This window comes from Amblyomma maculatum, chromosome 4, assembly GCF_055883805.1.
Source record: "Amblyomma maculatum isolate TAMU_Amacu chromosome 4, ASM5588380v1, whole genome shotgun sequence".
NCBI lineage: Eukaryota > Metazoa > Arthropoda > Arachnida > Ixodida > Ixodidae > Amblyomma > Amblyomma maculatum.
The window spans coordinates 121,731,674-121,875,852 of record NC_139347.1 but is presented as its reverse complement, the minus strand read 5'-3'; the positions used below and the strand labels follow the sequence as shown (position 1 = coordinate 121,875,852).

The following is a 144,179-nucleotide window of genomic DNA, read 5'->3' as shown; positions in this document are numbered from 1 at the left end:
AGTACCTGATCCCAGTTGAAGCTCCCAGATTCAGATGTAACATACATTGCGAGCATGTCGTTAAGTGTACGGTCGAAGCACTCCGTGAGGCCGTTTGTTTGCGGGGGGGGGGGGGTACGCGGTCGTAGCCCGATGTATCGATTTTCAATATGACAGTAGCTCTTGGACTACTTTGGAAAGAAAGATGCGACCTCTATCACTCAGTAGCTCGCGAGAAGCGCCGTGTCGAAGAATGAAGTGGTGCAGCAGAAAATGGGCTACCTGTCGGGCAGTCGCTGTAGAAAGTTCCGCAGTCTGCGCGTAACGGGTCAGGTGGTCGACGGCGATGATGACCCATCGATTACCAGCGGCACTGCATGGTAGCGGACCATAAAGGTCGATTCCCACGCGATCAAACGGGCGAGTTGGACACGGTAAAGGTTGGAGAGGGCCAGCGGGGTGGCGGGAAATCTTGCGTTGTTGACAGATGATGTAGCGACGTACGAAATTTTACATTCCCCGCCAGTAGTACCTCTGACGAATTCGATCATAGGTTTTCAGGACGCCGGCATGAGCACCTTGCGGGTCAGTATGATGATGGGCACAAACCTCGGAGTGGAGGTGGCGCGGAATGACAAGAAGCCATTATCTGCCATCTGCGTTGTAGTTCCTTCGGGAGAGGAGGCCATTCCGAATGGTGAAATGGGAGGCCTGTCAGCGGAGTGCGATGGATATCTAGCAGGTTAGAAACCCAAGGATCTTGTCGTTGCTCGAAAGGCATATCCTCAATGGTGAATGCTGCCAAGGTCAATGGAGGGGGCGATGAGTCAGGCGAGCGCACCGGTCACCGAGAGAGAGCGTCGGCGTTAGAGTGCTTGCGGACAGAGCGCTACACTACATGGATGTCGTATTCCTGAAACCTGAGAGCCTTGCGCCCGATACGGTCAGACGGATCCTTGAGAGACGCGAGCCAGCAGAGAGCATGATAATCTGTAACTACCTCGAAGGAGTGGCCGCATAAGTAAAGGCGGAACTTCGTTATAGCCCACACGATTGCTAAACACTCTTTTTCGGTAACGGAGTAGTTGGACTCTGCTTTGGTAAGAGCCCGGCTTGCGTAGGCGACGACGTATTCGGAGAAGCCAGGCTTGCGCTGGGCGAGGACGGCGCCGAGGTCGACACCACTGGCATCGGTGTGAAGTTCTGTAGGTGCAGTAGGGTCGTAATGGCGAAGGATTGGTGGTGACGTCAGAACATTGCGCAGCGTCGCGAATGCATCATCGAAAGCTGGCGACCAAGATGAGAGGTTAGGGGTGCCTTTCAATAGCTGTGTAAGGGGGGCTATGATGGTTGCGAAATTCAGAACAAAACGACGAAATTACGAGCAAAGGACCACGAAGTTTCGCAGTTGTTTCAAAGTGGTCGGTTTCGGAAAGTAAGCAACGGCGCTTCTCAGGATCAGGCAGAACTCCATCTTTGCACACATGTCCGAGTATTATGAGCTGGCGGGCACCTAAGCGGCACTTTTTGAGGTTCGGTTGAAGACCGGCGCGGGCTAGGCAGGTGAAGACCTGGCGAAGTCGAGTCAGGTAGGTCGGGAAGTCGGTTGAAAAGACGATATCATCGAGGTAGCATAAACAAATGTTCCATTTCAGACCTCGCAGTACGGTGTCCATCATTCCTTCAAATGTGACTGGGGCGTTAGAGTCCGAATGGCATAACATTAAATTCGTATAGTACGTCTGGGGTAATACAGGCGGTCATAGCACGATCAGCCTCTGCCATGGGCACCTGCCAATACCCGGAGCACAAATAGAGTGAAGAAAAGAATTCTGCGCCTTGCAAGCAATCTAGGGCATCGTCGATTCGTGTTAGGGGGCACACATCACGACGAGTAATTTTATTGAGGCGGCGATAATCAACACAAAATCGTATTGAGCCATCCTTCTTCTTAACTACGACCACAGGGGACGACCATGGACTACAGGATTCTCTAATTATTCCGCCTTGCAGCATGTCATCGACTAGTTGGGCAATAACATGGCGCTCAGTCGGGGACACACGATGCAGCCGCTGATGGAGAGGTGGGTGAGCGCCAGTGTCGATGAGCTGGGAAACTCGTCGTGCGGCCCAAGGAAGATTGCGGGATGTCGAAGGAGGAGCGGAATATGTGTAGAAGGTCAAGAAGTTGCTCGCGGCGGCGCGGCTCTAGAGCGCTGTCCACAGAATGGTCGAAAAGGTCCCGCTGTAGCGAATCGGAAGCCACACGAGTTGGAACCAAGGCGTCAACTTGGCAAACAGGTAATGACACATCATCAAAGGCGAATAGAAAGTCCACGGGCTCAATGCGGCCGAGACACTCCCCTTCGATCAACATAGCGGGAGACGCAAGAGGATTGGCTACCAGAAGTGTGCAAGCGACGTTGTTCATGTCAAGGACGGCAAACAGCAGCGGTAAGTAGCGGCGGCGGCAGACAACGTTAGAGGGCTCAAAGAGGACTGTCGCGGCGGTGGTAAAAGAGGCAGTGAGGGGAACGAGAACAGCGCTAACGGGTGGGATTGTTGTGTCATGAGCTACGAGGAGTTTGGCCGCAAAACGAGGATACGGCTCGTGGAGCAGAGCATGAGACGGTGCATCACTTGGTTCAATCAGCTCTACTTGAGGACTGACGCAGTCAATGATAGCATGATGCTGGGACAAACTATCCCAGCCGAGAATGACGCCATGAAAGCATGTGGGGAGAACGACACGACAAATTTGATGATGTACAAGGCTGCAACAATTACGACGCGAGCAGTGCAGACAGCTGTCGGCTGTACACTGTGAGCAGATGCGGTACGAAGTGATAGTCTCCCGAGAGGCGTAGTCACCTTTCGGAGGGAGCGGCAGAGTTTTTGGCTGATAACTGATACAGCGGCACCGGTATCGACGAGCGCAAGATTATGAACCCCTTCAACGATGACAGCAATAACATTCGCGGGATTAAGATGAGGACTTCGAAATTCTGTCGAATACGCAGTTCGTGCCCCGCAAACTGCGGCGGTTGCTTTTCTGGCTGGGTAGCGGGTCGTCGGCGCATTGGCGAAATGGAGCGGCGACGTGGCGATTGCTGGAGTCGCCACCTAAGCGCAGCTAGGGGGTTTGTAATAAATCGCTTTGTGTTTGGTTCTAGAGCGGCGTGGATGCTTGGCTCTCTCTAATTCGGCCTCCTGGCACAACAGCACGGGAACGCCCACACAACATGGTGTCAGAAGTGACAGCATCATGAAAACCTCGTCTTAAAAGCAGCTCTCAACAACCGTCAACGGCAAGAAGATGCTCCCGGAAAGCGCTCAGCAGGCCCAGTGGCTAGGCCTCACTCTGCAGCCGCCAGACGCGTTCGACTTCTGCAACCCTGCAAGTTGGTCTTCATGGAAGTCTCGCTTCGAGGACTATGCCGCTGTCTCCGGACTACGGAACGCTTCGCAAGACTGCAAGTACGTACGCTTCTGCACTGTATGGGCCCGGAAGCTCGCTCGCTGCTAGACACTTTTTCACTCGACGCTGCCAAGTTAGCCTCTTAGGACGCAGTTGTCAAACGCTTCTGCGAGCATTTCGTGCATCCCTGTAGTGAGCTCCATGAGTCGTCTCGCTTTCACAAGCGCGTTCAACAACCTGGCGAGAGTGTCGACGCATTTTACGCCGAACTGTTCAAGTTAGTCAAACGTTCCAACTACCCGTCACCGGCGGTGGAAGAACGCTTGGTCCGCGACAAGTTTGTCGTTGGATTGCTCGACACGCGTCTCCGATAAACTTTGCTGCTCCCCGAAGCTAACTCTCAAAGAAGCTTGGACGCAAGCTCGTCAGTCTGAGGACGCGGACAAAGAACGCTCACTCGCACAGGCTACCTCGCAGGGCATGGTCAACACTGATGCTGCGACTCAAAAGTTTTCGCGACGGCCGGTCGACGCCAGAACGCGCTCAACGGACGTGAAGTCGGAACACTATCGTGACATTGCGGTCTGTTTCTTCTGCGGCCGCGGATATCATGAACGCTCAGAGTGCCCGGCAAAGAGCTCTATCTGCAACTGCTGTGGTAGAAAGGTCATTTTGCTGAAGTTTGCCGCTCCGGGAAGTCGAGGCAGGCCAAACTCAATTCTATCCAAATGCATGCTCTCGAGATGTCAGCTAAAGCCAAGTATGTGGATATCACAGTCAACAACTACACAACTCAGTTCAAAGTAGACTCAGGGACCGAGGTTTCCGCAGTTCCAAGTGACTTCCTCGGAGTCCCGGCTGAGCTCGCCAAGGTAGACGCTATTTTGACAGGGCCCGGTGGCCAACCTCTGCGTGTACGGGGTTCGTATTTGGCACAGCTGTCTTGGCACGGGAAGATCAGCTCCCAGCGTCTTTACGTCATTGAGGCACTTTCAGTACCTTTACTGGGTGTACCAGCCATCCAAGCTCTTGAAGTTATGAACTTTTTTTGTGTACTGTCAACACTCCTGAGCCAACACTTCATGCTGAACTGTTCCGTGGCCTCGGCACGCTCAGAGATGAGTACACCATTCGCTTCAAACAAAATGTTGTGCTGTTCTCACTCGGTGCACCTCGACACATACCGTTCCCGGAGATCACCTCCCTCGTGACCAACTGGGAAAGGTGCGCCCTTATCAAGTGAATTCAGCGGAACCACTCCTTCCTACAAACCTCCCTGCTCGTCCCTGGAAAGTTCTGGGCATGGACCTTTTTCACCACAATTCTCAAACCTTTTTGATGGTAGTGGACTACTACTCCCGGTTCCCAGAGATGGTGGCACTGAAAAGTACAACAGCTCCAGTGGTCATTGAGGGGCTCAAAAGCCTGTTCGCCCGTCACGGGATACCGCAACAGGTTAAGTTAGACAACGGTCCGCCATTTTCTTCACGTGAATTTGCCGCATTCGCCGCATCTTATGGTTTCGACCACATCACCAGTAGCCCCCAACACCCACAGCCTCACGGAGAGGCAGAGCGAACGATCCGGACTGTGAAAGACATCTTCCCTAAGGCAAAAGATCCTCACCTGGCCCTTCTCAGCTATAGGGATACACCAGGTGTGAGTGGCTTCAGCCCGGCTCAGCTCTTAATGGGAAGGCAACTGAGAACTCGAGTCCCAAAGCCGGATGAAAAGCTTCGTCCATACTGGCCCGAAAGGGAGGATTTAGCCCTCAGAGGTGATTCTTACAGGCAAAGGACTGCAAATGACTTCAACCGACATCATCGCGTCGGGGATCTGCCATCACTTCAGTCCGGTGAGCAGGTCTGGGTTCGACCTGACCAGGTGCGTGCTACAGTTTTAAGCAACGCACAGCGTCCAAGGTCCTTCGTCGTCGAAACGGAGTAAGGAACGATTCTGCAGCGGAATCGTCGACACCTTGTTCCGTTTGTGCTGAGGGCAGCAGATCCCGCACTTTTCCAGCCTCACCCCCTAACTCAAGAGACAGCAGCACAGGATCCGCCGCCTGTTACAGCGGGACCTTCACATCCTGATGATGGTGTGTTTAAAGGAGGCTATGGTTTACCCGTAGCTGCCGCCGTGTAGTACCACCGGACCACTTGAACTTGTTACTGAGGGGGGAGGGGGGGAGATGTTGGGGTCGCCACCTATGAACTTAATAGTGGCGCCGTCTAAGCTGAAGCGCAGCTATGGGGTTTGTAATAAATCACTCGTGTTTGGTTCTGGAGCGGCGTGGATGCTTGGCTCTCTCTCTTTCGGCCTCCCGGAACGACAGCACGGGAACGCCCACGCAACAGTGATGACGAACGACGAGGGAGGAATTCCCGAGGATTAGGGGGGGCTGATGGAGGTCCCGATGATACTGGGAACTGAGGGGCCAAATAAGGTGGCGCAGGCCGTGCAGCAAAGGCCATATTTAAGCGGTGCCGGCAGTAGCGTATAGTGTGCCCAGGGATGCCGCAGTGGTCGCAAATAGGCCTATTGTCTGAAGCGCGCCATGGAGATGGTGTCTGAAGCAAGGGGGGGGAGCAAAACCTGTTGGTGCCGAACGCATAGGGGGCGAAGCACAGGTATATGCTGGCTGAGGAGGTGGACTTGAAGTGACTTCGGCATACGTGTGACGCAGTACCCGAGAAGGTGTCGGCGCGAATGCTGGAGCGTAGCTCAGTGGCGCAACGCGCGATGAAATTGTGGGCGCGGAGATTGGCCGTGAGGGTGCGACCGGAGCTTATTGAGGAGCAGGATTAGGGACGACTTTTAGAGACATGTCGCTGGATTGCATGGCGCAGCTCCGCAACAAGGCCAGTTGGTGACGACTCCATGGCTGCAGGGACAAAAGCTTTGATGCCTTCGGAGAGGCTAGATGACTCCCTCCACGGCTAGTCCAGTGAGCGAAGCGTGAGGCTGGCGAATCAAAACACGCTCCTTGCGGAGCTCATCATAGCTTTGACAGAGGTCGTAGATTTCTTTGACCGTAGTGGGGTCTTTGGCGATGAGCATATTGAAGGCGCCGTCATCAATTTCTGTGAGGACATGACGTATGTTAACGGCCTCGGTCATGGTCGGGTCAACGCGACGACACAAATCAACAATGTCCTCAATGTAACTGGTCAACGTTTCACCGGTCATCTGCACTCGCGACCGAAGACGCTAATCCGCGCTGAGTTTTCGGACGGCGGGGCGGCCAAAGACATCAGAAAATTTGATCTTGAAATTATCCCAGCTGGTAAAGTCCGACTCGTGGTTTCAAAACAACAGATTAGCTGCGTCGCTCAAGTAAAAGATGACATTGTTAAGCTTACGATTGTCGTCCCAGTTATTGTGACGGCTGACCCGCTCGTAAGTAGACAGCCAATTGTCGACGTCGTCATCGCTGCTTCCACGGAAGGTAGCAAGGTCCCGTTGACGAAGGGCACCTGTGCAGGTGTCCTTCGTCATGGAATACATGACATCATCTACCAATGGCTTCTAGGACACAGTGGCATAGCGGGCAATCTCCGGGCGGACGAGGTTGCACGAATAGCCCACCAAGACGGCGATTGTGTGTTGATTCCCTTTTCCAGGGCAGACGCAGCGGGCAGGTTCTGCGCACTTGCGCGGGAACACACACTCTCCTTGTGCAATTTCGGCCAGTTTGCGAACTGCCGCTTAAAATCCCTGGACCCTGACCTGAAGCTCCGGCTTCCTAACCGACGTGAAGAAACTTTGCTGTGGCGTCTGTGGGTTGGTGTAGCATTCACAAACTATTATTCTGGTATGATAGGTATAGCAAACAGCCCTGTATGTAAAAACTGTGGGTGCGACAAGACTATAGGCTACATTATTTGTGAGTGCCCCATATGCAGTGAGGACAGACAGTTTCTATGCTGTGCGCTGGAGCGTCTAGATGGACGCCCATTGACTGAAATTAAAATTGTAAGTCACTGGCCGCGGCGATAGTCGGCGGTGAATGCCTCCCAGACACTGCTCCGCTTCATGGAAACCACGGGCCTGATTGACAGGCTGTGATTTTGCTGTTATGTGACATGACCGGACTGTGACGTGATGTGACGTGATATGGCTTTGATGTGACTGTACTGAGTTCACCCATCCCTCTCTTAACCCCCACTTTTATATCCACTCCCCGCCTTACCCCAGTGCAGGGTAGCAAACCGGTTTCTCTTACCGGTTAACCTCCCTGCCTTTCCTCCTCCTCATCTTCCTCCTCCTTCCTCCTCCTTGGAGAGCAATCCTCCCATAGCACTGGAAATGGTCTTCTGCTGGTCTTGACTTGAAATGCTCTTCTTAAAAAACTCCCAGTAGGACTCTGCGACGTTCGGTGATGGGGGATGAGGAAAGGTGGGGCATGCAAGAAGGATGCTAGGATGTCTCCCGGTTTGCCGCAGACTCTGCATGATGGGGAAAACTAGTCTAGGTATCGGGCATGTAGAAGTGTAGGGTATGGAGCAATCTGAGTCTGCAAGTTTCGCCTGTGTACGGCATGCGCTATGGTGAGAGAGGCGGCTGGGGGTGTATATTCCCTTCGTTTGTTCCGGTAGTACAAGAGAATATCACGGAATGAGAGCAGGTGCTCCCCGGCTTGTAGAGGGGGCTCCCTTCCTCTAGCCTGGAAAGTAAGACCTCAGGCTAGGGAATTAACCTCCTCTTTGACAAGGAGGCCGACATGTGCTGGCGTCCAGGTGAGGCTTATGGGGCGCCAAGGTTGTCAGAAGCGCAATATCCGAGCAGCGGTGCAGGATATATAGCCATTGTTATAATTGGAATCGCTGATTTGTGGCAGATGTAGAGAGGAGAGAAAGCGCCATGGGTGCCTCCTCTGCCTTTGGGGTGTAATTGGTGATTATAGAGCTGGAAGTAAGCAGCTCTGCTTGATTGTCGTCTACGGACAAGCCTGACTCTGACTGTTCCTTGCGTTCATGCATTCCCCGCCTAAATTGTAAATAATAAACCCGCCCCATAACAATATGCATTAATACTCACCTCAAACTTATTGTCTTTCGCTCGAATTGCGAATGAGTAATGATCGCCTTCTTTTACCCAATGATTTGCCCAGCCCCAAATCTCACTGCCGTTCCTTGGTTTCAACACTGCCAGGACTTGCCTTGAATCTGGGGAAACTTTCAGTATGCAGTGACTGCCGTAGCCATAGACTGCCCACTCGTAACTGAAACAAAGAAAGCAGGACAGAGCAAAACATTTCTCTTGTATGTCCTAAACCAACTGAGATGTTTAGAACTAAATTACCGTGTGCATAGGCTGTGCTAGCAATCATGTCATGCATACATTGAAGATATCTGTTTGAAGGCGAGCACCTCATTTCGCGAGAGATGTCACCAAACGCGTGGGAGCAGCCAAGTAACTTAAACCCTCCCGACAGTTTAGATGCTGCTCAAGAGCTGTTAACGGACTAAGTGCGGCTAGTCAGTCTGAAATAATACAACCGAAGGCCCTTAAGCCTCCTCACCTGCTTATGTCTTCCAGTTTCCCTTCTTTTCGTGTTCTTTAAGCGAGATATAGACGAGCGGTAGCTCAATCTTACAGAATGTTTGCGTTGTTTAACGTTTGATTTTGGATTCCACTCGTCGAGACATTTTAGCGATATATGACAACCCATGTAACTAATTAACGGTTTTAAACAAATACTTCTCAATATTCCAGTTCACTTATGCTCGACATAGCAGTTCAACATTGCATGACTTGATACTGTAGCGAGAAAGTAAATTCAATAACAATATTTAGTTAATTACGGGTAAATATTTATAGAATACATTTAGTGCAGTGCAATTGCGCTCAAAGTAAACTATCCAACGATATGACACTTATGGCTACTTTACTCGACATACGCTACGCAGCTACTGCGGGCTATTCTGTACGCATATTCTGCACACACATTGTGTACACCCCACGCAAGACCAAAGAATTGATACGCATTAAAAGAAAAGTACCTTCCATGGTAATCTCATCATACGACGAATGGCAGCGCTAGCGTAAGTCTATCAGAGAATGGCAATAGGTATATTACACAACAAAATTACTGTATAATTACTGTTCCCGCTGATTCTAAATGTAATAAATTTGTAAGGACGGTAATTTCGCAATAAAATTTAAGGCCAACCCACATGGAGCGATTTTCCCGTGGCAAGCCTTGCGAACTGCCGCCCGGCGGCCGTTCGCGGCCGCCGGCGGCCGTTCGCAGGCTATCAAGCCGGGCTAGATATTTTCGCCGGCGGCCGGGCGAACGGCCGCTCCTGGGCGCGACCACCGTGAGATGGCAGCACTTGCTGCCGCACCGCGCCGGCTGCAGCTCCGAGTCGTGAGCGCCGACGATACGCAAAACTTTAGAAACGTACGTGTGCTAAAGTTTGTTGTTTCAGTAAATAATCAGCGAAATGTCAATACTGAATCCTTCCTGAGGATCGCTGAGCCGTACCGAGTGGCTGATATAGAAGTGACAGCTGCGATGCAAGCTAAGTTCTTCCCACAACCATCTGCCGCCTTCGCGGCACGACTGCTCCGGTCCGCTTGCACGCCGCCTCCGCTAAAAAGTGGAGCCGAAGTTAATCATATTTTGCTTTTATTGTTAGAGAAAGGGATTGAGATTTAGGCAGTTCTATGAGTAGACCATTTACTATAGCACGAAGGAATTTCATAGCGCCGTTTCATGTAGTACTGTATCATCGATGCGAAACAAAATAGACCTAGCGACGACTAGGGAGCAGCGCACGACAGAGCACTGTCGTCCGCCGCGCCAGCGGGCGCACTGCTTTGCTAAGGTCTCGCCATAAGGTGCTGTAAGCGTTGCGATTTTGCCTACTCTGATGATACAGCTGAAGCGGGAGCTTTTTCGACGTTCCGCTCAACACTGGCTCAAACCCTGCTTCAGAGAGACGCGCCTGCAGTACGCTGTTGCTACGGCGTCGGACGTACACTCGGAGCGCTGTCGGGTGCAATTTGAGAGGCTAGCTTATTTATATGTTGCTCTTGAAATGTCATTTAGTGTGAAAAGTGAATTGTTGAATCGGACTCAGGTCGTAAGTTTTCTCACTCGGGCGCCAACGCTGCCGACGCCGCCAGTTTTTCGCTGCATGGGATTCGGCACGGCGACGGTGCGTCGGCGTTCCGCCGCGCCGCATGAAGTTCGCAGAGAAAGTTCGCTCCATGTGGTTGGCCCTTTACTCATTATTTCCAAATTACTTACCAAGTGCACCGTAGGTCTTTCAAAAGAGAACATGGTAGGTTGCTGCGAAAGAATGAACGACGCGCGGCAAGTAACGGCCACAGTATGGCCACAGTATGACCACAATAACCGATGAAAAAAAAAGATATATAACTGCATAGAACTCTGCGCTGAGGGCCTTCAGTGTATCGTGTAGCCGGCCTACTTGTTGCGGACTGCGACTAACCTATGTGCAGCTACAACCTTTCCCCAAGCAGTATATCGTGTAAGGCGTCAAAGAGCCGCGGAAGAGAAGATGGTGCAAGAAGGCCGGAGTTTAAAACTACAGTTGAGAACGCGCAGTGACTCTCCCTGTTGCGTTGGCTATAGGAAACATTTTTGCCTGGCTACACTCATCGCCACGGGGCGAGGAGGTAGGAAGGAGGGAGGGAGGGAGACAGAAAGGTCCATGGTCTGAACATTATGGACCGCGAGGTGCCGAGGTCGATTCCTTTGACAATGGAAGCAATAAACAACCTGTAGCTCCTTCAGGGGCTTGAAACTGTTGAGACAGCTCGGTCCAGCAAGACGCCGAGATCGGAGCTTGTTTTCTTCTTCGACGCAATGAAATGAACTAGCGTTCATGTGAGTCATTCTCTGATCTTCGTGGTTGTGCGTGCTGTAGGGAATAGGCTGGGGCGAAATTTGGCGGAAAGACAAAGCAATGTGTGCATAGCGTTTGGAGAGAGGCTATTGCGTTATTTACTGCCGCGTTATTTACTACTACGTTCGTATGGGTGAAAAAATAGAAAGTAATTTTTTTACTTTTCAATACTGTTGGCATTTTTAAATTTGAAAATTATTTCAATACTCGGCAGAAGTAGTTGTAGTGTAATGTCATTATGTTTTAAGAGCAGGAAATGTTGATGTAATGAATTGCATTTTTGTAATTTTCAGCAAAGTAATTATTAATGCAATCTTATTTCTTTACAAAAGCAATTTTGTCATGTATGATGATGTTGAAAAGATTCGTTATTGTCAACCTATACGATTTTGGGGACACTCAAAGTCTGACCGCAAGACGTTTCTTCGGCGTCTTGTCATAGTCTCGTCTACGGGCACCGTCGCTCCCAGTCCGCAGGAAATGGCGATCAAACAAATGACGGCGTACGAACTGGCGTCTACATGCAGGTGCGTGCATGGATCCTGCATGTTAGAATAAGTACCCTCTCTCCATAGTTAATGGTCCTATTCGGAGGCAACGGATCATGCTGGGGGTGGAGTTGGGAAGGGTGGGGAGGAAACGGGTTGACGGAGAACCCGCGGGGACAGAAAGGAGCTCTTGCCATCGCGGAAACGAGCCGCGCCTCAAACAGGTACAGCAGCACTGAACAAACCGGAAATCGCCGCTAATGCGTGACTTCAGTGGCTTGCCATGATCCCCACCGATACCCACCTGCGAAGCGTTCCGGCACAGAGCCTCAGATTTGGCATCACGAGATATCTGACTTCGTACATCGCCTCGCCCCAAGCTCCAGAACTTCGCCTCCGACGGCCCCGGTTGACGCTGTTATGTGCTATGTCCTTTAGGCTTCGATACGCGACTCCAACGTTTATAAGTGTACCCCAGTAAGTCACTAGTGGCTCCCATGTGAGGCTCTCCTTGCGAACCTTCGTTCGCTTTTAGTCGTCCACAAACAGAAGATGCCATTCGAGTTGCCACGATTATGTTTTTCCGCATAAATAGACGCTCCTCTGACAAGTGTTTTAGTGGTGCTGCGCCGACAGAAAGCGCTGGCACGTAGTTTTGTCCCATGTCGTGGTTTCTCCCCTTTTACGCACGACTATACATGCACTCTGCTGCTCCCTCAATCACTAATACCTTAATCTTTGCCTCTTTTATCTCATATGTGTATAACGAACACGAAGTCGTATAAACGACCACAATATCTTAAAAACCACCCTAAGTAGACATTAATTTCTCCATAAACCATGCCCTACGAACATGCTTGAGTGACTATGGACACCTGGGCTATCTAGAGATCCAAGAATCCCGGATTCGATTCTGATCCCACCCTCCCATCTCCGAGGATCTAGATCTCCTGTCAACGTGGCTCTATCGATTGGTCTCGTGACGTCACACAACCCGCTGGCGAATCAGCGGCGATGTCACCTGCCCGAGGCATGCTGGTAATTTTCTCTCACAGCGTCGGCTATGCTGACGCAGAATTTTTATAAAGCAGGACCTTTGATGGTGTCGGGCTAATACGTTCCCTGTAGAGCAAATCCATCTTGCACTAATGACAGAGCGGAAAACGTCATTACCAATATGGATAAGACAGTCAACATAGTTGGGGATTTCTGCACTGATCCATCCGAAATAATGAGGACGAACATAAGTTACAGTAGTGCACAGCAATCTGACTTTGCGATATTAAAGAAGCACGAAATAAAAAAGCCATGAAAAGAGGGAAGTGTCTGGTGATGATCAGGTACCTCAGATCACTTGGGGAGAAAAACTGGCCACCATGTATACGCAATGCCGCATGACGTTGAGCTTAGGGAAATTTTAATAGACTCTAACATTATTAACTTTGAAAAAGCGGACCTGGAGGCTTTCGTAACGGTTATTTGACAGTACATCATACCAGCACTATCGACTAGTTATGGAGAAGTGCGCAGAATATAACTAACGCTTCATAGATGACGGCAATACATTAGCCGAAATCTCAGCAATCATACAGGCATTGAGGAACCAGGGTTTAGAAGAGCCATAGGCCAAGGTACTAGAAGAAATCTGTGGTTGCTACAGAGCAGCTATACCAAACCATAAATAAAGCAACAAAAATGTATTACGAAGGAGTGTAAGGCAAGCATACATTCCCGCGTGAATGCTATTCATTGTTTGCTTACAGGTGTGGGCGATTCCTCTGCCCGAGGGATGCGCACGACAAACACACAGTGGGCCGTATAACAAACATATTTAATCTCACAGGGATCTTGTCGTCCGGGTGGCTGCGGGTCGTTTCCGTGGAGAGCCGGGAGGGAAGCGGGAGCGACGAGCCAGGGACCAGGAAGCGCCAGGGACCAAGAAGAGCCGCGACGGCGGCGCGTGCCTTCTTTTATAGCCCCCTCGCGCGGGACCGGTTATCCCCGCGCGAGCGGGGAGAGGGAAACAGGCACGCGCGCAGGGAGCATTGGGAAGTGGCGCGGCCTTCAAATGCGCGGCGCGCCACGAGCCCTACATCTTCCCCCCCCTCAGCGTCCGACCCGGGCTCCGCCAACAGCCGGGCCATGTCCATGTCCGAGCCCGGGTCGGCGTAAAATATGAAGCCTTGTCGCCAGGCTCTGGCGGGATGCCATGCCATCTCAGCTGGTCCCTCTCCGGCAGCGGCCACATCCTCGGGTTCACAGCGCAGCTGGGCTCGGCCACGGATACGCCTGGCAGCGGCCCTGAGCTGCTGCTCTACATTGGTGACCCCTTTCCACATGGCGCCGTGCTGGATGCACATTGCAGCAGGCGTTTCCGCCCCAGGCACACCTGGCTTCCTGAGGACCATACTCCAGGCCTGGGCAGCGGGCTCCAACCCAGACTTGTTGAAGACGGCCAGCATGGCCGCGCTGGTCACAATGATGGGCCACAAACCACTACAAACTAGGGGGGTACCCCCTGTTTAAGTGGCCCCTCCTTGAACCATGCGCTGGGTGCGGTTTCCCGCCCCAGCGACGGTGGTTCATCTGGCTGCTGCAAAATCTTATCAGAATGCATTCTGAAAGAAGCAAAGACGTTAGACAAAGTAGTGCACTACCTTGGCCTTAGGTTATAGCGTCGGTTGCGAACCGGGTTGCTACCTGCATCGTTTTGAGCTTCCCCCGCTTCGCAGTTATCGTCCTTGCGAAGGTGGTAAGCTTTCAAGTCTGCGACGTGCACCGGACCAGCGGTTTCACCGCTCGCCAACAACCGCAGTTGGTAGGTGAGTGGCGTAGTCCGTGCCGTAACTTCGAACGGTCCAACCCACTTGTGCGCTAGCGACGCGGCGAAACCACGCGCTGCGTTACTAAGCGGGTGCGTTCTTTTCAGTACCAAGTCGCCCGTGTTGAAAACGACGTGACGACGACCTTTGTTGTACTGATCCGCTTGCTCCATGCGCGCGACATCGAGGTTTTCACGAGCCGCGCGCTGCGCTGCCTCAAGGCGCTCGCGGAGCTTTGCCGCGTACTGTGTAAGCGGAGGGGGCGCGGGCCCCGCCGCGTCAAGTAGGGCGTTCTCTAGCGGAAAAGCGATCTCTTTCCCAAAATTCAAGTAAGCAGGTGTCATACCTACCGACCTGTTCACGGTTGTTCTAGTGGCGAAAGCCAGTTCGGACAGCCGTGCGTCCCAATCTCTGTGCTGCTCGGTCGTCGCGACCAGCATACTCTTAACATTCCGATTCACTCTCTCGGTTATGTTGCTCTGAGCGTGGTAGGGACTCGTTTTCCTGTGGCGGATTTGAAGCGCCCGACAGGAATCAACAAAGACTTTGCTTGTGAAATACGAGGCATTGTCTGTAATCAGGTCGGAAGGGAAACCGAAACGAGTGAATGTCTCCAACAGTTTCTCCCAAATCCGTTCTGACACAAGCTTCCTAAGGGGGAAAACCTCAACCCACTTGGAATAGTGGTCCGTTATTACCAGGATGTATTGGTGTCCGCGCGCGGAGCGAGGGAGGGGTCCCATGATATCGCACGCGACCACTTGCCACGGATAGTTGCTAACTACCGGCTTCATCATGCCAGCGGGTTTCCCCGCCAGAGGCTTGGCTACCTGGCAAACAGGACATGTACGGGCGTAACCCAGCACATCCTTTCTCATACCTGGCCAGGTCGCGACACGGCATAACTTATCGTAAGTCTTACTGCCGCTGCCATGGCCTGCCAGCGCTGAGTCATGGAAGTACTGGAGGAATCGTTTCCGCAACTTCCTCGGGACCACGACTCGGAAGGGGGATGCAATCGCCTCTTCCTCGTCAAGTTGGGGGATGTAGCGGAGCAGTAAGCCATCCTCGCCCAGCAGATACGCGTCGTACTTGCCCTCAGCGTTCCCGGTGCAAGCTGCACTACTCGCAAGCTCTGTCAGCACCCGCTGGCATAGACCATCTGCTTTCTGGGCCTCAATTAGCTCTTCCCTACTGACCGCTACTCCCCAAGACAGATTTCTCTCTGCCTCACTTCTTGGCAGGCGAGTAGTCGCCGCCACCAGCTGCTGCACCTTCTCTCTCTCGCAGCACCGCGCGGCAACTCTGTCCGCCTCCTTCCTCTCTTTAACTACGCAGGGCGCGACACTCGCGTCCGCCCTCTCCTCCTCTCCACTAGCGGCGACGCCGCTATCAGCAAAGCTGGTTTGCGCCTCTTCTGCGCTTCTGCCAGCCTTCAACGGTGCGCGCGATAACGCATCGGCCACCTTATTCATGCTGCCCCGGCGGTACTCAATGGCGTACGCGTAACGTTGCAACGTCAACGCCCATCTCGCGAGTCTGCCTGCGGGGTTTTTCAGCCTCTTTAACCACGAAAGTGCCTGGTGATCTGTCTGCACGGTGAAAACCGCTCCGTCTAGGTACATGTCGAACTTTGACAATGCGAACATTATCGCCAGGCATTCCTTTTCGGTCACGGAGTAATTCCGCTCCGCCGATGTGAGCGTGCGGCTAGCGAACGCGACAGGGCGCAGCTTGCCCTCGTGTTCCTGCAACAAAACAGCTCCTACACCGGCATCACTAGCGTCTGTCTGCAAGACAAACGGCTGGTTCAGGTCGGGGAGGCGCAAACTAGCGGTGTTCGCTATCGCGCGAGCCAAGGCAACAAAAGCGTCGTTCTGTTCCTTGCCCCAGACCCACTTCGAGCCTTTTCGCAACAGCTGGTTCAACGGCCTAGCGAGCTCTGAACAACTAGGGATGAATTGTCTGTAGAAGGCAACCATTCCCAAAAACCTCTGCAAGCTTTTCACGTCCGTCGGGCAGGGGTAGTTCAGAATTGCCTGCAGTTTGTCATCGTTCGGTCTCAAAGTGCCATCATCAACCACAAATCCCAAGAGGTTAACTCTCTTCGATGCCAACTGCACTTTCTTTGGGTTGATCGTTATACCCGCACGTCTCATTCTTTCAAGAACGGAATTCAAGTGAATGAGATGCTCTTCGAACGACTGTGAGAATATCACGACGTCGTCGAGGTACGCCATCGCGTAGTTGAACCTTGCATCGCCCAGCACGATGTCCATCAATCGCATGAACGTGCTCGGTGCATTAGGCAAGCCAAACGGGAGTCGAGTAAATTCGAAGAGCCCGCGGTGACAGGTGAATGCGGTTTTCTGAATGTCACCTTCCGCCACCTCAATCTGCAGGTACCCTCTGCTTGCATCCAGGACTGTGAAGAACCTTGCGTTCCCTAACGCGTACATCACAGCCTCGATCGACTGGAAAGGGTACGCAACCGTAGGCGTCAGTGAGTTGAGCTTTCGATAATCAACACACAGCCTGACCGAACCATCTTTCTTTGGCGCTAGAACCACTGGGGACGCCCAGGGACTTTGTGAGGGTCTCACCGCGCCGGTATCTATCATCTCGTCAAGGGCGCTGTCGAGAAGTTGTCTCTTATGCGCGCTTAACGGCCGCGGGTTACATCTGAAAGGGCGCGCATCACCCGTTTCGATCTCGTGCTGAAGCAAGTCGGTCCTGCCTGGTTTCTCTGTGAAACAATCCGAAAACGGGAGTAAAGTTTCTACGAGCCTTCGGCGCTGACTACCGGTTCCCGAGAAGGACGCGATAATTGCTTCTAATGGGCTACCATTCAGTGTCGCGGGGGAGCCCTCTGCGACAAAAGCGTGAACGCTCGCTCGCTCAGCGACGCATTCCTGCTTGGGTGCGCTAACAAAGGGAATGAGGGGGGTGAAGGGGCTGTAGCGATAGCCGTTCTCCCCCATGTCAAGCACAATGCCTTCGCTCGAAAGAAAATCTCTTCCCAGAATAACTGGTATGGTTAAGCCGGGCAGATAGACGAAGCGATGCCTCCGCTTCCTGCCGTCAAAACGCAGGACCAGACGCACCGCTCCTTCCGCTTTTGTCGTCCCTGCTGCTAAGCTCAAAGGGGTTTCTGCTGGCCTGACACGGATGTTACATCTACGGCAGGCCTCGAACACATCATCACCGACCAGTGACAGAGTTGAGCCCGTGTCAATGAGTGCCGAGTAGCTTTGACCAGCTAACCGCACTAGCATAAAAGGGCTCGAGCGCGACAACATTCCTTGCGCTCTACAGGCGAGGGGGACAAAAGCCTCAGCGCCCGGTGACGCGGCGTGGGAGTACATTTCCCATTTTCCGCCGTGGCTACCACGAAATTCTCCCGCCGACGGCGACAGGCTGGTGTTACCAATTATGGCCGCCGGCGGTCCGCGTTTCCCTGCATACGCCTTGCTTGACACTCTCGTGCCACGTGGCCCGGCTGGTTGCAATTCCAGCAAAGCCGGTCGTTCACCTGCCGCGCGGACGGGGGATGCCGCGTTCCACGAAGCTGTTGGGGACGTCTTTCCCCTCTCTCCGCGCCTGTGCGTACGTCGCTGGCGAGCCCAGCTCGACGCCGCTGCTCGAACGCGTACGGGTCAAGAGCGCGAGGAATATCGGAGCCTTCCGCTGGCCTTTCCTGCCCTACCGTCATTACGTCTGCGCCCCTGGCGCGCGGCGCGGAGTCTTGGCCTCCGGCCCAGGCGCATTGCGGCTCTAGCGATTCGGCTGGCCTGGGGGGTGGCTGGTAGCGCAATTCAGCGAGTAAATCCGCCTGTACTACCTTCGCTTCCTGTGCTAGGGCCTCGAGGTTTGCAAAACCACGTCCCCGCAAATACGGCTTGAAGCGCGGATGGCATTGCCTCATCACGCGCGCGACCTGTTCAAGATCGGTTGCCGTGGGATCTGCCCTCTTGTAGAGCTCCTGCATTGCGCGTACATACTCGAGGAGGCTCTCCTCTGGGTGCTGTGTGCGCAACGCTAGCTCCTCAAGCATCCGGCGTTCGTAATCGGGCGGCAAGAACTCGGCGCGGAAGCGATCTGTGAAGTCTGCCATCGACTGGAAGGCCGGCTGGCAGCGTCTCCACCGCGCCGCGCTCTCGACAAGTGCCACGGGGATTACCTGCGCTAGCACCACGTCGTCTGGGGAACCCAGTGCGGTCTGATAATCCTCGAGTTCTTGCAGGAACTCGTGGACTGACTTTACGTCCGTATAACCGGAGAAGGAGGGAACCTCTACATTTATCCGCGGACGCGAGACTGCCGCCGCAGCTGTGGCTTGGTTGGCGCTAGCCACCGAACCGAGCTGAAGGGCGAACACCGACAACACCTCGTTCATCTGCCTCATCAGGGCGGCCGCATCGGTAACCTGCGCAGACTCTACCGCGTCCCTCACCTCACTTCCGGACGCACTGGCGTCCGAAGCGGCGGCCCTATCTGGCACGTCTTTTCTCGGAGGCATTGCACTCAACAACTAAGGCCGGCCGGGAGTCTACACGCGCACGACTACCACCTAGCCCACGTCAGGAGGCTATTCACAAGGGCTAAACACTTCATAAAACTAACATATGCACAAAAAAAAAATTAAAACACAAACCGCCCGACACTAAAAAACACACACATAACCCAAAACAAAATTAAAACACTGTACAAACACTACTATACTACACTCCGCCTCATATGCACACACGCTAGCCCTAAACTCAAAATGGCGTCGCGCCTAACATACAAAGGACCGGCCCGTCGTGTTGCCGTGCGCTGCCACGTTGGCAGAAAAATCGTCCACATGGGTGCTAATTCAGCCCCAGTTGGGTGCCAGTTGTGGGCGATTCCTCTGCCCGAGGGATGCGCACGACAAACACACAGTGGGCCGTATAACAAACATATTTAATCTCACAGGGATCTTGTCGTCCGGGTGGCTGCGGGTCGTTTCCGTGGAGAGCCGGGAGGGAAGCGGGAGCGACGAGCCAGGGACCAGGAAGCGCCAGGGACCAAGAAGAGCCGCGACGGCGGCGCGTGCCTTCTTTTATAGCCCCCTCGCGCGGGACCGGTTATCCCCGCGCGAGCGGGGAGAGGGAAACAGGCACGCGCGCAGGGAGCATTGGGAAGTGGCGCGGCCTTCAAATGCGCGGCGCGCCACGAGCCCTACACAGGAACCCCGTAAAGGCCTCAAGGATCAGCTTTCACATAAAATGACAGATTATAAATATCTTGGAGTTGACTTTTTCGCTAACCTGATCAGAAAAAAAATGCACATCCAATAAATATGAACAAAGGCTTCAAGAATGTCAACTTTCAATAAATTTCAGCGATATACTCCTGAGAAACTTGAGGAACTTTTACATTTTATATTATCCGATCAGCATAGAGTATGCCTGTGCTGTAAAGGACATCCAAGTCGCGATCCCCTGTGCTATTCTAGAGTGCATTCACAATCGCACAGCGCGGTTTGTTGCTAACAGCTATTGTTTCAACTATAGTAGTAGTTGTATCCGGAAGGAGTAAATGTGGGACTCTCTAGAGGAATGGAGATGAAAGATTAATTTTGATGTTTTTTCCTGCACCTTATGTGAATAAAACTGGCATAAGAACTGAAAATCTTTGCTGCCACTGCATTTTATATCCAAACGATGTGACCGCGAATGAAAAATACGAGAGGCAAAATGCGGTACTGATGTTCCCAATAGTACTTTGTTTATGCCATCAATAAGTAAAACAAGCTGTCTGAATTTCTTGTTGCATGCTTGTTTGAAGCCAAGTTCCGAGCATTATTTTCAGGCCTGTGGCCGGCGTAAATGCTCATTTGCTGCTTATAACCTTTTATTTCATCTTTCCCTGGTTTTAGCACTCCCTAAAATTTTGGGGCCTATAACTCCACGAATTATGCTGCTGCTTTCTTTATCTTTTTTTTTTTCAGCCATACTTGTGCACGTATGCATCCCCACCTTCCTGCTACATGCCATTACGTCGCTGTAGAAAATATAATCAACAACAGTTAAGGGATAAGAGTAATAGGAAATACCTCTTCATCATCATCAGTCGTACTACACTTACTGCAAGGTGACAGCCTATCACATACTTCTTTATTAACTCGGTTCTGTGCTAGCTTCATCCACTTGGCCTCTGAGAACTTCTTAACCTCACCCACCCGCCTAACTTTCTGCTGCCCCTTGCTACGCTCTCCTTTCCTTGGAATCCAGTTTGTTACCCTAAGCGACCATTCATTATGCTCTCTTGTAACTGCATGTCCTGCACACGCCCATTTCATTTGCCTGATTTCAACTACAATGTCTTTAATTAGAGTTATTTCTCAGACCCACCTCCTATCTTCCTTTTTCCACCTTTCGTTTATATTTGCACCTCTATACCTACCATTTTTCGTTCTTTAGCTCTCTGCGTTGTCCTTAACTTAGGTAGAACCTTTTTCATTGCCTCCACGCTTCAGCCCCGCAGGCGAGTACAGGTAAGATGCAACTTTTATATAATTTTCTATTGAGCGATATACCAGTACGCGGCTGCTCATAATTTGCTAGTGCTTGTCAAATGTGCTCCATCTTAATGTTATTACCTCAGTTATTTCCTTTTCGTGGTCCGGATCTGCGGTTGCTTCCTCTCTTAAGTAGACATGTCCGCCTACTACTTGCACTACTTCGCTACATATTGTGACGAAGCTGCAAGCCGATGAAAACAGAACAGAGTACAGAGAGATGTTCGATGACAGTGAGATTATGTTTAATGTAATGTTGCCGGGCCTAGCGCGAGCGCTCCTGTCCGCACCACTGCCCACTTCTTTCTTGATCGTCCGTAACATGACCCTGGGCCACCGAGCGATCGTCCCGATCGTGGACGAGGAAATTTACCGATATTGGTGATTCCATGGCGTGATGATGGGCGGTTCTGGATGCTTGAAGAAAAAGAGAAAGACGGAAGAATAGAAAGCCTTGTCGGCACGATGATTCCCGATGAACCTTGGCCCAGGACACTCTCGGGCCACACGTTCCCACGACTCGATGGCGGAGGCCAAGGCACGCACCGCATGGCATAGGCAGGGGAGGATGTCTTGAAGTGTAGTGGTGTCTTGGGTTGTGGGGTCTTTGTTCGGTACATCTGGTCAGTGGGGTCACATTAGGTCATTCGGGTCTCTTCCTGTGTCTGGTGGTCATGTGTGGCGTCTCGGGTCAGTATCTCCTTCGTCGTGTCTTGTGGTCGGGACGGGGGGACGGGGCGGAGGAACGGCAAGGTCTCGCTGGGTGCGGCAGGCTGGGTAACAGCCATGCGATGCCTCCTAACCTTCAACCGACGGCTCAAGAAGTCGCAGGGCACCGAAGCTCCGGACTAGGATAAGGGGGTGATGATGAAGTACTCCGCACCTCCAACCAAGTGTTACGAAGCGGCAAGCCGATGAAAATGGGAGAACAGAGGACAGAGAGATGTTCGATGACAGTGAGATGATGTTTAATGAAATTTTGCCGGGCCTAGCGCGAGCGCTCCTATCCGCGTCACTGCCTGCTTCTTCTTTCTTGATCGTCCGTAAGAATATTGTAAACAGACATTCTTTTCCGAGGCATTTGAGCATTACCTAAGTCTTCTTTCGACCTACCTTTCTGATTTTCCTGTCTAGGTCATCACTTGTGTTTTATGATTCGTCCCCTGGGTTAATTAGCACGGCAATGTCGTAAGCGAATCGGAGATTACTGAGTTCCCATTCCAAGTTGCTGAATACTTTCTGTAAGCAGGCTGTGAATAGTACTGTAGAGGTCGTCTGTCCTTGCCTAACATCTTTCTCTACGAAATTTTTATTACTTTCTCTACGGATAACAACTATTATTAAGGTTGAAAGTTGGGCGAGTTGAATCTGGTTCATTTTGTAGGTAGCGCGAAAAACGAGGGCCAAGAGTAGAAAGCACTCCTGTTGTGTCCTTCTACTCTTGGTCCTCGTTTTTCGCGCTACCTACAAAATGAATAACAACTATGGTTTCTGTGCAGCCATTGTAGATATACTCCAGTCCTTTCACATGTGACTCATATATATAATAATTTCGCAGTCAGTATGACTTCTGAGGTTTCGGCTGAGGCAAATGCTTTATGGTAACCAATTTGGCTATGTATAGAGGTTGATTATACGCGAACGTTTTTATGCGTAAACTCGCGTTTGGCGCATGGTGGCCTTAGTAACTCATGTGCCAATAAAACCAACTCACACTCAAACTTTTATATCACTTGATCGATAGACGGGTATGATCGATGACAGAGTACCCGTTCCAAAAACTTGCTTGATGTTTTGGTTGATTGAACTCTAAAGTTGCCCTCATTCGATTAGCGATTAACTCAGAGGAAAAACCTTGTACGTAACAAATAGTAAGCTGATTAGCCTGTATTTTTTCAAGTCCTTAGTGTTCCCTTTCTTGTGATATTGTATTGTTAGCATTGTTCCAAGAATCAGGTAGCATCGATCTAATGAGGCATTGCCTATACAGGAAGGCCAGTGTTTCTAGAACGATATCCCCGCCGTGTTTATACAAATGCGTAGTTGCCCGATTCGGCCCAGGTATTTCCCTCTTTTCATATATTAGAAAGATTTCTCAACTTTGTCCTTCGTCACTGGCGGAGTGTCCGACTGCTCTTCGCTATACTCAATTCAGTTCAGTCGTTCAGTCCTGTCCGACTCTTCGTGACCCTATGGACCATATCACGCCACGCTTTACGGTCTGTCACTATCTTCCTAACATCACATAACTTCATTTGCAGCGCCTCGAGGACGCCATCTAACCATCGCGTTTGCTGCCTACCCCTTCTCCGGTGACCCTCAACCTTTCCCAACATCAAATCTTTCTACAGCGACTCCTCTCTTCTCATCAGATGACCAAAGTAGCTGAGCTTTAACTTTTGAAATTGACCCTCCGATGAGCAGTCAGGGTTTATGGTCGACAATATCGACTGATTTGATCTTATGGCCATCCAAGGAACTCTCAAGAGTCTCCGCCAGCACTACAATTAAAACACGTCAATTCTTCGGCGGTCAGCCTTCTCCACAGTCCCACTCTCGCGTCCATACATCACAACTGGAACGACCATAGCACGAGTTATACGGATCTTGGTTGGCAGTGTCATTTCTCTGCTCTTTAGTAGGCGGTCAAGGCTAGCCATGCCTCTCTTTCCCAGAAGCAGGCGTCTCCAAATTTCATGGCTGCAGTCTCCTTCCGGGGTAATCTTGGAGCCCAAGAAGAGAAAATCTGTGACAGCTCCCACTTCTTGTCCATTGATGCTCCAGGACTTGATAGGGCAAGACGCCATGATCTTTGTCTTTTTAATGTTCAGTTTAAGCCCAAACTTCTCACTCTCTTCTTGTACGCGCATCAGAAGTCTATTGAGTTCCACTTCACTTTCTGCCATTAAAGTGGTATCATCCGAATATCTAAGGTTGTTGATACGTTTCCCAGCAATCTTCACTCCAGCTGAAGACTCGTCCAGACCGGCCTTCCTCATGATGCACTCAGCATATAGGTTAAATAGGCAGGACGACAGTATGCAGCCTTGTCTCACTCCTTTCTCAATCGGAAACCAATCAGTAAGACCATTCACAGTTCTGACTGTGGCCTCTTGTCCTTCATACAGGTTCCTGAGGAGACAGATTAGATGAATCGGAACTCCCATCTCTTGGAGAGCTTGCCACAATCTGCCGTGATCTACGCAGTCGAACGCTTTCGCATAATCAATAAAGCAGAAGTAGATGGGTTTTTCTTTATCTCAGAGGCTTCAGTGAGGTCCCTGCCTCGTTCGTCCTTTATCACGCCCAGCTTAGCACAGAGGCTTCCTTTGATATCTTTGATTGTCTTATAGAGAGCTCTTGTGTTCCTCAATTGGCTGTTGTCCTCAACTGCTTGGCACTGTATGTTCAGGAAGGCATTCTTATCTCTGCTTGCTATTTTCTGAAAATCCGCATTGAGAACCTTGTATCCTTCTCTTTTCCCCATAACTTTTGTCATCTTCCTTTCCTCAGCTATTTGCAAAGCCTCTTCAGATAACCAGTTTGCTTTCTTGCATTTCTTTTGCTTTGGAACTACCTTAGTAGCAACTTCTTGTATTATATCGCGAACATCAGTCCACATCTCTTCAGGCTCTCTGTCTTCTAGATCTAATTCTTGAAATCGATTCCTCACTTCCACAGCATATTCTGATGGAATTTGATCCAGATCATATCTGAAAGGTCTTCTAGTTTTCTGCTTTGTCCTCAATCGAAGCTTAAATTTCGCAACAAGAAGCTAATGATTGGTGCCACAATCCGCCCCTTTTACTGCTTGTATAGCGCTTCTCCATCTCTGCCTGCAAAGAATATAATCAATCTGATTCCTGTAAAGACCGTCCGGTGACGTCCATGTGTACAGGCGCCTCTTGTGCTGTTGAAAATGAGTATTCGCTATAGTCAGATTGTTTTCTTGACAAAACTCTACTAGCCTCTGCCCAGCTTCATTTGGCTCACCAAGACCGAACTCTCCTGTAATTCCGGATATTTCTTCACTCCCCACCTTAGCATTCGAGTCTCCTATGAGAAAAAGGACGTCTGATGATGGAGTGCGGTCTAAAAGGCATTGCAGGTCACCATAAAATCTCTCAACGCCAGCTTCTTCAGCAGCAGTGGTTGGTGCATAGACTTGGATAACTGTTATCCGAAGTGAAATCATTCGGTCGTTTTTGGGGTTGTACCCTAGCACTGCTTTGCCCATTCGTTTGTTTACTATGAGAGCGACCCCATCCCTTCTCCTGGATTCGTGCCCGCAATAAAAGACATAATGGTCGCCGGAATTAAATTCTCCCATTCCGCTCCACTTGAGCTCGCTGATACCCAAGATATCAATGTTCAATCTGTACATTTCCGTTTGATGATATCCAGTTTACCTTGCGTCATAGATCTTACATTCCATGTTGCTATGTGATATATCTCCTTGCAACATCGGACTTTCCGGTCGCTTCCCGACACGTCCACAACTGAGTGTCCTTTCGGCTTTAGCCCAGTCGCTTCATTTGTCCTGGAGTTACTAGGAATCGCCCTTTGTTCATCCCCAGTAACATGTGGGACGCCTTCCAACCTGGGGGCTCGTCTTCCGGCGCCATATCATTAATGCTTTTGTGACTGGTGATAGGGTTTTCTTGGCAGGAAATACTGGAGTGGGTTGCCATTATCTTCGCCAGTGAATCACATTTTATCAGAACTCTCTGCCGTGATCTGCCTATCCCGGGTGGCCCTACACAGCTGAGCTCACGACTTCATCGAGTTTCGCCCCTCCGCCTCGACAAGGCAGTGATCCATGATCGCTATATTGATACTACCAGTATGCATTGTCGTCCTGGTACATCGGCTACAGTATAAGTCAGAATAGAGCCCGTCGGCGACTTTGATTTTCTTTTTCTGAAGAACAAGGAGGATTCAGAGGAAGAAGGAGGATTATGAGGAAGTTCCTCTGTAATCTGCGCTTCCCTGATGATAGTGCCTTGGAATGTAGCTCGGGGGCTAATTTCAAAGGATGTAAATGAATTGAACAGGCAAACAGAAAAGTAGGTCTGAAATAAATATTGTGAAAGAAGGCAAGGTCGAGACGGCAAACTTGTGACGGCAAGGCAGGATATGCCGTGTAAGCGTTTAATCCGATCTTGAACCCAGGCGAGTGCCGGAGCCAGTGCCGCGGGCCGATGACGATGGTATGTACAAAAGAAGGAAGATCATGGTATGTACAAATGAAAGAAGATCCGTGGAGGGCTCACACAATCTGCCCGGGGGGTCGGGAGCGGCCAGCCTGGCCGCTCCTAACCAATTGATGCACCGCGGCGCACAAACGGCTTCAAGCGAGAGACATATGAACAAATTCAGTTCTATGGTGGCGTCGATCGGCTGGGGAATCAACAAGTGTGACTTGGTAGTTCACTGGGGAGGTTTGGTTGATGACTTTGTAGGGACCAAGATAGCTGCGCTGAAATTTATCTCTAAGGCCAGGGATGCACAGTGGAGTATGAAGCAGTACTTTGTCACCAGAACGAAAAGATACCACACGATGCGTAGAATCATAGTGACACTTTCGGTCTTTCTGGTACGCTTCCGTGCTGAGGCGGGCAAGATGACGGCAACTGGCCACACGGGATAACAACAGGTTGGTACTGATGAGTAGTAGTCGGGCGTAAAGAAGGAAATGTCGAGAATTATAGTTGGAGGACGGCCAAAAACAAGGAAAATGGAGTGTAACCGGTAATACGCTGCACTGCTGTATTATAGGCGACTGTGACGAATGGTAGAATAGTGTCCCAATTTCGATGAGCCAGTGTGATGTACATGGATATCATATCCGAAAGGGTGCGATGGAATCGCTCAGTCAGGCCGTTAGTCTGTGGATGGCAGCTGGAAGTTGTCTTATGGAGGGTGGATGGCGTATGAAGAACTTCGGCAACGACTGTCGATAAGAAGGCCGTCCCGTGGTCACTTAGGAGCACCCGAGGAGCGCCATGACACAACACAATTGATCGCAAAAACAAAAATTAGCTAAGTGGAATCAGTTGGTACAGGGGCTGTCTCAGAGTAACGTGTAAGGTGGTCGACAGCTGTTGTAATCGCAAGGTTCCCCCATCGCAGAGAGGTAGGGGACCATATACGTCGATGCCGACTACGTCGAATGGCATGGAGGGGCAGGGAAGGGGCTGTAGGAGGCCAGCGAGTGAAGCAGTCGGCCGCTTGTGACGTTGTCACAGGTGGCAGGAAGTGACGTATTTAGCTACGGTGGAAGATAGGCCCGGCCAAAAGAATCGTCTCTTCCCGCGGTCGTATGTTTCGGTCAAACCAAGGTGACCTGCAGTAGCGTCATCGTGTAAAGCTGCCAGTAAACGTGGGCGAAGGACATGCGGCACGACTGGGAGTCAGCGAGTTCCATCAGGGGAATACACGTAGCGGCGTAGTATGCCTTCTTCGAGCTTGAAATTGCGAAGCTTCGGCGAAGCATAGCACTGGGTGGTCTGAAGCGCCGATAAGGCAGTCGGTGATGCGCCGGCAGTAGGCATCGGCTAATTGCTGCGAGTGGAGAGCATGTTTGTTCTCAGAGTCGTCGAAAGAAACTGTGATAAGCGTCAAGGGAAGAGATGGCCGACTGTGGTCAGAGGTGGAAATGCATTGCGAAGAAAAACTGAAAGTGAACAGCGAGAAAGAGCGTCGCCGTCTTGGTGTTGGCGACCCGACTTATAAACGACGTCGAAATGGTATTCTTGCAGGCGTAGAATCCAACGGACAAGTCGTCCTGTCAAATTCTTCAGTGAAGGCAACCAGCAAAGAGCATGGTGATCGGTCACCACTGTGAAGTGCCGACCGTATAGGTAAGGGCGAAATTTTTGGACAGCCCAGACGACGCCAAGACACTCTTGCTCAGTAATGGTGTAGTTTTTCTCAGCTGGAGTCATAGTCCGACTGGCGAAGGCAATCACTTTCCCACGCGAAGTTGCATCATGCTGCAGAAGTACAGCGTCAAGACTTTCGTTGGTGTGCAGGATGGTTGGAGCGCTGTCACTGAAGTGGCCAAGAACAGGATCTGATTTGAGGGCGTGGTTTTGGTCATTAAAAGCAATTTCGCACGGTTCAGTCATGAAGTGCTCATGAAGTGGAGCAGCAATAGTTGCAAAATGCCTAATAAAACTCTGGAAATAGGACGCCACACCAAGGAAACTGAGCAAATCTGCAGTCCGTTGCGGACGAGGAATCTTCAAGACCGCGATGATTTTTTCAGGTAAGCCCCGTGGTAGCGTGCAGAGTGCATCGGTAAATTCCCAGGTACTCCATTACTGCTTGACGAAGCGGACGCTGCTCTAACGCTGCCACTTGAACATACGACTTGAAAACTCTGTTGAACCGTTCAACTTCCTCGTTCGCTTGAGGATGATACAAGGATTAATGCAGAAGGCGGATGCCACGATCTTTTAGAAATTTCTAAAACTCTCTAGACGTGAACTGTTGCCCATGATCACAAATGATTTCATCCGGGTAACCTTCACGGGAAAATACAGAAAGCAAAAACTTTGTGACTGTAGTGGCGGAGACGTCGGATCAGAAGTGTACCTCGGGCCACTTCGAAAAATAATCCACCAGCATAATCGTAAACCGACAGTCATGCGGAGCTCGCTCCAGGGGCCCCACGATGTCGAGTGCTATCTTTTGTCATGAGCCGTATGGGCATGGCACTGGCTGCAGTGGTGTAGAAAATACCTTGGCGCTCTTATCTGCTCCCTGGTAGATGCTGCAGGTCTGAATAGCAAGCTTGACTTGCCGATCCATGCCCGGCCACCAAAACCGCTCTCGTAGACGTGCCTTTGTCCTGACGATTCCGGAAGAGGCCTCATGTGCTGCGGCGAGCCCTTGCGGAGTCAGTGCTTCTGGAACAATAAAGCTCTAACGGCATGAGGCGACAATTCGCGGCGACATGCAGCGCGACGCCGGGGCCGCCAAAGCATTGCCGCTCGTCGCTGTCGTTAGGTTTCTGGGGTTTTAGAAAATTTCACCTGTCACCCGGAAGCAGCTCGCGAGGCAGCCAATCGCAGAGGGCTTTAGGGTGCTCAACTTCCGTTCGGGCTTTTTTTCTTTTTATTGCGTGTGAAGTTTGTTTTCCTAGTCCGGTTTGGGCGAAGAACCTGGTGCCTTCACGCGCTCACTTCGTCTGATCCGTGTATATATGAGTGCATCGAGATAATTCAGTAAAAGCTCGGAAGGGTAATAAAAGAAAGAAAAAGGTTAGCGTGGCTAGATGTTGTTAATTTCCGAAAGGAGCAGGAGAAAGTCGCTGCTTGCAATGCAAGTCGGCATCGCAGTGTAGTAGCGCACCGCTGCGCTGTGACCCTTTAAAATACGATGCGTTACAAGAATTTTCATCAGTGTTTTATCGTACTTCATGCTGTTTAGTGTTAGAAATGGGATATAGCGTGATTGCATTCCCCTTGACCGAATGACGAGGCGGCGGTAACAGAGCAACGCTGAAAACGCGCCTCTCTGTCGCTGAGCCCCGTCGCTCCGTGCGGTATGCACCGGCGACAACGACAGGCGTTGGCGGCAGCGTGGCGCGACGGATTGCTAAGGGTTGTCGCCTCATGCGGTTACCGCTTAAGACGCTCTCTGCGGAGCAGCAAGTTATCAACAACGGACAAACCTTACAATATGGTTTAAGTTCAACCGGAAACAATCAGTTCGAAGGCCACGACGACTGGACGTAAGAAATGACTTGCTGTAACGTTTTGTCTTCAGCTAGACCCTGCTGGAATTGCTATTTGGTGGTGCGCGCTGGCGCTTGAATGAATGCTCCACTTCATCTGTAGAAGTTTCGTCCTGCTGTAACGCAACTGGAAGACGGGACAGAGCGTCTGCAACTTGGTTTTCCAATCCCTTCCGGTATCGCACCGTATAGTTTACCGGAGAAGTCGTTCCGCCCAGCGTACTATGCGCAGCGGCCGTCTACCAGTACCTTGGCTCGACAAGAAAAATACCAAAGCCTGGTGATCTGTATACAGAGTCAAGTGGCGCCCCCAAAGATACGTTTGCCAGTGCCAATGAGACATGCGAGCTCTTCGCGTTCTCCCACAGCATACCTTCTTTCTGCAGGCGACAAAGTCCTTGACGCAAACGCCACAGTGAATAACTCGCGCCTATGCATTTGTTGAAGAACTGCTCCACGGCCGCAGTCGGATGCATCTGTGGCGACAATGACTGGAAGTGAAAAGGTTGTTACGCCCTCTCTTCCGTTCATCCTCGTCGCGAATATGGTGTAGGCGTGAACCCCTTGAAGAACATGAACCATGGTAGCGAACACATGGAACTAACCCCGTTTATTCGGTGACACACACACACACACACACACACACACACACACACACATATATATATATATATATATATATATATATATATATATATATATATATATATATATATATATATATATATATATATATATATATATATATATTGCCTTCGCCAGTCGGACCATAACTCCAGCTGAGAAAAACTGCACCCTTACCGAGCAAGAATGTCTCGCCGTCGTCTGGGCTGTTCAAAAGTTTCGCCCTTACCTATATGGTCGGCATTTCACAGTTGTGACCGATGACCATGCTCTTTGCTGGTTATCTTCACTGAAACATTTGACAGGCAGACTTGGCCGTTGGATTCTACGCCTGCAAGAATACCATTTCGACGTCGTTTATAAATCGGGTGGTCAACACCAAGACGCCGACGCTCTTTCTCGCTGCCGGGTTTCGGAATCAGCGTGCTGTTTTTCTTCACAATGCATTTCCACCTCTGACCACAGCCGACCATCGCTTCCACCGACGCATATCACGGCAGTTTCTTTTGACGGCTCTGAGAACAAGCACGCTCTCCGCTCACAGCAATTAGCTGATGCCTACTGCCGGCCCATCACCGACCGCCTTATCGGCGCTTCGAGCCCACCCAACGCTAGGCTTCGCCGACAGCTTCGCAATTTCAAGCTTTAAGATGGCATACTACGCCGCTACGTGTATTATCCTGATGGAACTCGCTGGCTCCCAGTCGTACCGCGTGTGCTTCGCCCACGTATACTAGCGGCCTTCCACGATGACCCTACTGCAGGTCACCTTGGTTTTAACAAAACATACGACCGCGTGAAAAGATGATTCTTTTGGCCCTGCCTGTCTACCACCGTAGCTAAATACGTTGCTTCCTGCCACCTGTGCCAACGTCGCAAGCGGCCGACTTCTTCCCCCGCTGGCCTCCTACAGCCCCTTCCCTGTCCCGCCACACCATTCGACGTAGTCGGCATCGACTTATATGGTCCCCTACCTCTCTCCAATGGGGGTAACCATTGGATTATAACAGCTGTCAACCACCTTACACGCTATGCTGAAACGGCCCCTGTGCCACTGGTTCCGCTGAAGAGGTAGATAACTTCTTTTTGCGGTCAATTGTATTGCGTCATGGCGCTCCTCGGGTGCTTATAAGTGACCGCGGGACGGCCTTCTTATCGACAGTCGTATCCGAAGTTCTTCGTGCCTCATCCACCCTCCATAAGACAACCTCAAGCTACCATCCCCAGACTAACGGTCTGACTGAGCGATTTCATCACACCCTATCGGATATGATATTCATGTACATCACACCAGATCATCGAAATTTGGATACTGTTCCACCATTCGTCACATTCGCCTATAATACTGCAGTACAGCGGACTACCGGTTACTCCTCATTTTTCCTCGTTTTCGGCCGTCCTCCCACTACAATCCTCGACACTTCCTTCTTCTCTACGCCTGACTACTCCTCATCATTACCAGCCCAGTTCTTATCCCGTGTGGCCAGATGCCGTCATTTTGCTTGCCTCAACACAGAAGCGTGCCAGCAAGACCACAAGAGTCGCTACGATTCGAAGCATCGCGTGGTCTCCTTTCGTCCTGGTGACGAAGTACTGCTCTATACACCACTGCGCACCCCTAGCCTTAGTGATACATTTCAGCGCCGCTATCTTGGTCCCTACAAGGTCGTCAACCAAACTTCCCCAGTAAACTACCAAGTCACACCTGTTGATCCCCCAGCCGACCGACGCCACCGTGGAACTGAAATTGTTGATGTATCTCGCTTGAAGCCGTTTGTGCGCCGCAGTACATCGGTTGGTTAGGAGCGGCCAGGCTGGCCACTTCCGAACCCCCGGGCAGATTGTGTGAGCCCTCCACGGATCTTCTTTCATTTGTATATACCATGATCTTCTTCCTCTTGTATCATACCATCATCATCGTCCCGCGGCGCCGGCCCCGGCGCGCGCTTGGGTTTTTCTCCATCAGATTAAACGCTGACACGGCATACCTTGCCTTGCCTTCACGACCTTGCCATCTGGACCTGGCCTTCTTTCACAATATATATAACTGTAGCCCCCAAGCGGTATTAATGTTGAAAGGCAAACAAGACCTAAATACACAACACTTCCCTCATGGTGTTACTACCCCAAGTATTTCAGGCATATCTGCCCCGCCGCGGTCGCGCAGTGGTTACGCACTCGACTGCTGCGCCCAAGGATGCAGGTTTGAATCTCGACCTCGGCAGCCGCTTTTCGATTGAGGCGAAAAGCAAAGCGCCCGTGTGCTGTACGATGTCAGTGCACGTTAAAGAACCCCAGGTGGTCGAAATGTCTGGTGGATTTCACTGTGTTTATAACAAGTTTTATTAGACACTATACATTGACATGTGTGATGAAGAATGACCGAAGCTGAAAAATGCGGCGTCTCTCATAGCCTGAGGCACTCTGGGACGTGAAACCTCGTAACCTGAACTATTGTCCGGGCATATCTGGTACGAACCACGGTTTCAGCTTCAGTCATGCTTTTTATTTTGAATGGTTTGTTTTTTAGCAGCCAACTACGCAGAAATGTTTTGCTTTGTTTCACTGAAGCCCTATTTGTCTGCAAATTTGCTACTAATCAATAGCCCACAAGATGTATGTTGCGAAAACAGCCGCACAGCTAAAGCGTAAACTACGGGGAGACGCAGCAGACGCGGCCCACGTGCGCTCCGCCGGATTCCCGATAAGCTGCGCAGCCATCGCCATGCATACATTGTATTGTACAACACATTTAGAAAACTTTTTGTGGTTAGACCAGAGGCTAGGCAGGAAATGAAGGCTGAGGGCATTTTAACGTTGAAGTGGTGTATATTAACTCACAACTGGTCAGTATACTAACCTGTATTCATGTTATATTGTTACCTGGAAACGCGGTACCAAAGTGATGTGCTCACTGACGAAGACGACGACGACAAAGCGTTGAGAAAGAGGACGACGCTCACAGAGTGGACACTGCACGGCTACTGAAGTCTCAGCGTTGAGTTCAGCCCATCGCAGTGCTGTTACATTAAGTGCATCCCCGTAACATCTTGGTGGAGGTCGCGGGTTCGACACAATCTGACGCTGGATCTCCGCAGTGGCCGTCACCTCGGAACCGTCACGATGACAACCGACGCGGCTCCATCTACCTCCGCAACCCCAACTGTCGTCGTAGCCCACCCCCGTGACCCTGGCTCATTCTGCGGTACAGATGAGGTCGACGTCGAGGACTGGCTTTCGCTTTATGAGCGTGTTAGCCAGCACAACAGGTGGGACGCCACGCTGATTCTGGCCAATGTCATCTTCTATCTTACTGGCACGGCACGCGTTTGGTTCGAAACGCATGAAGCAGAAATACCCTCCTGGGATATTTGCAAACAAAAATCCGTGACCTGTTCGGAAAACCGGTTGGCCGTCAACTCGCCGCTAAGAGGGACCTCGCCAAACGTGCCCAGACATCTACCGAGCCTTATATTACGTATATACAAGACGTTTTGGCCCTCTGCCGAAAGGTTGATAAAGACATACCAGAACCTGATAAGGTGGGGCACATCCTCAAAGGCATAGCCGACGATGCCTTCAATCTTCTACTCTGTCGGGACTGTGCTACGGTTGACTCCGTTTTGCAGGTTTGTCGACATTTCCAGCAGGCCAAACACAGACGCATTGCACATCGCTTCGATCGGCTCCCCAACACTGCCCCTACCTCCACGTGCGAGGATCTACCGACCCTAAGGCAACCTTCCAACACTGAAAATGTGACACGCATTGTGCGTCGTGAACTAGAAGCGCTCGCCCCTGCTGCATCCAACCCGCCCTCCTCGGACAGCAACCTAGCGACGATATCCCTCATTCAAGCCGTCGTTCGTCAAGAGGTTGCCAACTTGGGCGTCCCCTGTAGCCACACCGTAGAACAACACAGTTCGAGCTCCGTCCCTCCCATGGTCGCCACCGCTACACCCCGCAACACCTACGCGCCACGCTACCGATACCGCAATCCTGATGAGTGGCGCACCCCTGACGACAGGCCGATCTGTTTCACGTGCTCGCGTATTGGCCACATCGCTCGCCACTGCCGCAGCCGCTGGACATCACCACCTCGACGTTTTCCTTAAGTTGACCGCTACTCCAATTACGGTCACCCCCGTTTCACGCCTCGTTATGAGCCGCCCCGCACCGATACTACTCCGCCTCCTCCTGTGTCCAGTCGGTCTCCTTCCCCGCCAGCCCGCCGTTCCCGTTCACCTCTTCCTAGCCGCAGTTCCTCGCCGTCCTCTGCCGGCCGCTTCACGGGAAACTAGCCAATGCAGCTCCCGGAGGTGACGCTGCATTGGTATCCTGACCTGGAAATCCTCTACTGCCCATTTCTTCGCCCTGTAACCTCCTGTCCCTGTTCGTGGATGGTTTTCCCGTCTCTGCCCTCATTGACACTGGTGCCCAAGTCTCGATCATGAGCTCATCGTTTTGCCGCCGCCTCAAGAAAGTACAGACCTCCGCCGCTTCGCCCACCGTTCGTGTTGCCGATGGCAGTACTGCCATGGTAGAAGAACAAATGGTAGCGTAACTTCCATAGAAGTACAGTGAACTAGAATGTTGGGTAGTGTGCTCACAAGCGCCGCTCGAGGTGTCCCCGCCGGTGTCGACGGGGAGCGGCGGTGGGCGGTGGCGCTGCGCGCGTCTCCACGGTAGGTGCTTCGAAGCGCGCGCGCTCCACGGGTAAAAGCCAGTGCCGCGCTCGGCCGGCGTCGCAGTAGCCGCGCCGACAAATTGAAATATTACCGCGACATTTGCGTGGGTTTTGCTGAAATGGTTAAGCGGACCTTGAATTGAACTTTATATCTGCGCTGTGCACATGCTCAAACGATGTTAATCAATGCGCTTGGCTCGTTGGGACGTTCACGTAGTGTATGTCACTCGAGCCTGCATTGTTTCACTGGAAAGAAATTATAATGCACTGCATATTCGGGGGTTATACAGCTCTTTCCATTAATGCTTAAAGTCAATAGTAATAGCTTGGGATTCATGCCAGGGATAAACGAGGAATGAAGGAGTGTCGGCCGCAACAACTGCTTATTCACAAACACCCATGCTGCAGCACACAAAAACAAAAAGGACATGGAGATGACAGGTAGAATGAATGCATGTAATTCTGACAAAGTAAAAGGAAAGATGCATTATTTACAATTCGCGTTTTTCGCAGCACGGGAGCCGCACCACAAGGTTTTCAAACCAGCTACTGCATACTTATTTGGAGAGACAAGTCACTGCTTTATGAAACATATGAACAGATTTGTCACCGCTGCGTATATTTATGTTCACGTATTTTGCCGCTTATTTCCTTCACTTGCTCCAGCACTTCACAACAACGTTAGCAATGGCTTAGTTTGAGGTGTTTTGCCCGTTCTCGTTTTTCTGCCTTTTTTTGAATTAACCCCTTTCACAAGTGCAGTCCGGTGACTAAATAAAACCTTATTACTTCTTCACATCGGCCTTCTGCGTGAACGGGGCAACCAACTTCTTTATGCAGTCTATTTCTAACCACTTCCAAAATATCAAGAATACTTTCAGAATCTGTTCGTTTGGGGCCAATTCCTACTATTCTGTTGTTACGGGTATATCGGATCGACTAGAAAATTTTGTTTTCGAGGGCCCGTATGAGTTACAACACCAGTGGGTTTCCTCTTCCTTTGTTGTCTTTCTTTCGGTATATTTTTTGAAAGGTAGGCCGGCAGATTCGGCAATAGCGTCGGTGTGGCATCGGGGGATAATGCTGGCTTCCCACGAGGGATGCGGACTTTTTCCCCCGTTCACAATATGAACATAGCCCCGTAGAACGAAACGAAGTTCGAAATGAAGCTCACAAACAGCACAGCTCCACAGCTCTCATCCAGCTGCTTGTCCGAGTGACGGAGGTTGATCTCCCACTGCTTCCTTAAAAGTCATCTTTGGGAACGCCTAGCAGGGCTATTTTTGGGCCACCTTTAGTGCACATAGCCAGTATTGCATCCAGGCGCGTAGCAATGGTTTTGACGACGGGTCGGCATATTTTGGTTTGGGCCTATCTGCAGTGACGCGGTAAGTTTGTTGTGCGGGTATATGTGAATGATATATGTGACCACGTGAAAGCATCCACTATATTCCTTTACTCCGATGACCCTTTACTAGTATCAGGCAAACCTAAGTTTTCATGTGCCTTGGCTAACCTTCAGGAGGCGCTATTAAATTTAGTCATTGGTTTGTCTCAAACTTAATACAAATAAATGGCACCAAATCCCGACTTGTCTGTTTTCGTAGCCCGCACAAAGATGTACCAAATGTAGGTTCTATATATTTAAACCCCTCATATTGCTATTTGTGTTCTTGTAAACCTATATCTAGCGTCCCGTCGGTTACGTATCTTGGTGTACCCATATACAGTGATCTGACATGGAGTACTCAGTTGACCCACATTTGTAAGAAACTTAGAAGTGTTGCATCTTTGTTGTTTAATTTGAAAACCATGATGCCTTTTTCTATCAGAATACTAATCGCCCATGCTCTGGGGTAGTGTTCAAAGATACGGTATGTGTTTTTTTTTTAACTGCTCTTTCACATGGAGTTAATAGGAGTTTGAAAAACATCGCTACAAGCGTCCTCTACATGCCACAGGAGAATTTGCCCAGCAGTGTCTTTAGAACAGCCGGTTTGCCTGCTTTTGACAATCTTTTTACACAAATTGTAGTACTAAAATATTTTTGGAGCAGTGCATACAGGCACAAAAACACGAAACCGGTACCGTTGAGACATGTTCCTCGTTATCCTAAACCGAGAGTCCGCATTCATTACGGTAAAGTAACAAGACGCTATTATGTTCCAGCCATCCTCAACGAACTACTGGACGACGTATTTTCTTTGACCACCCGCAAAACATTGAGAGTTGCTGTTAAAGCGTTAGAGAACATATAATATGTACTGATGTTGTCAGTTCATTTTTGATAGTGTGTTGTGCCAAATGTTTCTTTTTTTTTTTTGCCTCTGATGGAGCTCTGATGGAGTTCTGATGTGGCGCGAAGATTGCAGCGGCTGCCGGTTGTCGCCGCACAAGCCCGCTTGTGGCTTCGGCGCTTCCGTATGTGTATGTTGTTCTAACTATACTAAATAAATACTGTTATTATTATTCTTACTAGCAGTCTGTCAGAGTGAATTAACCGGTAGTACAGGCCACATGTCCGCTTACCCCCTCATGTGCGAAAGAAAAGCACAAAGAGTTCTGATCTCCAGGCAGAACATGCATACACCGACGCACGTGGTGTAGTCAACACTCACTTTCGATGGGAGCTTAAACAAGAGCCTGAACTGGCCTTTACTGAACAAACGCTTGAAGTGACCTCCGATAAGCGCCAAAAGAACATGCGCACAGCAGAGCAACAACGAAGCCACAAATGCACACAACGCAGTGACAAATTGAACCGGCTGACAGCGACGGGCGGAGCAAAATCCTACCGTGAAGTCTACCGTGGCGTCACCTGGTGCCGGCGCCGCGAAGCAGTCGCCTGTCGACACACGCGGGGCCTCCGCTCCCCGTAGAGCCGCCGCGGAGTGAGCACACTACCCAATATTCTAGTTCACTGTAATAGAAGCCTGCGTGTCGACTCTGAGCGAGGCTTTAGTTTCCCAGTGCCCCCTGCGAACTGTGAGGCACAACAAACACGTGACGTTGCTTGTGACGTCACAGTAACGTACTTTTGGCGGGGAATTTGATTGTCTTTTTACTTATGAACGAAAAACAAGGCCGACAACGACAGAGGCAGAACGATGCTCGGATAAGGCAGAAAAATGGACACCGTAACTGTTCAGCCAACTTTACTTGACATGGATTTCTACTGTCAAGTTTTACGTTAACTGAAATGTTACGGCATCTTTAACCACCTTATCATAGCATCGTTCTGCCTCCGTCGTCGTTAGCCTAGTCTTTCGTCGCGCGTCATGTAAACGCGTTCTGGGGCTTATTTCTTCGGGCACGTTTGTGAACAACGGCCTTCAAGTGAATTAGGAAAGCACATGGATAAAACCACATGGCTTGAGGCATTTCACTAAGGGCATAAATGAGTGAAGCTGTGCTGCATAGAAAGCCAGGCTTTATTAATTCACGATTACTTACATAGACGCTTCACGACAATGAAATCTTTTAAGTGTAGGAGAGCGACCACCGCTCATTCGTCACGGTCTTCATGAAATCCTCGTGATAAAAAATTTCCTGAGCGTAGGTCTCCAAACGAGACGCGGTGAGATTATAAAAGGGTGAAAGATCTTGCTAACAAACAAAGTACATATCAGCGTCAAAGAACAACAAAAACTAACGAACGGAATAACTAACGCTAGCGCTAGAACGCCAACCTGTAAGAGCTTAGGTAAGCAATTCAAATTGGGATTGCTAGTATTTAGAAGTTAATGCGTCTGAGAAGTGAAAATATCTAGATATAGCTTCGCTCCAATAAATCTCGCCCTGTTCATGATTCCCATATTTTACTCGCGCTTCATTTGCCACTAAAAGGAGTCAATGTGAGGTTACAAATTTACAACTTAAGCATTTAACATGCTAAGCATCCCATTGACAATAGGAACATCACTGTAATAACAGCTAAAGCACGTTCAGCGAACGTTGGTGCGGTAATACGACGCAGTAAGCAAAACACGCAGCAAAGGGAGCGGAACGGAAGGCTTAGATCAATGCGGCACGCGTCTTGGGGGCAATAAAATCTCACCTTCACCGTTCAATTAAAACATGCAGCGATACGCCGCTCATTCAGACGTGTATCCGTAAAACAAGCCACCACTTTTGCGACGTGCCTGGGAGGCCGAGCCGAGCCGCCGAGCTGTGACGCAGCATTGTCCCATCGTCCGGAAATGCGCACATGCAGCGGCAACCAGTTTCTCATCGAGCACAGACAGTCTTCGCCTTGCTGTAAAGCTCTACCACAACCAGCAGAATGAAATACTTTGGGCAACTACGCAGCGGATAATAAGTGGCCGAGAGAGGCCGTTAGAAACAAGTTAAAATATTATGAAAAATGTGACACGTTTTTTCTTACGCAAGAAACAAAAACTGCATTCATTCTTGAGCGCGAATATTATGTTTAATTTCTAGTTCTTTGGAGTTCTGGCAGATCTTATTTTCTGTAAATTAGTAATTTGCCTCACAGTTCGCAGGAGTCCTCATCATCGAGTTGATGCCGCTGGCAGTAGGCAGCTGCACGCGTTTTCTTCCAAGTTGCGCGACCAGTTGTACATTGACCTTGGTACTGCTGCCGTCACTGGGCAGTGCACTGCCCGAGTCACCCTTGCCGGTCATCACATCCCTGTTTTGTTCACTGTCCTCAACCAGTGCCCTCACAATGTGATCCTCGGCCTTGACTTTTTAACGGCCCACTCTGCCCTTATCGACTGCTCCAGCGGCCTTCTTCATTTGGACCTACCTGTCTGCTCAGAACATCCTCCATCTGCACCCCGTCTTCGCTCCACTGAGTTCGCTCGCCTGCCCCCTGACTCTGCTGTTTACCTACCTCTGTCACCTTTCCCGCCTGTGCCTGACGGTGACTATCTTGCTTGCCCTATCACCGAGGTCTTTCTTGACCGCAACGTCGTTCTTCCTCATCTCATCGTACGCGTTACACAGAACAGCACCTACCTTCCTATCCTGAACTTCAGTCTGTCACCCCAAGTTCTTCCCGAAGGAATATCCCTTGCTACCTTGTCCCCTCTCACAGACTGCACCATTTGTGCACTCACTCCTGGCACACATTCAAGCGCCCTTCCAACACCCGTACTCTCCACCACAATTACCGACGCTGTTTCTGCAATGATTGCCTCTGACCTCAGCCCCGAACACGCTCAGGACCTGCGCAACCTTTTGTTATCCTTCTCCGACATTTTTTACTTTGCTGCCGGTTCTCTGGGCCAAACATCAGTTGTGACTCACCGCATTGACACCGGCGATGCAAAGCCTGTACATCGGAGGCCTTATCGTGTGTCCCTTTCTGAGCGCCAAGTCATCCAGCAGGAGGTCGACAAGATGTTGGGCAACGATATCATCGAACCTTCGAACAGCCCCTGGGCATCTCCTGTCGTGCTCGTTAGAAAGAAAGACGACAGTTGGCGCTTTTGTGTTGACTATCGACATCTGAACAAGATTACAAGGAAAGATGTTTACCCGCTGCCGCGAATAGACGATGCCTTGGACTGTTTACATGGAGCCCGCTACTTTTCCTCCATCGACCTTCGTAGCGGCTACTGGCAGATCTCTGTTGACGAACAAGACCGCGAGAAGACAGCTTTTGTCACACCCGATGGACTTTACCAATTTAAGGTTATGCCTTTTGGAATTTGCAACGCCCCTGCTACGTTTGAACGCATGATGGACTCCTTACTCCGCGGCTTCAAATGGACGACTTGTCTATGTTACTTGGATGACGTGATTGTCTTCTCGCCCTCGTTCGAAAGCCATCTTAGTCGCCTTTCTTCCATCTTGGCACTTTTCCGCCGTGCCGGACTTCAACTGAACTCAAAGAAGTGCGGTTTTGGTCGCCGTGAAGTTAAAGTGCTTGGCCATTTGGTGAATGCCACCGGCGTGCAACCCGATCCCGACAAAGTTCGCGCTGTCAGTGCGTTTCCATGTCCCCGTTCACCCCGGGATGTCCGCAGCTTTATAGGACTGTGTTCTTATTTTCGCCGGTTCGTCCCAAACTCTGCCGCTGTTGATCGTCCTCTCACCAATCTGCTGAAGAAAGGCGTTCCTTTGTCATGGGGACCAGACCAGGCTAACGCATTCTCCACCCTCATCGCTATCCTCACCAATCCTCCTGTGTTGGCCCATTTCAACCCGTCTGCCCCGACGGAACTTCGCACCGACGCCAGTGGCCACGGGATTGGTGCCATTCTTGCACAGCGACAACGCGGCCAACATTGCGTTATTGCCTACGCCAGTCGTCTCCTGTCATCAGCAGAACAGAACTATTCTATTACGGAACGGGAGTGCCTGGCTCTCGTTTGGGCCGTTGGAAAATTCAGACCCTACTTGTTTGGCCGACCCTTCACTGTAATTACCGATAACCACGCCTTATGTTGGCTCTCTTCCCTGAAGGATCCTGCTGGCCGCCTCGGCCGCTGGGCACTGCGCTTGCAGGAGTATACCTTTTCCGTTGTATACAAATCCGGTCGGCTTCACCAGGATGCAGACTGTCTGTCCCGTTATCCCGTCGATCCCCCTTCCTCTACTGACCATGAGTCGGACCCCTGTGTCTGCTCTATATCGGACTTTTCCCACATAGCTGACGAACAGCGGTTGGACCCAACCCTCAGTTCTCTTATCGACCGCCTCCGCACACACAGCCGTGACTCTTCCCTCGCCCTGTTCTTCCTTCATGGGAATACGCTATATCGCCGCAACATGCGACCTGATGGTGCTGAGCACTTGCTGGTCGTTCCCCAACACCTACGCTCCGCCGTTCTCGAACAAATGCACGACGCCCCTACAGCTGGTCATCTTGGCCTCTCACGCACATACGACCGCGTGCGCGGCGTTTCTTCTGGCCTGGACTCTACCGCTCTGTCCAAAGTTATGTAGCCGCTTGCGACCTCTGTCAACGCCGGGAGAAACCCCCTGTGCTACCACCTGGACACCTGCAGCCGATTGCTATCCCGACTGAGCCATTTTCTCGTGTTGGCCTTGACCTCCTAGGGCCCTTCCCCGAGTCCTTGTCGGGAAACAAATGGATCGCTGTGGCCACCGATTATGCCACGCGGTACGTGATCACTCGCGCCATTCCGACCAGCTGCGCCATCGACGTTGCTGACTTCCTTTTGTACGACGTCATACTACACCATGGTGCTCCCCGTCAACTCCTTACCGACCATGGCCGCTGTTTCCTTTCCCGAGTTGTTGAGGAAATATTTCGTTCTTGCTCCGTTCGGCACAAGTTCACCACTGCGTATCACCCTCAGACGAACGGCCTTACGGAGCGTCTTAACCGCACACTCACCGACATGCTCGCAATGTACGTATCCGACAGTCATCGCGACTGGGATATTCGTCTGCCATTTGTCACCTTTGCATATAACTCTTCGCGTCATGACACTGCTGGGCACTCTCCATTCTATCTTCTCTTTAGAAGAGACCCCTTACTGCCCTTCGACACTTTGCTTCCCGCCGATAGCCCCGTCACAACCTATGCCCGCGATACCATCGCCCGAGCCTACGCTGCTCGCCAGATTGCTCGTCAGAATCTCATCATCTCTCAAGAAGCTCAAAAACGCCGCTACGACGCTCACCACCGCGATGTGCACTATCCTCCCGGATCTCTGGTGTTGCTCTGGCTTCCGTGCCGTCGTGTGGGGTTGTGTCAAAAACTTCTGCCCCACTACACAGGTCCTTACCGTGTACTACGCCCAGTGACCGATGTGACGTATGAGATTTCACCACTCCACCCAAAGTCACCGACTGCAACACCCACTTCCGAAATCGTACATGTCGCCCGCCTAAAGCCATATTACTCCCCTCCACATCGCACGCCTAATACGCACCGGGACGTTGCCTTTTGCCGAGGGGGGTAGTGTTACCTGGAAACGCGGTACCAAAGTGATGTGCTCACTGACGAAGACGACGACGTCTCAGCGTCTGAAGTCTCAGCGTCGAGTTCAGCCCATCGCAGTGCTGTTGCATTAAGTGCACCCCCGTAACAATATCATCACTCTGGAGCAGATCAGGCAGCTGCAGGATAGCAGAGCAACTTATCTGCTTTCTACGCTTTGAGCAGCTGCCTCCGGCAAAGTTTACGACGAATTGATCATCGGCGCCGACGACCAGTGCATCGTCCATCCAGCCGGGACACTGCCGTACTTCACACATGCGACTACGAGCCCCTCGGATATGCCGCAAGCCGCGCCTGCGCGATTCGTGAAAGGATGCTGATATCTCGTGGCATGGCCCATATATAAAGCCACACCGGCCTGGAGAGACCATCACTCTGGAGCAGACAAGGCAGCCGCAGGATAGCACAGCGACTTATCTTCTTTCTACGCTTTGCGCAGGTATGTTGTCTCCTTAGCGATTGAATTTTAGCTCCTGGTCTTCTCCAAGTGTGTTTGATTTTGTGCTGGTTTTTAGTGTTACTAGTCATTAGTGTTTACTTTGCTAACAAAATGAGTGACAAGCCTCCTACGACTATAAAAGAGCTGGTCAAGGCATTCGCAGATTTCGACGCTCGTTTCGACGGCAAAAAAGAAAGGTTGAAAGAGGCCTTGAAAGAAATAATCGAGACAGAACTGGAAAGTGTGAAACAGTCGGTGCAGTTCATGAACGAAAAGTTTGAAGAATTCAGGACTGAGGTGATTACGCTGTAAAGAGAACTTGCTTCTGTAAAGGATGAAAATCACGAACTCAAACAGGAAAATACCCGTCTTAGTAAAGAATTGAAGGAGTTAAAGAGCGAGGTTATTGACCTCCAACTATACAGTCGAAAGAAAAACTTAGAAATAAAGGGCATTCCTTTAGAACAGGAGAAAGACCTCTTTCAGACCATGGAAACCATTTGCACTTCATTGAAATCAGGTATTCAAGAAACAGACATAAAAGTTATACATCGCGTCCCAACGAAAGACAAAAGCAAGCCAAATATCATTGTGAAGTTTACTTCCCAGAAAGTCCGGGACAGTGTTCCGAGAGCAGCTAAGAAATGCCGGCTAAATACGTCTGTGTTAGGTTCTGATGACCTCGACCCCATCTTCATTAATGAACACCTTTGTCCGGCGAATTAACTGCTCCTTGGAAAAGCTCTTGCAGCAAACGAGAAAAATATTGGAAGTATACTTGGGTATCCGACGGCAAAATCATCATGCGAAAAGCAGAGAAAACAAAGGTACCTCATGCGACATGCGTCGAAGATCTGAGCAGAGTTGTCTAATCAGATGGCCTATAATATTTCCCAGATAGAACAAGCCAGGCTTGCGCACGATGACTTATCTATCTTAAACTGCAAATTACGAAGCATTCGCAAAAATTCTGACAATCTTCTAGCGTACTTGTCTTAGTTTTCCTTCAGATATGACGTGATTGCTATCACAGAAACGTGGTTGAAAGAGGCCGAATCCGTTCTTATTCCTGGCTACGAAATGCTGTCGCTATCAAGGTCTGGCAGTACAAGTGACGGTGGTGGTGCCCTTTTTTGTCAAAATTGCATTACATTACTGTAGCTCCTATTTTAGGAATTTAGCAGTGAAGCAATTGAAGCTGTTTTCATTAAACTTCAGTGTGGCCTCGTAATTGGCGTGGTTTACCGTCCTTCGCGCTCTAAAATGCCACAATTCATTTCTGACATGGAAACTATTTTGATGTCATATGCGAGTATAAAAAATCCCATTGTTATTTGTGGTGACTTCAACATTGACCTATTATCAGACAACTACAGTGATTATGTTTTTCTTCTTCAATCATTCAATTTTAAAAAAAGTCATGAACTCTGCAACTCGGATAACCAGTCAAACTGCATCCCTCATCGACCATATATGTTGTGTAACCTTGATATAAATTTTCGGGCAGGTGTGTGTGATGTTCTGGTTGCTGATCATTGTGCGACATTTATGTTCTTGCCCCGATCCTGTATGTCACCGTCTAGTCAAAGTCATCCAAAGCGATCTTTACGTATTGATTACGTGCGAGTTAAAAATATACTTAAGAGCATTACCTTCAGTACTATATGTAATGATGACGTAAATATTGAATTTGAAAATTTTCTCTCCTACATCAAAAATGCAATCAGCCAATCAACACGGGAGGGTGTCAAACGCAACTACAAAGACCCTATATGCCCATGGATAACTCAGGACATTCTTGACGTCTTGAAGAGAAAGGATTCCTGGTACAATAAATGGAAGGAAAACAAAGCAAATGACTATTACCAAACGCAGTTTAAATATTACAGGAATAAGTCAGTAGCCATGATCAGAACTGGCTAGTCAAAACAAAGGGGACACGAAACAACTATGGAAGATAGTTAGAATTGTAACTGGTGTAAATAAACTGAAACGTCACCCCCAAAAGCATTTCTCTGCAAGTTGCTAATAATATCAACGAATCCTTCACTAACATTAGTAGTAGCCTTTCTAGCCAATCCCCACTATCGCTATCTAGTTCATCTGTACCGACAACTGTATGTTTCATTTTCGCGCTATTACCCCTGAAGACATAAAAGCTGTTGTAAGTAAGATGGCAGTAAACACAGCAACCAGTCTTGACGGCATTCAATCAAGGGTAGTCAAAGATAACATAGATATCCTCTGCCCTTACCTTTGCCACTTGTTTAATCATTCCCTAGAAAATAATCGCTACCCTGATAAACTGAAAGTTGCTAAAATAGTTCCAATATATAAAGCATGAGATCGTAACCAGCCAGGTAGTTGCAGGCCGATATCTGTACTAAGTGTGATTAATACACTTTTCGAAAAACTAATAGGGAAACAAGTAAAAATATTCTTGACAACAATAATATCATTGCAACTCAGCAACACGGAATTTGTCGAAAATAGGTCAACTTCCACAGCAGTGTTAACTTTATCGCAAGCTAATAATTCTGCCCTGCATCAGAACAAAATAGCTGTTTTTTTTTTTTTTTAATATTCAAGAGGCATTTGATACGGTATGTCATCCTATATTGTTGCAGAAATTGGAAAGGTACGGTTTTGTCGGTAACTCGCCTAAATTTTTCCACACCTATTTATCTAACCGTAAGCAAAGAGTACTTATCAATGATTTTATACCAAATGTCAACGATGTAACCTGTGGTGTGCCACAGGGTTGTTTTGGGTCTCGTGTTGTTCTCACTTAATCTAAACGATCTCCCGCAAGTGCTACGCTTTTCTCAAGTACTATTGTACGCAGACGACACCACTCTTGTAGCTAGTGGGGAATCTCTTCAGTCAATTTAGACGATCATAATGAATGAGCTGACAATGCTGTCTTTCTGGTTCCTGAACAATCGCTTAACGCTGAGCATTGTCAAAACTAAGTATATAATTTTTCACTCTAGACAACAAGACTATTAACAATACATTTGCACTTACTTTAGGTAACTCGTTAATAAAACCAGTTTCTTCTTTTTAGGGGTTATATTTGATTGCCATTTACATTGGAAAGAACAAATTAACAACGTATGCAAAAAATTAGCTCTTGGGTGCCGCACGCTCATTAAAGCGAGATACTATTTTCCTTACGATATACTACGTTCCCACTACTCGCTTTTTCATCACATATCAGTTACTGCTGTGAATCTTGGTGTCAAACATATAAAATATATTTGTCGCCTTTACATCGTCTTCAAAAACGGGCATTGAATATAATAACAACTAGTAATTTTGATCAATCCAGCAGCAACATTTTTGATGCCAACAATATACAATCGTACCTAACCTTGCGTAACTACAAAGTTGCGCTTGTGATCAACAATATAATCAGCACTAACCCCCCCCCCCCCCTTCCATTAGGCCTACTTGTCCAGCCTTCGCGTAATACTAGGCAGGCATCTAACTGTAATTTTAACCTCCCCAAATGTAGAAATGTATACCTATATGGTGAGCGACTGATGGAGTTCAATGGTGTTAAAATATGGAATGAATTGCCGATCGAGGTAAAAGCAGCCAGAAATTTTAAATTGATATGTATACTGTACTACCAGTCTAATCAAATTCTGCCTGAATTTCTTTCTTAGTGAAATTCACATTTGTTGTCTAGTTTTTGAAACATCCTTTACACTGCTATTTATTGTTGCGCACAGGTTATTACGTCTGCGCAATAATTTTTGTGAGTGTATCGCGTACTTCGCTTGCACTTTATTGTACTTTGTAACCAAATTCTTTCTATTTCTCCTTTTCTTCATTGTAGTACTATTATGCTTATCGATTTTATTTGGTACTCATAATTATGTGGGGTTTTTTTATTTTACTTGCACTTTGTTGTATTCTTGCAGATGTATGCAGTTGTAGCAGTAACGTTGCGTTTATATCATTATTGTTCATTTCAGTCCTTGATCCTCTATGGCTGAACCTGAGAGTAATATTTGTATTTACACCGGCCACTAACCTACTGAGATATCGGTCCAAACAGTGTTTGTACATATTATTTGGTTTTCTCAATATAGTTCTTTGGAAAAAAAATATACGTGAACAGATTCTCGTGTAATTTAACTTTAATATAATGGGACTAATTCCAATAGTATAATATTCAGAACACAATCCGCGAGATTTAAGGGGGACTGGTGCGCGTCGGCTATGTAGCTTTCGCTGCATACCTACAGAAAGTTATCTTCAACTATACACCGGGATGCGCAACCCTGTCGAATTCTCGACAACACATCTACACCCCTATGTGACTGTTTTGAAATCCGCAGCATTATACAAAAAGTCAACTACACCGAAAACCTCGCTGAACGCGTCAAATCCCCGCCGCGGAAGCACAACACTAAGGCGCCTGCTTCTACGAGTTCCTCACCCACGGCATCACGAGATTGGAATTCACCAAGCGCTGACGCAGCTCAGGCAAAGCAGCTGTGATATCTTACAGTTGCGGGAACGTACTTAGGCCGCACATGGCAGGCCTAGTGATAGGCGCTGGCGTCATTCGAAACACAAGTGGAAGTTCGTTTACCACGAATGAATTGCAGAATTTTGCTGACACAGTCAACTATCGTCTCGCTCCATGTGGCCCTTTAGCTTTTGTTCATGTCAGTCGGTTAGGGACCGTATAAGAGGAGTAAGTTTCAAATTTTTGTTTGATCGGACTGATTTCACTGTTTACACTATAGGTATTATAGCAATGTTAGGCTGGCCTTGCATTCCTTTGCGCCTCTATAGAACAAAACTCCGATTTCAAGCTGGGCATGCACATATTTGTTCACTGGTACCTGCATCAAAATATGACCCGGTGTGAATGACATTGCATCTGTCGCCATTTTATTCACAGACGGCTTTTCCAATGCCAGCCCGAAGCTCTCCAGGCAAGTTATTGCACTCTCTCGTTTGCGCTGCGTTAAAAAGCGCCCATGATGCAAAATAGCTCAAAAAGAGCACCAAGGACAGATGGACGACACGGACAAGCGCTTTTCAGTGTAGTCCATCCGTCCTTCGTGTACTTTTTAGCGCTATTTTTCATCATGAACTTTCACCAACTCGCCCAACTTTCGGCATTACTTAAAAAACGTCCTTCAGCATTTAGGGGCCGAGCGATCGAAATGCTTCACACAAATAAGATCGAAAAATTCAGAGTCACTCTGATTAATTTTTACTTTCTGGTATAGTTTTCGTGGACAGAATTTAAAATTTAGCGAGATGCGTCACTGGAATCAACTGGAAACTCCAGAAACGTAAGAGCACTTACGCGCTGTAAAATCCTAGGATGTAGCCGAATACACGAGCGGAGAAATTCTGGTATGCAATGAAGCTACCATATTCCAGTTCGTAATCTTGTCCAAGCTGAAAGCAAACAAACAGATAAACATTTCGGCACCCACAAGAGCATATCGTGTAGATAATGTGAGCAACGCGGTATTCGAAGCCTGGAAATAAACCCTCGAATCTGTTGTTTCGGCACGCACAGCAGATCGCTGCCGTGGCCACTACTTAACCGGAGAAGTAGAAAATTTGTATGAAAGGTAACACAAATTGCTACATAGCGAGGTGTCCTCACATACGCTGACCGATATTGCATGTCACGAGCGGAAATTCCGTTGCTTAGGTCGAAAAGCTTTATCGGGTAGCGTGAGCTGCATGAGCTCTAAAGTGTTCTCCTGCAGTAATCATGTGAAGCAAGCGGAAATGAAAGGAAAATGACATGAGTCCACTACTGAGCAAGAGCGCAGCCCTCCAGCAAACAAGGTACTGCCTGTCGAAAGTTTAGAGCACAATGGATTTAAGTCGTGTGTAGCGAGTGCTCATTAGCTCATGAAAATCATGAAAATCCTTCCCGTTGGAGGAGATAAAGCAAACATCTTACCTTCAGGACATTTCGAAAACAATGCGTAACGAGCCATCAAGTACTAGCCCACCTACCCTCTAAGTTTTAGCAAAGACTACATGACGATGCTTCTTTTCAACACCTGGCGCCTCGAGTGCCTGGAACAGTTTGAAAAAGAACAGAAAGAGGCCCCTCGCTCATAGAAATAGCGGTACGGCCGGAAAATATATTTTTTCGTTCTACCAGAGATCCGCCCACCAAGGTACTCACGCCACGCGCATCCAGAAGGAAGACCTGTGAGAGAAATATTAAATGCCGCGGCACGTGCGATGCTGTGCTCCTCCCAACAGTCTGTCACAGGGCAGTCAAATTTTCTAATGCGCCGGTCAGAGTGAGAGGAAGGCCTGCTCCGTGCAGTGGAACGCAGATGTGGGCGACAGTGTGCCTGCTCGCCCGTACTTTTCCGTGGCTCCGTGTTTGTTTCCAGACAGCAAGGAGCATGTGTCAACGAGGGTGGGGAAGCGTTGCTCCGCTTGTGAAAGCGCGCATTCGGCCGTGCTTCCTACGCAAAACATCTCGATTTGTCCATTTTGCGTTATTTTCATTGTTGAGCGAGTCAAGAACGTTGTTAAACGACCACCACGGCCTTAAACGTCCCACTATAAGAGCATTGCCAGGCTATTTTTTTTTTCTTTTTTTTTTCGCCAGTCAAACCGAAACCCTACAAAAGGCTTGCGGCTTGTCGATTGCTAACGCCAAGTCCGCATGCACAGTTCTCATGCACTGTCACTTAACTGCATGCACGACGTTCACGGCTAGTCATAGTACACAAGGTTTTGTCTGTACAGTGTCCCCGAGGCACTTTATGATCGAGTCACTCGCTGCACACGAGCACACACACTTTCGTGCAGAGGTGAGTGGGTTCGCCCACGCTCGCTGACGCAACATGGCTAAGGTGGCGGCTGCGGTTTCTCTCGATCCTAATAATCTCCATGCTGCTGCGTTACATCGCCCAGCTCGTCTACCCTAACCCTTTTCGGGAGGACTGGGTAGCGACCTTGCTCGGCTGCCACGACATACAGGCCCAAATGGCATTAAAGCGGTGTGCACGGGCGGCGAAAATCACCAAATTGGGGTCCCTGTCTATAAGACTCCACCCAGAGTTTGTAAGTCCGGGACAGTTAAGGCTCCGCGCCAAGCATACCTCTCTGTATGTAACAGCCCTGGATAAATGTTTTCATCACTACCGTCTAGGTTCGCGCTTATACTGCGTATACTATGCACTCATCATCGCATGGGTGGCACTCGCTGCGTCGCGTAGCATCCTGGGTTCCCGATCGCACGCGGTAAACTCCGGGCCAACCACGCCTCTGACCTCGTTGTTTCTGATAGCAGCCGGGACTGATGTCCTCCTTTAAGTTCAATTTCATGCAGACAATGCGACACCGCATAGTCCCGATGATCGTATCGCGCGTGGTTGCTGTCGCTAAATCGTCAGCCATGGCACCTTGCTCGACACCATCTCTCGCCTCAATTGGTGTTGCTGGTCTGTTTGTAGCGTTCGCTATACCGTGAACGCGTTAGTACCAATTGATCGCACTGTCAACTGTTCTCACGCGGCACCTCCACGCTGTAGCTCGCATGGTTATTTTCACGTCGATTGCGGTTACGATCAGCATCTCATCGTTCACGGCTAGACAGCGAGCATTGCACTTGGCACTTCCTGTACAGAGGTCTAGGCATTTCTTCCAACCTGACCCTCGGGTAAGCAACTCGTCTCAGGTGCATGGTCGTTTTCGTAGATTACAAGGCGTAGCCACCAAACGCAGCCTGTTTGGCCTTAAATAGAGTACTTCGCTCGGTCGCTTCTTCAACACGAGGAAATGAAAGGACCTTAAGGTCGTTACTATTTCGCACTCACCGGGTAAATTGTATGTATGCCGTTGTTGCTCATCACTTTTTCACGCAGTGCCAACATCTCAGCCGGCATAGGTGTGTACGGCGTGGTAGAGGTCATGGCTATTCGTGTGGCTCCTTTCTGTCGCGTATCTTAGAGCGAAGACAACCACACGCTTCTATCTTGGGGGATATATGCCAACGAGAACTGAACACACGATAGAGAAGCTACGCAGTTCAAACATATCCTTCCAGAAGCTTCCCTTCTTTGTGCCGTCCATCAAGATTGCGATAGATTTAGAGCGTTGACTGAGCTTTCTCTCCTTTTGTGACTGCTCAGAAACAGCAGGTGGTTGAGTGCAGCTGTTGGCATTTCTCACGCACTGAAACACTACCTCTTTGCATAAGGGAAAACTGCCCGAGCTCTAATCAAGTAATTCTGATCACATTAAAACATGTTTTCTCGTTATCATCTCTGTCACTTTACTATTTTAATGGATTTTATGAAATTCTTCCTGCAGTGAGAACAGACAAATTAATTAACTTGAGGCACGGTCACTTTTTAGAAACTTAATTACAAGTCACAAGTACACTTGAACGCTAAGACACATTAAACATTTTCTTTTGCCCATCCCAGCTGCTCTTTGGCAAGCCATATACCCCTTAAACCTGGCTAAAAGTAGACCTTATGAACACAAGTATATATATTTTAAGACTATACCCTTCAATGGCTCATGCTCGCGGCCATGATCGTGTCCGTCCGTCCGAAGCGCTTTAGTTTGATGACGTCATCAGTGATGTAGTATGTCGTACCTTGCAATCAATGATGACGTCATCAGTAATGTCACAACTTAACTAGTACTAGTATTAGTTCTGGCTAATGACTATAGTGGGGAATGACATTAGAATCATCCTGCCAGGACGTTCGAATTCCCGTTGCTCCTATGCCACGGGCAGGAGCTGTAAACTCGGGTCGCTCCTTTCATATGGGAGGATGATATCAGAATCAGCCCGCCAGAACCCTTTTCACATTACTCCTAAGACACGCAGGCACGTCCATTCGGCTTGGTTATAGCGGGACTTTGTATGCGAGCTAGTAGCGTATACGCTCTCTCGTCATACCCTAAAGTGTCGCCAATAATGTATCGTGCCTTACAGGGCGGTATAGGGAGACATTGGCTGTGGCTTAGCTCGGCTATGCCGGGATATACGTAGCGAAACCTAAGGCATAGTTTGGTTAGCCATGATTAATCTTGGTTGCACGTCCAAGTTAGTGTGGTTGCCTAGCTAGATGTCCTCGGCTTGTCGCCTCCGCCTGTTTTCATTCCAACGCATAAGCCGGATTTGTTTAAGCCTTTACAACTCACTTTCAATGGCTCCAAACACAGCAGAGTCGACGAACCAACCGTTTTTTATGCAGCGCCGATACGCGTGCCAGCTGCTATCTCCTCTTCTACCTCCCCGGCTGTACGCCAAACAGCGCGGCGCACGGCTTCTCCTCTCGAGCGTCTCCGCTGCTCTCTTCGCCTTCTTACGCCCATTCTGTGTTTGCTGCTACTAAGCGCTATGATCAACGTTATTAAAAGCTCTGATGTCATGTGCAGTGCACCTGTTACTCGTCTCCGGTTTCCTAGCATGCGAACCAGTGGCTTACACACTGCGAAATGCGATGAGGTGGTTTCTATAGGCAGCGGTGGTGAGAGCGGTACAACCACGATGGAAATTGGTGCCACGGCGAAATCGATGCATCGCGGCCAATGTAGCTTTCGCTAAAAACATTATGAGGTTTAAGCATGGCTTGAACCTAGTGATAGAGCAAAAGTTGTTGTTGTTGTGGCTGTAGGAAGAAGGGAAGGAAAATGCACGGGCCTGCTACTGGCTCTGTAGCTGAGCCATCTCCGCTGCCTCGTGCGGACAGAAGAGAAAAAGGATAAGAAAGAAAAGAAAAAACGAAGAGACAGATGCGCGCCGCAACAGCCGTCATCCGCCTCCGAAGCGATGGTGGGTGCAATGACGGCCTACAACAGATAATTCGGTGGCAGGCTAGCCCCCGCCGCGAGCGGCGTTGACCTACCTGTCCCAGCCCCATCAGGGCCAGGAGCAGCCACCCTTCACCACCTCACCCCAGCGAAAGCTGTATTGCAGCGATACCCCATTTACACCCTCTTTTCAATCCGCAGCTTTTTAGAGCGCAGCTCTTTGGCGTCCGTTCCTGGGTTTCGCGTCGGCGTCGGCGTCGTCGTCGTCGTCGGCCTCGTAACCAGCTCCGCCCCCCTTTCATCCCCCCAGCGCTAGCAGCGACCGACTGATACCGCTGGATGCCGCTGACGCCGCTAGAGTCAAGATAACATGACTGCATAGAACACCGTCGCCGCCATGCAGAAAGAGGAGGGGAGGGTCCCCCCCCCCCCCCTGTTCCTGTGTGGCGGATGGGATGCTCTTCAGTTGCCGACGCGCCGGTTATTTCACGTAGGCCCCGGCACGTCGACGAATACGTGACCACCTTCCCACGGCTAGACCTGGTTCTTGGCGCTGCGGAAGCGAGGGTATCATATTGTTTGCGTCGGCATCGGCGGCGTTGTCCCTGAAACCAACTCCGCAGCTGGGGTTGACTCACTATCGGCGTCAGCAGCATCAGTTAGTCGCTGCTATCTCTTCCCTCCTCCCTTTATCGCGTTGTCCGCTTGCTGCGCGCGCTTCTGCCCCCATCATTTGCCGCTGGGTGTACACGCCGCCCCCCTCCCCCCTCTTCCTGCGAGTCTCCGGTTGTCAAAGCGCCGGCTCGAACTTAATTCCTTTCTTCGCTCCTCCTCCAATGCAATCCCTGTGCGGTGGCGATCAGAGAAACAGATCGGTGGCGGCGGATCTGTATATGTGCACCGCCAGAGCCGAAATTGCCGCTGCCGTTCGCCACTGCGAAATTATCTGCCAGTTCTTTCTGAGCCATGAGCGAGACGACCGGTGGAAGTCCTCCGTCTGCTGCTGCTGCTGCTGCTGCCGCCGCCGCCGCCGCCGCCGCCGCCGCCGCTGCTGCTGCTGCTGCTGCTGCTGCTAAACGAGCTGCCAGAGCAGAGGCCCAGCGCCGTTGCCGCCAGAATCCAGAGCAGTAAGCGAGGCTGAAGCGTAGGCTCATCGCCACCGTCGAGAGCAACCAGGTGTAAGCGAGGCTGAAGCGGAGGCTCATCGCCACCGTCGAGAGCAACCAGGTGTAAGCGAGGCTGAAGCGGAGGCTCATCGCCACCGTCGAGAGCAACCAGGTGTAAGCGAGGCTGAAGCGGAGGCTCATCGCCACCGTCGAGAGCAACCAGGTGTAAGCGAGGCTGAAGCGGAGGCTCATCGCCACCGTCGAGAGCAACCAGGTGTAAGCGAGGCTGAAGCGGAGGCTCATCGCCACCGTCGAGAGCAACCAGGTGTAAGCGAGGCTGAAGCAGAAGCTCATCGCCGCCGCCGAGAAGGGAGTCTTTGTTAAAGGAATACGTGTGAAAAATAAAAAAAAATTCTGTGATAGCGCATACATGTGTTGCTCGATTTCTTTGCCTCAATCTATCGAAGAGGTGAAACAGCTTATTTGCTGCGCTCAAATTTCAAATTAGGAAGTAACGTAATCATCGGTAATTTTTTTCATAATTTTTATTTAAATTACGTTTTAGAGAAAGCAAGAAGTAGGTCAAGATTCATATTTTTTTCCTGCATATTGTACATTAGTTTATAAGAAAGGAAAGGCGTAATATCTGTCTCTGACCTTCAAGGTTGTTCAAGGTAAAACCTCCATGACGCTGACGGCTGAAAGTTAAATTGGTTCACAGGAAGGGAAAGGCGCAGTAACTGTCACACTTGCTCTGTGGACACCCGAACTGCGCCGTAAGGGAAGGGAGGAAGGTGGGAATGAAAGTGGAAGGAGAGAAAGAGGAGCCGTAGTGGAGGGCTACGGAGTAATTTCGACCACCTGGGGATCTTTAACGTGCGCTGACATCGCACAGCACACGGACGCCACTTCGTTTCGCCTCCACAGAAACGCAGCCGCCGTGGTCGGGATCGAACCCGGGTACTCCGGCACAGTAGTCGGGCGTTTTACCACATCTTACCACTGCAGCACACCGGCGGGGCAGAGATAGGAAGGAGACATACTTTTGCGTGGACTCCACGGAATTGTGGACGCCTACACCTAATCATGTTTCCATATTTTTTTTTCTTGTATATTGTTACGTGGCGGCAAGCAAAGAGGACGGCACAACATGGCGACAGGATGAATGATGATTTTTAATGACTGGCATAGCGCGAGGGCTCCTCTCGCGCCACTGCCGATCTTCTTCGCAACACTTCCCGGGGCCACCGAGCGATCGTCCCGATCGGTTCGTTTAAGTCGATGGTGAAGTGATGGTGTAGATGGTTCAAGAAAAGAGAGAAAAGAATGATACGCTTGGGGGACCACCACGATGACGATGAACACGATGATGCTTGGGTGATTCGCGTCCCCTAGAGCTGTTCAGCCATCCGCCACCAGAGTCGTTGGGACCGATGGCTCGAAGTCGCGGCGGGCGGCTGGGCGGGGTTTGCGTGTACATGTCCGCTTCCTTTGAGTCCTTCGGGTCTTTCGGGTCCTTCGTCTCGATTCTGGTTGGTCTCTATATGCTCCTTGTCTTCACATCCGGGCTGGGGGCTGGACGGTGGCAGTTGGTCGGGTTAGGGCTAGAAGGGCTGGGGCGAAGCTGCTCGGCGAGGATGGGGATGACGTACGCCGCACCTCCAACCAAAATGTTACGTAGCGGCAAGCAAAGAGGGCGGCATAACATGGCGACAGGATGAACGATGAATTTCAATGACTGGCCTAGCGCGAGGGCTCTTGCGCCACTGCCGATCTTATTCTTCATAAATATTAAGACGAAAGCCTTTAAAGGGCCACTGTCCAGGGGAGGACCTTTTAGGCGAAGGAGCCCAGTGTTTCGATCAGGTACCGGAGATAGTCTGTACAAAATGCTACAGTGACACGCGCGCCACAAAGCAACGAAAATACAAATCAAAGCTCTCTCATGATCTCCTTCGGGAACCCAGCTTCCCCGTTTCCTGCGCTGGCTCGTCGAGCCACTGTAATGACGTACTTCCCGCGAACGACGTCCATTGGTCTGCCTCGCTGTCTGAGGCTGAAGGATGGGTGTGTACCGCTCGCTGCGCGCTTTTCCCTCGCCACGGCCCGACTGAATCCAGAGGCGCGCGCTCCCTCGCCCGTTTCTTTTTTTTTTTTTTTTTCGCGCAGGCGGAGTGCCACGCCCCACCTCCCGCCAGATGCGGAGGAGGAAGGGGAATTTGTCTTGCGGAGGCTAGACGACCGGGTAGGAGAGTGAAAAACCTTCACAAGGGAACGGAATGAGAGAAACACGACAGAATCGGGGTATTGGAGTGGCTGTGGTGGTGGTGAAAAACTTTATTTAGTGGAGCCGCGAAATACTCGTTACAAGGGCTGGGCCGGCTCCTGATCACGGGTGGTGGCCAGCAGGCAGTGCCTGACGGCGACCGCTTCAGCCCAGTCGACCAGTCTCCTTTGTGGAGCCGGTTCTGAGCTGGAGACCGCGATCTCCCAAGCCTCGTTGTCCGTAAGGCGCCATTCGGCCAGTGGTTGAAACTCCGGGCATCTGAACATAATATGTTCGAATGTAGCTCTCGGGGCCTCGCAGAGGGAACATTCGGACTGATGAGTAGAGGGGGAGAAGAGTGCCAGCAATGCTGGGGAGGGAAAGGTGCGGGCTTGAAGGTGTCTCCATGTTATTTGTTGTGGTTTAGTTAAGGAGGGGTGTGGGGGAGGGTAGTGAAGTCTTTCAGACCGGTAGTGTAGTGTAATGTCGTTGTAGGTGATCAGCCGATCTCTGGCACTGCCTAGGTCCTCGGTATCTGTTGCTCGGTCGACGTATGCTCGAGCAGCAGAATTGGCCGCTTCGTTACCGGGGTTGCCGGAATGGGCTGGTACCCAGACAAGGTCTATGGGTCTGGGTGTTTGAACGTTGGTAGTTAAGATTTTGTGAGAGGCAGCATGTAGCTGGCCTCGGGCGAAATTTTGTATGGCAGTTTTAGAATCGCTGAGGATAAGGGTGGCAGTGGAAGAGACTATCGCGATGGCTATAGCGGATTCTTCCGCTTCTATGGACGTTCCGGTAATGATAGAGGCTGATGTGATGTGTTCGAAGCGGCTGGATACCGCGCATATCGCATAAGCTGAGCGGTGTGGATATTCTGCGGCGTCTACGTAGACCGTGTCGGGTTCGTTCGCATGTGCTCTGTGTAGAGCACGCGCTCTCGCTTTCCGTCTGGCCTGGTTATGAAGGGGATGCATGTTTTTCGGAAGTGGGTGGACAGTGAGGTGATCGCGGACTGTCTTTGGAACTGCATAAGTTTCTACTGGAGGGGCACCTAACGGTCTAAGTTGGAGAAAGGAAAGAATGTGGCGACCAGTTGGGGTAGTGGAGAGCCGTCCTAGTTGGGCGATGCGGTGGGCTTCCACCAGTTCGCTGAGGGTGTTATGAACTCCCATGCCTAACAGTCGATAGGTTGGGGTGCGCTTAGGTAAGCCGAGAGCTGCCTTATAAGCGTGTCTGATGAGAGCATCCACCTTGTCTGTCTCTGTTTTTGTTAGATATAAATACGGAATCGAGTAAAGAATGCGGCTTATAATAAATGCCTGTACTAAGCGTCTGAGGTCATGCTCACGCATTCCACAGTGCTTGTTGGCTATACGTTTGATTAGGCGGGTGATCTGATGTGTTGTGTTAGTCAGTCTGGAGAGTGTATCCGTGTTAAGGCCGTTGTCTTGTATGAACATACCTAGTATTCGAAGTTTGTGAACTTGTGGTACTGGCTGACCATCTACGGTGATGAGCATAGGGGGTTGGTGGTGTTTCCGCGGGCTTGGGTGGAGTATCAGGAGCTCGGATTTGGTGGAGGAACATGCAAGGCCTATTGAAGCTGCGCATCTTGACACCATGTCTGCCCCCTCCTGAAGAGTGTCTTCCATGCTACCTACATTCCCAATGGTGGTCCACAGGGTGATATCATCTGCATATAGAGAATGGGAGAGGTTTGGGATCTGTGACAGCTTTTTAGCCATGGGGATGAGTGTGATGTTAAATAAAAAGGGGGAAAGGACTGATCCCTGCGGGGTGCCTCTATTACCGAGGGTAAAAGTGGGGGATTGGAGTGGCTGTAACTTGCGTTATTGCGTTATTAGCTACTCTTTTCAAAAAAATTTGGTGGCCTTGCGTTCTGGAGGCGGTCTCAACGTCACCGGGGAAGAAAATATTTTCGACCGGAGGGTGGACAGTGGGCCACTAATGGCTCATGCCGTCGTGGGCAAAGTGTGTTCCGCTTTTGCGGCGTTCTGATTGGCCGAAGCGGGATGCGTCAGGATGCCCTGCCATCTGCAATCCCACACATTGACGCGCGCCAAGGAACGCCGCGCGACGGAGCGATGGTGTATCGTCCAACTCAAACTTGCCGGAGAGTGCGAGATAGACACTGCGTCTTTCCTTTCCTGTAAACCAATTAAATTATATGTAGCACTGCAACAAATGCCGACAGGAGGCAAATTATAGGATAACAAGGGTAGGCTTTCGCCATTCCCATTCTCTTTTAAGAGACATTTAAGAGACCCTCTAATTTTGTGTATGTTGATTTGTAAGAAAGGAAAGGCGCAGTTTATGTTTTTAACCTTCAAGGTTGTTTAAGGTGACATCGCAAAACCCAGGGCCGTTTTCCGTTTTTTCATTGGTTTATAGGAAGGGAAAGGCGCAGTATCTGTCACACTTGTTCTGGTTGGTTGGTTCACAGGAAGGGAAAGGCGCAGTATTTGTCACACTTGCTCTGTGGACACCTGAACCGCGCCGTAAGGGAAGGGAGGAAAGTGGGAGTGAAAGTGGAAAGAGAGAAAGGGGAGCCGTCGTGGAGGGCTACGGAGTAATTTTGACCACCTGGGGATCTTTAACGTGCGCTGAAATCGCACAGCACACGGACGCCTCTTCATTTCGCCTCCATCGAAACGTAGCCGCCGAGGTCGGGTTCGAACCCGGGAACTCCGGCACAGTAGTCGGGCGTCTTACCACTGCCCCACCCCGGCGGGGTTCACACTTGTTCTGTGGACGCCTGAACCGCGTAATAAAGGAAGTGAGGAAGCTGTGAGGGGAAAGTGGAAAGAGCGGTGCAACCACAGTGGAAATTGGCGCCATTGCGAAATCGCTGCATTGCGGCCAATGAAGCTTTGACTTTAGTAATGTAGCAGGCAAAAGAAGTTTTCGCTTGCATCCAGGTTTAACCAGAGCTAAGCCACAGTTAATTTATTCCTTTAAACATGGTTAAAGAAGACACATTCCTTTGCAACAGTCCACCTCTCTGCAGCGCGCGCTCCGGCAGAATAAGTAATCGGCGCAGTCTTGAAGTGTATTGGCAATACATTGACCCTATGTGGGCCAGACATTGCCAACAAAATACAATATTTGGCCCTTGGTTCGTACCGCCTGACCTGGCATCCATGCCCTCAGAACAGTGATATGTATTTTAAATTGTATTTAGTTAAGTATAAAGCAGAGCCATATTCTCACTTTGCATGCTCTTGCACACAAGTGGAAGAATGTAGATTTGAAGCAAATGATAAATATTATCAGTCTGGATATTTAGACTGCGCATTGAAACGGAAGCTTATTTCGCGAGGTAAATTACTTGGAATGTCAATTATAAGGGCACGAATTCGTCACATGCTTCAAAGTCTAACTGCGAGGGAAATCAATGGGCGCTGTATCACTCCTAATGGCACTGGCATTGTCCAACTCACAAGTTCCTTGAAAATGCCGCAAAATACCTGTTTCCACCATATTATCAAGTGGTGGTGACAAGATTGATGACACAAATGAAGTCTGCGAGTGCACTGAAGAAACTCTTTATTGGGCTGACTTGCGCCCGCAAAAGAACTAAGCGATTTGGCGACGGCGATAGCAACAAACGTGTTCGGGGGTCGTCGAACAAAGAATGTTCGTTTCATTTGTCAGCACTGAATTTAAAGGTGGCGAGTAGAGATCTAGATAAAGCCACAAACGGTACTAGCATGGCCTGGAACATTGTAGAAACACGCATGAGCGGCTGGAACCTTCGAGATGCGTCCCGAAGTATCATCATCATCATCAGCCTGGCTATACCCACTGCAGGGCGAAGGCCTCTGCCATATTTCTCCACTTAACCCGGTTCTGTGCTAGCTGCATCCACTTGACCCCTGCGAACTTCTTAACCTCATCCGCCCACCTAACTTTCTGCCGCCCCCTGCTACGCTGTCCTTCCATTGGAATCCAGTTTGTTACCCTAAGCGACCATCGGTTATTCTCTCCTCGCACTACATGTCCTGCCCATGTCCATTTCTTCTTCTTAATTTCCACTAGAATGTGGGTAACTTGAGTTATTTCTCTGACCCACTCTGCACGCTTTCTATCTCTTAATGTTACCCCTACCATTTTTCGTTCCATAGCCCTCTGGTTTGTCCTCAACTTAAGTAGAACTCTCTTGGTTAGCCTCCACGTTTCAGCCCCATAGGTGAGTACAGGTAAGATGCAACTGTTGTATACTTTCCTCTTCAGCGATACCGGTAGGCTGCTAGTCATAATCTGTCCGGAAGTATCTTTCGCGACAAAGAGAATGATAACTCGTCGTATCACGACAACGAGCATGAACAAACACCGAATACAGAATCAATAAGCGTGCCAGAATCACAATTATAAGGCCGCATGCCAGCGGCTGTCGTACAAGAACAAACAAAGATTTAAACAGTTCGCGGCAATATTTATAGGCGGCGTCGAGCAATATTACGTCCTGAACGGATAACGATGAAACCAGAAAAAGAAACATGCGGGAATCCGCTTGCCCTCCCGATCACCTATCTTTTCCCGTGATCCAGCAAAAGGACCCCCCCCCCCCCCCCACACACACACACACACACGCGTGCGCGCGCACCGAATGCTGTTTTGATCGGGGTTGAACAATAGCGCGAACTTTGTAGACAGCTCTTTTGTATCCCTTTTTGCTTTCAGTTCGCGCGTCGAGTGAATAGCGTTAAAGATTGTAGCAGCTGAACTATCTGTTAAACAAATTTCACGAGGCCATCAGCCGCAGCCACAGCCTGTTGTTGCCGCTTCGATCTTGGCGGGCTTCCGCGCTTGGTAAGCTTCTCGGCAACGGGCTATTCAGGCTTCTCGTTGTTCGGGGTCTCTGTGGAACGACTGCGTTCTTTCTTTAGAGAGAGGTGCTTATCGCCGAGCTGCATTCGTCTATCGGATTCAGGCTGACACTTGCGCTGAAGAAAACGCGCAGACGGCCAACCATTCATGGCCAAATTGACGGGGCAGTGTTCTCGGCGCGCGCAATTGTGGTCGGAGTAAGGGGTTTCGGTTGGACACGTCAGGTAGCAGACGTCACAATAATAATAATAATAATAATAATAATAATAATAATAATAATAATAATAATAATAATAATAATAATAATAATAATAATAATAATAATAATAATAATAATAATAATAATAATAATAATAATAATAATAATAATTGGTATACAGGAAAGGAAAGGCTTTTTGTTTCTGTGGGCATCTCAACCTCTCCTTGCGAGAAGGGAGGAAGGTTGGCGTGAAAATGGAAAGATGGAAAGTGAAGCCGCAGTTGAGAGCTGAGGAGTAATTACGACCAACTAAGAACCTGTAACGCGCATTGACACCGCACAGCGGGCACATCTTCGTTTCGCCTCCATCGAAACGCAGCCGCCGGCGGTCGGGTTCGACGTCACACAAGGCGAAAATTTGCAAATTTGCGAATGAGATCGGATGCCACATTGGATCAAATTACCTGGTAATTCTCTCGGACATGCTCTGTCCCCAGCTCCCGTCCACACCTTAATTCGTTTAATTAATTTCTTCATTAACCAATCATTTAAACGTTTCACCAACCGAATTATTATTACGATATACATTTGTCATTATTGAATGATTAATTAACCATGAAAATAATGATTAACAGTTTTGGCGGGCACTTTTGATGACGAGCTCTCACGTATCACGAGCATCACGTAGCACGGGTTCAACACCGTGAAAGCGGACGTGAGCTAAAATTGGCGAGGATTAAACCTGGATATCTCGAAGTGAAAAGCTTCTGGGATGCTTATGGTTTAGCTTATGGTTATGCTTTGTAATTTAGCCTGTGGATATGCTTACGGTTCAGCTTATGGTTATGCTTTATGATTTAGGCTATGGATATGCTTAGAATTTAACTTATGGATATGCTTTAGGCGTTTCAGACTCGGCTTTGCTGCGTCGTTTAGCGAGACGTTCTTCTCGTTGTTCGGGTGTCTCGGAGGCTCGTCTAGCTTTCAGCCTTTCATTTCTTCGCTCCTTTTCAGCCAACTCCCGTGGTAGCACTTCTGTATCGGTGGTATCACTCTCTTCTCCTTCCATGTTGAATGCCTATTCTCTGGCAAGCGGTTATATAGCCGGCCTCCGCGATAAACACGCGCTTGCGGCGAACGTCAAACGATGACGCATAGTGCGTGGCAGTGGTGAAAGGTCAGGCAACAGCGGCGACCACCTTGATTGTTTGGTTGTGCAACTTTCATTTCCATCGGAAATGGGCGTCCTCTTCCCCGCCTCCGGCACGCGTGATGGGGAAGACGGGGAGTCTTGCGCCCGGGGATTAGAGGCTGGCAGGTAGCCCTTGGCTTGTTGCGGCCTCTTCCGCCAGATGGATGATGCGGTGCTGGATCGCAGGGTCCGAGCTTCGCAGCTGGGTATCCCAGGCTTTTCTACTTGTAATATTTTGTCCTATCCCTCCCTGAAGATTGTGGGCACTCCCAAATTATGTGGTCGATGGTCTCTCTCGCCCCACATTGTTTGCATAGATCATTGTCTCTAAGGTCTGGTAACGCGTGAAACGCCCAGACCGGGTTTATGAACGTATTACTTTGTAGCCGCCTCCACGCGACAGCTTCTCTAATATTTAGGCTAACATTTGGGGGGGTACCAGTCTGCGCCCCAATTTATAACGGTCGATAATTTCCCCGTAATTTTGCAGACGCTCGTCGTATGCCCAGGGTTCGGGGGGCTCGACGGCTACCCGGAAGTAGAGAGCTCGGGCTAGCTCGTGAGCCGCCTCGTTACCAGGGACGACAGCTTGTGCGGGTGTCCAAATTAACTGAATTTTCCTATTCAGCGTTCTTTAGGTGAGGATTTCGGCTGCCTCCGGCGATATCCTCCGCTTTCCGAAATTTTGGATAACAGTTTTGCTGTCGCTAATTATGAACTTGGCTTCCGTTCCTACGCAAGCTAGCGCTATCGCAACTTCCTCCGCAGTCTCTATGTTGCGGCCTCTGATGGTTGTCGCAGATACCGGCGCCCCTCGGCCATCGGCTACCGAGGCTACCGCCGCACCTGTTCTGCCACTTGCCGCATCAACATAGACTACTTCTTTCGCTCCCATGTCCTTGAACCGTCGCTCTAGAGCTTCGGCTCGTTTGGCCCTTCTTTCGACATTAAATTCTGGATGCATGTTTCTAGGCAAGGGGGGGACTACCAAGGCGTTCCTGCTTTCCCTACTAATTGTGACATTTCTTTTAACTCCTAGCTCTGCCTGGGTTAAGGCCTACTTTTGCAAGGATCACCCTGCCCGTCTCGGTCGTGCTTAGTGTCTCTAATTGGGAGACTCGCACTGCCTCCGCCAATTCTGCCCACGTGTTATGCACCCCGAGTTCGAGCAGTCGCTCGGTCGAGGTACCCACGGACAGTCCTAGCGCCTTCTTAACGCATCTTCAGATCAGGCAGTCTAATTTCTTTTTGTCTCCGGCCTTGATGTCCAGGTAGGGCGTGGCGTAACTGATTCTGCTTAATACGTACGCCTGGATTAGTTTTAGTAAACTTCTCTCCTTTAGACCTCTTCCTTTAGTGGCGACCCTCCTCAAGTGCCCGAGGGTTTGCATCGCGTAACTGTCTAATTTCTTCAGGACCTCTCCGTTATGGCCGTGAGATTGAATGACCATCCCTAGAATCCTGATCTGATCTACTTTTGGCACTGGTTCGCCCTCTACCTGAATATGAAACTCCCCACTATTCTTGCAGCGGAGGTACCTTCGGTTATATACGAACAACTCCGATTACGCGGCTGAAAAGGGACTTTCGTGCTCCGCACAAAAGTTGAAGACCACCTGCGCCGTGCGTGACGTCACTCGTGCTGCGACATGCGCGGCCCCTCTCGCATAGACATGAAAGATAGCTTGATTTCATGCAACGAGATCACGGAACATTATAAGCTCAGCAGGAGGGTCTATCCGCCGCCCGACCCTTCCCTAGGAAACGAGGGGGCAATTGCGTGGAGAAGATTACAAGGGGGAAATCATATAAGCCCCTTCTGGGTATACGTGACAATTTCTGAACAGGAGAAAAACCAGTATTGCATAACATGCGGGGAGAGTGGCACTCTAGACCACGTAATTTGGGAATGTGCTGGCAGCCCGGGCGCTGAGCAAAATATAGATAGAGAAGCCTGGGAGACCTTGCTGCGGAGCGAGAACCGCGCTTAACAGCAACAAGCCATCCGCCTGGCGGCTGAGGCCGTGAAGCAACAATGTGTCTTCACCAGACCATAGTTTGCGAGGCTCCTGAGTAGGGCTCCCTTAGGCCTGCGCAACGTTGGGCCTGCGTGCCAGGGGGTCCAAAAAGGAGTATCATTTCGGTGGAAATAAAACGTTTTGATGATGACGATGATGATGATGATAGGCCGGCTCACGCGAAGCGCGGTGTTGACTAGCGTAGTGAAGTTTTCCCTTCAAAAGTGCGCATGGCAGCGCTGTCTTGTGCACGTGAGCTAAACGTCCCCTATGGTGTCTGCATGCAGATTACTAGCGGTAGTTCATCACACAAAATGATAGAAAAAAGCTGCATATGCCTGACAGAAATGGTTTATGTGGTTCAACGTCCCAGAGCGACTCAGGCTATAAGAGACAGCTCCGCCACGGTGGCGTATTGACTGACATGCACGATTATTGTTACCGGAGTGCCCGGATTAGAACCCAACAGCTGGCGGCTGCGTTTCAATGGAGGCGAAATGGAGAGGCGTCTGTGTGCTAAGCGACGTCAGTGCTGCCTCAAGAGGTCCTCCACTACGGCGCCTCTTTCTCTTCCCACTTTCCTCCCTTCCGGCGCGGTTCAGGTGTACAATAAAAAAGTTTCATAGGTACTGCGCCTTTCCTTTCCTGTTAAACAAGTAATATTATTGATATTATTTTTATTATTATAGTCACGTGCTTTGGGCATAATGGCAAGGGAGAAGAAGCTGTAGAAGATTATTGGTACGCGGATCGCAATAATGCTGCCAGTTTCCCACCGCAAGCGTTACTCTACGGCGTCATCGTCTTCGGCCATACTGGATGGTAGGGTTGGTAAACAAGTCGGTGCTTTGGTGGTGATGCAAACATTATTAGCCATAAAAAATGCAGGTGGGGGCAAGCCCCCCTTATGGCCTATGGGAGGGGCCCGCGAAACGGGTCCACCCTTAAAAATGATGTGCCAGCCCCTGGAAGGCCAGCCTCTTTGTTGCACTGGTGATCGTGAGTCTCTCATCTTGTGGCGATGATCTCGACATGAGTTGTCCCCAGCAAGCGAGTGCCACCTCTGGGGAGCAGGATGTGGGTATGTGGAACAGGTGAGTAGTAGATGATAGAAATCGGGCGGCTTGCGGCATAGTCGGCAGGCGGCGGAGAAAAGGTTAGGGAAGCGTCCGTGCATGACTATAATTGGGTATGGGAGTGTACGAGTTTGTAGCCGCCACCAGAAAGTTGATTGCATATTGGATAGCTATGGGTGAGGAGGTACGTATATCTGTCTATTGGAGCGATAGCATTCAAGAGGAGGAGGAGGAGGAGGATAAACATTTATTTGACGAGGAAGAAGTCAGGCAGCAAGGGCTACCGCTCTAGGTGGCCAGGAGTCCTTGGGCTCTGGCGACCTGGGTTGCAAGCTCGATGGCCGGAGTTGGATTCGCGGGTCAGAGCTGAGCATAGCGGCCTCCCACTGCTCGCATGTGGAGAGCTGCAGATCCCGCGGAGGGCTATCTCGTGGACAGGCCCACAGTATGTTGTCTAGGTTGGCCCTCTGTTGGCATAATTTACAATATGGGGTGTATAATGCAGGATATGCATGGGCGTAGGTGACAGGATTTGGGAAGGAATGTGTCTGTAATTTTCGCCAGGTGACCTCCTGCGCCTTCGAGAGCGATTTGTGTCCCGGAGGGTATAAGCTACGTGTTTGTCGAAAGTATTGGGTAATTTCTTGATATGAAGCCATACGGTCTCTCGCCGACCTCATGAGGGGTTGTCCCACTGCCCGGCTGACGAGTCCTCGGGCGAAATTGTGGGCAGCCTCATTTCCCGGAAGGCAGGAATGTGCTTGTGTCCAGATCAGCTGAATGGGACGGTTTGTCGTCTGAGAGGCAAGCAGCAATTTTAGTGATAGAGGGGATATTCTGCCTTTGCTGCAGTTCCTTACTGCGGTTTTCGAGTCGCTAATAATATGTAGGGCTGAGGTCTAGCTTACCGCAAGGGCGATTGCCGCTTCCTCCGCTTCCTCCGGGTCATTTGTAACGACCGAGCCGGCCGTGAGCAGTTGACCTTGGAAATTTACAGCCACAATCGTGAAGGCACTGCGGTCCGCATGTTTGGTTGCATCGACATAGACAGTGTCTTGTTTGGAGTGGTATTGCTTGTGTAGGTTTTTGGCTCTCTGTACTCGCCTGTCTGAATGAAATTCAGGGTGCATATTCTTCGGGAGAAGTGGAATCTTCAATTGAGCTCTCAGGTTCTTGGGCAGGGATATATCTCTGAAGTTTAGCAGGCACTCTCCATCGACGGAGGCCATGGGGTGCTCACACGCCCGCAGGGTAAGATCTCGGGCGAGGGCGCGTGCCCCTTCGTTTCCGGGTAGTCCCGCATGGGCTGGCGCCTGGACTATGGGAACTGATCCTGTGTCCAAATTGAGCTGAATATTGGGTGGTGTGCCAGACGTTCGGTGAGTTTTGTATATGAAAAATGCCGGTTTCGTGGAGGAACATGGTACCCTCTCTCATTTGCATGGGTGGAAATTATAATCAGCGCTGCTTGTAAACGGTGCTCTGTCTCCGCATCGCTACCTCGTCATGTCCAGAGCATAATGTAATCGGCATAAAAGTTGTAATGCAGTTACGGTATCGAATCAAGTAATTTGGGTAACCCCAAAATGACTATATACTAAGGAGGGTCGAAGAGAGGGCCGCTCCCTGTGGAGTACCTGGTGCAGCGAAAGAAATGTCGAGGAAGGAGTACGGGCCGAATGAGAGATGAGTGGTACGATTACTGAGAAAATCACGAATGAAGTTCTACATACGTCTTCCGACATGAAGGGATTGAAGGTTCTTTAAGATATAGCTGCAAGGGTAACTTGATCAAAGGCCTTATTGATGTCTGCCGCTAATATGGCTTTGGTGTCCTTCGTTTTGGATTCTAGTATGTGATGTTGTAATGGTAGGAATATGTCCTGTGCATCAAACCTGGCCTGAAACCGAACATACTGGCAGGCAGAAGCTCATTATCTTCCAAGTTGTTGCTCAGTCGCGTCTGAACAACATGTTCGAAGAGTTTGGCTACGCATGAAGTGAGATGGGTCGGAGATTAGTCTGGTGGAGCGGCTTTCCTGGCTTTGGAATAAAAATAACTTTCGTTGTTTTCAACCGAGGAGGTAGAAAGCCATTTTGCCAGCAGTCATTAAATTAGGCTGGTAAGGCTTGAATGGAGGGGGAATCCAGATTTCGTAGTGCCCTGTTCGTGATCCTGTCCAGTCCGGGAGTGAAGGATGTGTTCAGATTTTGAAACTCCGCCCACACTTCAGCCCCCTTAATGGGCTGATCTAAGAGCGAGTTTGAGGAGCCTTCGTAGCCGGAGTGCGCTTGAGATGGAAATGGTGAAAGGTAGAGGTCTTTACGTTCTTGTAGGAGGTCTTGCGGTTTGACCGTGCTAGTTTAGTGAGGTTGTGACTAGCTCTATGCACTCGTCTCAATGGAAACGTGAGTCTCTCCCAGACATGGCGCCTGTTTAGACACCTTCTAGACTCAAAAAAATGCAAAACAACACAGAGTCGGCTGCTTTGTCGAAGAGAACGGGGATCCGTGTTGATCCCCCCCCCCCCCCTCCACCACAAATGTTACGTACTCAGTACGTAACGGGGGTGTTTATTTTTTAGTCTATGCACTGAGAGTCTCCAAGGCATGTAAGCTTCTGCTCCCTCTTCGTACCCAAGCTTATTATTCCTTTCCATGACGGCCCAAAGCACGTGACATTATTATTATTATTATTATTATTATTATTATTATTATTATTATTATTATTATTATTATTATTATTATTATTATTATTATTATTATTATTATTATTATTATTTTCAGAGGCAGACCTGACAAAATTAAAACATCAAAAATGGCTACCGCTTCTCCTCTACCACATCATTCGGGTATTTTACCTAAGACCTGAGTGCGCGCAGTGACAGAAATAACTTGTTTAGGGACGTGTTCAAACAGCTGCAAAAAGCACCCCCGGAACACGACGGCAGTGTACGTGAAAGTGGCGAATATCGCAACTTTCACGTACAGGGCCGCCGCCACGCGTCCGCTTCCGGTACCGCCCTTGTTGGGATACTCGAACAGTGTGCTTCTCTAGCTTGGTGCTGCGTCTCCCGTGGAACTTTTTGCGTAGAGCTCGGTCGAGCAGCGTTTGTAGTAGTTTGCTGTGTGTAACTGCGTTTTGAATGGGCTTTGGCTCGCTGCCATGATAACAGATTAATAATATAACTTCTATTTTGATGTGTGGGGCACACAGTACAATGGAAAGCATAAAAGCAGTCGACTCTTTATACACCGATGTGTTCTGACTGTGCGGTCAAAGGCGGGATAAACTTGCACATGTTACCTCCAGATTATATTCCCAGAAAAGAGAGGATAATTAAGTTAAATAACATATCGGTAAAGTCAAGACGGTTACTTTACCCTGGAAAGCATCTTGATAATTCCTGCTCGACGAAGAAACACCCCCTATTGACAGTACGAGCGGCGTAACTGTCTTATTTTTGATGTTACGCATCAGCCTCGTTTTTCCTTGCCGCTCTAAACTCTGAGCAGAACCAATTAAGCTTCACGAAAAAAAAAAAGGGACTGCGACTAAAGCTTTGACGGTTTTCAGTGCGCATTTCTGATAGGAGATGCTTGACAGACGTAAGTTGGGAGCCATACGTGATGGTAATATTTTTTTTCCTATACCAGTTCATGGCCTGCACATGTTTGAGAAATTAAGCACGTTTGTTTCCTATCCTGTTGAGTGAGTGCAATGTTTTCAATCAGCAGCTGTCAGATGAACGTTAGATTAGGAGTTTGTACATTTAACGTTACGGATCATACACTCGCAGTCCATATGTGGCTTGTTCTCGAAGCCGGAAGTCTAGCTGTCTTGCTTTTCAAGTAACTTTTCCCGAAAAAATGTTTTGTGTCAGCCCTGGGTCATCACTTGCGAAAGTCAATCCTGTTCTCTTGTGCCCAAACTAGGTATAGTAGGTACTTCGATGCGATGGCCTATATTTTGAAGTAAAGGAAAAAATTAGGCCACGTAGATTGTGGGGTTGGCCGCTCGGCATGCGTGTGCTATGCGCGTGAAAGCACAGCGCGACATCTTGAAATGCTGCATTTGCGAGTGCTCGTGATCACTGGATAAACACTGAAACTTTTATCTATATACATGTTTATTCTGTCTGCGTCGAACGTTTCTCCGTAGCATTAGAGTCGCCTGGGGACCTGTCGTACTAGCCGCTTAACCCCGTCAGCAGCAGGATGTTTCAGATCAGCCACACGAGTGGTCCTTTGTATCGCACCCCTGCAACGCATGCTCACAGAGAGCTTGTACGCTGACTGACAATATCGTGCCTACCTTCGCATCACAAAAGACTCGCGCAAGTATTTTAATGCAGCTTGAGAAAACGTAGCCCAGCACAACGCCTTTGAAGCTGGACAGCCGGATCAACTTTAGGGAAGCCATAATGATGATGATTAGTTGAGGTCATTGACCATTCCCTTTGCAACGGGCGGATACGGCATACATATCCTAGCCGGTTTGATTAAGAAAAAAAAACATCAGAAAAAAGGAGAAAACATAAAAAAGGCACTGCCCAGAGTTGATTTCTAGTGGTACTGCCTATAGACAAGCGTCATGTTTGTAAACAAAGATGGCACTGCGATCGGCAGCGACATGGGGTGTAGGCAAAAAGCGCAGCGTGCCTACACTGCGCCAAGCGACACTGCTTTCGAAATCAGTTCGCGCGTGCGAATATTCAGAAGCGTAAGCTTCGCTTCTGCGTGTAAATAGTTTGGTTTATGCGTGGAGAGTATTTCAGCACGTTATCAGCTGATTACTGCTGGAATTACCTGGGGAAGAGCGCTGCATTGGCTTCCTTATCCGTGGCCTCAACAGCGCGCGGCTACGGTGCGTAGGCGACTGCAGCACTGCAGTGAGTGATTAAGTTAAATTAAAACGAGAAAGCGCAATGTACTTTTTTGACGTCACGGGCTGACGCTTGTCTATACAAGCGTCAGCCCGTGACGTCAATGGAGATGCGGCGGCGCTGGCGACAGCAGTGACTTTCGTGGTGTAGGCAAAAGCCCGAACCGTCTGCATTGGATGCGTGACGCTTGCTGCGTTTTCGGGCATAATTCCCGATATTTCTGCAAGCTGTGGTGCGGTTGATTGCGCCACGAGGCACAAAAAAGAAAATGGCACTTGTTTTAACATGTTTTTTTGCGGTCGGATAAATATGAGAGCGAAAGGCAGTGGCGTTGAGCGCGACAAGTAGACTTCGGTGACGGATTACCTTCGCGGCTAACGTGCGTTGCACTTCTGCACTGCAACTAGATGAGTTCGTTTGCAACCCTTAATTGTCGCGATTACTTTTCGGCGGCACGACGAAGAGCGCAATAACAATAAATGTCGGCAGCTCGTGCCCGTTTTGATATACTATCAAGTCATAAGAAGTTTAGACGCGATATTCCGTGTGCGTATGATCCCGCAGGAAAGCTACACTAGCTCCATTCACCTGCAGTATTGCCCGTGTATATATTCATGCAGAAAAAGACACAAAAGCTGCTGCGAAGGTAACTGCAATTACATTGAGCGGTCACTCCAGTGCGATATTGCCGATATAACAGACCCTCGGACTTAGTAGCTTTTCTTTGTTTTTACTTTCGCGCGTTTCGAGTGACTCTTCATCACCGGTTCTATAGTAACATCGTTATGATCCGGGCAGTCCCGCAGCGTTATTTCTCATAGTCTTAAATTTTCTCATAGTATATATGGTACATGGAGTTTAATGTCCCAAAGTGGAATCGGCCATGAGGGGTGTAAAATAAGCATAATAGATGACGCGCATTTCAAGAAAAAAATTTACAAGTATATTCAAAAACATCAGCAGATCGCGCAAATTTCGCTGCAAGCGATCATGCAGAACGTTATAATTTGGATCTGCACTCATGCGTCTCTCCTAGAGAGCAAATAGAAAAAAAATGAGAGCATTAATTCTCACAGGCCTTCATGTATATATTAACCTGTGAATGACCTTGGCTACGTATGTAAGATGAGACAGACGTGAAACGTCTTTTTTATCGAGCAGGCGAAAACAAGTTGGCAGCGCACTATGCGAACATATATTACAATTACTAAAAGATTGAGTTCTTATTAAATATGAAATTCTATGACTTTAGTTGGCGGTAAAGTGAGCTAGAAATGTAATTTCTAGTCCACTATATATAGTTGCCGATAATATTGTTCCATAAGTGAAAGTGCTTGAACCAGTTAGAAAGGCACGCAGTCAAAAGAGTCGGCATTTGAAAACACACTTCCAGTCATTCACATCGTCGTTCTGCTTGCATGCGCTAGGAATAGGCCCGGGAGTAGAGCAATGCTGACATTAGTCTTTCTTGTACATTGCGCTTTCTCGTTTTAATTTAACTTAATCACTCACTGCAGTCGCCTACGCACCGTAGCCGCGCGCTGTTGAGGCCACGGATAAGGAAGCCAATGCAGCGTTCTTCCCCAGGTAATTCCAGCAGTAATCAGCTGATAACGTGCTGAAATACTCTCCACGCATAAACCAAACTATTTACACGCAGAAGCGAAGCTTACGCTTCTGAATATTCGCACGCGCGAACTGATTTCGAAAGCAGTGTCGCTTGGCGCAGTGTAGGCACGCTGCGCTTTTTGCCTACACCCCATGTCGCTGTCGATCGCAGTGCCATCTTTGTTTACAAACATGACGCTTGTCTGAAGCCAGAATGACAGTCGGAAAAAAGCGCGCGCTACGCGCGTCTCGTCAGTTTCGTGAAAATTTTTGCATCGCTGTATCGTGCTGTTGTGTGAAATATTAATAGACACATTGCGCGTAACCAGTCAAGCACTTTCAGTGTATTCCGAGCGCGGCTTTCATAGTTGTATGCGAAATAAAGTAGCATAATTCTTTTATTCATAACTGGCGAGTCTGCTCCCTCTGCACGATGCCAATTTGTCAAAGTGAACACAACACGGATCGCATCATGATTTACGAATGGCTTTGGATGGTTTTTGAACTATTTGTGCATGTCTGTTTTTACACATAAACGACGCTTGACGGTGAAGCGCGATTGCTAGTGTGCATGCTACTCGCCCTAAATTTTGAACAGCTGGATCTTCTGTTTTCAGTTTATTATGGGATATCATTTGTTGCGTGTATTTGCCGAATGGGCATAATACAACTCTGTTATTAGCGCTAATATATGCGCGCTTTCTAGGAGGCAAATATAGGTACAAGTGTAATAATGCGCATCGAGGCATCCCATCGGGCGAAGGCATTTGCGATTGTAATGGGGGCAAGTCAGAGGGTGGGACCATCGGCACTTTTTAATTTACTTTGTATTTAATTATCTTCATGTCAATATCAACTACAAAAGCATGAAAAAGATATTTTACCTTGGACTCGCAGACTGTTGGATCCTTTCACGAGCCCCTCATTTCAGGCCCTGTCCAGCTCGGACCTCGAGAAACAACGAGCCCCCGTCGAGATTGCGCGGACCGCGGCTTGAACCAATGGTGCTCCGGAATAGGGATCCGATCAGCCTTCCCTTAACCGAAGTCCTAAACTTAAGTCAATAAACGTTTTCATCACTATCCCCTTCAATTTTCTGCTTCCCCCCACACACACATGTGTGTGCGTGTGTGTGTGTGTGTGTGCGTGTGTGTGTGTGTGTGTGTGCGTGTGTGTGTGTGTGTGTGTGTGTGTGTGTGTGTGTGTGTGTGTGTGTGTGTGTGTGTGTGTGTGTGTGTGTGTGTGTGTGTGTGTGTGTGTGTGTGTGTGTGTGTGTGTGTGTGTGTGTGTGTGTGTGTGTGTGTGTGTGTGTGTGTGTGCGTGCGTGTGCGTGTGCGTGCGTACCCATTCCAGCTGGAAATTATCCTTTTTTGTTCGTCTGGATATATATATTACAAATACAACTTTATACATAACGTGCTTCGCCTAACAAATGCTGTTCCATCGTTTATAGATCCTTGTGATGTTCAGTAGTGCCTCAGCTGCCTGAACCTTTTCCTGTGTTGCTTCATATCCTGTTCATAATACCTTAAACGGGTCATGCAATGCCTAAAATGAGGTAAAGCAAATCGGTAGAGACATATGGATACTCCCTCACAAGTAAATTCACCGCAAGAAGTTTTCAGCTAGCTTCATTAACACCGGAGATATCGGCGATTAAAAAATGATGCTCCTCCTCTCTCCCCTCAACTCCACACTCGGAGGCACCAGAAAAAAAACGAAGAAAACAGCCCGGGAACTCCGCCCCGCTAGCCCACCCACGAAGCATCGACGCTCGGTTCTAAAACTTCTGGTTGCCGCGCCTGTTCTCCCGAGCGTCGCCCACGCATTCACGGTCTCTGTCTTTCCCTTCCCATCTGCATTTGCATAGCTTTCAACCTTGTCTGGTGTCTTCCTCGGCCGCCGGTTTCTTCAGTTTCTTGACTTCTCGGAATTGTGTGCGACAGCAGCCCGAACGACTTCGTTCGCGAGCGCATACCTGCAGGTGGGCAGGCCGCCGCGGAGGAGCATTTTCCTTCATATCCCTGTCCCATTCAGCGCAAATTAGCGTGCACGATCCTGTCGAACACGGATTTCTAAGAGTTCTTCTCTCGCGCTGCCGGGGTCAGTCTCCGGTGTCACGGTCTTCTGCGGTTTGACCAACGGCGGCCGGTGACCCCTCGCGGAGTTGACGCGATAGCATCGACTCTGCCTGGATGCTGGCAGACGATCGAGCGTGCGAGTTGCCCGCGTGCGAACATGTCGTGATCGTTTTTAGCCCGGAGCGCTTTCATTATGGTCGGTGAGAGGCACATCTCTTGTGCATAACCAACTGACGAGAGCACGGACTGATAATCGCTAGAGTTTGGATATCGGGTATGACAAGTGCATGAGCACGAATTATTCGTCCGCGAATCTTAAGAATTGAGATTAACATAAAGGATGGTGTAGTGTTTTCTTTTTGTTTGAAGTCCTTTCGCACATCGTTTAGGAAGCGCCAATGCATAACTTGCACGCGTGTTTTATCTCGTGTACGACTACGCATCGTCCGAGCCAGAACCGACGGCGCGAAACATCAGCAAAGCAGCTCGACACATTCAGTTCGGCAGCGCAGGTTGTCACTGATTTTCGCAGCTACACCAGTTACACGCAAGAATCGCGCACAGGAGCATGCGAGCGGCTACGTTAGAGACGCAGCAAAGCGGGCGATTCCAACACGCCGTCCGCCGTGGCTTCGACGCAAATAAACAAGGCCTAGCGACGACCAGCTAGGGAGCAGCGTACGATCGGAGTGCCGTAGTACGTCGGCCAAGGCGTCGGCCGCAGCGCCTACGGACGGCATCTCTGCTGTAACCACGGAGTAAGTTTATCTTCGTGGCGGTAACTATCGCGGCATCCGGTGCTGGATTTTTTCCGAGGAGTTTTACTTTGGACCATGGAGGAAGGAAAGAACTTAGGAGGAGGAGGTAAACTTTATTTAAAGAAGAGGTCGTAGGCGCGGGGTGGGTTGACGTTCCCGTCCCCGCGGTGGGCTCCTCTTCTAGGCCGGACGCCAGGTGTCCGACCGACGATATCGTTCGGCGACCTCTTCAGCTCGCTCTAGGAGAGGCCCACGTCATTTTTTTGAAGCCGGCGCGGCCACGCCGCGACCGGACGCTGCAACGTCTCTCCTCCTCCGTTACCCGCGCATTCTCTTTCTCCGCGACGCTCACGTACCTAGGGGCATTAGCAACGCTGTTGCTAGTGGCCTGAGTTCTCATAGCAACAGCGTCGCGGTTGCTAATGGCCCGACTTAGCTAACCCTAAATTTTGACGTCACTTCCGCTGCACTTTCTCCAATGCATTGGGAATGGCAAGTGTGGCAAGGGCCTCGGACGAATGCTCGGAAGCATTTGTTCTACACATTGAAAACGTTTATCAGTGACCTTTCTGGCTCCTACCCCCTTTAATTTATGTATCCGCGAACCATAAAGAATGACCTTAGCGGTTAAACTGCTTGCTTATTTGCTCTGAAATTTGTCACACAAGCAGCATACACCCATCTATAATTTTTAATGCCAATTTAAATGATGTTCTTTCCAGAGTCGATGCGCATCGATCGTCTGCAGCACCGGTGATACTGGTTTGCCGATGCTGCAGACGACGCGAATTTCGAATTCTGATTGAATGAGGCACATACATTATTCAAACTGATATTAAAAATGGTTGACGTTATACGCTATCGGTGTGCCAAATTTCAGCTCGAATAAGCAAGTGGTTTAACCGATATAGAAGCATTTTGCAGTTCACCTTTAGCGTTGCAACAGTCCAGCAGTCCAGCCTTGCATCTGCTGCGAAACAGGAACCGAAACCGTAGCGATCCGGTAGTCAGTCCAAACCAAAGCTTTTAGTCAACTTGCTGTTTTCTTTTTTTGATAGGCTTTTGGCGCGGCGAGGTTCCCTTGTGGACTTGTGGTCTTGCTCATTTCTCGTGTTCAGATATCGTTGGCTAGGCCGATGTGATATGATTCGCAACCAATGCTGAGTGTTTTGCCTTTGGTGCTGCAGCTGTTTTTGTGTTGAAAAGCGGCTTCTGAAACGAAGGAAGGAACAGCGATGCAACCTGCATGCCCGCTAGTATGCGAGGTAAGTCCTGTGACCCATCCCTGCATGAACGCTTGTACTACTGGAGCGGGCCTGACAAAAATGCAGAAAGCCTCCCATGTGTAAATAGGGAAGCAGACCGCGATCACGTTAACTCAATGACATACAGTTGTTTACCACCAAATCGTTTGTGGAGCCTTGAAATGCTACACTGCATTACTGGCGTCCCTTCTCGTTCTTCCGCTGGATGTCAGTACTGCCGCCGCCAAGTTTTTGCGCCGATAATCTTTGTCTATTCATTCGATGTCGCTTAGCGGGACAGGGTTGCTGAAAATGTGAATGTCGCCTAATAAAGATTTGTTCACCCTTTTTGCAGTGTCGGCTAGTGTCCTCGCTGTTGGGTTTTCTGTTCTTGGTAGCTTTTTATCAAGGATTGCTCCCACTGATCGTACTCGCTCCGCGAACGGGGCGCGTGGCGTTTCAAGCAACAGGCATCCCTGTTCGCTGGATGCCGTGGCCCGATCCGCTGTATTTAGGCAAGTGACAGCTCTAGCGTTTGCCTAACGCATTGCTGCAGATCATTTTTTTTTTTTCAGTGCACTTACCCTGCCTCCTGGTTGCCAATAATTTAACTTGCCATATCACCGGCGTATTCTTTCAGTACTCAGAAAAAAAAAAAAAAAAAAGAGAAGAAAAAGCACAGAATGCCGCCGTCGGTGCATTAAAAGCCGCCACCGCAGTGGTGGGTGGAAGTGAATAATGGGGATCGAGTCTAAAAAATCACCAAGAGGAGATGCACGAACAAAACTGAAAAAAAAAAAAAAAAAAAAGTGTATCACGAAGGTCAAAGATTATTTGCATAAACATGCAATGGGGTAAAATGAGATCGAAGTAGTTAGAAATAGATTATCTGTTCAAAGACGCTGATTTAGCTGTGTAAATCTCAATGCAAAATCCATCTCGGGAATGTGGAAGATCCGCCATTCAGTGATGGGCGCGTCTGTGAAACAGACAAATATTGGTATGTGATACTCCACGGAAAAAATTGTGAATGTTCAAATATCCTTGAACCAAGTTTCATGACAGTAATGCATCGACCGCATTCACTGCTGCCGCTTCGATCTTGGCTCGTTTCTGCACTTGGTAAGCTTCTCGGAAACGGGCTAGTCTGGCTTCTCATTGTTCGATGGTCACTGCAGGTAATTCTAGAGCATTTTACTGCAGGCTGCCTTTCAAGGATGTGATCTCTGTCTAGTCAGAGTGGCTTTCTTTGTGCCACGCTGCTTCTTATTTTTATTTACCCAAATTTATTAATTTATTTACTTTATTTTTATTTGTTTACTTGAGTATTCGCCTATGTTATAAGCAGGAGGGCCGCAGATGCAACTTACGAAGACTACAATCTACAGCAAGCTTGCAAAAAATGGAAATGGACGAAAAGGGGGAGTAGTCTGGCAAGGGATCATAAACAAAAATGCAGCTGAGACAAAAAGGAATGCAAAATTAAACAGTGAGCAAGTAGCACTAATGTGAGCAGGAATTGAGGAAGTAATAGAGAAACACTGCATAGAACTACTCTTCCGTATGATAATAAAATAAGTAAAGGTGGCAAACCACTGGAATGCAAAGAGGAAGCCACAACGTTGGTGGATAAAGGAACTTGGGGAGGCCATTGAACGACGGCATGTGACTTCAAGGAACACAGAGAGACTGAGAAAGCACTCTTATCTTAGGAGGAAATGAACCAAAGAAATGTCTTGTCATCAAAAGAAACTGGAAGTACAAGCTCTCATCCAGTGCAAATGAAAAGAAAGTAGTCCACTGATTGCTGCAGGACTGAAGTTTGTGATTGCCAATAGTTTGCTTAAATTTGTATACTAAAATAATTTTGGTACAGTAGCTAAAAGATGAGATGCTGAAGAAAATGATCTAAATGTTTGAACTTTATCTTTTTTAGTTGCTGAGAAAAGTGCACCACAATACTACCCAGAATGCATGGGAAAGATGGGTCATAGCTTGTCATCATAAAAATGGTTTCAGATGAATTCTATTCTCTTCAGGAAATTCTCTTTTTTTTTTTTTTTTAAGTCAAAAAAGTAGATTTGTAATGGTTGGAGCCAGCAGCAAGATTGGTGTGCATGGTGTGGAAACAACATACCCTCTTAATTTTTGTCATCCTTCGCTCTCATATTGCCTTTGACACCAAGTACCAAGGGTAGTCATCTCAAGATGGAAGGTTATACACGAACCTCGTTCATATTTTTCCTTCACTAAAATCACCTTTAAGAAGGTTGACTTCACACCATGATACAGCCCCAACGTAACATTGAGTGTCCAACCACCTTGCTGAATTGTAGTAAGACATATTTTTTGGCAACTGAATGCCATGTGGATTTTGTCTGAATTTTTTATCTGAATTGCACAGAGGAGTGAAACAATAAATTTAAGTGCACCCCAGTCATGCATCCTCGTAAAAGCACAAGCACTGAAAACAATTGGAACAACTGCTGAGGAAATGCTTTAAACAAAGCGCATGCACGCCCTCTGACACGGAATCAACAACCCTGTTTTCATGACAGCTCAACGTGGCTGCTAGATGCGTAAGCACGATGCCATTTTCAGGACGAATTTACAGACACTAAGAGAATATAGGAAGTACTTTCAGTACATAATCGATTGACTTTCGTTTATTTGAAGAGTCATACATTGAAATCTGTTAAGCACTTAGCCATCGAAGTTGCACTGCACACTGCATGCACAACTCAAGCATATTGGCATTCGAGTCCATCTCGTTGGATTGTCTGTTTAAAGAAGTGCTTGCTGTGAGAGTCTGTCATTTTGGGGACTTTGTGGTGAAAGACATGCCATGCTAGCCTCAGAACGATTAGGACCACTGATCTTCATACCATTCATATCAGGACATCAGGTTTGCATTGATGCGAGTGCTGTATCGTTGAATCTCAAAAGTATAAAGTTTCTTGGGCTTCTCTCTCCATTTTGTGACCCATTCTTGTTTTGTTACTTGTGGAAGTCGCAGTCTGAAGAGAGCAGTGAACGTCCTCAAGGAGGAGGACTGGGTGTGTTGGGAGCACATTGATCTTGTGGCCACAGTGGTAGTCTTCAGGGTCCTTTCTCTGCCATTAGCTGTCAGCCGTTTTCAGATGCACTGTTTAAAGCAGACTATGAAATTAAATTGGCACTGGGTGTCTGGAGGCTATGCTTAGTATTCCTGTATTGGTTGGTTGATTGAGAATATTTAATCAGGAGTTTGACAAAGATGTCTGGTTGGTTCCTTAGACAAGGAATCCGCGGCCCTATGTACCAACCATAGCTGAATCTTAGGGTGGGAGCCAGGCAGTTTTGCTTTCCAGTCCTAATGCATTGGTCTTGTTGTTTCTAGGTCTCGATTTTCGTGGTACCTTCGTACCATGTGATAAAGCGACGCCATCCCTCCACAGAATATAGTGGCAGTCTATTATCCCTTCTGGAGGCATATAGGCTAGACTAGCTGCCCTTAGGTATGGGTTTGGTTGTAGGCATGTTGGTGTTATTTGTTTCCTGGTGAGGGATGGACCTTTGGCCTTGGAGATCGAAATCAGAGCTATGCAACATTAGAATAATTCTTGATCTGTATGGTACAGAAAAAAGCTTGTTTCCTTTCTTGACTACTGCCCCTTTACATCCTTGAAATTCTGGAATTCTCCTTGAATTTTGAGTCAAATATTCTGTGCAGTCTACCTATAGGCAAGGCAGGTCCAGTGATTGGTGACGTTGATAAAGGGCTGTGTTGCTGGTTGAGCAGTGGTATCTGGGTGGTGAAGTTTGGAGAATCATGGAAAATAATTGTGAGTAGGTCATCGTTGGCTGCACCTTCTTTGCCATAAGTGGATGGAGAAACTTAACAAGCATTTGCATCGAATTGAGCATTGTGCGGCATGGAGTGTCGCGCCTCTCACTGAAGTTACCAGTGGGGTCTGCTGATTGCTTCTCCACGACTGTTGTAGTTGTTGCTGGCTCTCGTGCAGCTAGTGATTGTGAAGGCATCATGGAAAGAGGCCTGCTTTAGCACAGAAGCTCGGTTAGGTCTAAGTTAAACGTTGTTTAAATTTACACCTGGCCACGACGGGAAGACCCACTTTTGATGTTTCCAGAGGTCTTCTATGCCTTATGCTGGTCGTGAAGCTTCCAGTTGTTATGGGAGAGAAACCTAGAAGAGGTATTGGGGAGATGGCAGTGCAGGTGTTTATTATTGTTGCCGCTGGAGCTGCACGCTTATGTTGCGATTGGTTTGCACTTGATTACTACACTTAATTTTGTGCGGCATGTGCAACTGCAGCGGCTGCAAGAGACAAAGAAGTTGCCTCGTGGTTTGTCTTGTCAAGTGACTGCTATTTGCATGCAGTGCTGAAATTGGTGTCATCACAATAGAAAATTAGGGGCCCTTTCCTCTCGCAGAAGGTATTGATTTCTGATATGTTATAATACTCCGTCTTCGAGACACGACATGCTGTCAACGTAAGGACGTGCTGACACCTTAACAGGACTTGCCCCTCTGCATCATGTTGTTTGTCAACTAGAAGGCACCACTCGTTTTATACATGAACTGCCCAATGTCGGGAAATGCATGGAAGGCATGTCTCGGAATTACTTTAACAAAAACAAAACTACCACATTGCGGCAGCTAAGTTACTTGGGCCATCAAGTAAGTTCACACTTGAAGCCCTTCTATTGTGGCGATGTTTTTCGCGACAATTTAAAATTCTTTGATGCTGTAAGTATTACACGAATTTTGCTTATTCACATGTTCTTGTCAATATTAAAGCCGTTTTAGATGCTCTGGAGTTTAGAACCCTTAGAGGACCCCCCCTTTTGTGTGTGTGCGTGTGTATGTATGTGTAAGGATAGTTGACAAGCAATAAACATGGAGCGAGTGGAATTTACTGAAATAAGCTATAACAACCAAACATTTTCTGCAGTGCAGTAAAATTTGGAAAGAATGTCCACAGAGACTCGAAATAATCATCAGTGAGTTCGGTTTTCAATTCACGGGGCTAAATTTTGCTCATGTGAAAAAATAATTGTTGAGTAATCTGATGCTGTGTCGAAGTGCTTGTGCAAAAATACTTGTATCGAAGGTATGTTAGAAGCTGTAGTGGGCTGTAGTGACCGGTCTGAACGGTATAAACAGGAGGTGAATGACAGCAGCAGAGGAAGGAAAATGGCTTAAGCAGAAGTTTTTAAAGGTGCTTCTTGTGGGCTGCGAAGCTTTCTATCAAATAGATGCTCTGAAGGCCCTTTCTTTCTGGTAATAAAATTTAATACATGGTGCACTTAGGACCACTTCTTTCGAGAGTTCTCTCCACAGAAATAGTCATTTCACACTCGTACAGCATCTCGCAAATTCCTTGCGGCACCTTAGAACCTTGGTAATAAGAAGCGTCGCTTAAATGTGCTCGTCTACTTTTATTGCCAGCTTTCCTTGTGGGCACATGGCTTGTGCACATATGCTTGGAAAAGAGTGTAAACAAAGCCAGCTGTACACAGGGGTGGCTTGTGCACTGGAAGACAGTACATTTAGGCTTTTTATCTTTTGCACAGAGTGATGTTGAGGATTATGGTGGGGTATTGCATGCTTTATTTTTTTAGTCGTTTTACTGCTTACGCTGTTTTCTTATTTACGGTTGTGAGCGGGTGTTCGCTAAAACCTTTCTGGGGTATGAGTGGCAAGGCTCCCGCATCGCGGAGGCTGAGTGGTGTTGTAGTCAAAGGCTATCCAACTGATACGCTGTTTTATCAGCAGTGCAGTTTCAGCAAACGGGGCTATGTCCAGGGGCGGGAGTGCTGCTCCATTCTGCTCCAAACTGCTTTTCCTGCTCCATCCTGCTCCATCCTGCTCCAAAATGCAATATTGCTCCAAAGCTCCTCCAAACCGGCTGCCTCGATGTTGTGCCATCAAATTAAGTGCAACACAATTTGCCACAAAGTGGGCCTACAAAAAATGCACTCTGATGCAGTTTGATTATATGTCCCTGAGATGCACAGAAGAGCGATGACAGATTGTGAGTTGCATGTACAAGATATGGGGGCTGCCATAGTCAGAACGATGGCAGCAGACCAATGGCAGGGGTGTATAATGTTAGCACCTCGTGCTGACCCTAATATATTTTCATAAACTAGAAAAGCATAGAGCATAATGAATGTTTGTTCGCAAGTAAATATAAAATGGCCCACAAGTGATTAAGGGAATTAATTGCAAGGAAATGCTTTGTGTATGTGATACAATGCTTTCTTCCAACCTTTTCAATCATCAGTAGTGCGGGAACCGAGACGAGCGAGCAAAGTAGATACTGGAAACTATCACGAGCCGTTGGAAAATGTCCAGTTACAAAGAGCTGCACCATTTGTTCTAATAGTTCTACTGTGAAACCAAGCAGGTACACCACCGAAGCTGTCATGCCTTTGCCAGACAAAAACATACTTAAACTGTTATGGGGGTGATGCCACTAAATGCCAATCACTAAGTGTTCTCAAAAGTGTTAGAATGCCATGCAGTTCCTATTGCCAGTGTGTTGAAATTAAGGAAGCCCCATCAGGGCTCAAGCGATGATGTGAGCAGCCAATGGCAGAAGGCCACGAAGTAAAGAATCTGGAAGACATAGAGGCTACCCTTCAGTGCCGTCCTCCCTGAATGCACTGTACTGACCAGTGCCCAGAAATTTATCAGCAACGGCATAGGATCAAAAAAGATATGCACAAGGCGGAGAGCAGAAATGTGCTGCTCATCTATGTTTTATGTGGTGGTGCTTGAGCGCATCAAAGTGGTAGACTCCACCTTTGAATCTGTAAAGTTAAAATAGTGAAAAGCTTTTAATTGTTCAGTGTATAGAAGCACGCATTCTATTGCTGCTAGTCTGTTTCAAATTATTGCTCAGGTCAGATGTGTTAATTTAAGGATCTGTACATGTTTTATCTGTTTTTCATGTCTTTTATTAAGAAAAGCATTGAACATGGAATAAAAAGTAATCAAATTAAGTTTTGATATGTCAGGAAGCAAAAATTGCCATTAACTAAAGTGTTTGGACCTACAAACGTGCTTGAAAACATAACTCAGGTGCTCCATAACTGGTTTTATCGCTCCAAAGCTGCTCCAAAATGGCTTTATTACTGCTCCCTGAGCTGCTCCAAAATGCTCAAGCCTGCTTCCACCCCTGAATGTCTTCAGGAGTACGCATGGAGCAGCAGTGTGACCGGCCTGCCACTGACGAGGAACATGGCTGTGACCGGTGCGAGCGCGTCTTCCCCACGGCCGAGCGACTGGCAGTGCACGCCAAGGTTCACCGAGGTAGCCCCGAGCGACCGCTCAAGTGTCCGGACTGTTGCCGTCGCTTCCGGCGCATCGACGACCTCCACTACCACCAGAGCATCCACCAGAGCGGCAAGCCCCATCACTGTGATGTCTGTGGCAAAGCGTTTACGCACAAGTGAGCATGCTTCTTTTTCCTCTCCTCCAAACACTATCGCTGTCCGGGCCAAGCTGCTGCTGTAATTGGGCTTTGTATTGAGGGAGTGGTTCACATTCTAATCCTGCTAAGTTTAAGCAGTGCGTTCAACTCATGGCATTCAGCTCCTTGCAGTCTTACTGTCTGCCCTCAATGTTCACGGCATCCAGGATCTTAAGCTCACTTGGAACTGGTGCCATGGTTCTCTGCCAGGAGCTGAGCCATGTAATGCCTAAGGCCATGAGACTGTCACACAGAGGTTGTCAGCTTGCAGAGTTTTGCCTCTAGTGGTGGAGGGATGTAAAAGAATGCAGTAATGTAAAAGAAAAAATAAGTGGGAGGTGTATCGCAAATTAGATAATTAGGCATAATCTTAACTAGCTAATTTTAGAGATTTCCGAGTGCCAGAAGACTATAAAACTCCTCGTGAGTGCGCAACGCATAGGACTAGCCAACAGTAAAGTTTGAAACTGCCTTGCAGGTTTGTTGGCATTGGTTCTAGTCCTGTAAGCAGAAAGTAAAGTAATCCAAGTTTTTGCCATTGTGCACTGTTGATACGCTGGGTATTACAGAGCTCATCACGTTTACAACTTAGTTGTTGGTCTGGGTGGTCATTCGCGGCAAACAAGGTGTTGGAAACTCTTTTTAAAAAGTTTTGTTCTTTGAGTTAATGCTGCTGGGAAGACTTCACTAGTTACAGACCGAAGTGTGCAGCTTTAGACGGGGTAAAGGGCAGTGCAGTGATAGTGCATGCCACAGAGGGGAAATGCCTACCATTGTGGTTTTGTGGCTGCTGATCCCAAGGTTGTGGGCTTGATACCAGCCAAGATACCTGCATTTCAATGGAGGAAGAAAGCAGTATTCATCGGTGTGCTGTGCAGCGTCAGCGCACATCGAGAGCTCCAGGTAATTTCGACTAGTACCATAAAACCTCGTTAATTTGGACTCCAAAGGAGTACAAAAAGCCTGAATGTCAAATTGTCTAAAGGCCGGCCAAACACTGCCAAAAACCAGTGGCTGAAACTAAAAATTATCTCTTGAAACCCTAGCAGTGGTGACCTCGCCTCCCTTTTAGATAAAAACTCGGTGGTAATGCCGCTTTTATTTTTTTTACAGTTGCGTCAGATGCTGTAATTGGTGTACACTTTGAAGAAGACAGAAACCGGGACTTTTTCATAGTGGCAAAGGTTTTCATGGCTTCGTTCGGTGTGCGATGCGGTAGAGCTGGGGTTATTTGCATGTGGTGTTGCGTTTAAAAAAATCTTTCCTGCTACAGCCCATAAACAGCAGGTGAGGAAGGTGATCTCAACTACCATAAAACCTCATTAATTTGGACTCCAAAGGAGTAGTGCAAAGAGCTTCTCAATTATCTGAATGTCAAATTGTCTAAAGGCCGGCCAAACACTGCCAAAAACCAGTGGCTGAAACAAAAATTTCTCTCTTGAAAATTCTAGCAGTGGTGACCTCGCCTCCCTTTTAGATAAAAACTCTGCGGTAATGACGCTTTTTTTTGCAGTTGCGTCAGATGCTTAATTGGTGTACTCTTTGAAGAAGACTGAAACCGGGACTTTTTCATAGTGGCAAAGGTCTTCATGGCTTTGCTTGGCGTGCGAAGCGGTAGAGCTGTGGTTCTTTGCATGTGGTGTTTAAAAAGGCTTTCCTGGTACAGTCCATAAACAGCAGGTGAGGAGCGCAAACTCTCAGCAAGCTGTGGCAACGGAAATGTCAGGGGGCAGAAGCAAGAAAAGCTCAAATTAAGTTTGAATGAAAAAGAAAATAACTGTAGGGGTTTATAGTGTCTAAACCTATTATAACATGTGCAATCACTGGTTTCCCATAGTTTATCTTGTTATACAGTTATGTATATAGTTATACAGTTATTGTTATCTCATGTTACTATCACCGGCCAGAGGTGCACTGGTGAGTGGGATTACGGTGTATGCTGCCCAGGTTGCCGGGAGTGACATAGAAATAAAGCCCCGCTTTAACCACACTATACGAACGTGCCTGCATAGCCTAGGAGAAATGTACATGCCTAATTAGGTGAGGACGAGTGAGCGAACATTGAAGGAATATACAGTATTTACACGTTTGTAAGTCTATTCCAATGTAAGACGACCTCCCAAATCACAACATGACGGTGAGCCGCAGCTTCTCATTTCCTGTTGTGAGGAGTTTTACCTGGCACCCTTCGTTTTCACCGTCGTGTTGTTCGTCATATCAAAGTATATGGGGGTGTGATTAGCACTGCCGATCTGGCTGAGCTACTGTCGCGATTCTCGAAGATTGAGAAAGTGCCTATGGAAAGCAAGGACTTTCTCTTCGTATGCGGCAGGCAGGTTCTGGCACACGCTTGTGCGCTGACGAAGAGAGAAGCCAGCCCTCTTCATGAATTTAGATGCCCATGTCCTACTGACTTTGAAGTCTGTCCTTGGAATCCCCGCTTTTGCAGCGAAGATACGAGCTTGTTGTGTGCCATTTCGCATGTCACTGGAGGGGACTGATCCCGTATCTCAGTAACGTAAGTCACAAACTTGGTCTCCAGCTCCGGGAAAACTTCTCGACTTCGGCCCGTGGAAACCTCTGCTTTGCATCACAGCTGAAAATCTTGCCTCGCTGCCATCGCCACTTCTGCACCACTCGTTCAGATACGTCGAATTTTCGTCCCGCTGCGCAGTCTCTTTTGCATAAATAATCGCCACCCTCTTGGAAGCTGCTGTGAAAGAGCGCCGAATGCTTTTCGGAGCTAGAGAACTCATGACGATGCAGCCTGGGGCTGGCACTGAAGTCAGAAACACGAAGAACCAAAGAACAAGGAACGATGCCTAACGGTTCAACACCACGCAATCAGCCGGCTCTTTTGTCAACACTCCCGGAAGAGCCGTCGCAGCCTCCACGTATTGGAACAGCGGCCCTTCCATCAACTATCGACACTCCCGTGAGTGCCGTTTACGTTATGGTACGTGATAGAAGGGATTTATGAGGGCGGTTAAAATCCTTTCTATAAGTTAAAAAAAAAAAAAAATGAAAGAGCCTGGTATAGAAGCACGTGGAATTGCTGAATGCAATGCCTACAGTCATATAGCAAGCACAAACTTCTAACCCCACTGTAGCGTCCGCGATACATCGTTTTTCTTACTTTTATTGGCAATGTATACGCTTGTAAGTCAACCCCCCAACTTCGGATTTTGAAATTTAAGAAAAACAGGTTGACTTACAATCGTGTAAATACGGTAGTAGACAAGTTGGTTTTTTCTTCTTTCAGGTGGTATGTTGGGCATAAATGGATCACAGCGTGGACCACTAAATAATTTGGAAATGCAATTTCTTCATTAATGCTGTTGTGATTTTTTATCATCTGAGTGATGACTGTGGCATGTAGTTGATGTTTAGGTTACGTGAGGCTCAAAAAATATGTATAATCGCTGATACTGAATTTCAGTTTACTACACGACAGAAGCCCGGCCGCTCCCAGTGCTGGAATAACAAAAAATATTGTATCAGGTGATTCTAAGGAATGCCTTTTTTTGCGAGGAAGAGTGCGTAAACAAGGCTTCCTATGCTCGAGCCAGAGTTGTTGGAAACCCGAGGTGGGGTGATGTCTGCAGTGTGATCTCCCTTTTGTTGTGTTGCTGCGTGGCGATGCACTGAAAGCGACCCCGACTACTCCATCAGCTTGTCACATGGACCTGGAATCGCGTTGCTTTGTTGGGTATCAACTGTTTGGCATCCGTAATATAAGTGGATGAGCTTGCAGAGAGCTGTCACTGCTTGAACTTAGGCGCACTGCAATTGCATTTGTGGAACATGTTTGTCAAGTTTGTTTGCCAAATTATGTAGTTATTTCTCATGCCGTCTATCAATAGCAAAACATGGGGAGACATGGGGGAGATTTTCGAATGTTGGCACCTTCCGCCATTTTGGGCAATGCGATTATGAAAAGAAGGAGGTGATTGGTATAGAGTTAATACAGAAATTGCCATTTCTAGTGCAAAAGCGCTAATCCAGAGCTTCAGAGCCTATCAAGATTGTTTAACGCTTGTGTGTTCAAGAAGCATAGCAAAACAGTTTCAAGAGTGACACGCAAGTATGTGTGTGTGAAAGGAGCAAATGGCTCTGTGCTTAAAATCCACTAAATTTTCACATCTTGTATCATTTCTGGGCTTCTCATGCACGAAAGGAGTTGCCACGGCTGTCTTTAAACATTCTCATAATTTAAGGCATTGCATGCCCTGTTACGTTTCTCCACCGAGAAGTGGGACTGCTGACGCGGCCACCGCATAGCAACAGGCAGAACCGCGAGCGGATCGGCCATTTCGACGCCGTTCATCGGCCGCGCAACGCTTCCTCCCGCCGACAAGTCTCAGCGTGTTCCTGCCACGCGCCAAATGTGTGTGCGTGCGTGTGTGTGCACAAGCTGGCCAAGCCTGGAGATCGAGGGAAAGTGCGTCGCCCTCTCCTGTCTGCAGGAGGTGGAGGAGATGAGGTCGGAACACCTGCGATTGAGTCATTCGTCGTGAACCAACATGTTTGGCTCTCCCTTTCCTGTGAGGGTCTACCCTTTCCCTGTGAACTGGAAAAACTATAAAAAGCAGCGGCCGACTCCGCTGGGACAGAGACTACTTTGACGCGCCGTTTGCACGACGCTAGACACCAGCTGTGTGAGAGTGTCTGTAATCTCTCCGGGTCAGCTTCACTGCCCGTTTCTTCATGATGTTGCAGTAAAGGTTGTTTCGTTAACAGACGCCTCGTCTTTGCTGGCACCTTTGATGCCGTCCGCCGTCCACGGAGCCGCCAGGCCAACGCTACCGAGGGGCGCGCAAACCCCGAAACATAACAACTGGTAGGCATCGGTGGGACGACCAAGCCGTAACCTTGGTTGGAGGGACGAGCCAGGCGATACCGTCGTCCAACAACTGGTGAACAGCGGAAAGCGGAGAGACGAGGACGACCAAGCAGTGACCGTGGTCGGTGAAACGAGCCAGGCCTGACCGAGGTGCAACATCTGGTGGGAAGAGCGGAGATGTCCGAGGCGTGACTCGTGAATCAAAGCAGCTCAGCGGAAAGGCGGGAGCAGTGCAACGAGCCCTGTGTGATGACTGGTTGCCTGCAGCGGAACGACTGCGTTGGATTCTTGGCTGCGAGGTTTGGTGAGTGCGGAACTTTCTTCTACTGAGTTTTGCCAGGCTTTTGTTAAGTAGAGAACAGAGCTGGTAATTGTGTTGTCGTTGTTGCTGGGTTAAGTGCAGCAAGGCAATAGTGGGCAGTAGAGAAGGCAGCATTCGGAACAGCCATGGGTTTGGATTTGAAGTCGTTGCGCAAACCGAAATTGCTGGAGCTTGCGGAGGAGTTGGGTCTGAATTTGTCAGACAAACTCAGAAAATTAGAAGTGTTAAAGGCTATTCTTGAGTTGGAAGCTGAAGATGACGAGCTTTCGGAATGCCTTGAGATCATTGACGAACGTCAAGAGGAACGTGAACGTAGAAAACGTCACGAGAAAGAGGAACGTGAACGTCACGAGAAAGAGATGCGTGAACGTAGGGAACGTTTCGAGAAAGAGGACGCCCGCGTAAGGAAACTGATGCAGCTGGAGATTTCAGCACATAGAATGAGCGTGGAAAGGATTAAAGCTTGCAATGCCATTCAGTGTAACGGTTCAATACCGCGAGATGGTCCGCCACCGTTCCTCATTGCCGAGGATGTGGCCGAGTATTTGGCAGACTTCGAGAATGTCTGCAGAAGTAAACGTTTCGAGCGAGATAGTTGGGCGCAGATGTTGGTAGCTCTTCTCTCCGCTGAAGCGTCGGAAGAAATCAAGCGATTGGTTGGCGACCGCTTGAAAAATTACGATGCACTAAAAGAGTCATTGCTGGTACGATATCAGATAACGCCTCAGGATCTTCGGAAAAGATATGAGAGCGAGAAACATTGTGACACGACATACTTTGATTTGGCCTATCAGTTGAAAGCCGCTGTAAGCGAATGGCTAGACAGTGTGGAAGTTTCGGAGCAAATCAAACTTGCACCGGAGTGTGAGACACAGCTTGGGGAAGCGGCCGAGCAACGTGACCGCAGTAGTGAGCCGACCGATTCTCGAACAGAAGAGCATCGTGTTACCTTGGTCGAGCTACTAGCTGAGGCGGTTAGCACAGGCTTAATCGGCGAGAAGTCCGAAGTGACGCCGTTAAGCGAGGTGAACTGCATGCCGACCCAAGTAGCTGTAGGAGATACAGTTCCATCAAATGAGTGTGGGGAACTGATAATAGCTGAACCGCCTCTCGAGTTAAATGCAGAAGCTGGTCTAGAGCGTGGCGGAGATGGAAATTAGCTAGGAAATGAGAAAATCAGCTGTGTCGTAGAGCAGGGCACGCAGAAAAACGAAGTGCCGATCAGGGAAACTGCGCAGCCCACGAGTTGTGATCAGCCAGGGCAGACCCACGAGGAGTGTGCGTCCGCTGTAGAGAGCGAGACTTGCGAAGGCGACAGCGAGCGACCAGAGCAGAGTCAGAATCGTTCGTGCCCTGATACTACGCTAGGTTGTATTCGCGAAAGCAACCCCAGTGCGAACGCGGACGTGGCATACATGACCCTCACGCAATCCGAAGCGCCCCAGCTGTCGAAGGAGCTTGATCGTGCGCCGGTTAACGCTGAGCGATGCGGCTCATCGGAGGACCCGTGTAACGTGAGTGGCGAGCCAGAGGAAATGCCTAGCTTGAGGGCTGGCGTAAGCGGTTGTTCGGATTTGACTGAAAGTGAGTCATGCGATGCAGCCGCGACGCCGCCAGAGGAAATGCCTAGCTTGAGGGCTGGCGTGAGCAGTTGTTGTTCGGACTTGACTGAAAGTGAGTCCTGCGCTGCTGGCCGCGATGTAGACGCGGCGCCGCACTTTGACCAATTTGACGACACCGGTGTCCTACTAGCTCCGGTTACCGCTAGCTTACCAGAGCTCGCGCCGAAAGAAAGTGGGACTAGAGTGTTCAAGTGCTGCCACCGACAAACGCGGAAAGGCAGATGCGAGAAAGAATGCTGCCATCGTAAGGAGAGCAAACGCAAACGATTGCAGAAAGGAAGCAGAAGGCTAGTATTCCAGCGCTGCCGACGAAAAGCGCGAAAGGGCAGGCGCGAGAAAGAATGCTGCCATCGTAAGGAGAGCAAACTCCAAAGATTGCGAAAAGAAAGCAGAAAGCATGTGTTCCAGTACTGCCGCAGAAAAAAGCGGAAAGGCAGGCGCGAGAAAGAATGGAACAAGTTGAAGCTATCTCGAAAGAGAAAGCGACTATCCCAGCGGCACAAATGCGCCCGTGAAAAGAAAACGCATGACTGGTGCGCAACCCGTAAGGAGAGGGATAGGTTATTTAGAAAAGCGAGTGACTCGTGCTCGTCTGTTTCTTGGTATAGAAACAGGAAGGTACGGTTGTTCCGTGAAACGGACAGCCGAAGCTTTAGTGAAAAAGGTGATCTCAACGGTAACGCCGATGGCTTAAGTCGAAGCCCATAACTTGAGAAGAAGCCTTTATTCACTAGTTGGTGTTTTTCTTCCTGACATAGGATTTTGAAAATTTGTATTGTATTATCTTTGTTTGAAATGCTGTTTTGAAAATGCGATTTTCAAATTTGTGGACGCGTTCCAAGTGCTGCTAAGCTGCCCTTTAATGTAGATGGGGGCATAAGAGGGAAATAGTCTGGCAAAACTTAGTGAAGTTTGTGCCGTGCTTGCTGGCTGACCGGTTGAGTTTTTAGCGTGGTTGTGATGCTGTAGGTTGTCAGAAATCTCTCCTGAAGACAAGTTGCAGAGTGCCTTGGAAACCCGGACTTGCCAAGGAATTCTTCAAGCTGACTGGCTCAAGAGAAACAGAGTCGGATGAACCCGGCTAGCAGCAACATCCCGATCCCTCCGGACAGCGGATGCAGTCCCCTGCCCTTCGGGATCTCCCTTCCCCGGCGGGGCAGTCTGTTACGTTTCTCCACCGAGAAGTGGGACAGCTGACGCGGCCACCGCATAGCAACAGGCAGAACCGCGAGCGGATCGGCCATTTCGACGCCGTTCATCGGCCGCGCAACGCTTCCTCCCGCCGACAAGTCTCAGCGTGTTCCTGCCACGCGCCAAATGTGTGTGCGTGCGTGTGTGTGCACAAGCTGGCCAAGCCTGGAGATCGAGGGAAAGTGCGTCGCCCTCTCCTGTCTGCAGGAGGTGGAGGAGATGAGGTCGGAACACCTGCGATTGAGTCATTCGTCGTGAACCAACATGTTTGGCTCTCCCTTTCCTGTGAGGGTTTACCCTTTCCCTGTGAACTGGAAAAACTATAAAAAGCAGCGGCCGACTCCGCTGGGACAGAGACTACTTTGACGCGCCGTTTGCATGACGCTAGACACCAGCTGTGTGAGAGTGTCTGTAATCTCTCTGGGTCAGCTTCACTGCCCGTTTCTTCATGATGTTGCAGTAAAGGTTGTTTCGTTAACAGACGCCTCGTCTTTGCTGGCACCTTTGATGCCGTCCGCCGTCCACGGAGCCGCCAGGCCAACGCTACCGAGGGGCGCGCACACCCCAAACCTCATCATCATCATCATCATCAGCCTGATTATACCCACTGCAGGGCGAAGGCCTCTCCCATATTTCTCCACCTAACCCGGTTCTGTGCTAGCTGCATCCATTTGACCCCTGCGAACTTCTTAATCTCATCCGCCCACCTAACTTTCTGCCGCCCCCTGCTACGCTTTCCTTCCCTTGGAATCCAGTTTGTTACCCTCAGCGACCATCGGTTATCCTCTCTTCGCACTACATGTCCTGCCCATGTCCATTTCTTCTTCTTAATTTCCACTAGAATGTCGGTAACTTGAGTTATTTCTCTGACCCACTCTGCACGCTTTCTATCTCTTAATGTTACCCCTACCATTTTTCGTTCCATAGCCCTAACCCGTAACCCCAAACCTAACAGCCCTGAAATCTGAAGTTTGATTCCCAACCTTTTAGCGCTTGTGTGATCCCATGTTTGGCTGGTTTTTCGGTCTGCCCACTCTTTACACAACCTCATAAATGACTGTAGATCATGCTCGGAGCCCTGCTATGTCAAGTACACTACTGTTCAGCATGTTAAGTTTAATGAATATGACTAGCAGGAATTCAAAATCGAGTACTGCTGGTCTTACTGCTAGTCTCTTGGTAGGAGAATTAATATAATGCAACAAAAAACTTAAAGGTGCATCATAGGGAACAAAAATAACTTTGATAGGCATGAGTAACCAGAAAGGTGAATTACCGATGACAAAAAAGAAACAAGAGTACAAGCATTCGGTGGCATTCACAGGGTCAGCTTCCTGATGCAGTAAAAAAAATCTTGTACACATTTTGCCAAAAGATTATGCTAGGCAATAATAGCGAAAACGTGAATTTAATTGCATGCATTTTTGTGCATGCATACATAACCTATTATGCATGTGTAATTTTTACAATGTACCAAGTGACAGCAGCGACTGTTGCAACGGCCGATGTCTAACGCTCATGAAACATCGTTCAGGGATAGTTGATTCTGTACTATTTTTCTTTTGGAATTGTATTATCTCGCATTTCTTCTCTGACAAGTTTTGCCCTATTCCTCTCTTTCGAGGACTGCCATTTCAAAATGCGCCCCAGGTAGAAACAAATCAGGTTTATCACCAGTCTCCTTCTGTAGACTTTCATAGGTGAGTGACATTACAAGGGGCTGTAGAAGTGGGCAGAATGGTTTGATTGATGCCCCGCTACAATGTTTCAGTGGGTTAGAGCGCTCGACTGCTGAACCTATGCATGTGGGTGCAGTCCTAGTCACTTTATGATGGAGGCAACAGGCAAGGTGCCCTTGCAGTGTGCACGTTAAAAACACTAGGTGGCGTGCATTTTCGGAGCCCTCCACAACGGCGTCCCTCACAACCTCAGCTGCTTTGGAACGTTCAGCTCTATAATCCACAAACCATTTCATTGGTCTCATTCCAGTGCAGCTTTGCAGCTCTAATTCCTACTTCTGGCTGGCTGATCTCGCAGGCAAACACTCGTGGACCACCTACGCCGGCACGAGGGCGTGCGCACCGTGCAGTGTGACCGGTGCCCCCAGGCCTTCTACTTCCGCAGCGACCTTGTGAACCACCTGCGGCGCCACACAGGTGAACGTCCATTCCAGTGCCGCTCATGCTCGGCCCGTTTCTTAGGCCGCAGCGAGCTGCTGCAGCACGAACGTGCCCACGACGGTGACCGGCCGCACCACTGCAACGTGTGCAACCGTGGCTTCGCTCGCAACAATGCCCTGGAGCGCCACATGCTGCGTCACACAGGCCGGCAGCCCTTTGAATGCCACCTCTGCCCAAATGCGTTCACACGGCCCTACATGCTGGAGGCACACTTGAAAGACCATCCACAGCCCATCCTTGTCCCCAGCGCTCATGCCGAAAAAAACGTTGAGAAGGTTAAACAGGAGAGACAGCGGCGGCAGAGAGCTGCTGCTGCTGCTTCCGCTGCCGCCTCATCTACGGGAAAGAAGAGGGACGAGGCCCATAAGCTGTCCCCGCAACGGCCACCCGAGCAGAGTGCGACCCAAGTGAAGGCAGCCTCGAAAGCTGACCCTGTCCGTCCCCTGGTGGCCATTGAAAATTCACCATCCAAAAGCGACTTGTCAGCGGTCAAAGTGGAACCGAAGGCCGTGCTCAGCTCGGCCTCACTGATGCCAGATGATAACTTGCCTTCAGATGATAACTTGCCTTCCGATGACCGCTTGTGCAGAGCGCGGGCAGGAACTGGGTGTGATGCGCTCTCCAGTCGTCCGTCAGACGGCAAGGTTCTAGCAGGTGGCCCTGATATGTTCGATGTCAAACCAGAGGCTGGGCTCGGCATTGCGTCTCCAGTGGTTATAACCCAAAACGTGCGGGAAGAAGAGAGCACATCAGAACCAAGTGCTGAGCTCGACCTTATGAGGTCATTGTCCGCGTGTCAGGTTATTCCTGCAAGCCTAGGTCAGCTCAAGAAACAGCTGTCGGAAGCTCTTGACCTCGTCTCCTATTTGGCAGGGAATCTTTGATTCCGTGGACATCTCGGGCCACCCTCTGTTGTGTGAATGAGGGGCTTTTGTGTCTCTTTGCCATAGCTGTGAGACAGTCGTGTGCGTGTCCTTGCTAGAGGTGGCCTTATTGTAACCATGCAAGGTGATGTGTGTGTTGAGGCTCTGTGTAGTGGCTCACAGCTGTGACTAGTATTCTTATAGTACCCTTTGTTATATGTTCTCATAGCTTTTTTTTTCTTTTTTGCCAAGGGGCTAAAGTCAATCTTTTCTGGTACTCTGAACACTGAGGTTTTGCCTCCTGAGCACATTCATTTCGCAGTGTGTGGTAGGCAGTGATCAGCGTGGTTCTTTTTAGCATGAAGATGTGCGCAGTTTATTTGTCATCGAAGGGAGCCCGGGAGGCTCATGGACTACCTAAGGTATGTTCGGCACTGAAATTCTTGTAGAAGTTCAGAGAGTACATGTTATTTTGTAGTTTAAAGTGCTAGTATGTACTTATTGCTTTCATGCAAGGCACACTGTGTAGACGAGTGCCACAAGGAAAAGCATAATCCACAAAACCTGTGCGTTTTGCTCATTTAGAGTGCATATAGATCTGCAGTCGGCTACTTTGCGTGCTTGACCTTAGTGCATTTTTTTTTTTTCATCCTCTTTGATGAATTGCTGCCAAATATACGGGCCTTCATTTTCATGTGTGGGCATATGTATGCTGATTTCTGAAGCCTAGTAAGTTTTCTTGCGCTTTCAGTTTACGAACTGAACGAGTTGCTGAACGAGTTTGTATGTTTAGCAGCTGTTGGAACCATGCATGTTCTTTGATAGTTTCGTCACATGTTGTCCTTGCAACTTATTTTATGGACATCACAGAGCTGACAACATTCCATGTTGTGCAATCGTTTTTCTTAAGTTTTGTATGCTTCCCCAAGATGTCTATGGGGCATTACTAATGTGAGCTACCTCATCAGCATTAGTGCTGGCCTTGTGTGCCAAGTCTGCACCTGCACAGCCATTTTTCTTTTACCTTGGATTGAAAGTCTAATTTAGCGGTAATGGAATATCAGCTGGCATGCTTCAGTCAGTATTCAGTGGGGGAGTGTTTGGCAAGTTAATATATATCAGCTTTATTTTTTTTTTTTATTTTTAAGTACTCTCGGCCGCCAATTTTAGAGTAGATCCTTACTGATATGTTTTCTTTTTATGTGGAAAAAGAAAGCTGAGATGGAGGGAGATATGTCTCACCACAAATCACTTGTGATTGTTCAGAATGTTGCTCGTAAACTAGTTGTAAAGGCCTCTCTTGACACTTTGGTTACTAAAAGGGCCGGCCTTCATTTGTTCTTGCAAGCTGTGAGAGGGTTATTTTAGTGGTTGTGGTTTTTCATTTGAATTTGCACTATTTCTGGTACAGAGGAGAGGAAGGAAATGTGAAATATATTCATTATGGTAGTGGAAAGGGTAAAAGTAGATCGAACCTATTCAGCGTCACCACCGCTGCATTCAGATGCTTCTCTCGATCGCCTCATGTACCTCATGTACCTCCGAGCTCAGCCCTTTTGGACGTTAGCACACCCTCAGTTATTCGTTAGACTTGCCATGCAGGCAGAAATCAACAAAATTGCAAACACTTGGGAGAATATCATATTTCTGGATAAACCAGAAGAAAGCAGCATAACACTGTGCGAAATTTTTATTGCTCATAATTGAGCCTGTGAACTGCGAACATTTGAGTGAGGTTTTACTCTACTTCTGTACTGGTGGGGCATCTCCATCACTCAAAGTTGTGGAAAATGAAGGTTTCCATTCACTTTTCCAGAGTTTTGATTGCCAGGGCTGCTAGCGGGACTTCACTACGATGCCTGAAAACATTCGCAAAAAGCTGATGACAATGTTTGTGTGTTTGGATGCAATCAGTCTAGCACTAGCTGCAGTTACATTTTGGAGAGCTGGAATACCCGTGCCTACAGTTATATTATTGCAAAGAAGAAAAAGGAGAGGCCAGCAATGGTTAAAATTCTTGCCTACCATCAAGTACAAAACTTATTTTTTTTCGCATTCTGTGATAAGCCATGCTGTAACTGCCATTTCGTGAAGCAATGTGTGTGTAATACCGTAGGTTGTGTGCCAAACTGTGAAGACTTCATTGGCATGTTAGGCTGGCACCAACAAGCCTAGGTCTTACAGTTATGCAGAAACATAATTTGTTAGCACAGAAGCCCATTTTCTAGTCCCAACCCTTGTTTTAATAAAGATGGGAAACTCTGGTACAGTCCCGGTCATAATATCATGGAGCATGCTTCAGCAGACCCGTTCTCACGCATTATCTCTCGCCTTGCCTAGTGAAAATTAGGAAGTGCTCTATTCATGTATATTAGCTCATGCCATTATTAAAAAAGTCCCAAACGGTAGAAATTTTCCAGAGCCCTCTACTAAGGCATCCCGCATAGCCTAAGTTGCTTTGGAACATTAAGCCCAATAAAACAGAATCAAACCACTCCTTTTTGAGCTTGAATCAACCACCCTATCTGTATTGAAAACACGAGTCTCAAATGCTGAAGCGTGCTCTGTAATATTCTGACTGCTCCTATCCATTTTGCAGAGTAGTATGTGAGGAGGTGAAGCCAGGTTGTGAGAGTTTTGATTAAGGTTAGTTAGTATTCATGAAAGACCAGTAGCACACATCAGAGAAGAATTAGTTACTGGACAATTAAGGCCATTGCTGTCCAGAGATCTTGTGGAAAAGCGATGCCTGCAATCAGAACTAATAAAAGAAAAGTCACAGAGAGTGACTTACTTTTTTTACGGTCTTGCAAATAAGTATTACTATTTATGGTTAGTATTTTCTGTTTGTAATGTTTGGAACTTCACATATTCATTGGTAATAAAGGCAAGTAAAGTTATACGATCTCAGTTTCCTCTGGGTAGTATAGTAGTCTGCATGGCAAATTGTTTTTCAAATTGCTGCTCTTGCTCCATTCATTCTCGCTAATGCCTTGTTGCATTGTCATTGTTTTTTGGACCACATCTTCAAAAGTGAAACAGAGCGTAATCATAGGGATAGTAATGACTAAAAATGTGTAGAATGCCGTATGCCAGGCAGCAAGAGTGGAGACTGAGTTATTCTATGACAGGTCTCCTCCTCCCTTAATCCTTTTGTGCACATTGTACACTGTAGAGTACAGTTCGACATACAAGTTCTTGGAAACTAGAGAGAGGAATGTCTGTTTCTTTACGTCATAAGCATGCAGAGAATTCAGCTAGAAGCCGAAGAGGGCGATCTGCGCTACCCTGCATTGTTTTCGCTGTTTAAGTTGCTTCTGTGCTGAAAAAAAGTGTTTTGGCACCAGTATATTCTGATCTCACAATTTTTTTCTCAGAATGGGTTCTAATCAGCCCTAATTTTATTTCAAACTAATTTTTCATCCTTTTAATTTCAGGTAGGATGTTTTTTTACACCACGTAGCAAATGCAACAAAATTTTCGTAAAACGATGACAGTAGTATGTTGTCTGCAGCAGGTTGTGCTGACAGTAATGCTGAGCAATACTGAGCGTATTTTTTCACTAGATTTCTTGCATTGTGTGCACCTTCTAGTGCTAGATGGTCACACTACCCTAAAGTGTTGAATTTATGAATTCTCGTACTATGTCATTATTACTATTTTCAACTGTTTGGACAGTTTGCAAGACATTTTATATGAATTTGTAGTGAATAACTGTTGGCACTTTCTGTTTAAAGATGGCAGTTTGCAAGCAATTATGTATGAATGTGTAGTAAATAGCCACTAAGGAATTGGCTTTTTTCATGTGTGGATATGCTGTTTAGGCAGAAGAATATTTGTTTTGAATAGAAAGGGTAATGCAGTGACTGGTAAAGGAACAGTGTCTACTAGGTGTAGGGCTGCTGACAGACAACTTCTGTGCTTGGGTGTACTCAGCCTAGCAGTAACAACAATTGCATTTCAGAGAGCTGGATTATTACAAAACAGAAAAAGGAGAGTAGCCATGGGTGGTTCTTTTGGTATAGTTATGCTGCTGTTGTAGTGTTCCCTGAAGGAACTTGATAAACAGCATCACAGTTTTCAGATGTGCCTTCTTTAGTATTACTGTATATTAGGCAAAGTTTTACAAGCGGTCATCCTGGTGTTTAATGCAGTTGACGAAACAACAGTGGCAGATCTGGGAATGTGGAGGGACAGGGGAATGTGGGCAGAAATTCTGAGATGGGATTAGCTGAAAAATTCTGATACTACTAGCACCTAAAGTATTAATTTTTCAGTAAGGAGTTCGAGCTTTGCAGAGACCATGTGAGTTGGCTATATCGCATAGTAGGTGGAACAGCACGAAGACACGAAACACAGCGCTCGTCTGTTGTGCTTTTCTTCTTGTGTGTTTCGAAACACACAAGAAGAGAAGCACAACAGACGAGCGCTGTGTTTCGTGTCTTCGCGCTGTTCTACCCACTATGCAATGGTACCAACTTGCCCAACTGTCCATCCTACTTTTGGTTATATCAATCATGAACTCGTAAAAGCCTGCACCTATCAAAATGTCTCATTTAAGGATTGCAAACCACAGCTGCTCAAAACCACATATACAAACTTCCATATTTAGGTGGTTAATGTCATGCATGAAAGTGAATGATGAGTCGCAAAAATTTGCTATATGAGAGGAGTGAAATGCAGTAAGACTTTATTGATTTGAAGTCACTGGGACTGCAAAATATGTTCAAACTAATCAAGCACAGCAAAAATAACTGGGCCTGGGCAAAAAATTTCTGTGCAAAAACATGCTGCTCTGATACCCCTCACTTTGTCCCACTGCCACATTATATTTTTTAGCTTCCCGCTGGATGGCATTGGGGCATCCATACCACTTAAAGCAATAAATTATAAACACATTACGTGTACAGCAGTAAATTACAAACACATTACAATCCCAGCAGAGATTAAAAACAAACGGCGCTTTACCCTGCCTTCCATTCTCAAACATGGCCTGAATGGCTTGTAATATTGCGTGGCCACACATGTTTGGATTCCATGCCGCGCAGGCCCTTAAGAATATTATCGTGAGTTGCTCTCATGCTACTCTCCACTCATCCGAAGGAGTGAACGAGGTGTACAAGAAGTGCGCAACTCGCAATTTCCTAGACCACAGCAAATTTGCATGCAAATTAATAACTCTTTTGCGCATGTCCACCATTAACATAAATGGCTTAGGCCAGCATTTGTGCAGTCATCCTGCCATGGGCATTCAGGCAGAACAGGCAGAACAACCACGTCATGGACACACAATGTTGCTGCTAGGGTGGGCAGTGCTTCGATGTCAGGATCTCTGCTATATGCTGCTTTGACCATGACCGGTCCCGAGATGGGTGGCGAGTGTGTTCACCACTGCCTATAATCCAGCCTGGCCTTACAAAATACCATGAATCAATGAGCCCAAACATCTACCCTTTCACGATCGCTCTCAGAAGCATGGTTGCTTGCCTTCCAGTTATCGAGTGCTATGGCTTCTAGGCCTGTAGTTGTTATGGGCTATGGAACCAGTTCGCCACCCTTGGGATAGACTTTCATGTCTTCACGTCGGAGCATGGGTGGCACCCAATGGGTGGACAGTGTCCCACGAGTCGAGGCCGCATGTTTGGAAGAGCTTGGCACTCTCCTTACCTTGGCTAAAGAGGCCTTCAAAATCAGCCAACCAATATTAGAAACGTAAGACTCAAAAATGCTGTCCCCTGTCCCTACCAAAGTCTCATAACCAATACTCGACAACCATTTACCCGGTCCTCATACCGCAACCTATTCCACTATAGTACCTCCTTAGAAAGATTTGTCTACATATTTATGTGCTTTATTCAAACAAGCTTGGTTTGAGATGATGGAAGAAAAGGCAGTGCTTTTCTGTCTGACGAGGTCCCTCCACCCATTTCATTGCTCAGCAGGATGACTGTGGAACATTGAGGTCAGAGGAGTCTCACTGGGCGAGTTCTCCCACTGTAGAAGCCTTTCTCTATTCAGTTATCTTCACATGTGGGTGTCTTTGCTTTAGAACCCAGTTATTTGACATCAGCATTGGTTGACACCTGCAATATAGTAATGTTGTAGGAGGGCAGTTTTGCTTTTATTCATTTATATGCCTCAAATGCCTTGGTAGTGTTATCGTATTGGGTCAAGGCAGAACTAGTAAATAGTCTCTTGCCAGCACAGTTGCACAACTGGTTTTGTCAACCTTATAAAACCAGGCAACAGAAATTGTAACAGAAATTGTAACACTATCATTGTATTTCGGTTTACAGCATCTGAAAAAAAAGATTTGCTGGGGGTTGAAGGCCAGATAACGGTTTTTCTTCACAAGCACACTGACATTTACGAAGGTCTATATCGTTTGACGGCTAACTTATAGTTCATAGTAATCTGGCCACTCATGTCTCCGAATAATGCACTTATAGACTTGAAACCGGAATTTGCTGGGTGCGGAGAGGACTAGCATCCCCAAAATTGAAAAGTTTTATTTGATTGTCATGAAGGCTTGTGTCATTAATGATATTTCTTTTTTTTTCCCCTTAATGTGCATTTTCTTTGTTTGTGAACATGATGTATAGTAGATGAAAGGTTATGTGCACGCAGTCTATTTGCGTCTATTCTGGAGCATCTCTCCAAGAATCTAGTCTGCTAATCTAAAGCAGGCTTATTGGGAAGCATCTCCAGAATGTAGTCTGTTCGATTAGGATTTACTAATACAGTAGCTTGGACTAGTTGGTGCAGCAGATTATGGCTGTGCTTAAGGATAAAGGGCAGTTGACGGGGAGGCACTAGAATCTTGCTATCACCTGGAAGCTTTGATTTGTTTGAGATTCATTGACAAATGTGGGAGCTATATCACTCAGGCTAGTTCTTTACACGAGTTTATTGTTCGCTACATGGGCAGGACATGCAGTGCGAAGAGAGGATAACCGATGGTCGCTTAGGGTAACAAACTGGATTCCAAGAGAAGGAAAGCGTAGCAAGGGGCCGCAGAAAGTTAGGTGGGCGGATGAGGTTTAAGAAGTTTGCAGGGTTCAAGTGGATGCAGCTAGCACAGAACCGCGGTAACTGGAAAAATATGGGAGAGGCCTTCGCCTTGCAGTGGGTACAGTCAGGCTGATGATGATGATGATTGTTCCCTTCGGCTTGAACACTAAAGCATTAGTATTCCCAATGTTCATTGGCATCGACTGTCTGAAGCCTTGCAGCCTCAAAAAAAGTTCCAAGCATGGCTCTGGCAGGCGGGAATTGACAAATGACATGATCAAGTAATGTGTAGTCAAAGGTGCAATTCCCCACGAAGATATTGCCTCAGCACAATAAATTATTCAGAAACAAGCATTAAGGTTTGTGTCATTTCTTTACGTAAGCAATGGCATAATTATATATACGCTGTAGAAAAGTAAAGCGCAAGTGTATATGCCACATGAACCTTTATTGTCATCTGTTAATATTTTTGCATTGTCTATTTTAGCACAAGTGCCTTACTGTCACTGGTATACTGACTGATTCTTTTTCACTGTCAGTGATTGAGGGCAACTTACTGCTTTTAAGACTGATATCATTACTAAATGTAACCTTGTTAATTTTATCATGCTCATGTTCAAGTGCTATGCTTGAAGGTGCACAGAGGTGGTTAGCTAGCTAGATGGGTACAGCCTTTTGTAGAAAGCATCATGAATGCATGAGACCGTGAATACTAGTGGATTTCAGTATGTTGAAGGCATTTAAATCCGAATGCTTGTACTCTCATACATAGCTGGCAACTGACATATGGTGTTCAATTTCTTATCGTACCTGACTTTTGCTACTATGGTAGGCATTTTTATTTTCTAGTACTTTATGTAGTTTGTCTTTCTTGCTCTTTCAGAGCCTTTTGCTGTTTATAGGAAACACACGCAAGGGAAGCTTGGGTTCTGAAGAAGCCTGCAGTGAAGTACAGAGATGCCTCTACAGTTTCACAAATGACTGCTTTTGATTGTTTACTATTTCTGGGCTGTGCTGTGTGTAGTTGCATGTATCATATCTCCAGACTTTTTTTTTTTTTCGCTATTTCTGTGCAATTTACCTCTTCCTTTCTTGTGCATTTCGGTATCTCCAGGAAATACATAGAGCGAAAGTGGCTTTACAGTACCTAGCTTTTAGTGTGGCTGAATTGCATCGTTACTTTTGTGAAGCAGTTGTAGGTTAGCCAAAACCGTGCATTTTAACTGTACTACTTAAAATGGCCGGGTGTAGCACATTGCTGGTACTTTGCTCTCTGCTCATTCTTGCAAGTAGGATTCCTTCTGAATTTTCAGTACCTTTATCAGCTTTGATTCAAGTGCTGTATTTCCAGGAATGTATCGCAAGTTGTTTTCTTGCTAGTCATTATCTTCAGAACATACCCTTCTTGCCAAAAGTAGCAGGGCTGCATGATTTGCTTCTGTTGTATGTGAAGGTCTCCTCTGTAACTGAGGTCACTGCAGAGAACTTCACTGTGCTATATGACATCATCACCTACCGTTCCCACCCTAACTCTCCTTTACTTTTTTTTTTTCCCCTTCCCCACTGTGGAATGAACGAAAAACTTTATTTAGACAAAGGGAATTCTTCTGCCGTGGGTGTTCTCTCAGTCCAGGGCCCCAGTAGCCTTTGCCTTCTTGCGCATCTGTCAATCAATTTGAGCTGGTCATCAGGCGTCGAGAAGGACAGCGCAGCCTCCCACTGCTCTGGGGTTGGTGTGTTGTTTATTGGCGCTACCTGTGTTTTTTGACACTCCCATATAACATGGTAGAGTGTAGAGGGTTCCCTGCATAGTGGGCATTTATTCTCATATGTTGTGGGATGGATTTTACTGAGTAGACTCAGGTTGGGGTATGTGTTAGTCTGCAGTTGTCTCCACTGTGGAGTAGCAGGCCAGGGTCTCTTAATCACCAGCCGATTTCTCCCCCTTTCCTTTCATTAGATTATGTTCTCTTCCTTTCTAGCAAGAGAGCATTTAGGGCACCTCTCAAGTTCTAAATCACTTGTATGGAAGTGAAACCCCTTGTCCCAATCTGTCAAGACCTCTTTTGCCTTTTGGGGTACATCAAGGGCTCTATTACACAACTGAGAAGTAGACCCTACAGCCTGGTTACTGTTGGTGGACTGTACCTCATGTTATATTTGCAATCAAGGTAGAGTTATAGTGACAAAAATTGCTGCTCTTTGAGAAAGCTGAAGCACTCTGTAAGCTGCTAGGCGATGCCAGTTTTTTTTCTTTCTTTTGAACCCAAGTTGTTTTCTCACAAATCATTATCTTCACAACATGCCTCATGTCATATTTGATAACAAGATGCAAATATAGTGCGAACTTTTGTTTAGTGCTCCTTGAAAAAGCTGCAGCACCATACCTATGGGCACTAAGGCTAGTGAGCCAGATTTTTTTATTTCTTCTTTGGTGACCTTGAGTGGCAGAGCCAGAGTGCATGGCACTCACGGGTAAAAGAGAGGGCAACTGTGTTGTGTGCATTTGTTGTTATTGTTGTAACATTGACAACATAGGAGACAATTTCATTCTTAAGCATAGCCCTCAGCCTTGGTTAAGTACTTTGAGGGGATATTATGAACAAAATATATATATATATATATAATCTTTTATTCTTGTAATCTTTAAGATCCTCCCTTGTGCAAATACACTGCTTTCCATTTTCTTCCGTGATAAAAGTCCTCCGTACGCCATTCAGTCCAAGATTTGCATTGATCAAAGTGGCGCTTATTGAGAATGGTGAAAGAATGCGCATTCACACATAAGTTTAAGCATGCAACAGCTTTTGTTGGCTCAGGTTCTGTGCTTGCAGAATATGAAGCGCTGGAGTGGAGAGACTTTGAGGAGAATTGCTTATGGTCAACTTGTTGTGCATCAGTCTTTGTAACACGATAGCATTAAAGGCCCCATTCTGCAGGATATTCGGCGTTGTCGACGTTGTGATCGAGAAATCCCGGGCATTGCTTTTGGCAAATAGTAGTTGGCAGGTCACATGGCTGAGCACTGATACTTCAATGGTTTGTGTGACTTAATGAGGCCTCATGATGCTATGAAGTTTGGAGGAGCTGTGGTGAAAGCGGAGCTTTATATCTCTATTGGGTGGTCGCTTACAGTGGGTAGCTGGATAATGCGGTAGCTTGCGAGTAATAAAAATGATTGAGGTATTATAGGAACTAATTAAAGGGTTTGTAATTAAGTGAGCAGAGACTACATCTATGCAAACAAGGAACCGCAGTGGGAGCTTTTAATGCTATCATGTCGTACCCTTAAAGCCTTAACGGCATAGCCTGAGTGTCTCCATAATTTTTTGTTTACATTGAATGACATTTAAGCTCGTCATGTCTTTGAAGTGCTTTAGTGCTCTTATATCATATAAGCGGAGCCTTTCTCCTGCCTGTGCGCAGAGGGGCCTGTCCCGCTAGCTCTGCTATCTGCGGGGACAGGCACGCTGCGTCGTATGGTGCAGTGCCCATATTGCCCCTTCGTGACTCGCTTTGCAAGCGCCATCCGCAGGCACTTGGTGCGGCACACCAAGGAGCGCCCACACAAGTGCCACCTCTGCCCACAGAACTTTCAGCGCAGGTTAGTTAGCTTCATGGCATGCGACAATCAAATTACTGTGGGACCCAGCTGTCCTGTTAGCTGTAGTTCTGGCATTTTGTTTTTGTAGTAGGTTGTTCAACAGGCAAGCATGAGGAGATTGCTAGTACTTTGGGATATCAAGTCTAATGAAGCTCTCTCAGTCCCAACAGTCTCAATGCTACTCATTGCACAGGGGACTGCCTCCTTCATTTTGCCTACCCTCTGTGTAGCACTCTTTCTGCAGCAGTAGTAGGCAGGAGCTACCACTAAGCTAAGGTAGCAGAATACAACACGCAACATGGGAAGGGGATGGGATCGAACCTGACCAGAAAAATATGATCAGTTTTTTTCTCTTGAGTATTAACTTCTCTCAAAAGTAATTGTGCACTTAAATTTACTGTAAACAACACTGCCATGAAAAATGACATTGCCCTGTGCTCTTCTTGGTTTCTGAGGATAGACAGATAGCACCTCTATTCATGTCAGTTGATATACACTAATCATCATTTCTACGAAAACCTTAAGGGGTTTGAGTGGCAGTGTCTGGCAAATCGCGAACAGTGTAATGGCATAAATTTGTCAAAAGGAGCAAAGTGCAGTTGTTATGATGCATCCAGCATAGTAACTGCATAGGAACCCCCAAAACAAAAATATACACAGCTAAGACATTGCACTGTAAAAAGAAATGACAGTGTGAAATTTATACTCTAACAAAAGATGATAGTTTATGAAGCAGGAATTGACGTATGACTAAACTGTAGTGTGACTATATTTTGTTTTTGCGTGGAAAATACTAAGCAATAGGCTGTTCAAATGTGCTGGTACAGGTGCACTCAAAAGTAAATGGAAGTGAATATTAACAAACAAAATTAATTGCATCGCCTTTATTTCATATATCCTTGAATAGACATATGCAGCCTGACTGGGATTTTGCAAATTACGAGGGACGCCAATAAAATCTTTACCATTGTGCTTTGGAAATTCATTTTTTTCGATAGAGTCACCTTTCATTAACTTTTGATAGCACCAATGCATAATATTGACATGCACATATGCCATACCATGATGAGTGACAAAGAATGGAAAACCAATGTTTTGTCATTTTGGAAACTTGGAGCAATACCCAAGGTTTTTATATTTTTATCTGAATATCATTTAAACCACCATTTAAATTACTTTGGTGTACAAGCTCTCTTGTTCCTTTCCTTTTGCATCTTTTTAACGCGATGATGTTAAAGGCCCCGTTGATTGAAAATCACTAAAATTCCAAAAAATCACGAGCACGGCACTGGTTGGTGATAGCGGCTAGCTGGCATGTCAGTGCACTGTTTTTATCCTGTTCAACATGCTCTTTATGAAATTCCATCCTTTCTTACTTGGTAATTCTATTTGACACATGGGGAAACGATCTGGAAAAAAAATACCTTCAAATATTGAATATCCGGTCGAAAGAAAGAATGGAAAATTAAGAAATAGCAAACACTGGTCATCTCTTTTGTTTCGGAATTCACATATTTGCGGACAAGATAAACAACAATTTCGCAGAAATGCATATTCTGCTGAAAGATCCAGTATAAATATTAACGGAAATCTGTAAACTGGTTCGCTGTGCAGAAAATCTAAATGAAATCGGGTGGAGTTGTCACATATTACTGCTGAATTAACATATTTTTAATTCAGTCTTCAAGGGACCAGAAAAAATGTACATCAAATGGGCCAGCAAAATCGTGAAAAAACTTTTGCGTTACAGTAAATTTATCTGGTGAACGCCCGCACGACAGTTTTTTGCAATTGAGGTGAAGGTCAAGTGAGAGCAGTGTTTCTTTCCCTGATTTCGTCAAGTGCTTCACTTTGTGCACACTCAGTTTTTTTTTTCTATATCAGTTTCGAATATCAGTTTTTTCGAATACGAATTGAATAACAAATATTATTCGATTCATATTCGAAAGAATATTCAAACCCCCCTAGTGATAACCTGATCCCTATGGCTTGCATGGGCATGTTTGTTTGATGGAGGAGGGATTGTTGTGCAGTTGCCAAGGTCTCTCATTCACATGATGCAGATCCCGTTTCTTTTCATTTCTTTCTTTCTTTCTTTTTTTTTTTTTAGATGGTGGCATCCACATATCAAAGGGACTGAACATAGCATCTAATTTTTTCCAGCACAGCTGAAACTTTGCTGTCTAAAATGGTCATTGCACAATGGTTTTGTTAGAAATGTTGTAGAAAACATTGGTGTTGACTTTTTCAATCGGGGCATATATCGGTTTGCATGTAGTCCGATACTGGAAACCATGATCAGCGATCACAGTGGAAGTTGCATGTCAGCAAAATTGATGTACCGAAAAACTTGCATAAATTGCACCTGCCAGACAGTAATTACACAATTTTAGTAAGGAGTAACATCCGTTTCAGAATGGAAACATACATTTTGTTGATGAAAGTTTTAATGGAAAGTGGCTACTGCTTGCTTGCTCCAATTAAATTAAAACCACTGTGTCTCTGCCTATTGACAAAAGATAAAAGTACATCATGGTGGTGTGAATGCAGTGTTGCTTTTTATCGTAAGGTGCACTGAAGAGAGCACTGAGCACTGGAGGAAATCGGGGATATTTCCCTACGCAATGGGGTCATGTGGGAGACTACCCTAATAATGGCAGCATCTTGCAAGTCAGTTTGCTTTATGAATTTTTACTGCCAAATTTAGATTGTAAATTGTCATTTCTTGGATATTGGAGTCCGCTGTCTGTACATTATAGCATAAGGCTTTTTTAATTGCCGCCCTAGCCTCATGGCGCATTGCATTCAGTGTTTGGTCCCTTTAGGAGGTCCGATGATTTCCTGTGCTGATGGCGAGCTAGTCCATATTTCGAATTACAGCTTTTTATGGTTGCAATGTCCGTTTGCAGGTACCAGCTGACTCGTCACCTGGTGCACCGGCATGGAGCAAAGCCTTCGCAATTCCCCTAAGTCCACTCTGCCGTCATTGTTGTCAGGTGGCCTGGTCGATGTTAGGCTAATATGCCTTTGGAGCTCATTACCCATGGAAAAGTGACAAGCCGTGATAGTGCTGTGAGCCCGTGAGTTTGTGCATAGTGTCTAACAAGGATACACGTGCAGAATGGGACGACCGGCTTCTGTGGCGTGTATCGTTTCGCTTTTCGCCAACATTTTTTGGGGAGCATGAACATGCACGTGGCTTTCTCTTGCCCTCTGTGTAATTCGTGTCTAGTCCTTAGTTGTAATGAGGCAATACTTTGGAATACTTGCGGGATGGGGCCCTGTCATGTGTCATTGGAAAGCCCCAAACAACCATACTGAGGAGTGTGTGATGTAATTCTTTTCATGTAGAGAGAGTCTGGTCATATGTAAGGTTGAATTTAGGGAGGTTGCACCTGTGAACTGTTTTCACTCTTCATGAATTCAGGCTGAAAATTGATAACCCTTCCAAAGCACTGAAGGTTTTTAAACTGTAAAAAAAAAAGTGGATTTCATCGTGTGCTTGGGGCAGGTTGGGTGTGATTGCTTACGTACCATCAAGTCCCGCATAGTTAACTAGCATACAGGTCATGTGACCTTTGCAAGGCTCTTTCTCAATCATGCTGTCATATTGGAATGCACGACCGCATAGCCATACTTTCATCGCTGGCTGTCTGGAGTGTGTGTGTGTCAAAACTGCAGTCGAGCTAAGTTGTTTGCTCACCGCACGGTCTCTACGACCTCAAAGTTTAAAGGTTTAAACAGTGTAGACAGCTTATAACGCATACCATGGCAGTCGGGAAAACCTGCATTGCATGCAGTACTGCACTTAATCAAAACATAACTTTTCCATTCATTCACATACCCAGTATGGTCAGCCTGTCTTTTGAAATACAATAGAACCTCGATCAAGGGACCGCGAGAAACTGTAGTATAATCTGGTGGTCGTGTATTCGGAAATTTCACACAACCGATTCACTCACGTTACAAACTCACTGGCTGCTCTTGTTGCCAAAGTTATGATTCTTACCACATACGTAAGTTATGAAAGTGCCTCTATTTTCATTTTGCAAGAGTTAATGCATTTACTTGTGCATTTTGTGCACTTCCTTCAAAAAAATGCTACCAAACTAGGGTGTGCAAATTACGCGATTTCGCGAGCTTGTCCTAAGAGCTTTATGGAAGTGTCAAAATGTGCAAATAAACCGCATACATTTCTGCATAAACGTCGATCCAGGAACTCGTACCTGTCATTGGCAAAAAAAAGAAAAAAATGTTTGAAATTATAAGCCAACGTTGATGCAACTTCCTGCTTTGCCGCCTTCCTCTTTTTGTAGAATCATATACGCAGGTCGGGGGAATAAATACGCAGTAATACAATTCAGCAGTCAGAGGTAAATGGAGATAAAAGGCAATAATAATGAGCCCTCGCTCGGCACCCAGGTGGCAAACCTAACTCTGATCGGTATAGTTTTGGTTTCCGGTTGACGCGTCATTACCCGTAAGTTTGCTGGCATGTCTGTCCATTTGGTAAAGCAACTGTCAATCAGTGCAAGTGAGCTGTGGGAACAGCAGGCAGTTTGTATTTTTTTTTTTCTGCCAGCATCAATATGCAAATTAACGAGTGTTGTAACCGGCTTGATGACACCCACTAACAGCTGATACCTTGCATAGCCGCACAAGACGACAAAGCCTTGTTGACTATCCCAAGCCTGCCTTGCACACATCTGCGCTCATTCTGGAGACTTAGTGAAGAAGGAAGCATAAAATAATGCGAGTACAATTTTTTGTATATACAGTCGAACCCGGATAGTTCGAATTTTGGTTATATCGAACTTATGAAATATTTCCTTGAAAATCCCATGTAAAGTATAGGAAAGCTGAGTCATATATCGAACTCAATTTCACCGGTTGTTCGATATATTGAACTCAGCACCACGCACTGGAAGGTGTGCCTTTCCCAAAGACGATCGCATCACCCTTGGCCGTTTGCCGCGTGACGTTTTCAAGCCACGCGGAAGGTATGAGAGGGGACAGTTCGGTGACGGCTGGTCTAGGGCAGCGCTGCGCCCATTCCCCAAAGGCGCACACATTGCGGTTATCGTTTCCCGCTCGCCAGCACGTGACGTTTGCAAGCCATGTGCGTGAAGGAACAAGAGAGAACCGGTGGGAACGAGAGGGGAAAAACGCGATAGAGTGAAACGCAAGGGTGTGCCCATTCTTCTGCCAAGCTATCTTTCTCCTTCCTCTTTCCTGGCCTTCGTTCGCAGTAGCACGCGCTACGCATGCGCCAATCCAGCTCAGCTCGTTTTCAGACAGAACAGAACGTCGGGCGTCAAACGCTTCCTCCAAAGTGTGCTGCGAACCCTCTGCGCGCGGCGGCCTACATGGCTATGGCGCATGTGGACGTTGAAAAGCGGCAAATTTTTTTTTTTTTTTTTTTTTTTTTTTTGCGAGGGTCGTTTATTCTTATCATTGTGCTGTATGCGCGGCGTAGCAGAGGTTAAGAAGTGGCAGTTTTTTTTTTTTGTGGGAGTTATTATCCTTGCATGTATGAATCGACTAAAGCACACGGTCAGCTGTGATCATGACACCGGCTTTTAGCATTTTTCGCTTCAATCAGCATTTGCAGCTATCACGCTTTCTAGTGATTTTGTGGCAGTGGACTACGCCCACTCCAAGCGAGGCGTGATAAATAGAATCAGGCTTGTGCAATCAAGCCATCACGGGCACTCTGCCAAGTTCGCTCCCTGCTACCGCAGGAGCTATCAAAAGATAAACACGCTGTGATGGTATCACTGCGCAGCGTCTTGGCATGCTGCCAATAAATGAGCTGTGGATGAGACTACCAAAATGGAAGGGGGTGCGCCATCAACATGCAAGCAAAAACGCTTGCGATTTCTGCCGCGGCGACACAAAAACCTTGTTTTGAGCTGCTGTGGTGGCTCGAGCGGCGAGAGGGATGCAGTTGCAACAAGTTGAAAATTTTTTGCTCTGTCGCTGCCGCTCGTCGCTGAGATCGCTCAATTGCTTGCATATGAACTGTCCTTACCGCCTTTTCTTTTTTTCCGAATTCTCGGGTGCAAAAGTGGAATGTTGGTTCATTATGCGAGTGGGTTGATTACGCGACAAATATGGTATCATTTTTCACGATTGTAAGCTTAGTCTCAAGCAGATTTCTGTATATCAAATTATCGATATGTCAAAACTATTTCGCGATTCCCTTCGAGTTCGATATATCCATGTTCGACTATATAAGCTGGGGAAATGAACTTTCGGTGCAGAAATTGCGCGAGTAAATGCGGTAGGGCGGAGAGTGCGCATGCAGACCTTTTGACATCAAGAAGACCACTTTTGATGGCACTCACGTGCATTTCCGTCGCTGGGTTTTAAGTAGGCGTCTCATGGATTTAAAAAACTAGGCTCTACAAAGTAGCATAAATATGCCTTTTATAACGTGCTGTGTGGGCAGTACGGAAGAAAGCTTCAAGTCACTATAGTATGGCCATGCGAGCAACATGTTTCTGCTCAGACTGCATTTGGAACCGCAGTCATTCCAGGGCAGCATTGTCTGTTTTAGGCAGTTGCATCACAGACACGTCTGATCATGCTACCGCTGGATTCGACTATGAATGTAAAACCTGATTTCTGTAATGCTGATGTATGCTTAAAGGCAGGCTAGGTGCAGAGACCCGCCATGCACCAATGGCCATTGGCTATATGCCGTGGATCGATGCGCGGAGTCAGTTGTCGGCAGAACTGGCGCTACAGGCTGTTGTACGCTGGTTCGCATGACTGCGCGCACTGGTCCCCGTCTTACTTGTGATTTGGAACACCTTGGGGTGACGTGACATCTGCCAATGAAGTGCTGCACCAACGTCTCTCTTTCCGGACAGTTCCTGTCAGTGGTTGTACGAAGTAGAGTATGCATATTTGTACGTCTTATAATCAAGGTACTATTTAACGCATTATCCCTACGAGTGATTTGCCGGCCCTGTGCCAATTCGTCGTAAAATGTGGGTCGTCGCATGAGTGGAGGACTTATAATTGGGCTTCCACTGTAGTTCTTACCTTTTTTTTTATCGATTGGATTACAAAAACAGATAGGAGTTTAGCACTCTATGACTATATTCTGGCAGTGTATTCTACAATATACACTGCCAGAATATAAGTGGTAGGCATTTCACTGATGTTTCTTTCTTCATTTCTGAGGCTTTCTTTATTCTGCCCAAAATGTATGTAGCTGAGCTATTCTAAACTGTTATAAGCTGTTGTTTATCCATTCCAGAGCTGGATCAGAATTTACTTCCGGTGCGACCCTGGCCATAACTGCTCCTTCATCGGACAGATGTGGAAATTCCGCATGCCAAATAAGGAAGCGGTGCCCTTCGTATTCAGTGAATCTTATCAGGAGGAGTGCCAAAATGTTCCTTTTTTCTTATGTGGGGGCATTTTCTCTGGAATCATGAGTTCATGCCACATATAGGTTGGCGACAGGTCTAAGCTCTAAGTCAGGTGGTTTGTTAATTATTGCTGCACAGACATGGAGGCTGGAAGGTAAAGGGCTATTTGTGATGGTTGCACTTTTATTATATAAGATGCTATTCTAGTTAAGAGATAAGATTTTCGCTACTGGTAAAAAGATGGTACTATAGATGCTTGTTATAAGATCTTATGAAAAAGCATCATAATTCATCATTGTGTTGTTATCTGGCATGCCACTAAATATATTAATAAAAATGGATGCTGTTTTTGTTGAGTTATTTTGTGTGTGGTGGTTAATTTGCGGCGACGTGCTGCTTCTGGCTGCTTCTGTGCAGTACTCCTTTGGGTGTGGCAGATATTCGGTGACTACTGCTTCATTTACTATTTGGCTCAGTATTAATTTCATGCAGTAAAACACAGCTGGTGAATCGGGAGCAAGCCTCTTAATTTCTGTAGACGTAATTGTTGCAATACGTATTGATACATATTGATTGCAATACGATTTTGTGTGATAGAGCATTCACGAGGCAATTAAGGCCCACTTCTGTTCATTGTGCGACGCCAAGCTCTGATTTCTACAGAAAAAAGTGGCAAACTTTAGTGTTTCAGCTTTGCCCATGGGGACGTGCTGTGCTCAATTTTCTGTGCTGCTAACCAGAGTTCGCCTTCACAGCCATCATCCTCCACCTGCTGCAGCAGGTGGAAATCCGAGCTGGTCTAACCGGTTCAAAGAAAGTACAAGGAAGGTGTGTCAAGGTTCAAGGAACAGTTCCCAGTTGATCCTAGCATGGTTCCCAGCTTATTGCAGTTAGAACTCAACTGGGTATCAACTGGTTTCAATTCAAATCAATTGGGAATTGCTCCTTAACCTCTTGAATTAGAAAGAGCAAAAGAACACTTTTAAGGTAAAGTTCACTGCATTGCATGAAAATAATGGGGTTGAAAAAGTGAGTGAAATATGCCCTCTGAATGTCACGCCTGCTTTGAAAATGTGGGGCAAAAATAGCTCTGGGCACCATTTAGGGGAGCGTATAGAAAACATTGATAACTAAATAAAGTGCTGTCTTGTCTCTTTCTTAACCTATCTCCTTCTCCACACGTACTTTTGAGCGTCATAAGCATTCATTTTTCTTTGTGAGAAGGTGCAGCGCACTGAATGCAGAGAGGTGGGTCATGTTGTACACTCGAATTTGGTGGAGTGTACCTCCTTCCAAGTAGTCAAGCAACCAGGGGCAATATTTTCTTGAAGGGCTGCGTGATAATTGGTGCCCAAGCAGTGCATTGTTGTTTCCCCTGAACGACGTATACCTTCATTTCGCTCCCTGATGTGTTCCCTTTCTAGCGGTCCAGCAGCTTTCGAAACTACATGCAGCTTGTCTGCTGGTGCATACCGATTCATGCTTGCGCCCGATAAATCGGTACCGCTGTCCATATAGTGATCATTTCGTTTTTGTTCAAACCTTGGGCCCACCTCTTGTGTAACGCCTCAAGGCCCTGGGGAGTGAATAAATAAAATAGATAAAGTGTAAAACGAAGTAAACAGAGCTGGTAGCATGCAGGCAGAAACTTGCATGCGCCAAACTTGAAGCAGTGCTAACTCATCCCGCTGCTATCAAATAACTCTTGTTTTTCTTCATGGGGTGGCCGAGAAGCCGTACAGAGTGGGCTAAAATGTAATTTGCCGTTTTTGACAGGGCTGTAAGGTAACCCAAAATGGAGCTAAATTTGATGCTTTGCACCACAAAGAATTTGACGGGTTCTAATTTTCACCTGGGCTGCTCTAATTCTTTTGCCAGTTTGCCCAATATTGTTGTGTGGCCGCGTAGGGCCTCCTTGGTGTCCCGTGATGTCATCTGTGGGGATCTTTCCGATGGCTTGACTTCTCTGTCGGGAAATGCTTGGAGGGAGAAATTGAGTGCTAGACCCTGCCTTATGCAGACTAAGAGAGGGATAAACATGGAGTATTTGGTCACAATGCCCCATGCCTTTAAAAATGCACTTGCCAATACGTTCACTGTATGGGCCCAACGCTGTGCCACAGTTGCGGTTAGGTCGCTCGACAGCTGTACCCAAGGATGCGGGATCGAGTCCCAACTGTGGCAAGTGTTTTTCGATGGAGGCAAAAAGCAAAGCTCCCACGTGCTGTACAATGTCAGTGCACGTTAAAGAACCCCAGGTAGCCAAAATTTCAAAGGCCCTCTATTGGGCCCTCTGGCATAGCCCGAGTTGCTCTGGGACGTTATAAACCTCATAAACTAAACTAAACCATTTGTTCACTGACAATCACGTGGGCTGCACTTTGACCACTGCTTGATCTGCTATATAATGTTTCTAACCATTGGCTAACCATGGTTTCTGGCAACCGCGATTAACCCTGCCCAAGTAACAGGGGTGTGTCTGGTTTGGGGAAGGCTGTGTAGCTGCAGGTGGCCGGCTGTGGGTGTTTGGATGGCCGGCTGAAGGGGCTCTTTAGGAAGCTTTATTTGGGCAACAGCTTGGCATAGTTGTTATACAGGGGCTGCTTCAACAAAGAAAGGCAATGCACATGTGTGCATGTATGCATTTGTCTACATCTAGCTTCTGTGTTTGTGATCAGCGCATGCATTCATTTGTGATCTTGTATTCTGTAATTCTTTGCCTGCAGTTTCTGTGCTATGAACTTAGAAGCATGCATATTTGTATGTATGCACATTGCTTTCCTTGCTATTTCCCTAAGGGACTAACAAGTGCCACTGCTCATGTAATGAAATACAAAGTCTTGTCCTGACCGCAAATACTACGCGATGCTTGTTTTCTCATGCAAATTGGGGCATGCATATTGAACAATGCTTTAAGTGTCATTGTTGTTTAAGCTGCAGGCTTATTTCTGTGAAATTTTATACTTGGAGGAGATGTGGTAGCAAATTTTATGATACCGTTTTGATTGAGACGGAATGAAGTGGGTTATATTTTTAATAACTTAGCAAAAGCATAGTGGTTTTCGGAGCAAAACTACGATTGCTATGTTTATGTTGCTAATGAAAATGTCATTTATAATGAGAGATGACGTCAATGTACAAATGATGCTCCCTGGCAACAAATGGTGCAATCCTTGTGCTACAGAATGCCTATTGTTTTTTTGTAGTTTTTGTGGTTGATACAGGCGTCTCTTCTTTCGTTATTGAATATAAGATCTTTCGTTATTGAATATAAGATAGGCAAGTAGCATCATACTATTATGTTGTAATACTCTTGTGACAGGGCGATCTCAATGCCCGTGAAGTCAATGGCCATTCTGAGGTCTATGCAAATGCACCGCCATCGATGAATTTCAATGGTAATCGAGCAGAATCAAATAAGAGCCAAGAATACCTAATGTCATGCTCGGGTTGAACATGATTAAGTGCTTATTTAATTTAATTTTTTTTTCAGCTTGCCCGTCACAATTGGTATTAATTACTAGTCCTTTAGGTGAACCTTGGAGTGTCACAGCGTCAGTGTTACACATGACTTTTTAAGCTTCCTCATGAGCACAACACTTTGAACAAGCTCTTGTTTGTATTTGCACGCATGTATGTATGAAAGAGAGACTTCAGTCGGTTTGAGTATGTTAGTACATGTTTTGTCAGGTCGGTCAGTCATGCAATCAGGCTAGCATTTTCAGTGATACGCAGTATGTTCTCTTCCTCAAGCGTGTCATTGTAAGTTTATTCTGCTAGGTTTTGCCATCAGGCTGGGTTTGTAAAATATATTTGTGACTATCGTGTTTTAGCATCACAGAAATCAGGGGAATGCTTCTGCATCGGGAGAAGCAGAGTCCATACTGAGTCCCTTTGTTTCATGATGCTCTTTATGAGGTACCAGCTGACTCGGTAACTTTTCTGATGCCGTACTCCTGTTGCTGGAGTACTTTGCTGATGTAGAAGGGCTTGTTGGAGTTGTTTGAACATTATTTTAAAACGGCACTACAAAGCACAGAAAGATGTGAGACACATACACATTGACCAGTGCAATGTGCGTGCATGTCTCATTCTACCAGTCTGTGTCTTGTTGCACTGTTTTAAAATAAAATTAGATGATATTTATTAAGGAAAGCTGTATAAATGGGCAGCTTCTAGTGGTGTATCACAGGCATCATGTATTCAGCTCAGTGTTGAATTCCACTAGGTATCGGGACGTTTTTGCTTCTAATAGTGCTCATGACAATAGTATGCTCTAGTATAGGCAAGGAACTCATCTACGCCATCTTAATTATTTATAAGAGTTGAGGCTCTGTGAGTTATGAAAAAACTGCAATACATTCTCTGCATTGTTTTTTTTTTCTTTTCTCCTAGCTCTTGTACAGGCTTGGATAAGAGTTATTTAGAATTAAAAATGAGCAAAGCAGCGTAGGCCTCATGTGGCCAAAAACTCATCCGTCACTCTTAACAGCCATCATTCAATGATTGAAACCAGTGTCGAAACCTGATGTACAAAGCGTCCTTGGGCTCATGGGGGTTGTATATGAGCAGTGCTCTATGGTCTGCAACTATCAACAGAGGAGTGGCAGAGAGCCTTTCCCCTCTGAAATGCCCCTGGCCTTGAGGTTAATCATGAATAAACAAACACACCTGTCATGGTGTTTGCCACTTAAAACAGATTGGAAGGTGCAGTTGTAACTAATAGGTGTGGTGGTTCTTCAGATTGCAATGGAATTTGGCATTAATACTGGTCCCATAAAACTGATCTTGCAAACGTCTTGTGCACTTTTATAGTCCGTTTGTATTGGGAGCCGAAATATTTGTCTCCTGACCAGTAGTTAGGAGAAAGGTTTTCCTGATGACTGCCAACAAAAGCTGCTTTTAGGGATGATTGGGTGCTGAGAATAATTTCTGGACCTATCACTAAAACTTCAAGCGTGAGCAAGAAAGAGTATGTTGAAAGCCTGACTCCAAACCACAGAATTCAAGATAATTGCAACGCTTTCTTTAGTATAGCGACTGATCACATGCACTGTCAAAAGCTGATATTCAGATGCCATTACATACCTGCCCGAGAGACTCCAGGTTTTTTACTGAACTTCCCAGTTGTACGACCACTGCCTTAAATCTCCTGATAAATGTCACCTGCCCCCCCACTTTTGTGTGGCAAGAAATCTACCCGATTCTTTATCGCATCAGGTTGGCGGGTCTGCTGTTACTGCTACTGCTACTGTATGTTACTGCATGCCAAAGTACTGGTTGCACGAAGCTGTAAAACGAAACTGCTGGGAAACACTGATCATGAATTTTTTGGTTCTTCGTCATGACGTTAAGCCCACTTGTTCCATGTTGCACAAGGCACCTGCATAGAATCGTGGGTTTGATGGTGGCAGCCATTTTGACCACTTTCTGGAGCCTCAACTCAGTAAGGTCCTTCTGGTTAGACGTTTAGTTAGCGTTTTTTACATTGATAGGCTCTAATATTTAAGCAAGCAGTGTGGTCAACTGATCACTTTCTTTCTCTTCAAAACATGGAGTGCAGCGCGTTCACGTTTAAGGGAAAGAAGGGAGGAGTTGGGTCAACAAATAAACCGATTTCCATAGTTTGAAAGTTCTTGCTTCTGTGTTCGGCTTGGAATTCACTGAGCATGGTTCTTGGCTGTTGTAAATGGTGTAGGATGCATCCTGACGATTCTTTTTTTGCGGGGCTGGCCTGTACAGTAAATGGTGTAGGATGCATCCTGACGATTCTTTTTTTGCGGGGCTGGCCTGTACAGTAAGATGAAGCGTGGTGTTATACCCCTTAGATAATCTAATTTTTCTCCCCTTCCAGGACCCTGTCGCCAACATACGCTTCATGATGCAGAGTCAAGACAAAGCCTGCTCGGAAGGTTAAGAGAAGCTTGCAGGTGTTTTGACAATGTGTCGCGTGCTGCTAGTGTACATTGTGTCATGCATAATATTTAGTTTCACTGTGGCAGGCATGTAGAGATGTGGAAGCAGTTTTTTGCTTTTATGCTAAAGGAAAGGCAAGTGCCATGACAAAGGTATATATCGATTGCAGTTCTTGGCCTTGCCATGCTGCAGTCAGTACGTAAGACGCAATGCCTCTTGAGTGTTTGTTTTCATACAGCTGTAATAGACAGCTGTTTACACTCACTGTCCACAAGAACATTTCTTTAGAAGTGTTTCAACCATTTCGTTGGCAGCACCATTTGAAAATGTTTAATATATATAAGACAGAATGTTGCATTGTTTCATTATCTTGTCGTATCAACTGTGCCATCGTTTCACAAAAGTGTGTGTTGACTCCAGGTTGCAAAAGCTGCACTTGTACCCTGTATACATTTTGAGAAGTAGTGTATATTGGTATAGAGTTTTATGCAGCAACGAACAGGGGAGATGATTGATGAGGCATGTAACCACAAATAACTAGTTCATTTTAACTGCATACAGGAAGCAAAGGTACCGAAAGGCAGTGTATAGTACTGTTCATGCGCTTGGAAAACCTGCTTAGGATGAGAAAAAGTTTGTGCCTTAGCTGCAAATATAAACATGCAAAAACGCACATGGTACTGAAGTGTGTTGTAAAGCCTCTGAATTTTAGCTACAACTGCTCTTAAAAGATAAAAGCCTCTAATATGCTTAAACAAAAACAAGTGAATGGCAGCAGTCTATTCCACTATGTGCTGCAAGCATGGTTTCAAGTGAACATAATTTAGCCATTGTCAAAACGTTATGACCTAAATTGCTTAGAACTTGCAGCGTGTATTCCCTTGTCGTTGGTTGAAATAGCTTTGTTCTGTGAACTCTTCCATAGGTATTTGTTCTTGCTGTTTTTTCCTCACTTTGTATGCTTTATAACAAGCTGCCAGGCATTGCATATACTTTTGTGTCATCTGTGCTCTTCACTAGTGTATAGGTTGACTCCTGAAATGCATTCTACATTATACATCTCTGCAGCATATAATAGCTTATCATTAAAGTTTTCTTTATTGCAGTAGAAAATTTTTATAGATCACAGTGCAGAATTATTTACCACTACATAGCTTCACATCGCCCTTTACCTTTTTGATGTCTGGTCTCTTTTTATTGTACAGTCAACATATTACTGAGTCTAACGCTTGTAATGCTTCATATAGTCTGCTGCTGTTATTGCAGCAGCGTCCGCTGTCACTTGCTTCATTGCTAATGCTATCTGGTGATTTGCACTTTAAGAGAACTCCCTTTAGTGTTGCAATTTCAAGTGTGTTTTTGAAGCTTTTGGCAAAAACTAGATTGGGCAGATGACTCCAACAATTTTTATTGATGTTACATTGGTTTTTGCGCATTTTCCGATTTCGCACTTTGCATGACAACCTCATGCAAAGCTGTTTTGCTGCTGTCAGATGTAAAGAAAACATTTAGTGGCCAAGGTCACACAGATCACCTACATGGCTACTCATTCATAATGATGCTTTCTGCAGAACTGTGCTTGTTGCTTGGAAACAGGCAGTGAAGGGCACAGAACTTGCTGTAGTGTGCTGGGAGAGCACATGCAAGTGTCTCTTGTTTGTAAAATCTGAGTGAAATGTGTCTTGCTTTGTATGTACAGGGCTCCATACAACTATCCAGAACGGTCGACATGTTTTGCAGAGTGTGTTGGGAGTCATGCACATGTGGACAAGGGTTTGAAACAGTGTTTTACTGTGCTTGCATTTTCGTATAGATTGTTCTTTACATCTCATGTCTCCAAAAACGGTGACAAGCCTAGAAGACAGTTAGAAATGTCACCAGTGCACACTCTGGTGCACCCCTTGAGCACTCCAAGCAGCTTTGAGAGAGCCTGAATAGACGTCAAAATTACAAGGGGCCTTATCATTATGTGAAGAATGGTGCATTAAATCTTGTGATTGCTTTTATTTTATTTTTTACATTTTCCTGAGACATTCTTGGCCATCTTCATGTTTGGGTTGCTCCTGTGGCAGCTGCCTTCCAGCCTTTTTTCCTGCCATGGGTGGCAGGTGGCAAAGTGGAAGTGGCAGTATGCCAGATGCCAGCTCTTCTTCATGATGGAGCTTCTTAAGTAAATGCATTAAAGGGTCACCGCCGTCTATGTATGTTCCTAAAGAGAACTTCATCCACTGATGGAATGTCAAAAAATGGCCACATTATATTTGGCTTGGCAAATGTGTGCTGAAAACATTTATTCTGATGTGGAATCTAAGCTGAGCCAGATCGCTGCCCTGTGTGTACAGATTGAATCTTTTTAGTTGTGCGTTTCTTACCTTTGAATAAATATAACGGAAATGAATGTTGGCTTCATATGGAAACCACCACATTCTGAAAGGTTTGTCTGAAGAAGAGTTCCTTTTATGCTTAAATGCTCATCTCCTGCCCAAGTCCTCTACCTCACTACAGCATGCCTACTTCCTGTAGGTGATTTGAGAAACTCTGTAGGCTTCGGTACTATGTGTAGTGACTCTGGCTTATTTATTTGCAGCGAAGTACAGTTCCGTGTGTTCCGCTCTTGCTTTCCTCCTTCCCATCGCCCAGTGCGTATGTGTGCGAAAGCTTGTCCTCACCTGTGTGCTCGCTGTGCGCAGAGCTGTCTGTCCGGCCAGCCATGCAGTCGACTGTTCGCAAGCGGCAACGGTTGGTGCAGTGCCCATACTGCCCCTTTGTGAGCCGCTTCGAGAGCGCCATCCGCCGGCACCAGCTCCGACACACCAAGGAGCGCCCCTACCGGTGTGACTTGTGTCCACAGAGCTTCCAGCGCAGGTTGGTAGCCTCCACCAGCTGCTCAGGGGTAGTCCTTTGACATTGACCAAGCTGAAAATGTTCCTATAGTTGTGCGGTAGCAAAGGTGAAAGAAATTGCTTGGGTAGGGCTTCACCTCAAGAGAGCTCCTTTTAGGAAGTCTTGAAAGGTGTTTTGTTTAAGCTGTCCCTAATTTATTTGCAATAAATATTTGCATTTTTAGGTACAGTACATACTATGCTGGCCTACCTCACGTAATGATTGCATGTTTATGTATTTATATCTGCAGTCCGCCTGCTACTCTGTAAAGCGTCTGTTTACCAACATCTCCCAACATTCTCATTGTAGAAATGTGTAGAAGCAAACATTTGGTGTGCTGCTAGTCTTTTCCAAATTGTTCCACAGGTCAATTGTGTTACTTTAATGATCCATGCATGCTTTAACTGCTTGTCATGTATTGTCAGCGATGCGCACGTATTCAGCAAAGCATTGAAGGTGGAATAAACAGTAATCAAAAGGGGGTTTTTGTATGTATGTCAGAAAGCAAAATTGCTGTTAATGAAAGCGCTTGATCCTAGAAATAGGCTCCAAAACATAATTGGAGTGCTCTAAAGCTCTGGTTTTATTCTCTTAACTGCTCCAAAATTCTTGAGCCTGCTTCCATCCCTGATTTGGAGACCTTACAACGCCTCACTGCGAGTTTCGATGAGCAGAATTTTGTTTTAGAGCAAAGGAAAGGCTCTGGTATCTGCCTTGCATCTCAGTCGATGCGTGCAGCATAGCGAAAGGGAAGGGAGGAAGGTTGGAGTGAGAGAAGAAAGATGAATCATAATGAAAAGCTAACATGCACTGACATCTCACAGCACACGGAGGATGCCTTTTGCATTTCACCTTCATATAAACACATATGCCGCAGTCAGGCTTGAACCCAAGTATTACAGTCAGTAGCTGAGCACTGAGCCACCGCAGTGGGCCAATGAACCGACAGTTTGCTATTTCTGACTGCATAGAAGGTTCGAATAGTTTGAATATAAGAGTGAGGAACGGGTTGAATTGGAAATAGAAAGCTCATTTTGCATACTGGATACTGGTACCATCCTGCATTGCGAGTAAATTTACTGATTTTTCTCAAAGAAAAATATTCATTTACTGACTCGAGTAACCGCAGCATGTTTCGCTCATGGTATTACAAGAAATGAATATGTCAAACTAGTGCTTTGATATTTGGTAGTTCATGCTTTATTTCATGCTATGTAAGATATTTTTAATAAGGGATGCAGAGATATGCAAATTTCCAAATATGAATTGAATATGGATGTGAAGAAGAAATGGCTTCTAATATCGAGTAACTAGTATCCAGAACTATTAAGAAAAGTATAACAGATAAATGCTGCTGCTTTTTTTCTTTTATTTAAATACAGTGTATGGTCTTTGCTACTGAAACAAAACTTTACATATTCCACACTCTAAACAAAAAATTGCCCACGATTATTTTACTTCCTAATGCAAAATTTGAGCGCAGCACATCAGCTGTTTCACCTTTTCGATAAATTGGGGCAAAGCTTTCGAGCAAGACACGTATGTACAATTACAGACAACTTTTTAAAAATTTTTCACATGTATACCTTCAAGAAACACTCCGCTAACAGTTCTTGGCTGTCATGAAAGAAGCTTTGTGGTCTGATAAATGAAGAGAGCAATTGAGGTTGCGGGACGCAGCGCGTGGGTTCATAGGAACGTTGCACGACAAACAGATAGCAGCGACTGACTGATGCCGCTGACGCCGCTAGCGCGTCAAGCGAGTGAGAGCGGGATGCACGCACCATGATTCGCTGATAGCGAGCAGCGGCGTTTCAGCGACCGCACAGCACCCTCGCCGCCACGCATGAAGAAGGGGGTAGCCCCTCTCCCTCTTCCTGCATGACTGTGTTCTACGCAGCCGCTAGCGGCGTCAGGTCCGTCAGGTCGCTGCTTCCGGCGACCCCCCCTCGCCCCCCCCCCTTCCTTGTGTTGTCCGGTTGCTGCACGCGATCCTGCCCCCATCGTTCGCCGCTGAGTGTACTCCCCCCCCCCCCTCTTCCTACGAGGCTCCGGTTGCCGAAGCACCGGCTCGAACTGGGGGACTGAAAGGTGGTTGAACTGGTTACGAGGCGGACGATGCCGCCGCCGCCGTGAAACCCAGGAACGGGTGCCAAAGAGGTGCGCTCTAAAAAACAAAACAAACATGAAGTGTACAGTAATGTGTACTGCTAGGTTAGACACAATATCAGTATGCAGCCTGTAATAAGGGCATTCAGAGTAGCTTAGTATTGGCAAATTAAATCCAAGAATCGAGACATTACTGGCAACTAAAAAAATGTGAAGGCTAGTGGTAATTCTAATTTCGAGAAATGGAGAAATATCCCAAAATAATTATGAGGTCAATTTATGAAATGACGGAATCCAAAAAAAAAAAGAAAGTAATTGCCGAAAATATTAATGTGGCAAAGCCGTAGCACCAGAAAACCCATGGTTTTGACATTGTTTCAAATCTATTATCTAAAAAGTGCATTATACAAAAGTGTCCAACATATCGCATATGAAATACATACCTGGCACTGAACTTACTTATATTTATGGCACTTAGAAATAATCTGCCACTTTGTGCTCCACATTGCGTTTCTTAACGTCCAAAAGCAAGCTTTCATAAAACTCAGAAAGCAGTTGCAGTTTCATCACTTGGCTCCATACCAGTGACAAAGCGTGAAGAGCAGCTAAAACTTAGTGCTTTGCCAACTTCGAGAAGAGTATCATTGGTGTCGCACTCAGAGATCTCATCAAATGACTAACACGCCAAATCGCAGCTTTTTGACATGTTGTCGAGTTCAGTGCTACAGACAGCGGCGCGATGCTGAGGGACACGCTATAACAATAAAAATTTTATTCTCAATAACAAAAGTATGTTTTCAATGCAAGTTGTGCATTATGCAAGCAAACTCTGTATCTATCAAGATCACACGAAATGTCAGCAATCGGCCGTGAGTAGTCTGTCACTGCTGCTACTATATCACCTCCTGCTGGAATGTTTTTCACCACCTCTTGGTGCAAAATTAGAAACCATGCAAGTTTTCCAAACATTTGCACTATCTATCATCCACACCCACTTGGAAATATGGTTGAAATATGGTTGTATAGCTGTACTAAAATGCATCTCCAGTTGGGAAAGAAAAAAAAGAATGTACTAAGCAGGATCGTATTAAATTGCACTGTATTTCTTACAGTGGAAATTTATACAGTGACACAATTTGTGACATTGGACCTGTTTCTCAGCCTCTGATCTCAGTTGGGGTTATACCCATTCGCAGGTACCAGCTGACTCAACATGTCTTGGTTCGGCATGCAGAAAAGCTGCTTGCTGGAAAGCCACGGTCCACTCCACAAGAGTTCAGTGACAATACTACCACTCTCGACTCGTCGGGCCAATTCCAAGTGGACATGTCCTCAGACATGTTTCCTTAACAGAAACGCTGAGAAATTTTCCATCAAGAGGTAGTTTTTTGAATATGTTGAGTTGATAACCAAAATGCATCTTTTGACTCCCTTGCCTTCAATATAGAAGAAAATTTTCGAAATGTTAACTCTAAACAGCAAGAACCATGTGACCCCTAGCCTTTGACTAACCTATGTCATCTCAACACATCAACCTCAGACACTAAGGATATAATCGAACCCGGATATATTGAACCCGGATAATTCGAATTTTGGTTATATCGAACTTATGAAATATCCCCTTGATAATACCATGTAAAAGTATAAGAAAGCTACGTCGCATACCAAACTCCAATTTCGCCAGCCGTTCAATATATCGAACTCCACACCATGCACTGGATGGTGCGGCTTCCCCAAAGACGATCGCATCACCTTCGGCCATTTGCCGCATGACGTTTTCAAGCTACTCGCGGAAAGAGTGAGAGAAAACAGTTCGACGACCGCTGGTCTAGGGCAGCGCTCCGCTCTTTCCCCAAAGGTGCGTGCATCTGTGGTGAGTTTCTCGCACGCCAGCTCGTGAAGTTTGCAAGCAATGTGCATGAAGGAACTAGAGGGAACCAGTTTGGCAACGGGAGAGGGGAAAAAAGCAATAGAGCGAAGCGCAAGGGTGTGCCCATTCTTCTGCCAAGTTTTCTCTCTTCTTCCTCTCTCTTTCCCGGTCCTCGTTCACAGCAGCACACACTGCGCATGCCTAAGCCAGCCCATGGCACACTGAACTTCGGACACTTTCTGCAGTGTGTGTTGTGAACCCTCTGCGTGCGGCGGCTGTCATACGAAGCGTGTCTCATGTCATCATGCTGAACGTGCGTAAGCTGTGGTGGCTGCAGACGTTAAGAGGCGGCAGATGTATTTTTTTTTTTCTGTTTTTGCAAGAGTCATCCTTCCTTGTCGTCATGCTGAGCATGCTGCATAGCGTAAGTTATGGGGGCTGCAGACGTTAAAAAGCAGCGGATTCTTTTTTTTTTTTTTTTTTTGTGAAATTTGTCCATTCTTGCATCTATGAATCAACGAAAGCACACGGTGAGCTGCGATCATGACACCAGCTTTTAGCATTGTTGACTTCAAATGGCATTTGCAGCTATCACGCTTTCCAATGATTTTGTGGCAGTGGGCTACGCCAGCCCCAAGCGCAGCGTGATTAATCAAACTGGGTTTGTGCAATCAAGCAATCACGGGCATTCTGCCAAATTCGCTCCCTACCATGGCAGGAGCCACAAAATCATTGGAAGGCGTGATAACTGCAAATTCCGTTTGAAGTGAACAATTCTAAAATACCGGAACCTCCATCTTCTTTTGTGCGGAACTGCTTGCAGTGCAAGAGGCGCTTCGCTCTGTGACCGCCATTCCCATGCTTCCCGCGGCCCGTATTATCATACGTACAGATGCCCTCCAGGTGACAAAGCTACTTAGACGCGTTAGTAGTAGCCCGGAACCCTGCCAGAACATATACAGTCTAGCGGCTCGCATACCAAATCCAATTCGTATTGAATGGACCCCGCGTGACAGTGCTCAAAGTCAAGTAGATTCTGCGACCCGCCTTTCAAACTCAACCTCGACATCGCCAAACCTCATAAAATTGGACAATGCCACCCTGCTTTTAACAAGAAAGTAGCACCTCCGGCGCCGTACACGTGCTCTTATACTTTCGTGTACGGTAAGCCTACCTTGTGGTCTAACCCGTGCAGAGGAGGTGGCGCTTCGGAGGATTAGAGTTGGGGTGGCCCTAACACCAGCAGTGATCCGAAAGTGGCCACAATTTCGGTATTTATATCCACACTCTGGGTGCCCCATCTGCAAGTCTAGAAATATAGAAGCTGACATCCATCACCTACTGTGGGATTGTCCAGCATTGAAGCCAACGCGGATCCGGCACCTGGTGGCAGCTGGCCTCTCCCCCCATAATCCGCAGTCATATGCTGTTTGGACACTGGGACCGCATCATCGTTCACTCCTCGATTTCATTGCATCAGCCAACCTTTTTATGCGAAACATATTGCTAGAGGTAAACCACAGCCCTTCGTGACGGTTACACGCCGTGCAAAGAATGTGGAATGCTACGTCACACCACGTGATACGCTGACGTCACGACAGAGGAGAGACGGGGGTGCAGCTCACGCCGTCTGCTGCGTTTGCACGCCGTGCGGACCACGTGGTATGGTGACGTCACACCAAGTGATACGCTGACGTCACGACAGAGGAGAGACGGGGGACCGGCTAGCGCAGTCGGCTGCGGTTGCACGCCGTGCACGTCGGTGTTCTAAGAGCTTTTGCTTTGCGTACATATTCGCGTAGTGGCAATCGAGTATCGTTGGCCTGGGGGACGACATGTTCGTTGTGCGTGTCGGTAACACAGTTAGATTAGAGATGAACGAGTCATGCTATTACCTAGTTTTATGCGATGGGAAAACATTGTGCATTCCAAGTTTAAACCGTGTAAAAGCACGTGTAACCGAGGAAAGAAAAGTTTAGCCAAGTGTAACCATGGAAAGCAGAGTTTAGCAATCAATATGCTTCGCATCTGACCAGGCTTAACCAAGCTAAGCCTCAGCCATTTTTTCATTTATTTGACCACACCCTTCATCCATCATAACATTCCTTTTATGCCCTGAGGCAACTTCGAAAAAAATTTTAAAAAATTCTAAAAGCCGGTGTCATGATCGCAGCTGACCGCGTGCTTTCGTTGATTCATAAATGCAAAAATGGACGACTGGCAAAAAAAGAAAAAAAAGACCCTGCCGCTTCTTAACATCCGTAGCCGCCATGGCCTACACTGCTCCACACGTTCAGTACACAAGGACGACTCTCGCAAAAGAAAGAAAAAAAATGCTGCTTTTTAACATCCACAGCCACTGCGTCGCACGTTCAGCACGACGAAATGGCAGACTCTCGAAAAAAAAAAAAAATTGCTGCCTTTAATGTCAGCAGCTGTCATAGCATACGCTCGCCACACGTTTAGCTCGACAAGGATGATCGGCTCCCGAAAAAAAAAAAAAAATTTGCATGTTCAGCATGACGGCAAAATTGAACGACTCTCGCAAAAAAAATTGTCAGCCGCCGCGTGCAGAGCGTTCAGAACACAAACTGGAGAAAGTGTCTGCCACGGGCCGAGCTGGCTTGTCTGCACATGCGAGGACCGGGAAAGCGAGGAAGGGGAGGTAAAGCTCGGCAGAATGGGCACACGCTTACGCTTGGCTCCATCGCGTTTTTCCCCTCTCTGCCGAACACCACAGCTGCATTGGTTCCCTCTCGTTCCTTCACGCTCATGGTTTGCAAACGTCGTAGGCTAGCGCGGCAGCAATTACCGCAGATGCGCATTCCTTCCGCGCGTGCCTTGGAAACGTCACGCGACAAATGGCCGAAGGTGATGCGATCGTCTTTGGGGAAGGCGCACCGTCCAATGCGTGGTGCCGAGTTCGATATATCGAACAACCGGTGAAATTGAGTTTGATATACAACGCAGCTTTCCTATACTTTTACATGAGATTTTCAGGGGGACATTCCGTGAGTTCAATATAACCAAATTTCGAATTATCCGGGTTCGACTGTATTACAATCCATTTTGTTCTGCAATGAAAGAAAACTTCACTGCAAAATTTGGCACAAAGAACTAGAAAACATACTGTGAGAATTTCAGGAAAATCTGAGGAGGTAGAAATATGGTGAAGTTGCCTTTTAGAGATCGCAATTGTTTTCATGTGGCAAGTCGTAGACGTGCGCGTCCAGCATGGATTGTTCTTAACATGGAAGGTACACATCTCCAGTTCAAACAGCAGACATAAACTCAGAACTTGGCGGTGTTGCTAATGATTGCACTAAGCAGGAAAGCAGTCTGAAGAGTTTAGGCACTTTGCAACTACATTCTAGATGTTTGCTTTTGTTTCTTATACACACTTGCAGATGTTAACACGATCCGTGATCTGCTGCCTGTACGGTAAGCTATGGTCTTGGCATTGACTGCACTGTGAATTACTGAAAGCCTGTACAAGTCTTTGTGATGAATGTAGCCTTCTGTGTAGACCCTGTCTCATGAAGACAGAAGTATGTTGGATGCATTGTTACAAACAGTATTTTTATAAAAGTGGCTATTGCAAGAATAATACGACTGTATCCTGTTTATTTATTGGCTGGCAGCAGCAGCTACTGCGTGCCGGCTTTTGCATGGTCTCGGTAAAACATGAAGGACTTTGAAACTCTGGGAACACCTTCGTATACACCAAAATGGGGCCATTCTCTCCCTTTTCAGGAGGTGGCTCTAGTAATCTTCAGGTATGGCGTCTATGACAATGTGGATGGCACAACAGCCTTTCTCTTTGTCATCTAGCATTGTTGCTTTAAACTGACTAGTCCATTCTTTCTGTAGCCTTTACAGTAATAGATATTAACTTGACCTCTGTTTATTCAGATTAGTCGCAGGTATGTGTGAATGGTAGTTGCGGATCGGCTCCCAGCTTTGAGCCACGTCAGGATGTGGCCCTCAGAGTTCACTAAAACTCAAGCAGCGACCGTCAAGAGCGAATAACGTGCTATGTTCCTTGAAAACCTCTGACAAGCTTCCTCGTACGGTTAAGCCGCTTGTGAGGTCCACTGCTGCCACTTCCACCGTGAGGCTGCATACACCAATGTTTGTGACAGTGTGTGCACAGTAAAATATCTGACGGAACTGCAAAAAATCATTGCCACACATTTTTCAACCTTTTAGTGGATAACCACCACTAAGTTCTTCACTTAAATAAATTGTGCTATGATTTGACTGGTTTCTTGCATGATTCGACCTTTGAGTAATTGGAACATCATACCTTGCTTTGTGAAGCTGCAGAACTATGGCTTACTCTACCTGTAGAGGGTCTGTAGCCTTGCTTTATATGAGCCCGACTGTCTCATGGTTCCTTCAGCAGTACTTTGGTTTCCTAGTCCGCCCTGCCCTCAGACACTGCATGTCATCCAGGCACGTTGTGTCTGTACTCCACTCTGAAACTTTATCGGTGTCTTTTTTTTTAGCCTTTTAACTCCTATGTTGGAGTGGCATGGGTAACTTTGGTGCCAGAACAGAAGAATATGTAGGTGAACATAAACAACCTGTACCTTTTTGCAGCTCTGTGGAGGGCGATGCCAATCACTGAATAGGGCAGATGCTGCTTCTGTGCATAGATAACTAAAGAAATGGCTGAAGAATGTGCTTCCCCTAGAGACACTAAAAGAAACCTACCCTGGGCTGTAAAGGTGAAGGGGGACGTGCATATGTAGAACAATACAGACTTTGGTTTTTTGTTTGTTTGGCTTCTTTGCTACTATTTTTTAGCTTTGTCTAGCTCTCCAGAATAATAGTGTATGGGCTAAAAGTGGCATTGTCGTTTTTGTGGGCTAGCACTCAATTCACACATGGTACCACGTGATAGTTTTTTTTATGCAGACATATATTGCATGGATTTGTCATTCGGATTGCAAATAATTAGTCAAAGATTATCACACAAATCTGGACGTGAAGCTTTTATTTTTCTTGCAAAAAGACTGGTGTGACCGCCTTTGACTTGAACCAACCAAAACCTGAAATAAGGGCATTCATTGCAGCAGCTACCATTACACTCTAGCTAGCTGCTGCTTTTACCTGCTTTTACCTTTTAATATGTTTACCTGAAGCTGAAATTTTCTCTCTTCATGACTAAAATGAACCTGAAAACAAACCCACCAGTGGCCATTCTCCCGCAACTTGCACACAGTTTTCTGACAAAATTTTGATATGACAACCCTACTGTCTCTCCTTTAATGACTCTCCTTTAATGTTGTGCTTTGCGATGTCAGTGCACGTTAAAAAACCCTGGGTGGCCGAAATTTCCGGAGTCCTCCACTACAGCGTCTCTCATAGCCAGAGTCACTTTGGGACGTTAAACCCCACAAACCAAACCATCTCCTTTAATTTTATTACTGCATTGTTTCGCAGTAAACTTCAGGATGATTGCGGCACGACACAGCCTGAATTGAGATTGGCGATTTTGGGTTCAGCTTAGACGTCCGTTTCCATCCATATGCATATTCTGCTTTTCTGCTCTGAAAAATCCCAACCAATAGCAGCATAACCCCCCTATAATGCTAGCAGTCCAGACCATCTTTTCTTGCTTAGAGGCATTATCAAAGCCATTAACACTTGCAAGTAGCGCAATGGTGTATTGCTTGGTTCAAATGACATTGAAATTACTATCTCAATATTATAGAAATATTTCAGCAATAGTGACGAGCATCATTACCACAGTTTGTGTGTGGACTAAAACCGTGAGCAGTAAATACATTAAGGACATACAGAACGGATGGAAAGCATTCTCAAACTCTAATCAGCTTTTGTAACATGCCTGTTGCAGTATGACAGGATTTACCCCGAGCTCTGCAAGACAAACATAGCCACACTTCAATACATACTCTGGGAGTGTAAGGCAAAACTGACTGATGCTAATTAATCCGGAAACCCTCTCGATGAGATTGTCCGTAGCTCCAGCCTCAATGACCAACTCTGGGCCGTCCAGCAGGCTCTCATGGGTCACGTGGCAAGAAAGTGGAGGGCTTTGGTCTTTGAGATTTCCTGGAAGCACTTGCGCTGCAAATGCTCTGGTCTGTCCTTCGTCCCTCAAAGCACCTGCATTGCTGCAGGCACCCCTCCTCGGATGCTTGATGTGTTTATGAGGGTCCGGAAGCAGGGCTGCTATCCTCTCCCTATTCGTGAGGCCATGAACAATGCCTCAAAACCGTCAACTGCAACGATCCCGCTGTCTCACATCATGCCCCTGGATTCAACACTGCTGTAGTTTTTTCCCGTTATCCAGAGTTCACGGTGTACACGAAAATGTATTGACCTTTTATGGTTTAAACCGAACCTTTTAAAATGCTTTTGGCGTACCTTTACAGTAGAAACTCGATACGATTACGGCTGGTACGAATTTCAGGATTATCCGAATTTTAAGAATGCTTTGAACGGACTACATTGTATAGAATACGTTAAGATTCGGGGTGATACGAAGAATTTCTAAACCCGCCGCGGTTGATCCGAACGTGCAAACCAGTCGCGCATGCGAGCGGGCTGGCGCGGCTGGCCTCAAGAGGGTCACATAACCGACGCAGCCGCCGCGAATGATACGAACGAACGTTGTACAAACGCACAAAGCCCCCGAGCAGCTCAGCGCAAGAGCTCACATGGGGAGAGGGTATCCACCGCGGCCGCTGCCTCTCCTCTCCAACCCCCCTCACCCCACTAGCCACCCTCCCCCCCCCCCTCCCTTTCGTAGCAAACCAACGAGCACTAGACAACGACGGCCAAGGCGAGGCACGTGCCCAGTCGTGTTCGTCACTCATTCACTGGCAGCTGATTGGTCTATCGAAAAGTTGTCTCGCCGGCTGTTCCCAGGAGGCCTGTGACGCTGGCTGCCCCTGCAGTACACCTTGGTAGTTCTCCGTTCGCCGCTTCTTTCTGTCGTTCGCTGTGACGTGAAGTGACCAAAAATTAGAAAGACAAAAGTGTTCGCTGCTGCCGAAATGTCGCGGAAGCGTAAAGCCCTTTCTTTTAAGGAAAAACTTGAAGTGCTGAAGAGGGTTGACGAAAACCCTAAGAAGAAGCGTGTCGACTTAGCAAAAGAGCTAGGGTTGACACCGTCGACGCTCTGCACCATTGTTGGGCAGCGAGATGCCATCTTGAAGAATGTGCTGCACTTGGGTGCGAACGTGAAGCAGGCTAAAACAGCAACCCATGTCAAGCTGGAAGAGGTTCTGCTGACTTGGTTCCGCGAAGTGACAGCGGCCGGCGTCAAGGTGGACGGCAAGGTGCTACGTGAAAAAGCCGACACAGTCGCGCTTTCGCTTGGAATTGAAAATTTCCAAGCGTCTGGGGGATGGCTGCACCGGTTTAAGGAGTGGCACGGACTTGTCTACCGGGTCGTCTCAGGTGACGGCAAGAAAGTGGACCAGTCAGCTGTAGATGAGGGGCTGAACACGCTGCCGGCGCTGATTTCGGAGTACGCGCCACGCGACATATTTAATGCCGACGAGGCGGGCCTCTTTTTCAACCTTCAGCCGGAAAGAAGTTTGTGCGTAAAAGCCCAGGCATGCCAGGGCGGCCAGAAAAGCAAGGAGAGAGTAACAGTACTCTTTTGCTGCAAATCGGAGGGATCCGAGAAACTCCAGCTTACCGTCATCGGTAAGTCGAAGTAACCGAGGTGTTTCCGATCGGCGGAGCGTTTGCCTCTTTTACAAAGGTAACCGAAAGGCATGGATGACGGGAGATTTTTTTCCGCGAGTTCTTGACAAGCTTGATCGGAAAATGGCATCAAGAAACCGGAAAATTTTGCTTTTCGTGGACCAGTGCTCTGCCCACCCAAAGGAAATGACATTCAATAATGTGAAAGTCAGGTTCCTGCCGGCAAACACTACTAGCCATCTTCAACCACTGGACGCTAGGATAATTAGAAATGTGAAACGTCATTTCAAAGGACTTCTAGTGAGGCGTCTGCTGGCGAAAATTGACCGTAAAGAAGCAAACTTGCGGATCAGTCTCTTAGATGCTTTGCACTTTCTAGCCATGTCGTGGGATAGTGTAACTTCAGACACAATCTCGAACTGTTTTAGAAAGTGCGGATTTGCCATCGGACTTGATGCGGCTTCGGCAGGAGATTGTCAAGAGCCAGATGAAGACCTCACGATTGATGGCTGGGACAATCTGGAAACTGAAGCTTCGGCTCGGGACTTCGTTACCGCGGACGACAACGTCGCGACCTGTGGACTGAAGTCTATTGAAGACTTGGTCAACGAAGCGAATGATTGCGAAAATGAGCCTGACAGCGATGGTGACGCTGACGACGAGTGCGGTCAGCCGCCGTCAACGGCAGATACTCTTCACGCTTTGGACGTTCTGCGCCGCACCGTAAGTGCCGGCAGCGTGAGCGACGAAACCGCGGCACGGTTTTATGCCTTTCAGGCGGAGCTTGTCCGCGACATCAACAGCAAAAAAAGTGCAGACAAGCATTACGGACTTTTTCGGCCGCAAGTAGTTCGCCATAATAAAGTTTGGTTCATTTTCAATTCATTCCCATGTGGAAGTTGACTTGTTTTGGATCATACGAATTCGGGATGATACGAATACTTTGCGTGCTCCCTTGGAATTCGTATCATCGAGATTCTACTGTATCAGTGTTTTCTGGTTTAAATCAAAAGGTCCAACCCCTGACTATGGCCTAAAGCGACCATAAAAAGCTACCTAAGAAAGCTAAAAAAATTTGCACTAAAAATCAGTATTCTATTTAGCTTTTCTTCAGAGTAGCTTCACAGCACCGAATATGACTGATCAAACATGATGCTTTTCTTCCTCCTTAACTCGTGCATTTCAGTGCGCAAAAAAAAAAAATAGTATCACTAGGCGTCCAATGAGAGGTCGCACGCAGAAATAAATTTTAGTTGGCAAATGTACGTTGAGATGTCGCAATTGGTCGTGACTTAGACGCCAGGGCAAAGGTCGCCGCTGTTCATTTGCAAAAGCTACCAGTGAGTGGCTCCCTCTGGTTGGTATACTTTTCAAAAATTAAGGCTCCATACAGAGCTTTAAAATTAGATTTAAATACCTAGACCACTCCTATAGATTTGTTCCATTAGAATATATTGCCATAACTAAAGTGTCCATAACTATTTTTACAGGGTCCCTTTAAAGAGTGAAATGTGATAGCACTTTTTTGCTTCTTTCAGGGCTCTTTGAAAGCCAAATGTGATGGAGTCTTTTTCTTCTTGCTCTTACTGTATGCTACGATTTTAACAAATATTGAGTTAAGTGCAGCATTTTATACGTTTTTTTGTCCGCTGAACAAGACTATCATACTTAAAAAAGGCAGAAAGGAACGCAAACGGCAATTTTTACAAGAAAACGAGCACCTGGGACCGCCCTCCAAGCAAACGACGCTGTTGTCCGTAATTGGCCGGGCCCATCATGACGTCAAGTTCGGGTATGCCAGGCCAGCAGTGTTACTGCGTGCGCGTTGCTTCTGGGGACTTAAGAGCTCGATTTAAAATGTTATCGATTATTCGAACAATGTAAAACACCTACGACACTTACCGTACGCGTTCGAGCAACCAGCAGTTAAAAAACAAAATATTACGAGGGACTTTAGCGACTAAAGTAGTGAAAGGCGAAACCCTGCGTGGCGCATTCTGCTACGCAACTAGCACTAATTAGTAGTTAAGATAATTAGTTGGTCATTAAGTAGGTAATTGATTACTTTGTTATTAATAATTACCTAATTATTAATCACTAAATAATTAATAGATTGTTAATTAGTAACTGATCATTGATTGGCATATGGCCATATAAGGCACGCATTCGCGCATACTGGGGTGGTGCTCTCTGATTGGTCGAGATCTCTATGGCGTCATATCCCGCCTCGGCCAATCAGAGCCGCCGCAAGATCGGGACACATTTTGTCCAGGACAGCATGAGCCATTAATTACGCCTAAAGAAGAATGGGGCCATGACTAGTTAGCAAATATGCCCTTATTCTGGGTTCTTGCTGCGGTCACGTTGTGTGAGAGGTGTCCTCGCTGATGAGCGTGCACGCCGCTCTGGAGTCCATCTCGAACTGCAGCAAATAGTGGTTCATGAACAAGCGAGCCGTTACTTGGACCGTGTGCAGAGGTTAGCAAAGGCGTTAAAGTCATACAGCACTGACGATGTTGACTGACCTTGTTGTGTCCCGACTTGCCAAGCGTTTGAGTTTTGGCTGTGTAAATTAGCTGTTTTACCTTGCTTCTTCCTCGTATTGCAGGCCTTCTCCGTTGCTCAGGCTGGTAACAATTTAACGTGCACGTTGCACGTAATTTAGTGAAACTGGCATGTCTGTGGATCGTGTTCGTCACAGCTAGTGCCAACAGCGCTGAACTTTTGGGAGCTTTTTTCTTCAAATTTGCCTTCGTGATATGGCTGTGGTTGCGCGAACGGCTGTATGGTGCACTGGCTCGATGGGTCACATGTTTTCTAGAAGGTGAGGCCCTTTCCCGCGAACCAGCGCTCTTGTAAGGCTTTTTCACGAAGCATGACCGCCAAGGAGCATAGCATTAGCGGGTTTGACAAGCGATAATGATGACGCTGTTCCGGCTGCTGTGTTCGTAGCCAGTGTTCCAAAGCTGCTGTCGCCAGCCAGTTTACAGTTCTCCCTCCAATTGGTCTCGTCATTGGAAGCGAGCCCGGCTGCTGACTTCGGATGGCCGCAGATTAAAATGCTTCTTCAGTGGCGTTACGATTCTGTACTAGACAACGGCAGCTGGCATGCTTGACTGGACCACGGCGCAGATAGTGTCGTTCGTCTCCTCTACGCACAGCGTGATCAAGTGGGTTCTTTTCTGGGCGCTCTCCGTGACACCGAAGCCCAAGAAAAGCCGTTGAATTCCGGTATTCGTCCGGGAAGCGCGAGCGTAGCCAAGGTAGGGTGCCTCGATGCCCGCGCCTCCGCTCAGGGTGAGGACAGCTGCGTCGTCTGCTACGGCGGCCGCCATTCTCGCGCCCGCGGCATACAGGTTTCGTTCTCGTGGGGGGAGGTCTGCTCGCTTCTGGCTTGCCGCGGGCGCTTAAAGTAAGAAAAATAAGGAATATTCTGGTGCGCTTTTGTTTTACATGAGAATATAATACTTAATTTTGTTGGAGAGCCTGCCTTGTGCTTTTAAAAACAGGACAAGCAGCCAACATCAAGGCGTCGACAGTAACAATGAAAGCGGGTATGCAAGATATGCGCCAAATATGTCAGTGAAGCTCTCCTAGAATCTATCGCTAGAGTTCAAAACCTATCTCTTATGCACTGAACCCTTTGGTGCGTGGAAACAGCAACCCGTCCCAACATAAATTTGCGTCGTCAGGTCGCTTACTCGAGTGAAGCGACCATACTCCTAGAGAAGCAGAAGGAAAAAAAATCCTGAAAACGTTTATTTACCGAGGTTTGCGATAGATTCCGATGAAAGGAACCGTTACTAAGCAGAGGATCATGAAATAAAAAGTTTTGAGTCGCTTTTCAGTTAAATCTCGATGACGGTTATGACAAGGCGTATTCTGCATACCACCACGGGCATTGGCAGCCCTGTTGGTGTTATCATTCCTGCGCATGTTTAATGTCGAGAACAAAACGCTTGAAAAATGCCACAATCCACTGCGTGGAGGAGGGGGGGGGGTTGAACATTTATTTTAGATCACATCTCCCTCAATTGAAAGCATTTAATTCTGTTCACTTGTTTTGTAGTTAATTTCAAACTACTAAGTTTATTAGAACTGCTGGAACACATCGGGTGATTTCTGCCCAAGCTTCTTTGGCGTTCTTTATTAAATTTGTAGCTATGAATGTCCCAATACAGGTGACTGCAATGGATGGGTAAGAAAACTGAGCAGACGCGGTCAATGACACAGCGTCTTGGTTTCGCACGTTCTGAAAAAAAAAAAAAAACGATTATCAGCAACGGTAATAAAATATAAGCACTCGCCTGTTCGTCTTGGTATACCTGGATGAAAACAAAAACTGTTACCCAAGCAAACATGAAATCGTTTATTCAGTGGTTATGAAAACACACAATAAAGTTACCAATATTTCTGCTTATGGGAACGCGACCATTATTGCACTTTTTCAAAGTAGACATCTATGTTAAATAGATGACTGTAATTGACGAAACAGTTGTGATTGCATATATACATAGATGCAGAATTCAGGTTTCGAAGCAAAACTTTCGCGGAACTTCATATTCCGGCTTGGTTACGCAAGGCTGACTCCAGCACAAGTTTTGCTTCCGTGGCCACTAGAATGAGGGCTCGGAATTTGGCGAAGATGAATTCGGAGCCTCACTCTGGCATACGCAGCAGTCAACATTTTTCTTATTCGCTCTTTGTGAGCCATGCAAGTCTTCACAAGGGGCTTGTCTATCTGTTCAAGATATGCGATCAAAGAACGAAGTGGCGACTTCATGGTGAAAAATGTGCCGGTACACCATGAATTGACGGCGGTAAAATGCTCTTCATAGTTTTTCAATGTTTTCATTACATCCCTGCTAGGATATACGAGGTTTTGTCCATCCCTGACGTACTCCTTGAGTGCAGTGAGGGAAGCATACTCATCGTCAGGGTTGCCAAGGAGAGCAGCCTTGCACTGCGCACAAGTTATGCATTTTAGAATTCCTTTCAAAATAAAACCGCCAAGGTAAAACAAGATACGGCACTCGGTTGACGTGAGCTCTTCAATGAACAGGATTTCCGAATCATTGATTTCATCGATTTCGTTTTCTGTACCTTCCTTCTTGGCGTGTGCAAGCAGATCGACAAGGTATTCCCGGTCGTCAAGCTCGTAACTTGTCGACCTAGGAGTGTGAAGAAAGTGGCTGACGCTGATGAGTCGAAGTGCGCACTTCAAGTCGTACGCAGTGGGCACTGGCTTCATGAGCCGCACCACAGAAAAAAGGTTTTCTAGGCAGTCTTGCAACAGCCTGCTCGTGAGAAGGAATTCATACCCTTCACTGCCAAGAAGCACATCTTGAAGGCGAAGGACAGCCGTTGTTGCAATTAGGACCCCTGCTTGCGATGGCTTCCACTGAGATCCAGTGCCCATTTTGAGTTCTCTGATCGTGTCTATTGCCATACGCAGTGTGTCTAAGGCGGCATGATATTTAGTCATGTTTCTGCGGCTTAGCGCCATGGGGGGATGACGCGCTGACATAAGGGCGTACCACCTAGAAACGAGGTCCATAAACCACGCTGTTGTTTCGGCCTCTGGCTCAATCACTCCTTCTTTTATTAGGAACCGAATAGCTGGCGGGGCTTCGCGGAAGAGCTGGACAGCGACTCCAACTTTCATCTTGGTGAAGTGTCCACCACTAATGTGGTTTTCTGATAAATTTGGTGCTACCTTAAGTTCATTGGCAGCATCATAATCCAAGACGGCCTGTACATGCTCTAGTTTCACCTTCGAGGAAGGCAATCCGTTCTCGCTTACTGTATCATCACTCAGTGTGAAAACTTTAGAGCTTAGAAGCTGTCCTTTCAGGTTCTTAAGGACATGTGCTGGGTCAGAGATGAAAAAAAGTTCCTTCCCATCTAGGGTTGGGTGGGGTATTGAGCACGAAGTTGTTGAATGGCGGTGACTCGAAAAGCCAAATTCTCTCCACATAGCGCGGTTTGCTGCACCCATGTCACAGGTGACTACCCGTACTCTTAGAGAAATCTGGCTGCATATCTGAACTATTTCCAGGACATATGTCTTGAGTACAGAGCCGTCCACGTGCCTACCAGTAAATTCATAGGCTATCACTTGCTTCCATCTTTTGTTTACCCCACCTAGCATAAAGACCAAAGCATGGTTGGCTGCCTCTTCAGGCTTCGAGGGCAAGGTCGTTCCTCCCAAAAGCACGTCTTCTCCACGGTCGAGTTCAAATCCGGGTGCTATCTCCATTTCATCTAGAAAGAGAACGCAGTCTTTTTCCACATCCTCCATTCCCTCTGCTTTGGACCTCATTACGTCGATCACTTCATGCAGGATACCTGGCAGAAACTTCAGGATCTCAATTCTTCTTGCTAACGTTCTGCTTGATGGGAGAGGGTAGCCAATCTTTCTGAGCGTTTCATACCCAGTGGTTCCACACGCAAATTTAATTTTTAGGCCTTGCTTTACTGTTTGCGCTGACCATGAATTGCCACGATTGTTGTTCCGAGAAAGGGCACGAATTTGGTCTTCATTTAAAAACTTCGTATTTCGTGAGAAATTAGCTGCCTCTTTCTGCAGCTTACGATTCTGCTTCTGTAGTTTTTTTACAGTGTTCTTAGATTCTCTGTGGTGTTGTTTCAGCTTATTATTGGCTGCTGTGAGATCTGCTATCTTCTTCCAAAGCTCTGCTGCCCCAGAATCAAAGGGTTGGGTCGCACGAGCCACTGCAGTTTCTTGAGGCCGTACATCCGTGGTGGTCGAAGTAAATTGCTCACTAGCATTGCTTTTTTCTGTAGCCACCAATGTCCCATTTATCACTCCGTCTGACGATGAATCTGCTGGAGGATCTTCTTGCGTATTTAAGGGAAGGACGTTTGTCACTTCTGGTGAAGAACCTTGTGCGGCAGCGTCATCACTAAATAATGCAGGCATGTGCACACTTCGGTCCCTCGGTGGTCTTCGCTCTTTAGGAAGTTCTGGAAGCATATAAATAAGGAAAAATAGCACATTACATATTTAAAATAGTGGTCCTTTTGCAAAACTCCGAAGTAAGCTTTTCTGCATTGCAAAGGACTCTTCACCATGGTGGCCCATCCTAAACGTCAGGTGCAGCTGTTTTTCACCCTCCTTCAAAAAAAGGAGTGGCTAGGCAAAACTGGTTCTAATCCCGTTATCCCGACAGCGTATCGTGTGAAGGAAAGGAACGCCGCATTGTTCAGACTATATATGTTTGCAGCATTCTACATTTTTCTGACTCCAAAGCTGGTTTGGCGGCCAAGGTGAAGGAATTTTGCTGTGCCAAAAGCTGACCTCCAAAGTTTTGAAAAGGGTCCATAGAAGACGCGGCAGAAAATTTAACACGTATGCAAATCAACCACTTCATCACGTAAAATTTTCAAATGTAGACGACGAGGCGATAAGCAACATGGTAGCAAACACCAAGGTTAGGAGGTATCTGACCTTTGAATGGGAACACCGTTGGGACAGCATTGGGCTTGAGTTTTTTCCAACCGTCCGCGCGGTTTTGTTCGAAGCTCTTGTCTTCGAAATGAGCCTGCAGATGAATGTGTTATTGGAATTAGCCCCACATTGCCTGCTCGAGAATGAAAACAACAGCACGCAAGACAACAGCGTAGTCCAAATATATCAGTCGAATCAATCGAATGAGCTCCTTAATCTGCACATAACAACATATACTGTTTATCTCATTCACTGAATTAGTGCGGTGTCGTTGGGCGAAGCATAGGGCTAACAGGCAGCGCAAGCTACCCAACGCAGCATACGTGTCAAAAACTCAAAAAATCGTAAGTAAATGAATTCATGTTGGCTCCTAGACGACCCAGATGCAGAGTAATTGCCACAGCTTATGTGCCCTCGCTTGTGGTCGTGCTCTGTGCCTTGATTCGTGCCGGCCGCGGTTCTCTGACAAGCGCCTCGTAAAGGCAATCATTTTTTAATGAACAGAAGCGGCGAAAGCACGTTTGGTACGCATTCACGAGCTTAAACATTGTGTCATGCAATTTCGGATGCAAACAGGCAAGCAGCAGACAATGACCGGTTCGGCGCGGAAGCGTGCCTTTTTATTTACGCCGAGCAAGACGAATAGTGCGAAAATGACATCTGACCAATACAATCTTGTACTACACTTAGCTGGCTAAACGCAAAAGCGGTAAATCGCAACAAAAACAGCACTGAACCAACATGCGGCACTTACACTACAGACACATGAAGAGCTCGTCGGTTGCCACTTGTCACGCTTGATCCGGACCAGCCACAGAAGCCTTCTTTTCGGGTCTCTGGGAAAATGAAACATCCTCCAACCATTTCTCGCATGGTTGGAGCATTGAGGAACACAACATCCAGGCATTGCACGGCGATGAAAGCCGCGCGAACGCAGGCACTTAGCAGTGACGCCCGCACGACAGCAGAGCGGCGAGGTCGGCGCGGGCAACACAATGGCGGAGGGAGCGCGCGAAAACAGTTTGAGGCGGCGTCGAGTGGTTCAAAGGGTGACCTCACCCTATGCGGGGGCGCGCGCATCGAGGCACCTTAAGCCAAGGTGTTTCATGGGCATAGCTTAACACTGGACTGATCTGCTTCCTCGTCATCAAAAATACGTCCGCCGTTGAATTTACAGCGGGCGTTTTTCGGACATGAGAAGACTATTTACAGTTTACTCGACGGCATAAAGAATTGCTCCCGCTTGTCGGCTAGATCCAAAAGCATCTTCCCTTTCTACGGGGGTCATTGCAACTGAAACAAGGGGCTATGAATGAGCCTCCCGCGGGACGGAGAGGAGGAAAGCGCGTTCCCCATGCCGGTTTGGGCCGTTGTCTGGTTTTGGGTAAGTGCAATGCGAACTTTGTCTATTCTCTACTCGTGTACAAATACATCTCCTCGCTCCATCTTCGCCCTGGTTTTGCAAGTAGGCCAACTGCCGTGATCTACGACGGGATGAAAGACCGCGCAAGCCATTTGAGGGAATTTTAAAAGGCTGCCGCAAGAGAGCTACAGATATATGCACCACGGCTGCTTCGCCTGCGGGTCATGAGTTGTGATTATACAGACAATACGCACACAAGTAATGCCGCTGCTTCACGCAGATTATGATGACATAGTTGCAATGGTTGCAATGAAGCGTCGCGCCAAAAGCTTTATTTGGTCGCCGAAGTCGACAGTGCACCGATTTAGCATCAGCGAAAAATTGCAAGATCGCGCCAGAATGTCGAAAAAGTTCTTGAAAAGACACAGCTCCACAGTGGGAGATGGCAAAATTGGGCTACACCGGCATCCATTAGATTTTGTAAGGCGGGTAGGGGGTATACGTTTCTTGTCCTTGTCGACGCTTACTGATAGCTCGAGGCGAAACGTACACGGCAACGTTCATCGGCAGGTGTGATTGATACGCTGAAAGCATTTTTTTGTCCCGTTCGGATTACCACGGAAGATTGTTTCCGATAATGAAGTGCCTTCGTGTCGACAGAGAGCTGAAGGTTCTTAACACAAAACAGCATGGCAGCAGTCACATCGGCCCCCTGCTATCCTGCAACGAACGGCTAGACGGAGAGATAAGTGGCGGAGCTAAAACGCACGCGCTTGAAAGAACTAGCGCGGTCGTTACAACGATGCGTCGCCAGCTTACTGTTCAAACACTGCACTGTGCAGAGCAAAATGAGACACGCGCCTGCCTCTCACGTGAGCTAGAATACGCAAATCGCTGCAGTTCTCCTGGAGCCGCCTCAAACAAGCAAACAAGAAGACGACCTAACGCGTTTCCGTGAAATACAAAAGGGACAACATCTCCGCACGCCAGGTTCATGGAGGGCAAGCGCTGGCGCCAGCTGTTATAATTTAGGCACATTGGGAAGACCTCCTGGCTGTATATGGAGGAGTAACTCGTTGAGGTGTCAGCAAGCTCCGCTCTTAAAGGGCCACTGTCCAGGGAAGGCCCTTTTAAGCAAAGGAGCCCAGTGTTTCGATCAGGTACCGGAGATAGTCTGTGCAAAATGCTACAGTGACACGCGCGCCGCAAAGCATCGAAAATACAATTCAAAGCTATCTCATGCTCTCCTCCGGGAAGCCAGATTCCCCGTTTCCTGCGCTGGCTCGACGGGCCACGATAATAACGTACGTACCGGGAATTACGTCAATTGGTCCGTCTCGCTGACTGACGGGAGAAGGATGGGTGTCTACCGCTCGCAGCGCGCTTTTCCCTCGCCACGGCCAGGCTATGGTGGCTAGAAAGGTTAGGTGACGCGAGCTGGCCGCGAGCGCCGCTCCTACATTTCATGCCTCTCGTAGGTGGCGCTGCTCTCAGCACTTCGATGCATGCTCGGCTCGCGCTGGGGCACGGCCGGTCTCGAGGGAGAGCGCGCGCTCCTCCTCGAGACGGGCCGTGGCTGGGGTAAACTTTGGTGCGATTGCAGCGCAGTCATACCAACAAAATGTTAAAATTATTGTTACCACTTGAAATATTTTAACCAGGTAAGCAAAATAGGCAAGTCAGGAGTGACGTCGACTGCTAATATGCTCTTTGGCACCGTGAAAGCGGGCGATGCGGCTGTGCCGGTT

General features: G+C 47.5%; 3 protein-coding genes, 1 long non-coding RNA gene and 1 pseudogene across 5 annotated transcripts; 4 read left to right on the top strand and 1 right to left on the bottom strand.

Annotated features, from left to right (window-relative positions):
- Positions 1–3,295: 3,295 nt before the first annotated feature.
- On the top strand, positions 3,296–4,640 carry LOC146192269 (uncharacterized; annotated as a pseudogene).
- Positions 4,641–43,465: 38,825 nt separating this feature from the next.
- Positions 43,466–99,303, top strand: LOC146192267 (uncharacterized). 2 transcript variants are annotated; one of them, XM_084602419.1, is made up of 3 exons: positions 43,466–43,563; positions 83,836–84,094; positions 94,131–99,303. In XM_084602419.1, exons 2-3 carry the CDS (start codon positions 83,844–83,846, stop codon positions 95,155–95,157), a joined length of 1,278 nt encoding a protein of 425 aa, XP_084458545.1. In that variant the 5' UTR covers positions 43,466–43,563; positions 83,836–83,843; the 3' UTR covers positions 95,158–99,303. The 2 variants fall into 2 exon arrangements, with proteins under 2 accessions (XP_084458545.1, XP_084458544.1); XM_084602418.1 differs by lacking the exon at positions 43,466–43,563 and adding an exon at positions 76,442–76,655.
- On the bottom strand, positions 83,936–86,994 carry LOC146192268 (uncharacterized). The gene is made up of 3 exons (XR_014706749.1): positions 86,294–86,994; positions 84,887–84,944; positions 83,936–84,070 (listed from the first exon to the last, which is right to left on the bottom strand). It is a non-coding gene; the product is annotated as an uncharacterized LOC146192268 (long non-coding RNA).
- Positions 99,304–104,934: 5,631 nt separating the features above from the next.
- On the top strand, positions 104,935–111,147 carry LOC146192266 (zinc finger protein 784-like). The gene is made up of 2 exons (XM_084602421.1): positions 104,935–105,751; positions 108,661–111,147. Exons 1-2 carry the CDS (start codon positions 105,627–105,629, stop codon positions 108,719–108,721), a joined length of 186 nt encoding a protein of 61 aa, XP_084458547.1. The 5' UTR covers positions 104,935–105,626; the 3' UTR covers positions 108,722–111,147.
- A 7,733-nt stretch (positions 111,148–118,880) lies between these two features.
- LOC146192265 (zinc finger and BTB domain-containing protein 8B-like) lies at positions 118,881–128,338 on the top strand. The gene is made up of 2 exons (XM_084602420.1): positions 118,881–121,914; positions 125,238–128,338. Exons 1-2 carry the CDS (start codon positions 121,760–121,762, stop codon positions 125,389–125,391), a joined length of 309 nt encoding a protein of 102 aa, XP_084458546.1. The 5' UTR covers positions 118,881–121,759; the 3' UTR covers positions 125,392–128,338.
- The last annotated feature ends 15,841 nt before the right edge of the window (positions 128,339–144,179 follow it).

Excerpts from the sequence above, each read along its gene's own strand:
- LOC146192267 (XM_084602418.1), top strand. Across the intron at positions 84,095-94,130 it reads GGCAAAGCGTTTACGCACAA|GCAAACACTCGTGGACCACC; the intron begins GTGAGCATGCTT and ends CTGATCTCGCAG.
- LOC146192266 (XM_084602421.1), top strand. The coding sequence starts at position 105,627 with ATGGTGCAGTGCCCATATTGCCCCTTCGTGACTCGCTTTGCAAGCGCC. Across the intron at positions 105,752-108,660 it reads CCACAGAACTTTCAGCGCAG|GTACCAGCTGACTCGTCACC; the intron begins GTTAGTTAGCTT and ends GTCCGTTTGCAG.
- LOC146192265 (XM_084602420.1), top strand. The coding sequence starts at position 121,760 with ATGCAGTCGACTGTTCGCAAGCGGCAACGGTTGGTGCAGTGCCCATAC. Across the intron at positions 121,915-125,237 it reads CCACAGAGCTTCCAGCGCAG|GTACCAGCTGACTCAACATG; the intron begins GTTGGTAGCCTC and ends ACCCATTCGCAG.